The sequence below is a fragment of the Hyposmocoma kahamanoa genome, unplaced genomic scaffold (genome assembly GCF_003589595.1).
Source record: "Hyposmocoma kahamanoa isolate Upper Pololo Valley unplaced genomic scaffold, ASM358959v1 93, whole genome shotgun sequence".
NCBI classification, from domain to species: domain Eukaryota; kingdom Metazoa; phylum Arthropoda; class Insecta; order Lepidoptera; family Cosmopterigidae; genus Hyposmocoma; species Hyposmocoma kahamanoa.
In genome coordinates, this window is record NW_020654810.1 from 12,284,383 (window position 1) to 12,413,553 (window position 129,171).

Consider the following 129,171-nt stretch of genomic DNA (forward strand, 5'->3'; position numbering starts at 1 on the left):
TACATACATAACAATAAATACACAATAATATTAAATGCTTATATACTTTTAATAGAAAAAGAAAAATGAAGTACAAATGTAGGAAATAAATGAAAGGATAGTAGAGAACAGACGAAATTTAGGAGTTGAGGAAGTGATCCTTGACACGTTGTTTGAAGGAATCAAGAGAAGGGGATCGTCGAATCGATTCAGGGAGAGAATTCCACAATCTGATCGCAGAAATGGTAAAAGAGTTGGAATAAAAGTTAGAGGTATGAGAGGGCAAGTTAAGTAAGAGGGTATCAGAGGAGCGATGGGGACGACAGAGTGTAGAAGAGTGGAAAGTAAAGCGATCTTTAAGATAAGAAGGCGTAAAGGGATAGAACAGAATTGAATAGAGAAGTGAAAGAATATGAAGATCTCTACGCCGATGGATGGGCAGCCATTTAATTTGTGAGCGAAATTGGGAGACATGGTCAAATTTACGTAATCCGAAGATGAACCTAACACACTTATCTTGGAGCCGTTCCAATTTATTGAGCAGAGTTGCTGACAAATCTGGGTAGCAAACATCTGCATAGTCCAGTATCGGGTGGAGAATGCTCTGGGCCAGAGTAATTTTGGTTTTAGTCGGCCAAAAGTTTTTAAGCCTTCTCAGAGAGAAACGCGCACCAAACACCTTCCTGCTAACCTCAGCAACTTGCGGCTTCCAAGTCAGACATTTATCAAAAATTACCCCCAAATTCCTGACTGTATCCAAATAAGGAATACAGACACCATCGAAAACCACAGGGGGTAAGGAGTCTAGATTTAGACGAGAATTGAACCAAGTGCTACCTATAGTAATCGATTGTGTTTTGGATGGAATAACTTTAAGGCCAAGGGTCTGACTCCATTGACGAATGGATTCAAGGTCCACATTGGTAGTATTAATGGCACGTGGTAAGTCTTGAATAGACGACTGGGTGTAAATCTGGAGGTCATCAGCATAAAGATGATAAGAAGAAGTGAGGGATTGTGTGATGGAGTTAATAAACAAAGAAAATAAGATAGGAGAAAGGACGCCACCCTGCGGGACTCCGGCGGAAATATCGCACCACGTAGAGAAAGAATTCTCATTGCGTACACACTGCCGACGTCCACAGAGGTAGCTTCGAAACTAATCAATAACAGCTGGAGATATGTTAAGAGTACGCAATGCCTCCAATAATAGGTCAAAGTCAACACAATTGAAGGCATTACTGAAGTCAAGGAGTGTCAGCACAGTCAAACGTTGATTTTCCATACCCAAACGGATGTCATCAGTGATTTTTGTGAGTGCAGTAGTCGTACTATGACCAATGCGGAAACCAGACTGGAGAGGATTGAAAAGGTTGTTCCTGTTTACGAAATTAGCCAACTGACAGTGAACAAGCTTTTCTAGGACTTTCGACAGGAAAGGAAGAATTGAAATAGGACGGTAGTCTGAAGGGAAGTTTGGTTTGGTTTTTTTCGGTAATGGAATGACATAAGCGTCTTTCCAGGCAGAGGGGAAAACACAGGTATAGACAGATTTATTAAGGATTTTAGTTATGACGGGAGTGAGGAGATCGAGGAGCGGAATGATCATATTACGACTAATGCAATCACTGCCTACAGCATTGGAAGCGATAGCTAAAACGTTTTTCTTAACATCACAGTCAGTAAATTGATTAAGAACAAAAGATAATAGTCAGGAGTTGGTAAAGATGAAAGATATAGCAAAGTGTTGTCTTTGACTGAACAGTCAAAGACAGGCGCAGATGAAAAGTGATTGCGAAGGGTATCTAGATTCAGGTCTAAAGAAGAATTATTACTATAAGATTTACCAACTCCAAGCGACTTAAGGAAATTCCAAATTTTAGTGGGGTTACCATTTTCGATGGATGTGTGGATGTGGCGCGCTGAGCATCCCTAATCAATGTGTTGCAGCGATTTCTGATTCGGTGATATTTTTTGCAATTCGCATCAAATGGTTCAATTTTGTATCTGGTTTTCGCACGATTCTTCTTCTCCATATAACTTCGAAGGTCACTACTCAGCCACGGTGCAGGAAGGTGCCTGAACCGAACGGGTCGAACTGGTGCATGTACATCATAAAGGTGAGTCAGTAGCCATGTAAATAACTCGACCTGTTCATCTACCGAATCAACACTATCCACTACTGACCAGTCAACTCTACTCGCGTCTTCACGCAATCGATCTAAGTCCATGGCTCCAAAATTACGTTGTAGGAGAATTTTAGGCTTAGCCTTGGGCACGCGCACCCTATACGACAGGTACACGAGGTCGTGATAGGAAAAGGTATCGGCCATGAATTGACCGTGCTTGGTGACAAGTTCGGGAGAAGAGACTGCTATGAGGTCCAGAAGAGAGGGAGTACAGTTAGGAAAATGATGCGTAGCGTTAGATGGAAGAATATGTAAGTTACAGGAATTTATAACAGAACGAAGACTGCTCGAACGTGAATCATTTTTAAGAAGGCAAGTATTAAAATCACCCATCAAAATGGTATGATCATATGAAGGAGCAAAGTCTTCAAGGAGCTTTGCAAGAGCGGAAAAGTAGTCAATTCTTAGAGATGGGCAATAGTAAACTCCCAGAAGTAGTTTATGATGAGACAAAGTAACTTCCAGAAACAGATGTTCTGCAGTATCAGGTGGAGGGGGTTGAGGTGAAGTACTGAGGATTGCAAAAAGAATATGACTACGAAGATAAGTGGCTACCCCACCATGTGAAGAACTAGCACGGTCATTGCGAATAAGTTGGAAACCTGGAAGACAGACAGAAGTAGAAAAAAGGCTAGGATTTAAAAATGTCTCCGACACAAGAATAGCGTGGATATTTTTGTTGTCAAACGTAGTTAGCATGTCCGCATAATGTGCTGGAATACTCTGCGCGTTGATGTGTACTACATTGAAATTCTTAGGAACTTCTGAGGTATTATGCAGCAGCTCTCAAGCTCATCTTGATGCTCAAACAATTGGCGGCCTGGCAAATCCTGGTCTTTCTGGGTAGTATTAGTATTCGTAGAAGGGGTAGGTATGGGAGCAGCAACAGGCTGAACCGGGGAAGATGATGGGGGCGTCGAGAAAACTTCTGTAGTACTGTTAAGCTTGGTACCGCAAATGTCGCTATCTGAACAACCACATCCATTGTCTGATTGAGACTTATGCTTACGTTTTTTCTTATTGCAATGTTTGCAAATTTTACGCTGCCGAATACGTTTTCTTCCTTTTAGAGAGTTATCAGTATGGTCTGTGTTCATACTGGAATCATTGGAGGCAATAATCACGTTTCTACCAAATGAGGGGACTGTGCCCCCTGGATCAGGGGGCTCGTCCATTTTAGGCGAAAGGAAAAATGATAGAACTCACCAGATGACGATGACCATTAACACAAAAAACAATATATACAATCAAATAAATAGTATTTACACAAATACTACACTCCTGACCACCTAATTACAATTATTATTAAATATTCAATTTCTAAGCCGAAAAAATTAACCCGCCTAAATCGAGCTTTCCCGCGCTTTTTCAAATCTCTTTTTGTATTAGTGTAACAGTATAAATTATAATTAAATTTTTAGTTTTGAGTTTTAAGGTTTTGAGTTTCTTAATTATTTTTTACCTGTTTAAGCTCGTGGCTCTATAGCCAGTGTTGAATAACTAAATAATAATAATAAATTTCTTGGCGAGATTTTGATAGTTTTTACACAAATGAATTTTTAAATTTGAGTATTATGTTTTGATTTTTTAAAATTATTTGTTAAGGTTACCTGTTTAAACCTAAGGTTTAAGTTGCCTCTATAGCCAATGCTCAATAAATAAATAACTAATTTTAAGAAATATTTTACTACGGATACGAAAAAACTGAAAACGTAGGTACACAAATTTCACAAAATGCTTTGTATTATATTATTCATTTTCTTTGTATTATTTTGTATTATTCACATTTTATAAACTAAAGGCTTCATCCCAGACAATTTGGACGTTGTGGGCTTGTATTAATTTAGAATGAAATTATTTTTGTGATCAGGGAAAAAACTGCAATAAAAGGAAAATTACTGCTTATCTTTTATTCTTATGATTGTATACTTATGAATATTTACGTCCCACTCCACAGAAGCATTTTTTGTATGACTTATTTCTTCATGATCAAGTTCGAACACGTCTGCAATGAAATAATAGTTATTTGTTAAAATATTTGGCTCCAAATTTATTGTTTGACACGAGTGCTTGTATTGTAACCAAGCAAGCAAGGGAAGGAAGCTACGATTACAGAACAATATAAATTCTGAGCGTATCGAGGGTTTCAAAGCACGAGACGTTAAACAACTTTGCTGCCGAACGAAACGCAACTTTTCACCTCACTATAGCATAGCGAGGAAAATGGTAGATAAAAGAAAAACAGTTGAACTATAACAAACAAAATTAATTATCGTTGTCAATTTAATATCAACAAGTAATAAGAATAAAATATAGGTACCAACGGGTTTATACAGGGTGTTGATGCATTCGCGCTATATTTAAGAAATAATGTTAAATCATCTAAAAATATTTAAAAAATGTTCTGTTCAATATTTTGGCTAATTGTATCGTATCTAGTAAAGTTTTGTAAAATTGTCCCGCAACTGTACTCACCGCAGAGGACAGTGATCCCGCCACTCACTTCAACAAGCGATATGTAATCTTTCTCGATCGCTTATTTACCTTTTTTAAATCATGTTTACGTACTAGTATTGTTATAATTTACTAATTATTTACATGACTTAGAAAAGTTGACTGAAAAAAGATTTTTTGTAACTTAGATTTGGTACTTACCAACTTTAGGTTACATGAAAGTAGTGCTAGATGTGCCTAGCTCTACAGCTGGTGGCAGGTTCCGTACCGGAAGCCAGCCACAGATATGCAGTTTCGTTTCAATTTAGCACATTCTTCACAACAGAAAAAGCAGAAAGATACCAGAGACGATTTTTGCCCGCCATTCCTCGACATTCGTAATCTGCGTAAACTAAACGTTTCACGTCACTTCACTTGATGGTAACACACATGGTAGCGGTTTTTTTGCACTAACTCTTGTTTACATCACACACAAACCACGTTGCATTTCGTGAGAAACGAGAACGTATAGGCGATGAACACACGCAGACGCAATACCACAGACAATATATGTCTGTACGCAATACGCAAGGTGGACTGATGATTTACCAATCACGCGGTCGATACGATACTCCCCTCGTCTCTACTCGTACCCTGCCACCAAATAGATCTAAAATGCATATTTTCTGCGCATACTACGCATAGATCATTGTTCAAATAGTTGCCGGTACCCGTGACACGTGTAGTGCAAATCAATGACCATTGGATCAAACTTGGTTACCGCAATTAAATAAAAAATAGGAATTTAGGAATTTTTTTTTAATGATTTGGGTTTAGTATCGGGTATATGTATGACCTCTGTAAATATGGCGAGAATGCAAATCAACACATTGTATTTATTACATAAATAATGTACGGCAAATCGTGTAGTTCCACGTGTTATTGTATTTTTCATCGAAATAAAAAGTTAAGTGCACCACAGTCCATTATCGTCAAGTTCGAATCTCAAAACCTTTTCCACGGTAGCGTGGAGAAAACGTTTTGCGCGCAGATTTCTAATGAGAAAGAAAGCCTTTCTGTGCTAGTGAGGTGAAAATATTATTAATAACTTATTTACTTTAAATAATCCATGTCTATGGCATCCGCGACCCAGGATTTCCATAGTGCGGGGCTATCTTGAGCGTTAATCACACATATTAAAGGCGGCTTCCCGTGGTTTTCAGTAATGGGCCGCATCGCGCGAGCTCACGTCTACACGCTCTGTGGGAAGAGGGCCATACAAGCACGCCGCCTCTGCTCGCCCGTGGCGGCCTCTTCGAATCCGTTTACGGCACGCGAGCTCGCCCGTTCAAGACGGCGCGTTTGAAATCATAGGCAGTGAGAAACCAGCACAAGAAGTACGACTTTATTCAAAAATATGATACGATATGAATTTAACACTATGATTACGAACACTTTCACTAATAATTAGAGGTGGGCGTTTAAGTCTGCTTTTTAAAATAAGCGCATTAGCACACTTCACTTCATTTTAAGCGTAAGCGTTAGTCTATGCGCTTAAACGTTTTTCTAAACGACTTTTTAAGCGTCAAACTAAAAATCGTGTAAAAAGCGCTTTTACAAACACGCTTTTTAAACGTACGTTTTAACTTATGCCGTGTTCTCACATTCGTGCGATAGGCGATGCGAATAGCGATGCGATGCATGACACGCATGTGTAAACGGTCACTTCGCTACACAGACTACTTAGTGATGCTTCGCTATTCGCGTCGCGACTCGCATCGCGCGAGTTAGGTACAAGTGGCGTCGCAAAGTTAGATACGAGTGGCGACGCGAACTTACTTTTTTTTTCGTATTTCCTGGCACCATGGCGTCCAGCCTTTGGCCATATGCAATTTCGATTGAGTTTCCAAGTTTTAATAATTCTTCCAATACTTTCTACCTTCTTGAAACTTAAGGATATCATTGTCGTCGCAGTTGTTATTGTTGTGGAACTTTGATGTGGGGTTTTGGATATTAATAGGAATTTAAAAACGGGGAAAGGAAATCGCGGAATAAAAATAAAAACTAACGGAATTTTGGTACGGTGATCAACAGGATAGGGTAGCTAGCTAACATCGAGTATATAACCAGAAATAGAGCCGAAATGTCATATAATTTGTTTGAAAACTATTCTGCCATATCATTACTGTGAGAATTGCGCTCCGATTGGCTAGCCCGAGTTCAAAACAATTGACGGGTGTCGTCAATGGGTGTCGTCTAGCGATGAGCGTTGAATGAACGAACTAGTCGAATCAACGGTTGACGTCCGTTTAACGCTTCGACTGTTTATCGTTTTTCGATTAACTGGTTACATTAATTGTCAACTATAGTCTATAGTAGAATGTTAGAATTATAGTAGAATACGTCGACGCGTTTATTAACGCGATTCGATGGTCAAACTAATTTGAACTTTAAATTCAGCAAGGGTAAGTTGATAGTTAAATATGTGCGATAAAGTAATATAGGCTATTTAGTAATGCAAGATGCAAAAAAAGGGACGACGGTAGTTAATTCGTGAGACAGTAGACGTTCTTTAACGTGACTCGACGGTCAAAGTAATTTGAACTTTAAATTCAGTAATAGTAAGTTAATATTTGAAAATGTGCAATAAAGTAAGATAGGCTGTTTATTATTGCTTTCAATGTACGACGATCTCAAAGGACGACGATAGTTAATTCGTGAGTGCGATAGAGAAGTTTGCCAACCTGCCAACATGACGGGGAACGCATCTTAATGCGTGTGAATCTAACGGAATTTAACTCTATTGTTGTGTATTAAGAACGTCGATTACCGCTTTCATGAATTTAAGAGAATACGTCTGTTTCGCAATTTTTTTGAAACGTACATCCTTTTGTTTTGGTAATAAAATAACAGTTCCTGATGAGTTGGGTGCGAGTTCACGATTGTTTACGTATGTACTTGTTGTGATAATTACAAATTATTAGTTTAGCTCGTTATTATTTTAATTTATTGTTTAATTATTGTATAAATGTACAAACATAGTTTTTAAACTATATGTATAAAAATAATATAGGTGTAAGAATAGTTTATTGAACTTTATGCAATTATGTCGTCGGGACGAAGTCAATTGTGGCATCACTTTGAAAAAGATGCTAGCAGTGGAAAAGCATATATGCAAAGAAAAATTATCTTATACAGTAATTATATATATATAGTAGATTTCTACTACGGCAAATTGGAAAAGCCATTTGCGAAGGAAGCATGTGTCGGTTTTTGTATCTCTGTCGTTGATTTTGGTACAGGAGCAATCAATTCACAATTTGTAGTTTTCATATTATAAATATAATTTTATTTCACTTAAACTTATACTTAAGTAAAATAAAATTATATTTGTAAAATGAAAACTACAATAGTACATATTCTCAAAATCTACTTAGTTGATCAACCGTCTTATTATCGTTGCGTTAAACGTTAATACAACGAAATTCGACCTAAGTTGAATGATCGACTAGTTGACGAATTTAACCAGTTGAAGGATTTAACTAGTTAATCGACTAGTCGACAGTCTACGGTAAACAGTTACGTTTCGTTGATGGAAAATGCGTCAACGACTCATGCCTAGTGTCGTCAACTGTTTCACTTCAAATCGACCAGTTGACTTGAGCTTTGCTATAATGGACGAAAATTGCAAAATTACATATTTAATATTTAATTACCGATGAAATGTGATACCGTTTGTTTTGTAATTAGATGTTTTGCTGTTTTATACAGAATATTTTGTGGAATATACGGAGACGTACACACAGGTCAGTAGTTGGCCTGTCTATATTTCAGTGCAAACGAGAGTTGATATTTATAAGAGCTGTATCGTTAATGTGTTACCAGGAATATATGGCCCTTATTTCGTCTCTATTTCTGGTTATATACTCGATGGGTAGGTATTAAATTATAGGTAAATCTAAAAAATGAAGGATGGAAATTATGAAATGGAAATGAGATTGTAATAGCTGAAAATAATGATAAGTGGACTGTGGAGTGGAGTGGAATAATAATCTAAATTTTAATAACATTGTTCCTTATAACTGAGCCATTGCATTATAAACAGTTATTCGCAGTGATGCCAGTTTTTAGCTGTATAGATTTACGAAATTATTAGGTACAAAACAATATATTTGATAGCTCAATCTTTTAGCTCTTTTAGTAAGAAAAGTAAAAAATTGGAAAAAAACGAAAATAAAGCTAAACCTTCAATATCACAAGATGATAATGATTTGATTGATATTGATGGTAATTAATTTTTCTATTTATAATTTGTAAAGTTAAGAAAAATATGTATTTAAAAACGCAATCTCATAATTATGTTTTTGTTCAGCCACTTTAGGCAATTTTACCCAGAATAAATTTATTTGAACCTAGCAACTTTTTTACTTAGGTTTAAATACTTCCTCCTTGAGAAAAGTGTCAACACTACTTATTTGTCCCTTTTTTATTAATGGTTTTGGCTTAGATACAAGTACTTTGAGCCATGTCTTCGTTTATTGTAGTTCTAACAGACTGTTTTCAATTTCTCTTAAATAACTTAGTTCACTTATTCGGGTTTTTTACATAGTCTTTTAAGCGGCGGTAGTCAATATTTATGTTTTCTCTTTCGCATAGATCACATTATCTTCTATCACTTTGGACAAAAACTTTGAATTCGTAACTAGTGGAATTTTCAGGATAGTCTTTTGTAATTTGGTTTAAGTTAAGGAATATAGTTCTAACTTTCTTCATCACTATTTCTTTTTTCGTTTTTTCTTCATAATATACTTAAAATGAAATTAACAATCTTTGTGAAGACCGTCCCGCTTCAGATAAACCACAGAGTACTTTATATATAGATAAACTGTTAGCTCCCAAAGTGATAATACGTAGGTACAAAATGGATTAGAGTAATGCGCGGGTCTTGTATTTTCTAGAACTATATGTATGAAACCGAAGAATCATCCATAAGCAGCCACATTTTCTGTAAAAATTAAAAAGTTAAAAACAATGTGGCTGGCTGAAACATGAATGAAAGAGACGCATTACTACTTTGAAGCCTTAGCTTAGTGCGCGGTCCAGTTTAATATACAAGTCCGTGATAATTACCCCGTTTGAAACACTCAAGTCCGAGAATTTACAATAACCTTTTTTTGTATACATTTTAATGAAAATGCATTGTATAAATATTTACGAAAATGATATCGATACATGCCATGAAATACCAAGAGTTTATATTTACCATTGATTGTAGTGTGTATACTTTTCTCTCAAAAAAGTACACCTTTAAAAAAACTCGTATCCTTTGACTCGTGCTCGAAATACCGCTCACGATGCGATCGCATGTGTGACGATGCGACGAGAATAGCGAAGTGACCGTTCACACATGCGTGTCATACATCGTTATTCGCATCGCCTATCGCACGAATGTGTGAACGCGTTTCAACCACTCGACACGAATGTTCCGTCGATTGTTTCGACGAAACATTCGTGTATAGCCAGCACGATAGTGTAAACGCGGCGTTAAAAAAATAAGCAGTTTTTTCCATTTCTACGGTTAACAACTACAAAGTTAAACAACTCATGTTTTTTAATGCTTTTAAACACCAACGAACAAAATGTTAATATAAAAATGTTCTGCATAAATAAAAATATAACTAGCTTTTTACAAAAAAAAACTTACTTATCTTAAAACCTTTAGTGGTCTGCTTTTGCTTTTCGCTATCAACACAATGTGAGCTTTTTTAACGTAAAGTCTATGCGCTTAAACGTTTTTTAATTTGTTAGCTTCAAACTAAAAAGCGTTTAAGTGAAAAAGCATTGAAAAAAGCACGCTTTATTTAAAAAAGCATAACATTTAAATGTTTAAAAAAATAAGCAGTTTTTCCCATCTCTACTAATAATCCCGCTTAATAAAGTAACCTTACCAAGTGTCCTTAAAAACTGCTTATAAGTATCTTCATTTCTGATTATGTTAGCTACATAAATTTCTATGCTTTTATTTCGACTTGTGAATATTTTTATCACATTGCAAAGTGGTTTTAAGATGGAAGGATCATAAATGATGTCAGAGCCAATTATTACATCTGGTAATAAATCATTTGATAGATTTTGAACATTGTCCCAGTCAAGCATCATTACTCCTGAAAAAGAAAAGACAATTTGCATAATGTTACGTTGGTCATTTGTTTTTATTTCCATTTATTTGAAGGTGCATTCAAAAGTATACTCAACAGTACACTTTCAACTTTGGACCTTCCTGTCTACAAATGCAGAGCTTTTTAATAGAGCTAAATACATAGAACAGGTATATCATCTGTTTTAACCATGTTTTAACTGAATAAATAATGTTGGTCAATGGAATTTCTCCACACAAACCTAATACTTTATTGCCATCTGTGAATTCTTTTTTCATGGATCCTTCTGTCAAGCTGTTTTGTGGGAAGTTAAATGCAATATTATCACAAATAGCATTTAACACATCTTCATGACAATCTGTTAATAGAATAGAGTTGATTTTACAATGTTTTGCTATTGTTATTCCTGTGAAACCAACACCTGAGCCAAGTTCTAATATCTTCTTATTGCGAAATAAAGCCTCATTGCTCAGAACCCAGTCTGCAAGCATTAGAGCAGCCTGAAAAGAAAATTAAGTGAATATTTGAAACCTAATACAATAAGGCATCATTTTTAGTCACCTGACCATTAAGTTTAGTTTTCTCTGAGTCATAATTACTGTAATAAGTAAACTGTAATACAATTGAGGAAATTCAGAACAAAAACTGATAAATTATTCCAATTTCATCTAGTCTCATTGAATGGATAGGTCGCAATGTGTGCAGATCCATGCATTGGAAACGCATTTTTAACCTCTTGATTGCCACTGACAAAAACTAATTTTGATTCCTAGATGCCAAGTCTAGTGATGTGACATGTTATGACTTAGAACCTTATAATAATTAAATTCTCCTAAGTTAAAGAAAAACATAACTGAACATAAAATGCAACTATGAATCTATATGTAACTGGAATATACAAACAACCCATGGTTTCATTGACATTTTAAAGCATCTATGGCAGTCAAAATGTTAAGGTGGATTTAGCAATTGTTGTTCAGGTTGGATAAGTTATTGGTAAAAACGAACAAAAAGTACCGTTTAGCATTTCAAAACAAAGAAAAGTTAAAATGTGACTTAGTACTTTGTTCCAACACCCTTAACAATGTTTCAAAGTTGTAGATACAACTACTTACTTAAAACATTAAATAGCAATTGTGGACTGATATAAAAAATATATTCTTAAATCTCAATATTTACCTCCCAAGTCTTCATTCCAGTAGTTCCATTAACAACCATATTTTTTGTCTCTTTTATTATTATAACGTTTTTCAAATCTTCTCCAATAACATAATGTCGGTAATAAAAGCTCTCATTTTCGCGGTCTTTTTCCATCAACGAACATAAATAACAATAAATATCGTCGTGAACTTCTTGCCTCGGTTCCAAGTATATCAAAAGTTTCTTGAAAAATAACCTAGCAAAGTCACTGTTAACTGGATACTTCTTTACTCTTTCGCTATTAACAGTAGCATCCAAGAACTTCTGTTGTTGTTCCCAAGTTAAGAACTCCACTTCTTTCGGCTGTAAGTTACATGAACTCATAATACACAAAGTTCTTCTTTGAAAATCTCTTCTATTAAAACAGTTAATAACGCACACACTCAACATAGCCCCGCACTAGGGAAACCCTGTGTCGCGGGTGCCATGGACACACATAGACAACCACAAATCACACCCAAACTCACGAGAGAAATAAATGCAGGCCATACAAATATTTATAGTTGTCAACTTACTTGCAAAGAAAACTGCAATGAACCCTTGTAAAATACCTTTACTAATCTTCTCAATAGATCGTTTTGAAAAGTAGTCGAGGAATTCATCATTTTTAGTATTTTACGTGTCACTTAAAAAATTGTATGCGTAGTTTTTTTTTTTTTATTTATTGCTGGCCATGGAAACAAAGTCCTTCAGCCGAAAACATAAACGTTTAATTATATTTCTGTAAATATGGTCACCACAAAGAGGCAATTTGAGGCGGCGTGCTTGGATTGACTCGGGATTCCTTAGACCGGGCCGATACGGTTATTTTAGTTCGAGATTCGTATGATTTCGCGTTTTAATCTTCGATTAAGGCACAATAGCATTATCCTATTCCACTTTTAACTAGATTTCACAAAATAATTGAAAGTCAAAATAAAAACGACACTTTTCCCTCCAAAAGGCCCAGAGCGAATCTCGTCTCGTATGCGTAAAGCCCTTAGGGGATGGAAAAAAATAAATAGTCTAAGGTAAAGCCCTTAGAGGATGGAAAAAAATAAAAGAAAAATAAAATAATTTAAATATTTGGCACTATGGCGTCCAGCCTTTGGCCAATGCAATTTCCACTGAGTTGCAAATTTTTGATAATTCTTCCAAATAAATATTTTCTTGCTTCTTGAGATTTCAGGATAATTATTATTGTCGTTGCAGTTGTTGTTGTGGAACTTTGGTTGGGTTTATGGATATTAAATATGAAAATACGCTATATTTGAGACCAAACCAAAAAGCCACCAAAAAGGATCACTACGCATTTTTTTTTTGGCTTGGATTCAAGGCCTTGGGCCATATCTTCATTTAATTATTGGGACTTCACTATTTATATATTTTCTAATGTGCTTTTAACGTATTTATAAAGTGGCAAAAAGAACTTTGGGTTTTTTAAATAGTCTTTTAAGCAGCGGGATAATGTTTCTCGCCAATTTTGTCACTTAATTCATTTGCTATTAGAAGACGTTGAATTTTGAACTGACAGCAATAAAAAATCAAATGTTCGATGTCACCAACTGATAGACATGGAATAGCGTTACATTTCTATCGCCGTGACTGTCGTTCCGGTTCCAAAAAATCACAGTGATAAATCATCGTGATTTTGTCACGACTGTTACTTCCGCTACCTTGTCACGCCTATAACTTACATCACGATATACGGTTTTTGCCAGCGGCTTCTTTCTAATACTTATAGCCGTTTCTTATAGAATGATTTTGCTTGAAGTTTTTACTCCCTTTGTAATAAGTTTCAATTCCATTCAAAAAGTTGATTCTGTATTTAATGTAATTTTGTTTGTTACTTATTTAATGCGAATCTTCGGATTGTTAAAAATAGACATAAAGTGTAATGTAATTATATTTCTAGTAGAATACACAAAGTAGATTATACATAAATATAAAATACCAACTCTTCCTATAATAAAACAATAATACAAAAATATTTTACTTTGTTCATAAATAGGTTTATAATAACTGCTGCAGATTTTTTTCATCCGCCCCTTCCAGTAGTAATAAGCACCTACGACCCTTGTGAGTGAGCAAAGAAAGTCATCCTATTTCATTCATTCCCATCGCCGAAATGGCCCGATTTGAAGAGAACTACAACGAGTGGCGCGCCATAGTCACCACGGAACGGAGATCACGCATTGTATCAAATACGTATGTAGTGATGTGAGTGACGGGGATAGCTATTGGAACGAAGGAACACCTATGTGACTTTGGAACGTCGTTCCTTCGGAACGAGTCACGGCAATACTGTTTGACGGCGGATCAACGTGATTTTTTCATCGTGACGTTATTTATCACCCACCCCTAGTTTCTTTCTATCGTGTTTCTATCTGTTCATCCCTAAATGCGAATACCCCGAATACGATTATTTATTCTTTACATTCCGTACTCTCTTTAACACGCTTTCCAACAAACTAATAAGAGATACTACGTATCTCGTATGGTCTTTGCTGTATAATCTCGCAAGTAAATAACGGTCACGGGCCACGGGTCGTTCTCCTTATTTTAAAATAACATTTCCTGGTACTCAGCCTAAAGGCTAGTACTAAGTACGTAATGCTTAACAATGTACTATGATAATAGTTTATCGCTATTCTGCGAAATAATGACAGGCAAGACTGTTTCGTGCTCTTTTTATATAGGTACTCCAATATTTAAAATGTACTTGTGTATTTTTTAGTAAAACTTAAATGGATACAGCCACCAAAAAAGTTACTAGAAAACGTAAAGCCTTAGACGATGGTGAAATTGAAAACGATATTTGTAGGATAAATGCAAAAAAAAAAACAGCTAAAGTTACTAAGCCTAGATCGGCGAAATCTACCAGTACAATCAAGAAAAACAGTGTTACAGACAATATGGCTGGCTGTATTAGTTCCATTGAAAATGATGATGATGATGATGATACTGTGACTTTAACAGGGGGCCAATCGCGCTAATTGTCAAAGGTTTAACCAAAACCTCCAACCTCGCCAATCTGACACGTTGTGTACATTTCGTATCGCGCTAACTGTCAAAACAAAAACCTAAGCCAAAACTTAGACGTGTGACACGTAACGCACATTTGGTATCGCGCTAATTGTCAAACGTAAAACCAAAACCTAAAATGTTGCAAATTGGTATCGCGCTAAATATTTTGACGTTTTAACCTCACATGTAACCTTGGGGGAATAGAGTAACCTTGGAAAGGTTAAGGTTTGTGTGGCAGTTAATGGAGAGTAACTTTTCACTACGTTTATCGTATATAAAAGATGTTCCACGGTTACTTAAATGTTTTGGAAAGTGTTTATGAGGTGGATGTGGCCTAAGAACGGGCTTTAAATAAAAGAAAAGCATAGAAAGACGATCACATTTAACATGTCTGAGGAGAAATTCCGCAAACGATATACCGTTTGTCCACGGAATTCATTTCAGGATTGGTGGAAGAACTATGCCTACATATTCTCGTTAAAGGACGGTCTGTTGCATTGGATGTGGAGACAAAGGTAAGGGTTAAGTGGAATCCGAAAGTTCTCAGTTTTGCATAATAACCAAAATTTCTATACTGTGTAAATCATTATTAATTTTGTTACAGATTTTAATAGCTCGTATAGTTTTTAACAACTGGGGCGTACTAGACCCCCATTGGCAAGTGCTTATCACCCTTTCCCAAGCCAGTGTCAGAGAGGCACAAGCAGTAGCTGCTTCAAATAAACCAGTTATTATGAATAAATATGCAGCTTTCCTAAAAGGCATGCCGAAAGAGATGATATTAAAAGGCGGTGAGAAAATAAGCTTTACAATGTACATCATATTTATTAGTTCTTGTCTTATTTCCTGTTGTTATTATCAAATTAAAATTACAGATATAGGTAAAATATGTATAGTTGTATAAAAATATATTACAAGGTTACAATTTATCTCTTTTAACACTTGACTTTATACAACATATCGTCCCCTTACAGTGAAGCCTCACATATGCATTTTCAGTTTGTTTTTACTGATTTTTGTTGAATAAAAATTAATAATGTAATAATATAGTATCTAAAAGAGGTATAATTTAAGTAATTAAAATGCTAACTACACACATTATTGCATTTACTATACTTCACACCATATTTTTATCTTCATCCTAAAAAATTACATAGAAATATGAGGTATTCATTCTAAGATGACGATGTATACCTATTGTAATTGTTTATTATCTTAATATCTAAATTGATGTATACTTTTAAGAGGTTGAAATAAAAAAAAGAGTGTATTTTTAGTTTATTTATTGCCTCAATCTACCCCAAATCATCCTTCATTTCCAGAGCGAGCTTGCTTTTGATTCTTCAAAGAAGTCTGAAACAAAAATATGTATATAGGAAGATTGGAGACCTAAATTTAAGACTGTGCCATACCTCTCATGAGAGTAGTGACAGATAAAGCAGGATGGGTATTTATATACATACAGTATGAAGCCAACATAAACGCCAGAATGTTTAGGGGCCTTTTCAAAATACATTTAAAAAAATGTTTATATCACTGTGGAAATATAAAGGGGACAAAAGTCTACAGATTAGACCTTCGTTCCTTACGCTCTTTCAGATTTCCACAATTGAACATATCATCAGCAGGAATTAAGAAAACATGTTGAAAACAAACCTGTCATTCTTGTTAAATATTCTATCAAAAAGGTTAACTGCAGGCACCAACTCGGTAATTGCTTTGCAAATAGCAGCTACGGATTGGGCATGCAGATCATCTGTTTTGACAGAAATAATAGCTGCCTCAGCCTGCACCCTGCCAGCATTCACTTGCTGCAAGAATGCTTCGCATGCTCGCAGCTTCTCAATGCATAAGAATTCTACCCGGCTCTGCTCCAACGCTCATCAGCTCGCTGCCAACGAAATAATAGATGTGATGTAATAAAGAGTGGGAAAGAATTTGCTCAAATTGAAAGTTACTTTGTTTTTTAATTAATAATAAAGAGTGAGAAAGTTACTTTGTTATGGAATTGTATGTTTGAAGTTATTTAGTTACTTAGTGCTAGAGTTGGTGTCCTTTAGGAAGGTTGGTAGGTCCTCTGCCGCAGTCGATGTGGCGTAGATTCTCACCCTGCTTTTCATACCATTCCATATCTGAATAACAAATAATAACATTGCATATTAAGTGATATGAGTTCTGGTACAATAAGGGTGAGTGATCCATTCACTGTATCCTATTACCTCTCATTATGACTCACCTTTTGGGATCTATTGCGGGGCCACAAAATAGCCACACACTCGCACCAAAGGCGTGCTGATAACACGCGCGAACAACGCCGAGCGAAGTCATTCTCAAGCTAAATCTCTGTGCGATTCGAACTCCAGCAAAGATGGAGCTGGCTTACAGTGGTCGCTCGCCGTCCGACCACATCCACATTGGCTGAAATACGAGCATCATTATTAATTCTACATTGCTAACATTTCGAAATTAATAGTAGTTAGCGTACCTATTTGATTGTATAAAAAGATTCTATTTTATTAAATAGAATATTAAAACAGGAACACAATGTGTAGGTACTTACCTCTGTGTGTTTTATCTACAACAACAACACACTAAATTCAATTAATTTGGTTCAAATGACAACTCATATGTTTCTTCTTCTTCTTCTTTATTAGTGGCTTGTTTTGTGACTTTCACAATTCCGCCAATGTCACGTCGTAGGTAGCCTCTACACGGGAGGAGTGGATTTGTTTTCAAATATAATTTTGATCCTTACTGCTGTCTGTGAGACTCGAAGCGGGTTTATCTAAAATAAAGCACACAGTTGCAACATCACAGGACAACACAAAGCATAGCCTAATAAAACAGGGTTGTTAATAAAAGTTATAGGTATATTAATGATGAGTTAATGCAAGCAGTGTAGTTTTAGATAGGGGTTATATAAGAAATTAAAAGTAAATAAATAATTAGATAGAATACAAAAAGGGAAAAAACAGAAAAAGGTAAACATTTTACAATTTTAATTGGTTAATTGCCAAAAATTTTTTTAAAATTTTAAAAGGGGAGGGCTTGGACATCTCGAGGATGCACTTTATGTTGGTTGGACGAGGGACATCTTGAGGGAGTAAATCGTAAAGAGAAATGTTCAGCTTAGGGCAGTTAAAAAGAACATGATCTGTGGTGCCATCCTCAACGCCACACTCACACAGAGAGGTATCCCTTATCCTAATTTTAGCAAGATGGACGGGTGTGCATGCATGCCCAAGCCTTAGGCGACAGATGATGGATACGGCCTGTTTACTGAACAGTTTTTGTTTAAAAAACCAGGGTTTGTTTGGGATACATTTTTGAATCTCGTAGTAGTATTTACCTGCCCGATTTCTGGTGTTTTGCCAATCGACCTGCCATGATCTCAGTAGATGATCATGCGCCAGGGTGAGAAGATCATGGTGGTACACTTTGTCATAAGTTGGGGAGCCACTGGTAATGGCCTGTTTAGCACATAAGTCTGCAGTCTCGTTACCGGGAATACCGCAGTGCCCTGGGATCCATGCCAGGATAATGTTAAGTAGTTTAAGTTGGCATCGGTACAATACTTCTCGGATTTTCAAAATAATGGGGAACTTGTTTTTGAGGCGGAACGGATTAGATAATATTGCCTGGAGGGAACTTTGAGAGTCACTAAAAATAATGGTTTTACCTAAATTATGGGATTCAGCAAACTGGATTGCCTCAAGGAGAGAGACCGCTTCTCCGGTAAACACAGAGGTTAGCGGTGGGAGTTTGTAGTTAAGGAGTACTTTGTAGGCAGGTATCCATACGGCTGATCCTACAGCACCACCTTCCTGCAATTTAGAGGCATCCGTGTAAATCGGAAGCCAGCCTTCGTATTTGGTAGCTAATTTTTCTTTTAACAGTTTAGATGCGTGAGGAGAATCTTTGTTAATGCCAAAATTGAGGATGATCTCTGGTTTAAATGTTAGTGATTTAAAATTATTGTTAAATATTGGGAGTCGAGTGAACTGCTCTATGGGCAGGGAAGGTTTCCAGAATTTGTTAAAACTATGGAGCACACACGGCGTTTTATAATTAGCAGATTCCCTCGTCGCCTGCGACAACATCTGTAACCGTTCCAGAAGAGGGTGAGAAGCATGTTGCACTGCTTTAATAAAAAATCGATCACTAAGGAATTGCCTACGAAGGTAAAGGGGAGGATCCACGCATTCGATTTGGAGTCCATTAATCGGGGATGATTTCATAGCGCCCAAAATTATGCGAAGACATTTAGATTGTATTTTAACTATTTTATCGAGAGGTAATTTATTACATGGATCTAAAAGGAAGGAGCCGTAATCCAAATGGCTACGGACTATTGCGTTATATAGCAGTTTTTGGGTAAAAGGATGTGCACCCCACCAAATACCCGCGAGGGTACGGAGAATGTTAACACCTTTCTCACATTTACCGCTGATGTAGTTAAAGTGTTGAACCCCACTTAGTTTGGAGTCTAAAAACATGCCCAAGAATTTGACATGTGTATCTACGGGAATGTAGTCACCCTGACATAAAATCTGGGGGGATGGGATATTCCTTTTTCTACAAAATACAACACAACAACACTTGGGAACCGACAATGACAAGCCATGCTCGGCTAACCAATCGCTCAGATAGGTTAAGGCAGAAGTGAGGCGTGATGTTGCTTCCTGGACTGATTCTGATCGTACATACAGGGCTACATCGTCAGCATACTGCAGGACCTGGCAGAACGAGTTAACCGTCATTTCCAGATCCAGCGTGTAAACATTGTAGAGCAGGGGACTAAGTACGGAGCCCTGGGGGAGGCCTTTCCAGACAGATAGGGGAGGAATAGAAGTACCATGGCAGCGAATTTCGATAGATCTGGCTGAAATCGAGTTAACAATAAAACGAACCAACTTCTCAGGGACACTCAGCTGTCGTAGCTTACTTCTGAGCACCGGAAGAAGGACGTTATCGTAGGCGGCTGCTATATCCAGGAACACGCCTACGACATACTGTTTTTTTTGAAATGCTAAACGAATATCTGTGGTTAGGATACTCAAGCTGTCTAGTGTACTGGATCCCTTTCTGAACCCGAATTGAGTTTTTGCCAATAGACCGTGCCTCTCTAAAAACCATTCCAGTCGATTCCTTATCATATGTTCCATCACTTTGAATAGGGTAGAGGATAGGGCAATCGGTCTGTACGAGTTGCAGTCGAGGGGATCTTTGCCGGGCTTAAGAAGAGGGATGATAATTTGCTTGTTCCACTCATCCGGTATGATACCCCCGTCGAAGAAGGTGTTAACTAATTTTAGATAATATAATTTTGTTTTTTCCGTTGAGTTTACGAGGAATGAATATGGGATGCCATCTATTCCCGGAGCAGTATCCTTAAGCCCAGTTAATACCATATTCAATTCCAGTAGAGAGAAAGGACCATCAAGTTCTTCAGAAGCCGAGATATAGGTGAAAGTATGCAATGGGAGATTGTCCTTGTTTGGGACTGATGGGGGTGCTAGCTTGTCTGCAAATGAGTGAATCCAACCTGAGGGGTCGTTTGAGGTGTTTCCTTTAGGGCGTAGAGAGCCGCGGAATCTTTTAATCTGTCTCCAGACTACGGATGATGGAGTACGAGGTGACATGCTTTCACAGAAATTTGTCCAACCATGTTTTTTCTTTGGGGCCAGAACCCTTCTACATTGGGCTGCTACCTGCTTGTAGTGTAGAAAGTTCTCCTGAGACATTAGATCATTGTACTTCTTTTCTGCCTCCTTCCTTTTACGGATGGCGTCCGTGCAATCAGCGTCCCACCACGGAGGTGAAATCCTTCTGCGCGTTGTTTGTTTCTGAGGGATATTGGTGTGTGCTGACGTTAAAAGGGTTTCCTTGAATGCCCTGTATGCCGTAAGTCAACTGTCCGGCGTCACGTCAGGGAGGGACTCCACTTTGTTATTGATTTCCATCGAAAAAGATGACCAGTCAGCTTTATTTAATCTAAATTTTAAAAGTGGGGGAGTGTAATGAACTTTTAATCTTTTATCCGGCATAGAGATAAGAATGGGGTAGTGATCACTTCCATATGTACTTTTGAGAGTGCACCATGTTAAAAGAGAAGCCAACTGCGGGGAACAAATTGTTAAGTCTATTGCACTGCATGGGTTCTGAGTTGGGTTGGGCCTTCTTGTGGGGCTGCCGTTATTTATAACGCACAAATCCAGCTCATCCAGGAGGTCAATAAGCAGGGTGCCAAATGAATCTGAACGATAAGATCCCCAGGACTCATGGTGCGCGTTAAAATCGCCCATAACAACTATAGGGGAGGGGAGCACTGATATAATGGAGCGAAGATCTTGCAAAACAAGAAAATTAGGGTGGGGAATATATATTGACACAAAAGAGATATCATCAATCCTTACTGCTACGGCGTTAAGTATATCTCTATTGTGTGAGGGGAGATGGATTTGGGAGAAGAGCAATGATTTATTAACAAAAAGTGCGCTCCCTCCATGTCCATCATCCCTGTCATCACGGAGACACGAGAATCCGGGCACATTGAAGATGTAGTCCCTGGGAAACCACGTCTCCGAGATGGCAAGGACTAACGGAGAGATTGTGTTTATTATATGTTGGAATTCATGTTTTTTGGATTTTAGACTGTTACTATTCCATTGAACAATATTCAGAGCCATTTTTAGTGAGTAGATTTAAAAGAGGTAAAATTTTTGGGGCAACGTTGGGCGGTAGTGGGACATCACTGAATTTTTTTAGAATGTTAATGACCAGTAACCATAGAAGGTCAAGGCAGTCATCATTAGGGGAGGTCTCTGTTGTGTTTGAGGGGTTACCTAAAGCACAGCCATCAGGAAGAGTAGAAGGACAATCTCTAATTATATTGTTGTGTGCTTCTCTGTCGTAACTTTTCCCTAAAGGGCCTGATTGGCGAGGTGTCAGAAATACTGTTTTTCTGTAAGACTGTGTTAGCGGGGTAGAGGGAGACAATTGTGTTGGGAAGGGTGGTGAAAGTGTAGTGGGTATGCTAGTGGACACCCTTGATGTGTCCGCATATGATCTTTTAACATTTGGGAAGAGAGCAGCAGCTTCCTGAAACGATATATTGTCCTGTGACATACGCATTTTGATAGATTTTTGCCGGGAGTGCTCAAGGCAGTTCCTGCTTGTGGCGAAATGGGTTCCTGAACAATGCAAACAAGTAGCATTATCCTCCACTACTGAGCAAGTCTCCCCGGGGTGAGATTGGGCGCATCTGTAACATCTAGGCTTGGATCGGCATTGGGTCTTAATGTGCCCGAAACGGCAGCAGTTGTTACATTGTATTGTGGGCAACTGGTAAGCATCTACTACTATAGACGTGTAATAGAGGAAAATTCTCGAGGGTAGATTTTGACCTTGAAATGTCAGTACGACCGTTTGGGTGGGGGCCCATGTAGTAACTCCATTATCAATCTGTTTGCGGTTTAGTCTTCTAGCTTTGAGCACAACACCACAATAGTCAGGTGTAACCATAGCCTCTACTAGCTCCTCCATTGTCAACTCCGTAGGGATACCTCTGATGAGCCCTAAGCGTGTGACATTGTAGTTCGGAATCACAGCTTCATATTTATATAAAGGTAGGAAATGATTGTTGATAAACTCGTTGGCGTCCTTACCAGTCTTAAATTCCACAGCTATTCTGTTCCGACCAACCTTTTTGATTCCACCATAAACAACATTACTAATTTTATTTTTGTTTAAAAATTGACCAAAGATTATGGGGCGGATAGTAGTACCAGACGAGGGAGTTGTCTCCTGTCGTGAAACATGGACAATAAACGGACCTTTATCCTGTTCCGAATACAGTTTGGGCATTTCTGTCAGCGACGGGTGAGTGTAAATTGCCTTGGGATCACTGGATTGGCTTGTAACCGGGGGTGTGGACGACGGTTGTTGCAGTGAATCCGTTATAGCTTTTTTATTGGGTTCTGGTTGAGACTCATGATCAATATCCAGACGTCGTTTTGTGGCATAAGGCGTAAAGACAGCAGGAGATAACTCCATTGGCACTGGAGACAGATCCCTGTCCGGAGGGTCAGGGGGATCGGGAGGAACCCTGTCCATTGTTTACGACGTAAACAACGGAAGGGAGGGAGTTTAGTTAGTTATTAAGCACTTACCCAAGCAGGTAAACATAAAACACAACTATACACTAATATAAAACAGCTCAGAGACTGTGGAACAATCGCCTAAAATAACCAAATTCCAAACACGTGTATCAGCTAACACTCCGAACCATAGATCCAACTCATATGTTTGTTTACAATAGAATTTAATGACATTTCTTTTACACACTTTTTTAAATCGCTCTTTTATAGACTTGAATTCGTAGATATTGACATTTCAGTGCGTTTTACGGTAAAATTTAGTCGGTTTTAGGAAGTCAAGGCACGTCTCTTAAAATTTAATACGAGGTTATAGTTTGAGGTTTAACTGAGGTTTAGGTTCATTAAAACTGATAGCGCGATTGCATTTTGTGCGTCGGTAGAACCATTAATTAACCAAAACCATAACCTCAAATGTTGTACGGTTAAACCTTGCGAAAATAGCGCGATTGGCCCCCAGATATGTGGAATGAGGCAGAAGTACTATCACAGATGGTAAAAGTTTCACAAAATGTTGCTCAGAACTTTATTGCTTTATTGACTGAAGGATGCACTTTGCCGTTCATTGCGCGATATCGTAAGACGGCTGTAGACCAAATGATGCCTGATAGGTAAGTTTAAACTTTGAAACAGTTTGAATTACTCGAGATCCAATTGTGTTATATGAACTCTTCACAAAATGTTGCATTACTGGTCATGGGCCTCCTGTTAGATGAGAGTTTAGACATAATCCATTATACGGGCCAATCAGGGATTTTACATATTTTCCAAGGGTTGTGAGCCTTCTTTGGTATACAGGTTTCGTCACATTGTTTTACTTGACTGAAAACCTTATGGTGAAATAAAATTAAATTTAACACATAAATTTCAAGACACTGAAGGATACGAGCCCGGATTCTAATCCACAGTCTCTGCTTGAGAGGATGTCAGTCGAACCATTAGGTTACCACTACTTAGTACTATTTGGAAAGATTGATATGCATAATTTTTATATTTTGTAGTTCATTTAAATAGTAAGGTGCACATGTAAGATTATGGTTATTTGAAATCAACTCACAATACTTGTTTTTAGAACATTATATACAGATCCGTTTCAATCAATTTGTATATCTTAAATCAATATTTAATTTGTTAGCACAGTAACCTCAACTTGAAATTACTTACATTATATGTATATAATTTTTTTCAGGCTACTAGAATTGTATGAAAGCTACCAGATTATAGCACAGTTAAAAAAGAAAGTGAAGTCTGTTATAGGAACACTAAAAAAGAACAAAAAGCTGACACCAGATATTGAAAAAAGTATTCTGAATGCTCGCAACCTGTCAGAACTGGATTTGGTGGTATGAGTTGGCTTTCTGTTTATTCTGATTTTTGAGTTTGTCAAAGGACTTCAATTAATTAAATTACGTATCAGTAATTTTCGCTTGTTTCTATAAAATTCAAATAACTAAAACATGGATGTCAGAATATAGTGTATGTGCATTTTAGATTCAATTTAATTATTTTGATATATTATAATTGTCTGCATCACACATGCAACATAATTTGTAAGCATATGACAAAGTAAAGTGCAGTGCAACACAAAATGTAATAGGTTGATATCTGCATTTACAATAATTGTTATTTTGTTTCAGTATGCACCACTGAAATCTCATTCCCTGTCCCTGGCAGAAAGAGCAAGAAACCTTGGTCTAGAGCCATATGCCATCAGATCTCTGAATGGGGAACATATTGACTTAAAAACCCTGTGCACTGATGATGATGAACTGTCTTTAGTTGATAAAGTTGAGGATCACATCACTCATATAATAGCTGATATTATTTACAAAGATACCAAGGTTTTAGAGCAAATGAGAAGTCTGTAAGTATGTGTTATTATACATTTCACTAAGCAAAAGACATAGCTTTTTGTTAATTCTAGTGCCCACTCAACTGGTTCAAATATAATGAATTGTAGTTTATTTACCCACTGCGAGGCGATGCATATCTTTGCTTCAGTAAAAAAAAAATTTATTCTTTATCTAATCCTATATTATTTGTATTATAGAAAAGAAGAAACAAGATTTACAATACACAGCAGTAGAACAAAACGTTCAACAAAGGAAAAGAAAGAAGACGGCAGCAAAAAGACTGATTCCAAATCAGATCCAGAGACATACAAACTGTATTTCGATTGGAAATGTCCAGTTCAATTTGTGAAACCTCACCAAACTTTGGCCTTGAATAGAGGTGAAGATGAAAAGATTCTTTCAGTTAAAGTTGTTATTCCAGATTGGTTTTATAATAGACTAGAAAGGTAAGTGTGCTTCTGTAATATTTGGTCAACTTATTTCATAATGGAATCTTGCACAGATATCAAATAGCTTGTTAAATACGGTGTTCCAAATGAGTACATAAATATCTACATATATAGATATATAAGGAGTAACATAGAGTGGCTCAAAACCACCAAATATTAATCAATTAGTTTTTCGAATTCCAGATTTTCGGAAATAGTTAGTGCATCGCAAGATAAAAAACTGAAGCTGAAGTTGGATTTTAAAGTAATTTTAGGAGCGCCATGTTAAAATATAGTAGATAAACTAAACTTATACAGATAATTATTATTATTGCATATACAATTATCTACGAATTTCATTATGAATTCAAAAAACTAATTTATTAATATTTGGAGGTTTTAATCACTCCTTGCATCTGTATGTATGTAGACATTTATATACTCATTTAGAATACATGGTACAATTCACGACCATCATGATAAAAGTAAGGTACATTCGTAATAAATAAATTTAAACAGTTTATACCTTAACATATTGTCCTTAGCGAATAGATCGCTGACAGCCTTGTTCTGTTAATGTGACCGTCAATATGCGAGGCGCAGTGCGATACCTAATGCGAGGGAGGGGCGGAGGGTGACCATGCTAGTTACTTTTTATTCTCTGCTTTGGTAAAAGGTCAGCTATGTAATGTTTTTTTACATGGCACCATTAGAATTACTTAAAATTCCAACTTCGACTTGGTAGACCTAGGTAGAATTCGAAAAAAATAATTAATTAATATTTGGTTGTTTTAGCAACTCTATGTCGCTCCTTGTAGCTATATCTATACAAGTATCTATATATAATGTGGAGCACCTTTTTCCGACCACTGATTATTACCAACTGAGAAGAACCAGGGCTGAAGTGTCATAGATGAAATGTAAACTGCACTTCTTAAGAGGATTGTGAAGCCGACACCAAAGTATATGTCAAATGTTTGCATTTTGTTAAAATAAATATCATCTCTTAGTTGTAAGATCAAATGACACAGAAATCCGAAATCTGCAAATAATTTTGAGATTTATATTTACAGGTCATATTGTCACAATAATGTATTAACAATCTATTATTCATTAATAAGCTACAAGGAGCTATCATACACTAAAGCCTTGAGCATACATAAATGTAACTCTAGTCTCTAGTATTTATACTACGACGAGGGCCATAATAAATGAATGAATGTGGGTTGGGTCTGCTAGAGGGTGCCCAAAATGCTGGAAGCCGGAGAGCTGCCTTTTCGGTCCTTTAATTTTAAAATTGACTTTCAGTACCTCTTACTTCTAATAAAAGTAACCTTCTGGGGAAAATGCTTTTACCTCTTTTAAATTTTACAATTTTAGTCTATTTGATGTGGTTTATTCGTCTTAGTATTTTATTCAGTGTACATTGAACAAAATTTGTAGTTCTCACTTTTTCATAATAGTGGCTTATTTGTAAAATATCAATGGTTTAATACGACAGACATTATAACACGAAATTCGGTAAAGTGGCGTGCTCATTTCTACAAACCTATAATGAATAACAAAAAAAAAGCCTCAAAAAACCTTTTGTAGCTTATTTTTCCGGCAATTCCACAATCCTCTTAATTTGATATGAATAAAACAAATTAATATTTCAAAAACTATGTTATTAAATGCCTACTAATTTGACTTTATTTTTTTAAATTATAGATTTTGTCACTCATTATGGAAAAGCAACTTTTGGGTCCACAAAGGTCTTGGTGACGCGTACAATCGTCTAATCAAACCCTGGTTATCGAGGCAAGTCCGCAATGACCTCACAAGTGCTGCACAAAAGGAAGCTGTTAAAACATTCACTACTAACTTGGAGAAATATCTTTTGACTGATCCTGTCAAAAATCGTCGAATAGCAGGATTGGATCCCGGTTTTAGGGCAGGGTGTAAAGTATGAAATCATGTATTTTTATACTTTCCCTGTGAGGACAAGAAAAATGTTATTGTCCTACTTGACAAATCTTAATATTGACAATGTTTCTTTGACATCTCAACAGGTTGGAATTATTGACGCCAATGGAGAAAAATTGGAGGCATGTACAATATATCCAGATTTTCGACAACATAAACCATATGACGGCGCTGCAAAGCAGTTAAAAGATCTACTTAAGAAACATAAGTACGGATAGATTCGTTAAAACTGTCTTGCCGTCAAACTTCTTTCTGTGGTGACCGTCTTATAGACTTGTTTAATACAGAAATATTAGAGAAACAAAAATAGAACAACTATTTGTCATATTTCTTTTATAATTTTATAACGAACGTGTTGCTTCCAGGGTCGAATTAATTGGTTTAGGTAATGGTACTGCCTGCAGAGAAACTGACACCTGGTTGAAATCCCATCAAATATCGGAAAATATTCCTGTCATTATTGTTCCTGAACAGGGTGCATCTATTTACTCTATTAGCAAAGAAGCACAAAAGGTAAGTAAAAAAACTACTTTCAAAATTATTTTAAAGATAGTTTGTGTTAGATTTATACTACTAGGTATTCGAGAGGTGTTCAACTTCTATAACGAAAAAACACAGACGTTCGCAATCACTCATTACAGTTTTTACAGACAAAACCGTAACAAACATACAATAACAAAAACAAAGAAACTACAATAGTTATAACTTGTCATTAAACAAAACCGACCTCAAAAGTTAGGGGAAATATATCCATTTGCCAAGTTTTATTGAAATCGGTTACCGGAAAGTGCGCGAACCCGGATTCATCCCCTAGTTTGCCACCCTTTAAAGGATAGAGGTGGAATATTTTCTGGAAATTTAAATGGGACTAATATTGAGGTACTCTCTTTTCAACAAAAAAGAATGATCAAAATCGGTTCACAAATGTGTAATGGAGTAATCGCGTAACATACATACAGAAAATACAGTCGAATCGAGAATCTCCTATTTTGAAGTCGGTTAAAAATTTAGAACAAAACAACGATTCAAAAGTCTGTCTAACCAACTGAATTTAGAATAAATGGAATTTTTTTGGTAATGTTCTACTGCCTGAGAATAAATTATTTATGAAATATAATTAGAATAGTTTTAATTGCCTACCTAAATGTACTCGATAGAATGAATGGAATAACAGAAGTAATTCAGTTAGTTATTTTAAAATATTAAGATTCCAACACAACAAACGTTCTATAAATAACCCACAGACCACATTCTTCCGTGAAATAACCTCTTTCAAAATCTGTTTACATTCTTTTAATTACCTAAAAGCACATAGAATAGGACACTGCGCGCAACCAACCAAAATGTTGCCAATACAATCAGCATCGTCAATTCATTTATACGTGCCACTGCTGGACACGGGTCTCCTCTCAGGCAAGGGTTTAGTCCGTAGTCTGCGGGCCCAATACGGGTTGGAGATTATACACGTTTTCCGAGAATTTCAGGTTTCAACACGACGTTTTCTTTCATCGAAAAGCGCATGGTAAAGTTCAAATTAAATTTCGCACATAAATTTTGAGAATCTCAGTGGTGCGATTACCCCGGTTTCGAAACTACGGCTTCTGGAATATTCACACTTCAAATAATGCCATTTTTATTTTAGGAACATCCGAATATGGACCCCAATTTAATTTCAGCATTGTCAATTGCAAGAAGAGTTTTAGATCCACTGGCAGAACTGATAAAAGTAAGTCACGTCAGGTTTCTAACATCTTAACACACAGATCTAATTGTATGATTTTCATTATTTATTTTCTTTGAGTTTTTTGCAATTTTACGAAAAATACATATTTTTATGATTTTTACACAAATAATAATAATAATAATAATAATAACGTGCACACCTCATAGCCCCGCACTAGGGAAACCCTGTTTTTTACAAGTTTACGAAAAATACATATTTTTACACAAATAATAATAATAATAATAACGTGCATACACTCATAGCCCCGCACTAGGGAAACCCTGTATCGCGGGTGCCGTGGACACACACATAGACAACACAAATTACACCCAAACTCACGAGATAATTAAATGTAGGCCCTACAAATAACTGCCTCCGTGGCCGAACGGTTATCATGCTGGACTGCCACGCGGAGGTCTCATGTTCGAGTCCCGGGCCGGGAGAAATATTTGTATGGTAATACATGTACCTACGTATTTCTCTCGTAAGTTGGGTGTAATTTGTGGTTGTCTATGTGTGTGCCCATGGCACCTGCGTCACAGGGTTTTCCCTAGTGCGGGCACAGGCATAATTTAGATATATGTCTGTGAGTGAGGGGTTATGTTGAGCGTGTGCGTTATTAATTAAATATTTTTCCTGGCACGGGAAACGAACCCGGAACCTCTGGGTGGAAGTCCGGCGTGGTAACCGTTTGGCCACGGAGGTAGTGTATCGTTAATCGTATTTGTTTTTTTAGGTAGAACCAAAGAATCTCGGAGTTGGGATGTATCAACATGATATACCACCCAAATTTCTTGAATCGGCACTAGATTATACAGTGGAAAAAGTTGTCAGCTTGGTAGGCGTCGATATTAATACTGCATCACTTGCAATGTTGAAGTAAATATTCCAAATTATTATCTGATATACGCTAATTACATTGATCGGGCGCGGAATGTAAGCATACATCTATATAATTCTTGTAGGCGAGAGGCATCGAGTATATAACCAGATGTAGAGACGAAATAAAGGCCATCAATCCCTGGCAACTCATCAGTCAAATGGTACTGATATTAGTTGCAAATATCAACTTTCGTGTACGCTGAAATCACAAATTAGAAAGCTGAATTAATACAGCGCCAACAACTGACCTGTGTGTACGTCTTCATATATTCCAAAAATATTCTGTAGGTATTTATTGTAATAAAGATAATATCTCTGACTATGGGGGGTTGTTCCATTCGGTGGTGTAGGAAAAACAGCAAAACATCTAACAGAACTAACGGAATCTTAAATTAAATATTACATTTTGTAATTTTTCAATTTTCGTCCATTATAGCAAAGCTCAGGTTAAACTGGTTGGTATGAAGTGAAACAATTGACGATACCCGTTAGTTGTTTCGAATTCAGGCTGGTCAATCGGAGCGTGTTGTCACCGTAATGATATGGCAGATTTGTTTTCAAACAAATTAAATAACATTTTCGTCTCTATTTCTGGTTATATATACTCGATGGCGAGAGGCAAGAGACCTTAAGTCCATATTGTGGAATTTAGGTGTTTTAGAAACATTTCTTATGACTACTAAAAATCACGCCATGGTCAAAGACATTTAAGTCCTATCGTCGTTTGTTTTTTATTTAACGTGTAACCTTTAGAGCCTCATACTCTTTAAAACGCTCTGTGTGTAGTAAAAAACACTATTTGGCACTCGTACCTACAGAGTTAAGGAGATTTCTAACCCAAGTGAAATTTATTTTCAGACGTATATCCGGTCTTAACGAAGGACGCGCGAAAAAAGTAATAGCGTATCGTCAAGAACATAACAAATTCAATACTAGAGCAGAAATAATGAATGTTCCAGGCATCGGGAAAATAACGTACCAGCAATGTGCTGGCTTCCTTAAAGTCATCGGAGGTTCGGAGCCTTTGGATGCTACTATAATTCATCCAGAAAGTTATGCTGTAGCTAAAGCGTAAGTGTAATTAACGTACATGCAATCAGTACCACTTGAACTTAATAGGTAGGTACTCGATGTTCTCATAGCCATATATTTATCCTGTCCACTTTTTTCAACTCATGATATTTTCTAATTAAGGCTTTTTTTTTTCGCGTACTAAAAATCAAATCAAATTGTGACTTCACCACTATTTGCAGATTTGCAAAAAAAATTGGTGTCAACATCAAAGATCTTACACAGCCCACATTCCCTGAACAAGTAGAACGAAAAACAGCATCTATAAATCTGACAGATATGAGCAAATCACTTAATACAGATCTTAGTACTTTAGAGCTCATACTGAATGCGTTTAAGCAGAAACCTCATGAGGATAACATGATTGGCTTCTGCAGACCTGTGTACTCTTTGTCGGTCCAAGTCACAGAACAGATTAAAGAAGGAATCACCTTAACGGGTAAGACTTTGTAAATTGTATTTGTAAATCAAAACGCCAAAGAAAAACTACTTATGCAATAAAAGAAATATTGCAATCACTGCGAAAATTGCAATTTATAAATAACATGATTAAATAAACAATTTTGTTATTTTGCTTATTTGTGTGACTGCTAAAAACAAGGAAGTCTTTATTATGATGATGAGATGTGCTGGCGTGTGTACATTAAAATGTACCAAATATGTAACCCTCAGTTTTGTATGAAAAACGTAATCGCGGTTTTTGAAGTGGGCACTATTTTTCTAGATACCCTATGGTCATGTAGAAATATAGCGCTAAATTTGAATGCGGCATTTTCATTATAATGTACACTGGGCTGGGTTTTCGTGCCTGTAGGAATAATTTTGTCTGAGTCTGAATAACGTTACATGTTTTGTACATTTTGGAGGTCTTAGAAGGATAAGTTTTAGACAGAATATTTGTTTGTCGATCAGAAACAAGCTCATACGTTTTGGAGTCTTCCCAGTGTTACAGTCCCTTAGAAAAGTTAATGATAACAGAACAAGTAACTTAGGAGAGCATAATTTAGATTTTTAAAAACATAATGAAATCGTCACTCTCGTTCTTTAGTTGTAGCTGACCTCCGCAATTAAGGTGAGAAATATTTTGTAAAAATTTAACGGAATTTTTTAGGTGTGGTTCGCAACGTAGTGCCATTCGGTTGTTACGTCGACTGCGGCGTCGGTGACAACGGACTGATACACACGAGTCAATTTAATGGCAACCAAACACCAAAATTGGGCGACAGGGTCTCTGTCACTGTTATTGCTTCGCCCAAACCAAGGAAGCTGCAACTTAGACTAGAGAGAATACTCGACTAATCTCTTACCTTAAGAGTGTTACGCGATATTTCAATTTATTATCTTATAGGTCGATATCAGTTTTTCTTACACAGTAAAATAGCCTAGTGCTGGCACTGTTTTAATCATTAGCTATGTTTTAATTATAGGTAACATGTGCCAATAAGTGACCGTAGTTTATTACTAAGTAAGAATTACATTATATTTTTAAATCATTAAAAGACATTTTAGTAATAAGAACTAGTTTTATTGAATTCAAGCATTAAACATGGGTATCTAATGAATTAGAATTGAAATTGAGAATTGAACGAAAAAACTTCAAATTTAAACGGCTTCCAATATGGAGATTTCAAAACTTCAAATTTAAACGGCTTCCAATATGGAGATTTCCGGTTTAGGGTTAAGCTCGAACATGTGGAAAACGGCTTTGTTGACGATCGCATCGCATATTCCAGATGTCACGCTAGGTTAAAAAATGTTTATGTAGAAATGGATGACATGTGCAGCTAAAAGCACGCTCTACTTGCGCTTTGTACTATGGAATGTCGTGTTGACTTTAAATCGCATGTCTAACAGATGACGTGTCTTTGTCCACACATTACCCCTTTAATTCTGACTCTAGTAGGTACTGACGCCTGACATCAACGTTCGTGTTGTCAATTTTTGCATTAGGTCTTGAAAATCCATTCTGAGCAACGTTTAATAATGTAGTTTGAAATTGGTAACTAAATAAAGGTGATGGGCTTAAAGCACATGCACAGACGTGAATACCTAAACGTGCCGAAATTTATATTATATAGGCAGTAGTGTAAAGTCCTAGCGAGATATAAGCGATACTCGCTTCCGCTGCACAGTGATCAAAAATGACGATTTAGGAGGAGGAAAATATTGTATATAGACAGGGTAATATTTCAAAAAAGCACACAAACGTATCCGTACCTACTGCCTACTGTATGCAGTGGCGGATTTACAGTCTTGGCCGCCATAGACCTCAGGCCATGTAGTCAGTACCTACCAGCCGCCCCTTTCTCAGCACTCATCATATACTGGTAGACTACATAATGAATTTACTTTACTGCCAACTTTTATCGAAATCGATTCAGAAATTTAATAATTTTAAAATTTTTCTAGAACATCGATTTGATTTATCTCTGTTAGGTTCGGGGCGCACGTCAGTAAAGCGCTAAGCCGGCATGATTTTTTCCGACATCTTCAACATTTATTTTATATTATTTATTTAAGGTTATATTTAGGCCAACTTACACAAAACCTAAATCAATTATACACTTAATCTAATTCAATCACTCTGTCTAATGGTGAACTCCTATATCTATGGTGAAAACTGTCAGGTCAGTAGTTTTTGAGTTTATCGCGATCAGACAGACAGACAGACTCGGTAGTGATAATATGTAGTGATAATCACTACATATTATCACTACTCGGAGAGTGCGGGCGGGAAGTGGGGATTGTGACGTTGAGCCACTACCTACTGTGCGCCCGCCGCGCTGCTCTCATCTATCACTCACGCGATAATATAGGTTTCGATGGAATAAATCCCTATAGAAATATAGGTATTTATTTAAGGTATAAAAAACCGTGAGAAACCCAGTGAACATGTTTGACTTTTCTCTCCACTGAAATCTGCCGCCCCTAGGCCGCGGCCTATACGGCCTATTTATAAATCCAGGACTGACTGTATGTAATATCTTTTTTAAGAGTAAATATTTCTTAGGTTTTTAGGAGAGAAAATCGTCTACCATATGCAATCGGTTTGTTTATGCCAGTCGCGGGAGTGCAAGAAAATATTGTTCATTTCAAAGTTCTAAGTTCCGGTATACAAAAAAAATTCTGCATATTTCGGAAGGTATTATGATGTTTTTAACTTAATTTGATATTTAATGTCCTACGTTTTGAAATACATTTTGAAACATTCAGTTTTTAGTGTCAGTTGTTTTGTTGCGGAAACTTTTAATTTATTTTTTTCTAGGAAACGGCTCTTCAGCTAAAAATCAAAATTTATTTATTTTTATACAACCACTGGCGCCATTCAAACTCTATTCATATAAAATAAAAGACTTACTATTTTGGCATATTTAGAGGTCATTGGATTGTCTGACTTTACAGATAAAGATAAAACAGCACTAAACAATGTTATTAACATGTTTTGCATTACTGCTTCAAGAAATTGTTTAAAATCAGGACAACGCTTTGACACACCTATCAAGAAACATAGTTCTTAGTTTAAATAGATTGTATTTCGGGAGTTGCCTAGAATTATCTTCAGTAACTTAAATGTTTTGGAAGTTTACGATAAAATTACTGATGAAATTCAATCTAAAAGGGAACAAGAATGTGTGTAACTGCTGAAATGAGGCCACATTCCTTAGGAAAATGAAACGACATTAATAATAAACAAAATTCCGTTTCCGTTTCCTAATAATATTTCTAATAGTTTTCTAAAAATTTATGAGCAAAGACGTACGTTACTGGTGACATCAGAACCACAAATTTCTAGTATTCGCTCACTACTTTTAAAGTCTAAAAGCAACATTCCACTTTGATTCCACCCGAAGTTTTAGACTAATTGACACACCTCAAATTGAAAGCTAATGTGAATTTGGCAATCAATCAGTAACAATTTTGTGTATATTTAGAAAAAAAATGGAGTAAGTATTTATAAATTATGTTTATATAAACTTAAAATAGGTATATTTTCACTGTATCCGCATTTACTAAATAAATTTCAAGTCCTAAAATAAAAAAATCAGTGGTTTCGACTTTCATGCTCCTACATTGTGATTTTTGATCACTGCTCGCTGTAGGTAGCAAAAAATACCGCGCAGTATCCATCTGGCTGGGTATTTGTATGAAGTTCCGCGACTAGAGCGGAACCGAAATACCGCTCCATGCTGCGCAGTCGGCGATATCTTTTCGCTTGCTTTTGCGAAATTGTTTCGCCGAACGGTGCATTAACAGCCAAAAATTCATCCCCTCCGCGCACTCCGCAAGTCATTAGTTGACATAACGGACTCATTTGCGATCATAACGCCGAAACAAGCAAATGATAAATTTATTGAGATTACGTTACGCACAGTTATAATCTTACTGACGACGTAGAGTGATTATCTAGCGCGAAAATCAAAAAATTTAGCTACCCATAGCGATATAGCGATACCTATTCGTTTAGGTTTGAACAGTAGGAATACCGCATACCCACTTGGATTTCTCTATACTATACGTACCCACAGTGGTAGTGAAAATCTGAATATAACGTAACGTATAACTGAATAGGCCTTATCTAAGTTGCAGTACGTAAGAGCTGACGATAGTCTATAGCTTCCTTGTTTGTTTCAGTAAAACTTACCGTCTGCTTAGTTTTGGTCTAACATCCTTCTCCAATTTCTTGACTAATTGCTTGTATGTGGGAATTTCTTCTTTCGAATAAAATTCAATTTGGTACCTGAACATTTTGCTGTGAAGTGCGTCCCTACGAGAAACAAGGCAGAATAAATGAAATTTTTAGTTTTGTCTTTATCAGTGATGTAAATAAGTTTAGTACCATATAATTCCGTCAATTATCCTAATTATGTCGGTCATGGTCATGGTGCTGCCACTCGCGGGTCCAGAACTAAAATCTTCTAGGTCAGACATTAAATCGTACTGCGGAGTCTGAAAATATTCAATGAATCTCAATTAATAATTATCAGGGTTTTGAATGTAAATAAAACAGAAGCTATTTTTTTCAATTGTTACCTGTTCCCATTGCCGCTTCATAAACATTCTTGTATAAGCATCTCTTTGTCCTTTAGAACTTATGGATACCGTCAAAGATATATAACTAGGTTGGGGTTTTTCTATATCCAAAATGTAAGGTGGAGAATCATTTATACCCTGAAAAGGTTGGCGATTAAAAAAACCGTTCGCAAGATCCCGTCGTTATTTTTATTTTCACTTTCGTTTCAAAACTAACAGGATGAAAGTATCCTTTTTCAGTTATAATAAATTCTTGTTTGCACTTCTCCGTTTTCTGTCTTTTCAGCAGTTCATTACGCTGATAACGCCTGCGCTCAGTCAAGTCCAGAATTTCGCAAGATAATGTGGTACTGAAAGCAAAAATATGCGTTGGAAAAAGTTCATAAATAGAAGAAAAAAGTAAATAATGGGTGGCATGATGCAACAGTTTTTTTCTACTTACGTGAAACTTGCAGGTTCTTGCAAAGTGTATACCGTCATCGTGATCCATTCTGAACTTTTTGGCTGAATAACACCCCAGCACGGTGTCATTACTATGTTCACTATATTAGGGATCCTTTCCCTGAAATAGTATAGATACCCATTTAGATTAGATGTATTATTTACTCATCGGTTTTGATAATCCTATAACTTAACGCACTTAAATTTTTGGACTTACGGTAACCAAATGAATCGCATAATGTGATCTGTATCATTACAAATACAGATTACGTCTCTTGACAAAGAATGGGTTGGCATTATTGGTATAGTCATATGTTCTGTAGACAAGTACACCTGGAAATACAATAAATAATTTATCATACAATCCTGTCATCACAACATACTATACCTGACTGTCTATTCATACCATGGCAATCCACTCCAAAAACAAACCCCTCCTTTAGCACGTAAAAGTAAAATTACCACTTCAGTCCTATAAGCAGCACGTATATTTCTCTCCACATAGCTGGGGATGTCTAGTCTTGTTGAAACCATGTTAGGTAGACCACCTTGTCCCGTAACCTTAATCTTCATCGTTTCATAACCAAATGAGCACAAGAACTCAACCTGCAGGAATAATCGCCAAGATTTAGACTAATGTAAAAAAGGATCCATTCAACAATTATAAATATTACCACAGCTGACACAACCTCATACTTAATCATTTCCGTGGGCAAAAAAGCAAATGGTATAGGCAATTTCCCCAAAGGAGGTACTTCTGCGAAAAACAACAAACATCGAATTATTGAGCCTGGTGTTATCATATTGCCACGCAGAAGTCGCCAAGTAGTGAACACGTCTGTTGGGTTATACAGCCACGCCAACTGCAACATAAATGACCATGTTATTTATCTTCCTGGGCTAAATTGTTGGTTTTGTACACACTCATGATACGAGAACGTATTTGCGAAAACGACGCTTCAGAGCTTTGTTTCTTACTTCTTTACTGAGCAAATATATAAACATACAGAAGTTAAAAGGAGCTAACATATTATATCACTCTTCATTAGCTTACCCTTATAACAGAATCTAAATTATTTATCGGCACTATGCCACAATCCATCACTGCCAAATATTCCGGTTCCTTGACAGGACGCCGCAAAGGCGTCAGTATGCCTTTTGTATTAAGATGAGCATATATATGAATGTATATGAAAAGCTGCCTTTCATTAGGCAACAACAAGACATAGCACAAAGTATTCATTCCCTCCAGGTCATATCGGAATTTTAAATGCAATAGTTCAGGCTTTTGTTTCTGCAAGATAAATCAACGAAAGTAAATTACTTCCCGAATTAGGTACGCGAACCCTATAAAAGTTAAATCGTACCAAATAGCTGTGATAGTGTTGAATTTTTTTTTCATGCGGTTAATTTTCCCACCCTCTCCCGCCTAAAATTAATAAAATAAATAACACAAACGCAACTACAATCACAAACATGACCACTTAAAATATACCCGACATTTCGCTTCTACGAGGCATCCTCAGGGCCCTGATTTTAAAAATCGGAAACGATCCGATCGGGTAACCCATCCGCAATATTATTCGCCTTGACTCGGAAAAGACGCAGCTTCCGATCGGGAGAGGCAATCAAAATCAAGCTGCATGTGTTAATTGTGATCGACCCTCGGCCGAAGCTTTTAACATTAGCGCAGTTATTTCGCACGATTTAATCGTTCCTGGGTACACGGAGTAGCAAAATAATATATTTCCATTTTTATGAACGGGGATTTCTGCAAAGTAACGCCTGAAGCCATTCATTTAACAACATATTTCGTTTCTGACGTTTTATTCTATTTCTTACTATTATATGCATAATGTAGATGATATTGTTTAAATCTACGATATTACCGAGAGGTACCCGTTGACAGGATACAATTCAACCAAAGGTCTGTGCACACAGTCATGCCTCAGTTCATAAGTCGAAATGCCCAGTTTAACTTCGACCATTGGACAGTTGCATATCTTTTCCCTGCGGAGATTCCATGGTACTGGGACATCATACACGCTACCCAGGACGAATATAAACTCCACGAAACCTGGTTTTATACACAGATCCGGAGCATATAAAGTTACGTCTAAAGGTTGATTTGGTCGACAGTCTTCAAGCGCTTTGTTCAATCTGCAATTATAATATTGTTATTCCACTATTCTGTAGGCGTGCCAATAGTAAAACTCAAAGGTAGAGTGTTAGGTACTTACTCATCCACATTAGTAATATTCCAAACACAATGGTTGCTTAGAATAATAGGGCATGTTACAGATATAGTACGTTTTATCTGAAAAAGGACATTGATAGTGAAAATTTTCGATATAATCAAAATACTCAGAAAAGCATAACTAGGTAAGCATACACAGTTCTTTAGTTAGGTACGTTCTCACCTTAAATGTGGGATAAATTCCATCGTACCATACGACACAAATCTTCTTATTTATGGGTTGTAATTCTTCTATCTCATCAAACTCGGTCCTGAAGAGAACCGAGTATTTGATGTTGATTTCGCGCGAGCCCGCGCCGTTTGGCGTCACGGTGAAAGTCACTTCACAGGACTTTGAGGGTTTTAGGCTGTTCTTTAAAAATCATACAAAATCAACACCAGCATTTAATAATACGACTAACGCAAATTGAATTCATCTATTGTATTTTAATAGCTACTTACCACGTAAGAATCAATTTGGAAAATATCACCACTGTAATCGTCACCTATACCATAAATCTCATGATACAGCCGAGAAGTAAAATAACAAGAACAATTGTTGAATAATTTAACTGTCACACTTGCATTTTCGCCAACAGCAACGTCGTGAAGGTTGTTATATTTTGGTACAATCTGGATTAGTGTAATTTTTAAGTAGGTACTGTAATGTATACAAGTGAAACGCTCGTAGATGAATTATGAATTTACCCGCAAATCCGGTAACTCAGAAAACCCAAGTATGTGTATGAGTATTTCTGATGGTTCCCCAACTGGTCTGTACGGAAAATATTAACTTTAGTGAGGCTTCCTCTTTTGCGCTAACTTACCGCTTAATAACTTTCTTTAGATTTTGTACATACCTTCCATTAATGAGACATACACAAGAACACGTAACTGTAGTGTCGTACTGTTGATTTGGGGTCTTCGGAAAAAACCACCAATGATATCGAATTATCTCTTTAGGCGCGATAACGATAGTACCGCAATTATCTGCTCCTAGCCAAGAAACGGTATTCAATACTCTCATACTGAAAACAGCCATTGTGTTTATTACTGGTGAGAATTAAGTAGGAAACTAGAATTTAATGCAACTCACTGCATTTCCATTCTTGTCACGTTGTGCAAATAAGTAGTGACGTAATTTGTGCATCCAGGGATGGTAGGAGGAAACTTATATGTTTCGTGTGTTTCAGTATTCCATCCCGCAGACATCACTTCCAGTTGACTTAATTCCGCGTTGCCACATAGACTGATTCGAGCCTTACGAATAAACAGAATAAATTACTCTATCCGATGAACGAATAGGTACATTTTTAAATGAATAACATGAAGATATTTACTTTCTGCACTCTATTGATCACCAAGTCCCAATTTTCACAATAATCACCAAAGCATTTTGGCTCTAAAGCCACCGTTATAATTTGCCATCCACGGCTCGGGACAATACCGCACATGGGCAAAATAACAAAATTCCTGCAGATTAAGGTAAAAGCTTTACTTTTGCGAATAAAAACTGTAGCTTGAATACGAGCACAGTAAGACTCTTACGTTCCGTAAGGTGCTTCAAATTTAAAATACATAGGTATCTCCAATTTATTCGATAACATAAAATTAGAAAACGTTGTCCTTGTTGGTACAGTCGGTGGTAAAATGACCTGAGTGGAACAAGGAAATAAAATAATATTAAAACATGACAACATTAAAAGTATTTTACAGGAAGTAAGAACTCCACCTCAACAGGACAATCCCACTCGGTAGTCCATGCATTGCAAGGGCCCCACGTATTTCCAATACACGGTATGCGGAACCAAGTGTGTTTTTGCTTCGGTTCGTTATTATCTATCACTTTGAATTGATAGTCACCGCACATCATAAAACCATATACTTCGTTGTCTATTTTTGGCCTGGTGGTTAAATCAAAAAATGTTAGCGCTTTGAATTTCGGTATAATTGATTAGATAGTTTAGTCATAATTTTACCTGAATCTAACTGTAAACAGCCTGGACTGATTAGGTGGAATAATGCATGCGATAGGATCAATTAGGAATATGTTGTCGGGATCTGCGAAAATCGAATTGATAACACCAGTTCATTGTTGAATACACCACCCATTTAACAAAAAAATTTTGTTACCAACCCGGAATCCACTGTATATATCCTTCGTCTTGTTCGTGGTTCGTCACGCAAAGGGTCTGGGATATATTTCTAGTGACGTCGAAAACGCTTCCCATACCAAAATCTAGGTATCTTTCGAATACTGACGCGCATGGTATATAACTAAGACGGTTGAGACTGTTCTCCATCAAATGTGCCGAACGACTCTTCCGTTTCCAGCTCTTCTCAAAAATATGATCATTAACATTGAACAACGGATTAACAGGAAATATAATTATAGCACATACGTTCAAAAACAGTGGCTCCTGAAAATAAGTATCAATAGTTGCGATGCGTTGTATTGTATCTATATTTTTTACCATTTTTTTCTACCATTCGTAAAAAACAGTCGTAAGTTTTACCTGATTCAGAACTAAACAGACTAATTCAGCAGTGTAAATACCGAGAGCTGTACCGTTAAAGACTACACTTGTCGTTATTGATTCAAATGCTCTAATGAGGCCACAATTTCCAGTTGAAATCTGCAATTACATATAATTTTATTGTTATATGGTAAGTATTTAAGTTATTATTAAGTTTGCAGAGTTCTGCTCTGTTCGGTTCGACGTTTGTTGTTTTCTCTTACTTGGAAATATCCTTGCCCAGCAGGAGGCATGAGCCATTGATAAGTAGTGTCTACGGGAGAGTTATTCACGAGTGTGATTATCTCTTTTCTTCGCTCCGAAACATTTTTACACACCGTGAATTTTAATTTTTTTCTATTCAATGATACCTCGGGTCCTAAAAAATGTTTGCATATTCAATTAGTTACATCTGATTCTTTAGAGATAAGTACACACACGAGAAATCTTTCTCCATTATTTAAACCCAAATTCATGTAGATATTAAGTACCGCACGTAATTCCAGAAGTTTAAAATAATGCAATATTTTGCGACGGCAAGCATGTATTTTATGCATTTAGCAACACCTGAATCAGACACTAAATGAATAACATGTGCTTCAATAATATAAACTACAGTGCAGCTGGATCCAACGGCCAGCATAAAAAAGGAAGTTGCTGAAAACATTTTTTTTATATAACATCAAGTAATGGGACGAACAAGTCGTGCGCCTGATAATAAACTACACGCCTGTCCATAACAGTTACAGTGTCACTCAGAGCTTTAAATTGCAAAGATCTGAGGGGCACTACCACTGCGCCCGTCACCCTGAGACATAAGTTGACAAGTCCCATGTGCCTGTAATTTCACTAGCACCCTCACCCTTCAAAATCAGAGCTCAGTAATACTGACATTACTGCTTGGCGACAGAAATAGGTAAGGTGGCAGTACTAGACCCTGGACTAACTATTTAACAAGGAGCTATACATATGTATGCTGCCAGTCGCGGATTACTCACTAGTAATACCTGTCTTTCAGGACTCGCGAGAAGAACATAATGTACGATCCCATTTTCCCTTAATGCTGTGCCACCGAAGAAAGTTCCCAAGTTCAAATGCCTAGAGGTTCTGTATTACTGAAGACCTTAAAAATCGGGATTTCTAGGGCGAGAGCTAAGGGTACTTGCGGTCGGTAGGAGCATGTCGGCTCGCATGTTTACTCATTGTGTACAGAATATAATACTCACCTTGTATAGAACGTACTTACAGCCAATCGTACACAATTATAGGGAAACTCGCTACACGCTCTTCTTTTGCAATATTCAAAGTTCAAAATTCTGAACTTTGAATATTGTATGGGCTTCAGCTCGCTCCTGTAGCGCATCGGACATAATTATTTGCTCAGGCCTATGCGAATCACTTTTTCGCAATAGTCAGTACTACATTGTACTATTTATAGTTCGAACAGTAAGATGGCCGCACCAATGCTTTATTTAACTACTGGAGAATTAGTCCTGTAGTTCTACAGTTGTTATAACTCAATATATTTACTTGATTAGTGTAAAACGTCACACGGCAACGCCACACGGAAGGAAATACTCTAAATATTGTAAACAGGATATTTTGATTCATGAAGCCATTATTTTATTATAACAAAGTTGTTTGCCTGAGAATCGAACTGACCAAATGTGAAAAAATCTGCATATTTCTAATATCGATGGAAGAGTAAGTTTATGTGCATTTTAATTGCTTTTAAGTAACAAAATATTTACTTTTATTAAAGGAACATCGTTGAATTATACCATTTATTAAAAAAGGAACAAACTTGAATCTGCCAATGTATCTACGGTATTCGTAGAGCTCTACGACGGTATTTGTAAGTAATTAATTTATCAAATATTCAAATGTGCTCCATTTTCCTGTATCATCGCTGTTCGTACATTTTCTTATTTTATTATATCGAATGTTCGGAATAATACGCCACGGTTTCGTATTTAACTCGTGCACATTGTCAAATTGCTTCTTGTTTATTAAATCTTGTCCATGTGTACCGGTCCAGGAAGAAAACTGTTCTTCGACTCTTATGAGCCGGAGTCCAATTTCGAAGTTCGAATATCGACAGTAAAACGCATAGAATTATTAATTTTCCTAATTAAACGGAAATATAAAATTGCATGGTGTTTCTTTAATTTAAGATGTTATTGTTATTTTAAAGAACTTAATCCTTATAATTGACTAGGGATGAAACGGATAGCGATTTGGGCGGATACCGGTTATCCGGCTAGCACGTACGCCGGATAGCCGGATATGCGGCCGCCGGATATCTGACTCATTGACGTAAATATGTTGCGACCGGTTTACAGCGCGCATCGCCGTGACTGATTAGTGAATGATTACACTTTCACATTGACGTAGAGTAACCACAACAAATCAAATGATTTGTTGTGGTTACTTGGTTTTTATTACTTTATTCAATATGGTAAAACGATTAATTTATTCGATAATACAAACAAAATACAAACAGAAAAATGTTAAATTAAAAAAAATAGCAAATTTCGCAATATTTTGAAGAAGAAGAGAAGGGAAAAAGCAATTACATCGTTCTTTGGCTATATCAAAATTTCTATTTATAAGCCTAGCACTTGCTACTCCCGTTATTATTTTGTTTCAATTTGATTTCATTAATTTGTTTGTGATCTAACTAATTCCAAGCCTCGATACCATAGATTCGCTAAAAAAAATTACGTAAGTACTTACACGTTTTATTAATGTAGATAGGTACACATTGTATTTGAAGATAGTTTAAATCGTGATCGCAATCCTTTCATTTGGTCGTCTGTCAATAACAAGTAGTACTTAAAATTTAACTAAGTTTACATGAACACTGTCCTTTGAAGCTGGCCTCGTTTATGAAAATAAACAGAACCAACTTCTACCACTTTATGCAGAAAAACTGGACTTCATCCACCATAATTTGCCTTTATTGAAATTTGAGTACCAAAGGAGATCGATACGCTTTCATACTATCTTGGGCCAAGTAGAAAGATGAAAGTGGTATCAATTAATAGCTTATATATAGTCATACGATCACTGAAAATTCTGCGGATTTTAGCTGTCTGAGAGCAGAGTTATAAGAGATTTAGTAAAAGTGAGTTTATGTAACAACTTATACTTAACAGCTGATTTTTGTAGTGCAGTATTGTTTTTTATACACAGGGTTATTTTTTAAATACTAACAACCTCACAGGACTATGTTACTGACATCATTTAAAACAATTTTTGTTCCATAACTTTTTTACAAAACGTTATTTACCAAAGATAAGTCTGTGTCTGATAGTAAGTTCAAACAGGCATGCGTCCTTCCCAACAACTCCTACCCGCGCTCTTGCTTTTTGCACAACAGAGTTATTAGCGTTTAGAGCGTTCTATTTAAACATTTTTATATTTGTATGAAAGTAAAATATGATGAATTATTAAAAGTCGTGGAACAATAGTTGTTGCTTATGATGTTAGTAATATAGCCCTGCAAGGTTGTCAGTAAATACTGAATTTTTGAAATCAAAAATTACCCTGAAGAGATAGTTATATATTTGTAGAGTCGGAGGATGTTAGGAAACTCAAACATCATACATAAATTCAAAAGATCATGGGTAAGGATGTGACGTTTAAACAGAAAAACATTTTTTCATTAATTTTTAATTCATCTTCAATTGTATTCTAAATCCCTAGTTCTATACTTTATCAAATATGCTGCTTAAGCTAGGGATGCTCTTAGTATTTCCAATAGCTGAAAATCTGCATTATGCAGTTAATGAGATTAATCAAGCCAATCCATGTATATACACCTAGGTCTTCTATATAATTTATTTTCTCAAGATCCAGTAATCCTAGATCTAGAACATCATGTCCTGGATATGCTGTACCTGCGTAGATTCATGCTTCAATAATCAATAGCTCTCATAAAAGTCTGGTATTATAATACACACATCAAAAGTGTCTAGGGATGAAGTGAATATTTTTGAAATAAAAATTATTTAAGCAATATTTACCAAATCCAGTCTTCCAGGACGACTTCTTACTTTAATGCTTATGTTTTATTTAACCGCTTACCCCTATATTTAATTAAAATAAACTAAAATTGATGTTTTTGCAAATTGTGGGAAAAAACTCAAATTAACGGCGTCAATTAAATGACAAAAAAATGGCGAAAATGATGATTTTGCTCATTTTTATTGTAAAGATAAGAAAATTAATAATCTGTATTTCCACCATTAACACGAATCACACAATTACAGCGATTTGGCATGCTTAAGATGAGTTCATCAAAATCACTTTGAGGAATGGCCGCCCATGTGTTTTGTAACAAGTCAAAATATTGTTGTAGAGTATGTACGGTATGCATACTCGGCACAGCTCTTCTTTGAAGCATATCTCATGCGTGCTCAATTGGATTGAGGTCTGGCGATTGAGCAGGCCACGGCAGAACGTTGATACGAGCTTCGGCAAGAATGCGTGTTACGACTCTAGCCGTGTGTGGACGTGCGTTGTCATGCATTAGTTGAAATGAATCACCCAACTGGCCTCGCAAAGGGATGATAACATCTGAAACAATCCTCTCTGCGTAAACTTGAGCATTGAGGTACCCCTGATCCAAATGAGATCGGTTCTTCCGCCGATCCAAATACCGGCCCATATCATTATTGTTCCCCCACCATATGGATGAACTTCCTGACAATATCTCAAACGTTCATGACATCCAGATGTTCTCCAAACTCGAGTACGTCTTGTATCCGGTCTCATACCGAAGCGGGATTCATCCGAAAAGCACACATAGCGCCAGTCTTCTTCCTCCCAGTTTCTGTGTTCGCGAGCCCATCGTAAACGGGTCCTGCGATTGCAGGGTGCAATAGGTGGAACTCTGAGCGGCCTTCGGGATCGCAGACCCACTTCACGTAAACGATTTCGGATTGTTTGATCGCTTATTAGCAAGCCTGAGGAGCTGTGGAGCCTCGTAACCAACATCATGGCGGTCATGGTACGATTCCGTCGAGCAGTATTTTGGATATACCGGTCCTGTCTGCGAGTCGTGATGCGAGATCGTCCTCCATGTCGCTCGGCCACGCTGCCCGTCATGCGATAGCGCGTCCAGAGGCGACTTATGACGCTCTGTGTAGTGTTAAGAGTGAAAGCCACAGTACGTTGCCTGGAACCAGCTTCCAACATTCCGACGGCTCGCGTCATCACTTCTCGGGTTAAATGATGTCGTCTCTCCATAATAATGTAAATTGTTTTGGTTCCGATGCAGATATTGTAATGATTTTGTCAAAACGCTATAACTCATTTTTATACAAAACCACATTGACAATCGATTTTCTTCTTATTATCGAATTTTAAACAATATTCGTTATTTAAATGTTAAAACTCACTAAAAAGTATCAATAGCGATACAAAAAAGTTAATATAATTAACCCTAATTACAGCAATACTCTTAAACGTACTTGATCCCTAGACACTTTTGATGTGTGTAGTAGGTTTAGGTTGGTTGTTTCAAACTTGTTTATTTGGAGGTTCAGTGGGAGGATCTTGTGCCTTTGAATGAGCCTAAGACCATATAGACAGCAGCTCTGTCAGCAGCCACCCAACAAGTGTAACATTATGCGACTTGGCATAAATGGCCACCCTGATAAACCTGGAAAGAGCGCAGAGAGATGTTCTTAAGGTCATCAACTTCTATCCTTTCGATTATCCAACCCGCAACCTCCTAAACAAGCGCGACGTCCTCTCGGTTCGGCAACTGTTTATCCTTCAAATATTTTTGAAAAAGCACTTAATTACTCCATTTGACTCCGGTACTTTAACCAGCCAAAGACGACTCGATACCTTTTTATCTCGTGCACAACTCCGCACAGCACACTCGCATAAATTCTTTTACTTCCTTGGTACATTCCTTTACTTTAAATTAAATTCTAATTTGCATTATTATTATGACCGTCAAATTGCAGCTTAAGAGTAAGACTTACAATAAAACAGAGGACTTGCTGGAAGTGGTTTCATAATTACAATTTGTTGTTTTATATAGGTAATCATTAATTTATAACTAATAATTACTTATTGTTAAATATAGAAAATCTATTTTTAAACTGTAATATAAAGAAATATGCACAAAAAGATGCCTAAAATACTGGTATACATTTACTTAGTTTAGGCATCGTAATTACACATTAGACGTAATATTAAATTGTATAATAGCTTTACCTTTTATAAAGAATGCATAATCTAGATTCCCATGTTAATTCTTATTTGAATATTATAATAGCTTTATTTACATTTGTTTTACTTATATTGTAGTAGATTAAATTATATTGAAATAAATTTATACTATCTTATCTTAGTTAGAAGTAATAAACAAATTATCAACGATCCTATAGTTGCGTTTATACTATTTCTATCCATACATTAATTTATTTGGTGTACTGATTATGAATTTTTCTCAGGTTTAAACATCCGGTATCCGGCTGGATATTGTTGCGTCGGTAAAAATAGGGTGGATACCGGATAGTTACCGAATATCCGTTTCATCTCTATAATTGACCATTTCGATCGGCATCATAAAAGTAGAGATTTTTTCATCTTTGGTCGGATCGATTCCCACGTGAGGGAAGCCATTTTCAAAGATCTTTGAATGCAGTATTGCTTACTATTAAAATAAAATAATGTCTCTATGAAGCTATTTAGCTCTATAGGAAGGATATATGGATATCCTTCCTATCTAGGTGAGGCATGCAACTTTTTAAAAATCGTTGAATGCTGTACCTATTACTTACCAAGTTCTTAGGTTTTCGCATTTTTAGATAAGAAATGAAACTACTTTATCGGATCTAAATCGCGTATCTATATTTGTTTTTCCAAAAAAAAAACCAACGTTTCGAACCTTTTACAGATCCTATGGTCATGGTTGGTTGCCGTCAGTTGGTGTTTGATAAAACAAATACAGGTACGTACGCGACTTAGATCCGAAGAAATAGTTTCATTTCCTATGCAGTAATTACTTAATATTGAAAATAAATCGACATCTCCGAGATATCCCATCTACAATATTTAAAGAACTTTCCCTCAGTGTCGCTAAGTCGAGGGACAAAAAATGTACTACCGATACTGGTGACATATGATTTATCTTTAATTTAAAACTAACAAAAAAAATTGACTCCCATAATGTGCGCAGCTAACCGCTTAACTAATAATATGGAGAGTTATAATAGTTTTCGCAAATTCCAATTATTTCTTATTTTGAATAATTATCATGACTACCTACAATTACCAATAACATAGACTTACCATAGCATTTACCAGTAACAGTAAACCTGTAAGTATTACCCTCGGTGTCATCTATGATATAATATTCGGTAAACGCCTGACCTGAGACGTTAGGCTTGAACGTAACTTTTACTTCAAGCTTGGATCCTGGCTGCACTGAATCAGATAAAATCGACAGATTGAAGACGTGATCTATGCTGCTCATTATATACGTTAGAGACATACGATAAGTTAATGGTTTCTGTAAGAAAAAAGAAATAAATTTGTTCAAATAACGAATATGGCAGACTTTTTTGTATTTTATTACTATTTTTTTTTACAAGTCCCATGTGCCTGTAATTTCACCAGCATCCTTACCCTTCAAAACCGGAACGCAATAATGCTACCATTATTGCTTAGCGGCAGAAATAGGTAAGGTGGCAGTCAGATATACATATGTCTGTGGTGGCAGTACTTCCCTGGACTATATTTAAAGCCATTGGCAAAACTTTGATGATTTTTAGAAAATTGAATATTTTTCGCGAGTCAATAATAATAATAATATTATCACCAAAAGGTGTAAAACAGCGACGTAATCTAAAAATAAATAGCAAATTTAGTGGATCAGTTTTAAAACGAGCTTGGTTTTGGTAACTATATAGGGTTCACAATTTTCAATAAAGCACCTACGAAAGAACTAGGTAGGTATTAGACCTGTGTCGGTCGATCATTTTTAATAACCGATCATTCGATCGATCATTAACCATGCGTAATGTGATCGGGTCAAATGATTCGATCATATGTTCGATCTTTTAGCGGGTGACCCGTCGCTCACAATACTTCCATATGGTGATTAAAAGTGTCAAATTATACAATTAGCTTTTATTCTTTCCTGCTGATGGGTAATGTGTATAAAGTTAAATGTATCATTGATAAACCACACTTAGGACACTAAAATTTCTTTCTAGGAAAAGTAACACCTACAAAACAAAAATACATAACAAAAAAAATATGAGCATTCAAAATTACTAATTTATTATCATTGACTTACAAATAAATGGACGACGGGTCTAATACAAAAACCACGAAAAAAATGTCCCAAGTCAACCTATTTAAACGTAGTGACATGTAAAGGAATATGAAAAAGCTAAAACGTTGAATTTAAATTGTAATGTCATCGCAGTACAATTTTGCTTGCTTCGCTGTCAGTCGAACAAACGAAGACTAAAGAGTGAATGACGCTCTGTATACGATTTTAACGCCCTATAAGTTCGGACACTTTTTAGCGCGGACCCGACGTCCATATAATTGTAAGTCAATGTTTATTATTTATTAATATTAGCTAGTGCTCTCTTAAATAAATAAATAAATAACGCACACACTCAACATAGCCCCGCACTAGGGAACCCTGTGTTGTGGTTTCTAAAACCAATTTAGAAATGTTCGTTTCTTAAATTGGCCCAAATCGGTGATCGAATTCCTCATCAAGCGCCCGTAGTATTTTTTGATTTTATTATTTTCATATACATCTGAACTGACAACAATATTTTTTTATAATTTTATAATATTAATTAACAAAATATATGTTTTAACCGCTCTTAACTTCGAATTAAAAGTAACCAAAAGTAACGCATGGGAAAAGTGTAGATACAGTGACTGAGAACCTGCCTTAAAATCAATCGATTATGATAATGTGTTCTGTCCTACGCAAAAAATGTTAATTTCTCTAAATTAACTTTGATAGATTTAGGTTGGGCCTCAAAATTAAGACAAATTAGTATTAAAAATAAAATTTAGAAACTTGTTTTTAAAAGAAAGTTAATGTTGATTATATAATATTATATCAATTATATTATTATTTGACCTGAAAACATGTTCCGAAACGCAAGCAAATCGGCTTCTGGTACTCGCCAACCGCTGCCGCGGCAAGCTCGCTTCGCTCGGGTCGTACTGCTTTTTCATATACTAATCTAACCTAACCTACTGGATGAGGGGGCGCAACCAAGCAACCAAGATTTATTAGGAGATCAATATCAAACGATATACTAAACATGAATGTTATCAATCCTTAAAACAAAAGACCAATAATAAAAAAAGACAAATAATAAAAAAAGAGGAACAAATGTTATTTTGGTATACCAAATATTAATTTAGTATGCATATACCGAGGTTTAAACATAATAATAGTGTTACCTCGAATGCAGTTCATTTATAATTTATCCGTAGGTCAACGAAATATATATATATATATATATATATATATATATATATATATATATATATGCACATAAAACAAAGTATCGCTTATTTAAAAAAGTGGACATTTACAACACATCAATATAAGTCAATGTTTGAGGATCAAATAATATTATCCCATTAATAAACTCACGTTTGAAACATTTGTCAAGTGAAGGTACTTGGTCGCTACTGTATCCACGGGTATACAACCGAAGTCTACTAATTTTATTTCAGAAATGCTTAATTCTGAAAAATTCTGCATTTTCTTGTTAATGAAAAACAACAAAAGTAATAAATCTTTGATGAAGAATCAGTTACTGCTAAGGACTACTGTCAAAGACTGCTACGTCATAGGGTCGTGGAATTTATTATGGGCCAAAAAAGGCAGCATTAATAGTGTAAATGATAATTTTCGTACATAGTTATAGGTAGGCAGTATTAATTTTTCCCGTTGCAACGCAAAATAAAAATGAAAATAATATTGTCTGGGATGGAAAAAAATAATAGCCAAGTGTTGTCCACGTAGGGAAAAGCGAGTTTAGGCTACTTAATCAAATGTCCGGGGAATTACAAATTTTATTGGGGATTTTGTGGGGAATGGAGTTGTAAGCTTCTTGATTTTTAGGGTTTTTATGGTTTGAGCGAATACCGGCTACTTAACACACATAAATTGGCGACTTAACGTCGCAAAAGTCTGGCAACACTGCAGGCTGACTCTGGCCTGACTGACTGTCTGTCGTCGTCGTTGACGTTTGTGTTGTGTGCTTGCTTCGTTTTGTGCAATTAATTGGAAAACTTGATAATAATTAGAATGCGTCTTTGTTTCTGTAAATATAAACAACTCAATAATATTTATTAAAGAAAATTACAAAATATTTCTCATACGAACACATTACGTAGTCTTTAAATTTGAACGGGATTTTCTTTCGTTAAATTCTTACTTCCTGCCTGCGATGTTACCTTCGAGTTGTTTTCTGTGGGATTTATCGCAATAAAAGCATCATTATTCACTTAATCGAGATGGATTCCGGCACGGACTGGCTTTGCGAGATCCTACGCAGCGTACAACTCGAGCAATTTTATTTAGCCATTAGGGACCAACTACAGGTAAACTTTTGTTGCACATTTTACATCATTGATGCAATAGTCATGAAGCAATTACCGCTGTTTGTTTGCTTTGCATTTGGAAACAAGCAATAAGATTTAAAATTAAAGAAGTTAAAATTGTTTTTAGATAACAAGATTGGCCCATTTTGACTATGTCCATGAGGAGGACCTTGAACGCATTGGCATAAGCAAGCCTGGCGTCCGCAGGCTTCTGCACGCAGTCAGAAAGAGAAACAGGCAATTATGGAGGCCTTTATGGAACAAACTTGTTGGTTCATTGAGTTCTAAGGAGAAAACAGAAATAACAACTAGACCAATAGTTCAAGCTGAGACAAGGACTAATTGCATCATACTTGAGAAGGATATTGTGTAAGTATACATTGACATTTTGTATCAGAAATCTAACATTAGCAAAATAATCTTTAAATTATTTTCTTTTCAATATTTGAAATCTCTCTCAAAAATCAACTTCGAATATCTGTCCTGAGTCAAAGCCATGAATCAAAAAACAAATTGTGGAATGTTTCACTGTCAAATAGGTACGTTTATGTTATAATGTAAATTGTATAGTCACATTTTTGGACTCTTATAGCTTAGCAGCAGCAGCAAGTTTGAATTTATTATTATTTCCTTTATGGCGGTCACTAGGCTCAAGCCAGTGTCAGTTTTATAAGAATAATACAAAAATTATCAGTAGTACTTTGAGTTGAATTTAAATTTGCTTGCAAGTTTGTACAATATAAATATTTGGTATTAATATATTATATATATTGGCAAAAGATATATTAGAATCATTTTCAGGCTGCAAAATGAATTAGGAAATGGATCATTTGGAGTTGTAAAACGGGGTGAATGGAGAATACCTGGAGAAGGACATGTCATTCCTGTTGCAGTCAAGGTTCTAAAGGCGGATGCGTTCTCGCAGCCTGGAGTCTATGATGACTTTGGTAGAGAAGTGGAAGCTATGTATAGCTTGAGTCATCCAAATCTGATTAAACTACATGGTGTAGTATTTCAGCCCCTCATGATGGTCTGTGAATTAGCTCCAATGGGTGCTCTGCTGGATTATATCAGGGCCCAAAGTGGAAAAATCTCACTGAACTACATATCAAGGTGGCAAAGCCAAGTAGCAGCTGGTATGGCATATTTGGAGAAAAGTAGGTTTCTGCATAGGGATCTAGCTTGCAGAAATATATTGCTATCTAATCTGGAAATGGTAATTGTTTATCTGGCACTCTATTTGAATTTTTTATTATAAAGCAAATAAGGAAGAATTTATTTTCATTCATTAAATTATGAATTACAACATGGTGTTGTTGGAAATGGCAATATCCAAATGTAATCATAAATAGACAAGGTGCTGGCATAATTCCAAATGTTCTTTTGTAAATCATAAACAAATAAAATTTAAAAACCAACACCCTCATGTAATGTATTTACTACTACTACATACATTATTTGATAACCTTGCAAACTCTTCATCTTGTATGTTTTTTTTATAAATTATAATTTTTAATCATACAATAGTACTTTTCACTGTGAGCATTATTTAGGAGAAAATTGAATTTAAGAGAAAAGTGTAATATATTTATTTACAAACACAGGTTAAGATCGGCGATTTCGGTCTAATGCGCGCCCTACCTGATGCTAACGATTGCTATGTGATGAGTGAGCGTCGCCGTGTACCTTTCCCGTGGTGTGCGCCAGAATCGTTGCGCGAGCGACAGTTCTCTCACGCATCGGATGTTTGGATGTTTGCTGTAGCCCTTTGGGAGATGTACTCTTTTGGAGAGGAACCCTGGATAGGTAAGTTAAATCTTTTTATTCCATAAAAAATATTTATTATTTTTTGCAAAAAGATGTATGTTTAAAAAAATCTCATACCATAATAAAAATACTTTTGTGTCATCATAGAACGGCTTTACCATAATGTAAATAAGACGGTCAGATGTGATATAGATAGATAGATAGTGACACTGTTTGATATGAATTAACGTAGACAGTTTCATTGGCACTTTTTATCCCATAAATATATCCTATTATCACTTAGCTAAGTGACATGGATTTATTATTTTTACCAGAGCTGATGTAACCTGACCTCGCGGCTGATGCCAGCTTGACGTTGAGTTCTGGGATACCTGTATAGAGACCAGAGACAAAACCCAATAAAAATTAATATTCGTAAAACGAGTTTTCTAACTCAGATATGGTACTTTATGTACTCTTTGGTAAAATCCAATAAGTAGATTTATGAATGAAACAGAAATGATTAAGTTACAAACCTTGTGTATAAAATACTATTCGAAAAAGCGTGAAAGTAAACTGCAATATGGTTAGAAAACTCGTTTCTCAAATATTCACACACTTATTCATTTTTGCCTCAGATCCCTGCCCTCGATACATAAATTGCACTGCTACACACACAATGTCAATTTCTCTGTTTTTACAGTGTATATACTATGTCATGATGTGTTGTGGCATGGTTGTAGTGTTATATAATAAATGTTTTTTTCTTTCTTGTAATAAAGGGCTAACAGTGAAAAGTAGTAGTAAGTACGTACTAGTGCAAAGGTCAAGTGTGTACTAGTTCAAAGGTCAATGTTAAATATTTGGCAGTGAAAGTGGGCAATTTTTGAATATTGAACTCTACGAAAAAAAAATTGTCTTGTCAATGAATGGCGTTTTTTTTATTTTGACAGGATTGATTCATTCACTTTACCACATTTTACATGCAAAATGTTTGTTTTTATTCAATTGCGATTAATAGCATCATGAATACATTAATTTGTTCTGTAAATAGTAATTTGGTACAATTAGCCACTTAAGCACTGATTGAAGTAACACAGACGTTAAGTATTATGATATATGGATAAAAAAAAAGAGATGGATCATATGTACTGACAATCTGGGTGATCCAATGATTTATACTGTGGGCGATGGATGAGGAGGTCCCGGGTCCGATTCACGGTAGGACCAATTTGGCAAATGAACTTTTCTAAATTGGTTCTAGGAAGTGCCCCACATTGTTTTCCGTTGCTCTGGTACTCATAGTACAGAGAATGTTTGAGACCAGGCAATTGGTATGATGGTCTGGCGTATTATTATTATTATACACACACTGTTATGCTCAACTGCCAATGGAATAATAATAATTAGACATTTTACTTAAGCAAATTTACAAGATAACAGTTTAATATAGTTTCGGAAATATAGTGAAATCGAGTGCTAATGAAAAGAATGGAACCTTAGCAAGAGATGCTGCTTTCGATACATGGATATTCACTGCCGGCAATTACCGTACATACTTCACAACAATTATAAATGCATTTTAAATTTGTGGGACATACTTAAAATTAATTTATCATTTAGATGAACATAGGAACATATATTGCAAGTAAATGAACAGTAAATGACTGGTTTTGTACCACTGGAACAAGGGCCAATTTCTTGCACAAAATTTAAATTTACTCAGGTGAAATAAAATAATATGAAACTAAACATTTGCTACATTTTAATGCAGTTACGATTCCAATTTAATCCAGCAACAATGTATTTTCTGTGAAGTGATTGATATACAGGGTGTCCCAAAACTCAACGTCAAGCGGTCACTGGGCGAGAGGTCAGGTTATATCAGTTCTGGTAAAAATTAAAAATAAAATCCATGTCACTTAGTTAAGTGATAATAGGCATTTTTTTGAAAATGTTGAAAATCGATACCCTGGACCACATGTTTAGGTACTGTCATCACAAATTTTCAAATTTTGGAGTGGTTTTTTTTAACGTCATCATAAATAACCATGCTATTTATTGTAGTCACAAATCAAACAATAAACGTTATGAGTTTAGTAAAAAAAAATAAGTTTCATTGAGTCGTAGCTTAAAAAAAAATGTCAGCTAGCTTTGACACTTCATATTTTAAAAAAAATGTACTACACTACCCTGGGCAAGTTATTTTAAAAGATGGCCCATATAATCAAGATTTCAAAATGGTACAATATTTGCCACTCTTCCATAAAAAATATTATAACTTATTTTTTGCAAAAGGAGCTCGTTAAAAAAAAACTCATGCCATGATAAATAATACTTTTGTGGGCTCAAAGATTGGCTTTAACATCGCGGAAGTGAGATGGTCATATGTGATAGAGTGAGATGGATACTGACGCCGATGCTCTATTATTGATCATTGGTTATTATCATTTAGTACGCTACGTTCCTTCGTTTACTGTGCATCTTCTCGTAATCATGTAACTTTTGTACTGACGACTACTTTGGCTTGTGTTACCCTGGACTTGATATTGCATCTGTGTTGACGACTCTGGCTTATTCCCTGGACTCGATTTGTGTTGTGTAAACTGTATTAGTTAGTACTTAGCAAAACTAACACGTTTCGCGACATGCCGTATCTGTACACAGCGGAAGAATATGCGAACATGCATCTTATTTACGGTGAATGCCTCTGCCGCAGCCAGATTGTATCGCGAGAGGTACCCAAACTTATAGCGTCACCCAGATCACCGCGTGTTCGTCAATGTACACCTGGCATACTCGGAAGGACGATTGCCTAGTGCTCGTACGAGCGGTGGAAGACCTCAAGGAGACGACGACGACGTAATTTTAGAAGAAATTCGAAATGATCCCAGCACTTCAGTACGTGCGATTGAAAGAGCCACTGGAATACCGAAAAGTATTGCTCATCGAATTTTAAAGCAACACGAATATCACCCGTATCATGTGCAACGTGTACAAAGTTTATTACCTCGTGACTACTCCCTCAGAATGGATTTTTGTAGAACAATGTTGGCGAGAAATCGTGAAGATCCGCAATTTATAAACAAAATTTTATGGACTGACGAAACAACATTTAAAAAAGATGGTTATTTAAACTTGCACAATGTACATGGCTGGCACACGGAAAACCCGCATTTAATGCGTGAAGACCGGTCCCAATACCAATTCAAAGTCAACATGCGGACCGGAATTTTAAATGGACAAATAATTGGACCGTTTGAGTTGCCTGAAACATTAAATGGCGACAACTACTTAGATTTTCTTCAAAACGATTTGCAAACGTTACTAGAAGATGTAACACTCAACATCTATAGAGAAATGTGGTTTCAACAAGACGGTTGCCCAGCGCATTATGCTCGTTCTGTACGTGATTATTTAAACACGGAATATTCCGGAAGGTGGATTGGGCGCCTTGGTTCAATTTTGTGGCCTCCTCGATCTCCGGACCTAAACCCCCTTGATTTTTTTTACTGGGGCTGCATAAAGGAAAAAGTATATGCAAAACCTATAGAAAATCTAGCCCAATTACGCCACAAAATTGTTGAAGCAGCAGAAGAAATTAGTTTGAGAAGATTCGCACGATTGATAAAAAGATCTTTTGTGAGGCGATGCAGAGCCTGTATTCGTGCCGAAGGCAAACAATTTGAGCATTTACTTTAACATTAAAGTATTACAATAGTTCCTTTCGTTTCATTTTGATTAAAATTTATTATAATACAACAATCGACTAATTATTAAGTTGACACACTCACATGTGTTAGGGTAGATTATTTTGTTTAATGCGTTGTCACTATCCATCTCACTCTATCACATATGACCATCTCACTTCCACGATGTTAAAGCCAGTCTTTGAGCACACAAAAGTATTATTTATCATGGCACGGGTTTTTTTTGAAACGAGCTCCATTTGCAAAAAATAAGTTATAATATTTGTTATGGAATGAAGAGTGGCAAGTATTGTACCATTTTGAAATCTTGATTATATGGGCCATCTTTTAAAATAACTTGCCCTGGGTAGTGTAGTACATTAAAAAAAAAAAATGAAGTGTCAAAACTACCTGACATATTTGACTCAATGAAACTTATTTTTTTTACTAAACTCATAACGTTTATTGTTTGATTTGTGACTGCAATAAATAGCATGGTTATTTATGATGACGTTAAAAAAAAAATTTGAAAATTTGTGATGACAGTACCTAAACACGTGGTCTAGGGTATCGATTTTCAACATTTTCAAAAAAATGCCTATTATCACTTAACTGGACATGGATTTTTTTTTTTAATTTTTACCAGAACTGATATAACCTGGCCTCTCGCCCAGTGACCGCTTGACGTTGAGTTTTGGGACACCCTGTATATAGAATATTGTGCTTGTCTATGTGTGTCCATGCCACCCGCGATACAGGGTTTTGACTAATGCAGGGCTAAAAGAAAAGTGCAGAGCTAAGTTTGTGACATATTCCGTGTATTTCCTCTACTCGCAACAGTTTTGTCTCGCAACAGCCTCCGTGGCCGAACGGTTACCTTGCTGATCTACCACGCAGACGTTCCGGGCTCGATTCCCGGCCGGGAAAAATATTTATATGGCCTACATTTAATTATCTCGTGAGTTTGGGTGTAATTTGTGGTTGTGGTTGTTTCCCTAGTGCGGGTCAATGAGTGTGTGCGTGTGTGCGTTATTATTGTATACACTATCTCTACCTTTAACCTAGCCTCCTTTGAGAATATCCTTAATCGTACATTTGTACGTACGCCGAGGTCGTCCTTGCTCAAGGAAACTCACAGGAAATACATTTTCTCACTTATTAGGTACCTAAATGCAATTACACTAGTATGACTTTTTTTATAATATCAAATGACGGGACGAACAAGTCGTGCGCCTGATGGTAAGCTACACGCCTGTCCATAACAGTTGCACTGCTACTCAGAGCTTCAAATCGCAAAGATCTGAGGGGCACTGCCACTGTGCCTGTCATCCTGAGACATAAGTTGACAAGTCCCATGTGCCTGTAATTTCATCAGCAACCTAAGAGTCGTATTCTAGAACTCTACTCAATGCTCAAGTCAGGATTTGAGTATGGTTTAAAGCACTCGAAATCATACTCAAGTCCCTGCCATTAGGTTCGTATTTCCAGTGCCTGAAATCATACTCAGATCCTGACTTGAGAATTGAGTAGAGTTCTGGAATACGGCCCTTAAACTCTCCTCCTAAGTCTTGCCTAAGATTTCACTTCCTTAATATTACGAACTTGAAGCACAATAATAGCTATCTAATTTTGTTTACTATCACCAATTCAATTTTGTGAATAGTCTTATTCCGATACATTCATGTTTGTATGTTGAATGTCTTGGTAATTTGTTATGGAAAAGTTTGTATGTGCTAATTATAGATATTAGTGTCAGTATTTTATGATCTCACAAATTTTTGCCAACGTCTTCAGCCTCGTTCAATTTGTAACAACAGGCATATGAATATCATAATAATATCAATATTATAGTTCAAGAATTCTATTGTCGTTTTGTATATAAACAACTTGACCGATTTTATATTTCACCTTAACAATAATTACTTCTTTTTTTAATTGATTGCGATGATTTTATTCTTATTCGAGATCAATATTTTCAACGTGGCAATTGACCTACCACAGGATTGAATGGCAACGAGATACTTCGGTTGATAATGCGTGAAGGTCAGCGCTTGACTGCGCCGAATGCCTGCCCACCTGATATGTATATGCTGATGATGCAGTGTTGGGACCTTAGCCCTAAGGAGAGACCCACATTTGTTGGTATACAAAGGTACTTGGAGACCAATAAGCTGGAAACTGCTACATCTGTTCTTAGGTAAGTAGTCACTTCTTTTGACGTCGTTTCGTCTACCCTATTTCGTCTTGTGCTCGAGGCGGTTAGCGCGTAGCGAATTTGACTGGCATTTGTCATTATTTTTAAAGAAACTTCAGTACTGCTAGGCAATAACAAGGACAAAAATCTTTCCATGAATATTAAAAGTGTGTCATGTGATATCGGAGTTGTTATCGGATTTTTTCAACGAAGTTCTAAGTTAACGATAGTCTTATAAAAGGTCACAGACCTGACCACTCATATCACACAAGTCTACAATTACCTATATAAGTGTGAATATAAGTGAATTATGTCCTATAGTTGATAATAATAACAAATTGTTTCATAAATATAATATTTGCATTTAATCTAAAAAGTTTAGTTTATTTTTTTTTTTTTCGTTAAATTATCTGTTTAAATAATACGTAATATTTTTCGGTACATTTATAGAAAATAAACAAGTTTAGTTGAGTTATATTAGTTCAAATCTAGTTTAGAATCACTTCCTTTAATTGACTACAGAATAAGTTAACGTAGAAAGTCTCTTCTTATTACGTATAATTAACCCATAATCACATCGTGTCTCACGCTTATAGTATCGAAATCTACAATGAAACAATAGATCTCAATCCAAGATGCGTTCTTGCAAGCGATAGCGTTTATTCCATAATTTATAACTCATGCTCTCATCCTTGATCAACCAAAAGTTTCGTTAATTTAATTCGGGTCTTTATTTAGCCATTGTTAAGGAATATTTGTCGCAGTTTACGCGCTTGTCAGACACTTCGGCCACCGCAATAAAGCAGCAGTATCTTGACACAAAACGCTATTATCTATGTGATCGAATTCTTCCTTCGTGATATATTGCGACGAACATTTAGTGGTTATTCTAACAAGGTAACCCTGAAAATATAAGGTGTATACGACCAATCTTCTTGAATAAAGGGAAAGACACATTTTAATATGACAAACAAATGAATAAATTTATTAAAATATTTTTTTTAAATATTTGATAACATTCCATACATTGCTCTGATCCCAAAATAAGTAAGTAAAGTACTTGTATTTTTTTTAATCGGAAACAACAACAGTACCACAAATATCTAGACACGGAACTGTGTAGAAAAGTTAGTTTCTACACTGACCCGGTCAGGCATCGAATCCGGTATCTCAGAGATGATGACACCATGAAAACCGGTGTGCAAGACACTCGACCACGGAGGTCGTCTAATAAGCAAATAAATAAATCTCTTACAATCAAAATATTGATTGTCAGATATTATTGTTGTTATTGATATTAACAGCTACAGAAAGCAAGGCCAAATGACAATAGAAGCAGGCGATGCCATCATTCTCATAGACAGAAGACCAGAACTACATTGGTGGAAAGGACAGAATCAAAGAACCCTGGAAGTTGGACTATTCCCGAGGTAACGTTGTTTGTATTTTGTTCATAGACATAAAAAAGTCACAAAAAACTATAAATTGTAGTCGTATTATTTTCCTATATTTACTATTCTAGTTACTTCAAAATTATTCAAATTATCATTAATTATCTTATATTAACGTTATTTTACCAATGTGATAAACTATATATTGATTGCTTGACAAGCCAGTGCTTCAATGTACATTTAAATAAGTTGTCTGAAGCGGAATCTACGATTTCAAGGGGCAGCTGGTTGTCGGGCCCAATACATGTATAAATTGTGTGTTCATTTAGCTATACCACTGAAAATGTAGCTAGAATAATTTACTAGGAGAAGCTATTCCCCACCTTCTAGATTTGTACCTGTAATGTATATCACAATAATAATAACAAATTCTTCGCAATTACTACACCTTGGAAATAACACTATTTTATTTTTATTTTTTTTACAGCTATTACTTTGCGACTTATGTAGTAGGTTAGATTGATTTGTGGTTTTAAATTTAATGCACAGCTAAACACCTCATGCAAAAAATTCCAAAACAAGCCTTATTAATTTAACTATACATTATTATTAAAAACAAATTACTACCTACGTCTATGCAATGAAATGCTGTTTATTTTATTTTAAAATTTTTCAAAAACAAAGGCATACAATCTCCGTGGTACGTCCAAATATTTACTATGAATAATTATTATAAGTTACTAATTCTGTATATGGGTGAGTTCGTACCGAATTTAGTTCTTCGAAGAATTGGACAGCCCTTCGGTTCTAAATTGCGTGTATTTGTTTTTTTAAACAAACTAACATTTCGGGTTCTTCATAGGTCGCTTGGTCACGGCTGTACGCAATTTAATCACATTTCCTATGTAATAATAGTATATGTATAACACATTACACCACAGTAGAATAAAACAAGTAGGGTAACTCCGTACAAAAAATGTATTCGCAACCTCAGCGCGTCATGTACGGACGAACACATTCGCATAATAATGAAAGGCACGTTGGGACGACCAGTGTCACAGTGTCGTAAGATTATGCAAATGTGTGCGTCTGTACACGGCGCGCGGTGGGCGTGCACACATACAAGCCTCGCTGCAACGTTTGTATGGAGTTACCATACTTGTTGTTATTTTACTATGTTATAACTGTATCCTCTTGGAGTGCCATCTCCTACCGTAGGTCGGCTATCATTATAGATATTTGAGTTCGTGAACTTCGGCTCAGAGTGGTTCTGTGATACTCATGTTGCACCATTCTGCATGATTTTGAAGCCATGTGGTTATTCTACGACCACGTTTTCTGCGGCCCTGGATTTTTCCCAGCAGAATGAGTTTCACTAGAGATTATTTATCTCTCCTCAGCAACTTACATGGATCGATGTATAGTTTTCAAATACATATTCCAAGTTTGTCTTTACGAAATGTATATCATAGTTGTGATCAAATTCAAATAGCCTTGGCTATGTTTGATTACGTCACACGTTTATTAAATCAACGCCGTGAAACGTTTTATAATCTTTGATATACATTTACTTTCACTCTCATTTTTGTGTTAAAGTAAGTGTTAATGAAGTTACTTAAGCTATTGAGTCTTCAAACACTTTGTTCTAAATATGAGTTTACAAGCACTTGAATCCAAGTTACAACTAAGTACATATAATTATTCCTGGAAAACTGTTTCATGGAAATAAAGTGGTAAAAATTTAATTGGCTTTTCGCTTCTTTGAGTAAGTAGTTAGTTTATAGAATACAGCCGGTGCCGTGACTTCGTCTGCTGTTCTAATAAGTACTTCGAGTAGCCTATACGTGAGGCGCACTATAAGTTTCCGGAATGAATAAGAAAAAAATACTATAAATGGTCAGAAAGAATTTATAGTTTCTCAAAATATTCTCCGTTATCGTTAATGCACTTTTTCGTACGAATGAACAAATTTTAGAGACATTTATGCTACTCTTCCGTGACAATCTCTGAAACGTATTTTTCATACTCTTCGACAGCCTCTCCAGGTGATGAAAATCGTTGACCGCGTAACTGGTTCTTCATTTTTGGAAATAAATAAAAGTCAGAAGATGCCAGGCGGGACTGTACGCGGGATGGCTCATAAGGTCAACGTTGTTCACCTTTAAAAATTCATTTGTCTGTCTGGCCGTGTGAGAACGGCGTTATCGTGGTGCAAGATGATGCGGCGTTTACGGTTATATTTACGGAGTTTGTCAATAACTTCCGGCAAACAAATGGTCGTGTACCAATCACTATTCACGGTACAATGATTCTCCAAAGCAACAGTAGCCACGTGTCCAGTTTTATTAAAAAAAGAAGCAATCATCCGCTTAGAGGCACTTTGCACGCGCGCCACTTTGGTTGGTTTCGGCTCGTCTCGAAAGACTCATACGCTCGATGGCTGCTTTGTTTAAGGACCGTAACTATAAATCCATGTGTCGTCACCTGTTACTATGTCCCACACCAAGTTTGACGCCCCTTGGTTAAGCCCTTTGGTAATCATGGCATTGCACCAAGTGACGCGATCCGTTTTTTGAGCCTCAGTCAAATTGTGTGGGTTCCACCGAAAGCACAAGTTTTTCACAACCCAAATGTTTGTGTAATATTGGTTGTATTTGACTCATGCCTATGCCTAAAGATGCCCGAATCTCATGGTATGTCACATGCCTGTCTGTTTTGATCATACGGCGCACAGCATCGATGTTTTTGTTGTTCACAGCAGTGTACGGGCGACCATCATAAATTCGTCACTGAGAGTCACACGACCGCGTTTGAATTCTGCAAACCAGCTATAAATAGTCGTCTAGCATGGTGCTTCATCGCCAAAAGCAGTTTGAAGCCGAGCGAAGCTCCGATGCGCTGTTAAATTATATTTCAAGTCGTAGAAAATCATACTACGAAAATTTTCACGAGTTAAATTCATGGTGATGTAGCTAAACAATTTCTAAAATGACGCCACAATGTAAAAACTAGTGACAATCAGATGAAACAAACTGTATTCTACAACTAAAGAGTTCCATTTTCAAATGTTGTAATTACCTTTTAAATATTGTTTAAGTAAGTGACCAGTTCCGGAAACTTATAGTGCGCCCTATGTACTACTGTAATCCCCTATTTCATCCCAATTAAAATTTATTTTTGTGACAAAAATAGCGCGCATAAGATTTTCTTATCGAATACCAAAATTCAACAAAATTAGTTCAGCTGTTTAGGCGTGAAAATGTGACAGACAGACGAAAGTTACTTTCGCATTTATAATATTTTGGATCATAATATGATGATTTCGCGTTTTTTCTGATTTCATAAGAAATTTACTTAAACAGGAATCTAACTTTGTAACTCGAAATCCGGTCAGAAATTCCTATATTTCCTAGGTTTCAAATTATACATGTTTAGGTTATTATGTTTGTCAAAACACAACAACACAAAATATTTTTAGATATTGAATTTTGAACTGCAAAGTAAATTACTTGCTTCGTTTTCAGCACCGTGGTGACCGTAGCGAAAAATAAGATCACCCACGCAACAAAGAAGACCCAAATACTATCGCCCGGCAGAAAACGTATGTTACATTTTTATATTCAATAATTCTACTTCCAGGTATCAATTATTCTTATGAATATTCATGTTATGACTTCATGATATAATATCGGAAGAAAGTATAGACGTAGAGCGAGCGTCCGTTCCGCATCACAGAACGTAACTTTTTCTCCATTAACGTTTAAACTACATTCATTTTAGTATATCTTTACAGTTGTATTAAGAAGAAAGTTATTAGAAATTAATATTAATGTGTGTATTATGAATGCAAAGACCAAACAGAAAACAAATTTAAGGTCAAGGTCACAAAAAATTGTATAATTATTTTTAATCTTATTTTTCGTTTATTGTAATGATTTTAATCGTAATAAATATCAGTTACTCGTACAGTATACCGGCTGTATACAGTCTTTACGTATTGGACAAATTAAATTACATGTTTAGAGATTGTGCAGCTAATTGTTCATCAAGCAATATTGATGGGTAAAACAATTTATTACGGTATTTTATAATTGAAAAAATAAACATATATTAATGATTATATAACGCGTACACACAATAATATAGCGGGTGCCATGGACACACACATAGAGAACCACAAATTACAACCAAACTCACGAGATAAATAAATATAGGCCATACAAATATTTCTCCCGGCTCCGGAATCGAACCCGAGACCTCTGCTGGCAGTCCAGCATTGTAACCGTTCGAGCACAGAGGCAGTAAAATTGTTTATTATGCATTATACAAAAAACGACAAGGAACAGATTCTGTAGCTCACGTGACGTTTACAAGAGTCTCCTTAATATTGCGTTTTTAATATTTACGTATTTATTATTCTTAGATTTTGATCTAAGCATGACTCGCGTGACCTAACACTTTTCCTGTCGCCGTTGAAAGGGAAATTAAACCTACATTTATGCGTAGGTTATTTAATGTTGCGGTTAAAACAATCTCAAGTGTTATTTATTATGAGTAAGGAAGTCGTTTGCTATAAAATGTGATTAATAGTAAAGCGGCAATGATAATTCTACAAAAAAATATCAAAATGAAACTTTTTTTTCATACAAACCAACGTTTCGGGCTCGTTGGTTTATTTGGAAAAACAAACGAATCAAAATAAAATAAAACAAAATAAATCCGGAAAAATAGTTTCATTTCCTGTGTGTAACAATGGCGAAAACCTAAGAACTCGATAAAATATCAAAAGTTCTTAAAATATTTTAGATCAAAGTCCATTGTTTCTTCTTTAAAGACCTTCACCATCCTTCATCTTCTAAGCGCTTTGAACTTCATTCCGGCATTAATTTGTTCCTCGACCTACCCATTACAATTCCTAAAAATATTCTCCCCATTTACCGAATACGCTGCTCGTTTGTGAAACCTTCTCATAGTTAAAGATAGTCTCCTTTAATTCGAACTTTCAGAACTTCTTTATTTAAACTCCCGGAATGGAACCCCTGAAGTTACAGAATCCTGAGTATAATAATGATTGAGTTATAATAATTTTTATGGTTCTATAAAATGTTTACATACATTTCATTTCTGTGCAGTCTTTTAGGTACGTTTACGTAGTTGCTATTTGATCGATGCAGCTCATTTGGTGTACTTAAATAATAATATTATATAGCCTATATATTGTCCCACTGCAGGGCACAGACCTCCTCTGACTATGAGAGGGCTTAGGCTGTAGTTACCACACGGGTCTAATGTGGATTGGGAACTACACACACATCATTAAAGTTGCAGATGTGTGCAGGTTTTCTCACTATGTTTTCCTTTTCCGAAAACCTCATATTTACTTTGTATCGTCTACTTTTACCGTTGTGTTTAACATTATTATTGTTAAAAATACCTGTATAAATACTTCAATGATCGATGCTTTATGTATGCGTGAATTTCATGCTATGCACTTGTGTATGTAGGTAATACTGTCACAAGACGCAAATAGCATTGAAAATCGCTAATCTATGACGACATGACTAATTGTATTATGGGTTTCCGACAAACATGTCACCCATGTGTGTATCGGAGGCACCTTTATTATCATAAGTTATAGTTATATTGTTATCTTGCTTGATATTTTTCGTGAATGGTCGATTGTCCGTCAAAAAGGAGTGGGCCCTTACGGTATATGTATATTTGATTTTGTTATCTAATAGAATTGAAATTCATTGGAAATTCTTCGAATGTTGACACTTTAGCTACATTTACTTGTGTATTCTGAGAAGTTATTTTTGATAAGTTGCTGACAAAAATACTTTATGAAACGTAGTGTACAAAATTTATGTTACTGTTTATGTAAACGTTAATATACTTAATGAGGTAACTAAGGGCCGGGGCAAACCGACGACCATTGAATTTATGAATGCATATTTTATGCTATTTTAATCGAAATGGCTTCGTTTGAGAGGAGGCCCGTGCCCAGTAGTGGGACGTATAAATGAGTTGATATTGTATATTGCTTAATTGAAATAAGGTATAAATTTCAATGCTCTGAGACCTACCTCAAAGCATTGCATTGAAGAGCACGCAAGAGAATACCGCAGCGGGAGGTGTCAGTATGCCACGATATCTACCGGTGTGCGCCGGAGTCTGCCAGAATGCGGGGACTACGTACTTTCGACTACGTAGTCGCTGTTTAGTGGAACGGATTCAAATCCAACATCAATCATCACTCAAATCAGGGGGTCTACTCTCGATCTCCGTCCGACATCCGTCCGAAACAATTACTGCCTGCTGCCTGCTTAATTGTTTCGGACGGATATCCGACAGAGGTCGAATGTAGACCCCCAGACTGTGTCACGCTGGCTGACGCTCGCGGCACCGTAAGAGCGCGTGTATACGCTAAGAAAAGTCGCCGGGTCTATGCAAGGTCGTGTCGTTTCTACACACGAACTGTGTACACAGCCTCGGCGCCGGACAAGAAAAAAATCTTGTCTACCCCAGACGCGACGCGCTTTGCCGCTATTGCATAGGGCGCATTGTCAGTAAACGAACGCTTAGGCGGGTGGACTGATTTTGCAAAGTACCACTGTTGCACCACTAATTTCATTGCGACTAATAAAATGCATGATTTATTTATAAGTTTAGTAGAGGAACGACTCGTATTGTGGGACAGAACCTTAGAGATTTATAAAGATAAACGACGTACTTTTGAGGCATGGAGAGAAATATTTATTAACATATAATTTTATAATAATTTATGATTTGCAATCATCATTTTTTTAATTAGTAGTCAACATATTTCTTCACACAGTCGGTAGTAAAACGACAGCTACCTGGAAGTGCACTGACACGTTTACCCTATACACGTCTGCCCGAAAGCATTCGTATCGTGTACATACGCATCATTTTCTTGTCTGCAACAGACACGAAATATTTTCGTGGCTAGATCCGATAAAATTCTTATCGTGTACAGGGCCATTCTCGTCTTTTCTGTTGCAGACACGACAGATTTCTAAGCGTGTACACGCGCTGTCAGGGATATCCCTCACTGGCGGGAAAAAGATCTTCTTGGACGCTCTTCCCACACCTTTGTGACATTACAGTTAATAAATATATTAACATGCATACACAAAAACTAAGCTATAAATATATAGCTTAGTTTTTGTGTATAAACTGCAGTTATTCCCAGAACTTAAGATAAATGAATATGTACATGTCCCTAAAAAAAGTAATTGCTGCTGCGTTCTGTACCCATTATATCGTAAATTGATGATTAGATACATCTTATAGTTTTGACTATTGTAACCAGGACTTGCGCTAGGTAGTAGCTTGTCGAGGACGAAGCAGCATTATGTTCTTGGCTCCAACACTCAGCAAAATTTAAATGGAATCATATACAGTTTCAGGTCCACCCCGACCAACAAGCTCTCCACCAACATCATGCCCCGTCATGAACGGTTCTTTAGATGACAGCCTAGTGTTGCGCCAGAGACGTACCATAGAATCGACGCAACCGACGTCCACGCGCGGCGGTAATACCGGCAGCAAGCACTTTAACTATAATAAACTCGTCAATGAGCGGGCTGCAAGATACGCTCAAGGTAGAGGCCTCAATCGATCTGGTGAGAACTCGGTTTTATTCTTATTTATTTTAATATAGAAAACTAGAGCTTAAATAAGCTCGCTTCTAGCTGTCATTGTGATGTTCAATTGGTCAAATATATAAAAACCACGAAGACCTAACTGTGGTTATACATTCGGTCCTAATTAGGATATAACTAAAGCTCCGATCTAATTTTCTTTTAGTTGCACGTGTTCAAGCCTACAAATATATTCAAAGTAAAGATGTTTCTGCGTAACGCACTATATTCGTACTCGTATTATATAAAAACTTTTTATAAAGAAAATTCACGGTAATCCGTACTCTGAAGCTATTTTTGTCTCTAACGAGGTTGTCGGGGTTATGGAAACACTCCGTGCAAAAGCAGATTACTGGAATCTTTAGATTGGAGCTATTTTTAGATGGCATCACAATACACGCTTTTTGCACATTTTGTTCTTGACAAAACTTGAGATAATACTTACTCACACTTATTAAAGTAATATTAATAACTACCCTAATCCCACTGCCGGACAAAGGCCTCCTCTTACAATAAGAGGACTTTGGCTGTAGTACCCACGCGGGCCCAATGTTGATTGGGAACTTTGCACACATTAAATTGCTTTGCACATGCGTGCATTGCCTTCGGAAGAAAGAACGGCACAAGCAGCAAATTTTAAATATTTCGTGTTTAAATATGTTTTAGGTTTTTCTGTTAAAAGTAATAGTTAAAATATACATTTGATATTAGTAGTTTTATATTATACCATACCATACAACACGTTTTATGTAAAAGCTTTCATTGTATTTTAGTCAGCCGTTTTTAAAAATACCTTCATTTTCTCTTTTAGCTTAGTAGAAAAATCAAAAATCAAAATATTATAACTACATATAAAAGCTATAACTAATTTACAAGTGACTGTTAATACTTGACTCATGAATAAACTAAAGGACGCAATTGTATTCAGTTGTGCCTTTTTCATGTTGTTTATTATATATTGTAACAGAACTACATAATAAGAGCACAGTTCCGTACGTTACTTTTGATATTAGTGTTTTTAACGTAATAAATTTCAGATATGCCTTTTATTGTAAAAAAATCAGATTATTTAGGTCAATTATTTAAGTCAATAATTTGAGCTTGCTGTATATTCAAGAATTATTGAGATATTTCCACAAAAAATTTGTTAGATTGACCGTTATTTCCTGATCCAGAATTAAATTTGGTAAAAATGTTAGTTACTTGTGCTCTTTTTCGTTCCAAGGGCAGTCATATGTTTTCCTTCACCGAAAAACTAAATAATAAATTTCAAACATATAAATTAGTAATAGTAAATTTCAAACTAAATTTCGCACTTAAATTCAGAAAACTCAGACGTGCAAAACCCGGATTCGGGTTTTCGACCTCCTATTCTGAGAGTCTGTAAGTCGAACCGTTAGGCTACCACGGCTACTTACACAGTATTCATATCGGACATAAAAAAATAACAAATTATTTACAAAACGGTTTATCAACAAGACAAACTTACTATTAGGTTAAGGTCGATGCAGGTATTGTAATAAATCATAAGCGTGACATTGCAACAAATTTTCATGGGCGTGACGGTTGACATTATACAATATTCGTAACAAAAGTTAGTAATTAGTTTTAATTTTATTTAAATCTTCATTCCAGTAAAGGAAGATCTGTTGATCGACCTGGACCTCCCGCCAAGCACCAGGCCGGCGACCATGAGTTCCGCCAGTATGAGCATCTCCATTCTCGACGAGCCCATCGATGTACCTCAAATTAGTGAGTTTAATTTCTACTTATGGTTTTGAGCCGTTTTTCTAACACGCTTATCTTGTTATTCACAAACATAATTATGGTAATTGTCTGAGTCACCAAATGTATCACACATACGATACGTGACTATAGAAACAAATATATATTAAAATCTTAAAAGCATTTATGCAGAGGAGATAAGCATATGGGGCCAACAAAAAAGGCCCTTATGCTACTTTTCCTATTACATCGTCGGCAAATTATATAACCTTGTAACTCCATTTTTGGACAAAATTTCTTTTTTACTCTTCAGGAGCATTATTGGGCATTAGACCTTAAAATACACATTCTAAATATAGATTCAGAAATATAGATTCTGTTTTTTGTGCCTCAAAAATGTACATTAATGGAAGGACGAGGTTCACTAATTTAACCGACGAAATCTTTATTATAATATCGATGTATTGTGTATTCATAAAAAAAATATACCTATTATTTTTACAGTTCAAGAGTCGGACTGGGGCGAGCCGAATTTCGAAAGTTTTCCAACATATCCAAACAACCAGAACAAGACAAATCTCTACGGTGCTAAATCCCTCGACAGCCTAGTTATGAACTCCACCACAATCGGGCAGATGTCACTCCAACATGATCCCTTCGACACCTCGAAGTTGTGGCCCGTCGACAAACAAGGTCTTAGTCCTAGGTCAAATTATAGTATACAAGTAGACTCTAGTACACCTCAACGCAACACAGAATCTCAATTATACTCAAATAATAAATATGCCGCGTCTACTAGCGCAGACGCCACTCGAATGTACAATAATGCGGCAATAAGTAGTAATAATTCGGTGACGCCAAATAATTCTTCCATATATAACACAACTTCCAACTCATCGTATACAAACACGAATGCTCTCTCCATGGAAAGAAATAAAACTACATACGAGCCGACGTTAGCTGGTACCCTAGCACAAATGTCGCTGGACGATAGAATTTCCGAATCATTGAATCTCAGGTCTAAAAACACAAACAATGATAATATTTACGCAAACAGTCCCAGTAATTATTCGAACAGCGAAGCGCCGAGCACCTCAACAACTCAGCCAAATAATCATCGGTATAAAGACATCCCTATTTACAACAATTTTGATTTGAACACTGTTGAGCAGCAATTTATATTAGAAACAAAAGACTACTACACAAAGTCTTCGACTCCCTCGGAAACGAGAGCAAGGAACGACTACGAGAAGAACATTTACGTCCCCAAGAACGAAGAAGGGGAAAAATTAAAGAATTTTAGTGAATCTCTAGAGAATTCTAAGAATTATTCCGCAATAAAGTATCAGAATGTTGATTACGGTCAATATTTCTACGCAAGTAGTTTTGGGTCGGTGGCGGGATCAATGTCGCGACCTGAGGATCAATACGATATAGTTAATGATACTGCCAGTAATTTTTATAGCGAAATTGGAGAGTCTAGTCAAAGAATATACGGTAACCAGGCGCAGTATAGTTTGTATGACGAAGTATTCGAAGCACCAACGCCTCGTCCACACCGACCTGCACCGCCCTGTCCAAAACCTAAATAAATAGATATGGATTACATGAATAATTATAATTTTAACAAGATTTACTTTGACCACCTAACCAGAAAAAAAATTAAACATTGCTTTTAATGCGAAATTATTGTATTATCAAAACTATCATACTATACCAACCCAATTCCAAATCTTAGAAAATTATTTAAAAATTCGCATGTAAAATTATGTGCAAGTTCTCGTTTGGTAGGTATCATTGCGCTATTATGAATACCCAATTACAATATAAATAATGATCTTACTTTGTAAAGTAAAAATATGTTATTTAAAAAAAAAGAATTGAACTGTCAGTATTAGACTTGAAGGCTACTGTCAATATGATGATTACTTTGGTGCCATTATGTTAAGATATTAATGGATGAGTGGATTTTTATTTTAAAACTACCCAATTATGAGAAACGAGGCACTTTTTATTTATGATCAAACTTACAGACGCTTGATTATTATCAATAGTTACAGGTTTCATACCACAGCAGTGGCCACGGAGAGTAGTAGATATATAATACGATAATTGATACCGTAGTAAAAAAACCTGTAACCAAATATGAAAGTCTTACAATTTAGTAGCTAACATTGTCTCGCTTACCGCGTTAAGGCGAACGATAGCAGCACGGCATTATAATTTCCAATTTAAACCACTGTTTGTACTAAAAAAAGACAAACTAAAAGTTAGTAGTAACTTTGAGACAATGTCACTGTCATCGTTCTGATTTTCGTTAAACGTATTTACTTTCGTGTTCTTTGAATTTTATATTCAGGATTTTACTTCTTAAATGATATTATCTACGTCCTTTTATTAGTAATCTAATTTTCGTTCTTTTTTTTCTTTTAGTTTTAAGGCTTTTAATTTTTAGTATTTTTACTTTACAGACGAATAATTGAGAGAAGAATTGATTATTTGTGTAGTTTGTTTTTGTAATTTTTGGTGTCTGTTACTTTTACAGTTGTAGCTTATATTTATTTCTTGTGTTTTGTTTTCACATTCGGACAAGCATCACACGGTGTCTCGCCGTAAAGTACCTGTTAGATTAATTCTCGAACTATTGGTAGATATGATAATTTGTATTGTTTGTGGGTGAGGCTTGTGCAGTATAGTCTAATGCAGCGCTTAGTCATGTTGCCACATGAGTTATTCTGAAACACCTGAAACCGTTTGAATTAAATTCCTTGTGAACAAATTCTTTATTTTACCTTTTTTGACAACAATTATTAACTGCAAGAAGAATGAATTGCGGCCCAAGTAAAAAGTTATATAGTATGAGACTCTTTAAACGTGGTTTCTGGGACATTTGGTTGAGGTTAGCACAAACGCAACCGTTGACTCAAAGCAGAGACGAGCATTGAAATGTCACATAAATATTCAATATACATGCTCTGTATTGAGACGGCCAGTTAGTTAGCCTTTGGCTAAGGAGGCGCTCTATAGTCATCAATTTTTTTTGCCATGGTGTTCAAATAACAAATAATAATTTCCCCACATTTAGTAGTATAACTGCTAAATGGGCAATGCTATAATATATAATATAATATAATTCAGCGGATCAGTCTGCGCATTACGTAGCGTTATTCGTATGCTGCCCAAGGCCTAAGGCTCAATTCACACTGGCGCACAGCCGAAGCGTCGCGACGCGTCATGTTTTTCGCTAGTTGAAAAACAGGACGCGACGCGACGCTTCGACTCTGCGCCAGTGTGAGTTGAGCCTAAAAGTTTTAACGATAATTTGTAACACATTAACAATAGTACCAAGAATAATGTCGGCATAGAATAAAAAAAAAAATAACCACAACCTTCTTCCAAAGCGCTACGTGAAGTTGAATTTTGCAATTTGTAACAAGAAATTTAATTCATTTTCTTAAAAATGATGATGATGTAATTCCGGATTACAGTTATTATTACTGCATGTTTCAATGTTATTTTATTCGTCTTAAGAATAAAAAGAAAAGAATGGACAGTTTTTGTTAAGCGTTTATACAAGTTTTCTGCTACTTAATATTGTTACTTGTATCTGTAAAAGGTGCACTTGGACTGTAAATAGCAATAACCTTCTGAATATGTATAATACGTGAGTGTAAGATAATAATAAAAACATCTATTTTCAAATCTAGTTTTTGTTTTTATTTCCGTATAACTAATTACAAAGTGCTTAATACCAATTAGGATTGGACTCCATTGTCAGAATTGCATTGATCTGATGTGTCTTTTGTGTGAAATATGTCAGTCGGTACTGAATACTGGCGAGGCGGCTCTACTCGGTACCGACTGATCAGTACCTAATTCCACGTGGCGAGCTTTTGACCGTGTACGCATGCTATATAGCAGTAACGGAGAACGGCGTCAAAATAATTAAATAGGACTAATTTCAGAATACTAAATTTATTCCGCTACTAAGTTACGGCCACTTCAACGCTATGACCATTACGCTACGACCTCTACGCTACAACTGTATGATGTACGTAATTGTTATAGTTGTTAGGATGTCGTCACCTGTGTAAATCTACTCTACCTACGTAATAAAAGTTTTCATAAACAAGAAATGTCATTTGACAAAAACTTAAAATTCCAATGTATTACATAATTCAACTTTGCTAAGGGACAAAAAAATACGATAATAAATCGCTTTCTTTATGCGATTGACGTAACTAGAGCTATGTAAAAGCTTCCTTTACTTTTCACAAGCTTTAAGGTAAAAGCATACCAACAATATCATAATTAAATTACTAGTTTTATTCCACCAATTTTTGTAGTACCTTCGAATGTCGCAAAAACAACAAATATTTTTTCGTCATTCGTAAAACTATGTTATGGCTTCCCGTAGACCATTTCCGATATTTTTTGTCACGCGAGTTGTTTCACTTTTCTTTACCTTTGATAATGTTTGTTTCTGCGTTATGATAATAATGTTTTAATGTAATAATAACTATCTATATGGACCGGGCTAATTCGATGTGGAGAATGCGAGAAATCAAAGATTTTGCAAACGAATGTCAAATGAACGTTCCGTCAGACTTTTAGAACATCGATTTATTAGACGCAAATACGACCAATTTTCGGTGATACCGATTTTTTATTGCTTCAATGCACATTTTGTCGAACGTTTCATTTTCCACTGGCATTGGATGATTAGGCATTTAACCGATATTTGGTTCGAGTTTTTGAAGAAAGTGCTTTACTAGTACCTATGGGATTCATGTTGTTGTTATATTTTTCTGCAAAAACCCTTTTCCTTTACACCGTGCGCAACAGCTTTGCCGCACGTTATCTAGTGTGGTAGACAACCGTAACATGTTTGCGCTGCACTGGCATAGTCCTCAGTCACCGACATATTCTGATTATTTATTTTTATTAATTATTAGTTTCTTTGGATTTTTTAAATAGTATTGTCATGTTATTTTTTAATTTAGGTAATTACCTATTTGTGGTTTACGTAGTTTTGCATGTCAAATAAATTTTATTTTATCATAAGTATGTAAATTATATTAATAGCATAATAATTATGTAATGGAAAGTACTTGTAACCAATGAGTGTGTTGTTTTAGATACAAAGTCGTTATAAAATATTTAGTGTGAAATATTTTAAAGTTGACGAGGTTACATGAAAAGCGACTAATGTGAAGGAACATAGGGAATATCGATCGCAATCAGTTCTTGGTATTCTGTAAATCTCACGACCTAAAAGTTGCAAAACCGCAGAAACAGTCGGACCGGTGCGATGAGAACGGCTTCACAAAGGTAGAGAAGAGATAGAGAAAGCCCGACAGCCCGTAACCTTTGTGGTACAGCACCCAAAGGAACGAACTTTCCGCTGCGTCCGGCCATACCGACGACGCTGCTGTACCAGTCGTGTCTGTATTACTTCACGAAATCTGAGGAGATAGTGGAGTACATCAGACTAAAGGCCAAATACACCCTGAGGGCCGAGCGGTTGGAGTGAATTTTAATTCGTTTATGGTGAGAGTGCCGACCGAATATCTGTCGACCTTCATAAAGGAGGACTTTTGGCCGAAGGGAGTCATATCGGCGATTCTGTGGCCGGTTACCTGACACAAGATTGCGCCACGTTGCTGACCGGTGCAATTCATGTAGTTATTTAGTACAAATAGTTTTTTTTATATTGTACGTATGTTAGTACTTAAGGTATATATTATATGAGTGCTGTGGTTGGAATTAAATAAATGAATAAAATTATCGAAATGATGTCGCACGCGATGACGCAATTCAAAAATATATTTTTTTCGCATCACAACATCACAACAACTTTATAAGGTAAAAAACTAAATTAAGTCAAAATAGACTAAAAACTTTTTATCGGTTTCTCATTAACAGTGATCGGAATAGGTCGAGTTTATTTTCCTAAACTTCGAGGAACAGAGACATAAAGTGGAGACTGCCTTGCGACTTACTTTTTTTGTCCCGGATTTTTTCGGGATTCGAGAAATCCCTTAAATAGATTAAAAATTGACATTATTTGGGATAGGTAATAAGTAGACTATATCTATCAAAACTTTGCGACGAGTTCAAAAAAGAATCCAATGCAAAATAGACAAGCTCATCGATTGCGCCATTATTTATTTAGAATGGAAAGGAAGCTGGTGAAATTGCATGCACATGGGACTTGTCAACTTATGTTTCGGGGTGACGGGCGCAGTTTCTGTGCCCCTAAATTCTTTGCGATTTAAAGCTCTAAGCGACACTGCAACTGCTATGGACAGGCGTGTCGCTCACGACTTGTTCGTCCCGTCACTCGGTATCATAAAGTAATGTAGGTAATGAATGTTGTTGTAAGAAAAGGGTTCAGTTAACTTAATTTAATTAGAAGTTATTCAGTTTATTGAATGTCAAAAGGTTTACCACCATGTTAATAAATTATTTTTAACCAACGTCAAAAAAGAAGGAAGTTCACAATTCGACTGTATTCTTTTTGCATATTACGCGATAACGACTCGTGAACCAATTTTGATGATTCTTTTTTGTTGACAAGTTTGTCAGTATTTGTCCCATATATTTTGATTTGATTTGAAGAAAATATTCCATCTCTAAGGGTGGCAAACAAGGGGATGAATTCGGGTTTGCGCACTTTCCAGCAACCGACTTCAATAAAACTTGGCCGATAGATGTAATTCCACGAACTTTTGAGGTCGGTTTTTTTAGTACTCTGTACTGAGATTATTGCGAAATTATTCCACTAGTTCGTTATAATTATAATATACATATATGGAAAGCTATCGCTCGTCTAGATTCTTTATGCCATTCATTTGAGATAACAAAATCGATACCCTCAGGTCCAACGCACATATTTTTATAAGGACCAATATTTTGACAAATTTTCGTTACCAACCACAAACCAAACCAAACCAAAACCTTTCAGCTACGTCCTACCGCTAACACTATATAGCTGTAAATAAATAGCTATAGAGCTATAAGCGAGCACAGACAGCCTTAAAATGTTTGTGAATCTCAACAATATTGTAGGTAGTTTCATCAAACGACCTTGATCTTATGTTTTTCAAAACTATTTAAATACATTACGTTTTTGTGTCGTATCAGCCGTTCATAATTACATTAATACAGTACCGATGTCACTACAGTATGACGACAGTCTTGTTAATGACGTAATACAAGATGTTACGCAATTATATGAATAATACAAATTAATATTTTACACTTCTCGAAATACATCGGTCATGCTATGCCCATAGGACGTGACAGAAGTCAGACGCAGCTTACTAGTAAATTAAACGCAATTAAGTAAGTCAATGCGCAATTCAGATAGAATTCCTAGATCGACCGAACTTCGTAACAGCTGTAATAAAAACGTTATGAAAGAGAGATGACCGATATCACCATATTTATTTCTGCACATAAAGTTTTTAGTGTCATGTAGATAAATACCATAAAAATAAGTACTTAACGAGTGAATTAAGGCCTATTCGATACTTATACGTATATATTTATGTAGATACTTTCGTTAACGCTGTATGTGGTATGTGGTGTTCAAATCTAAGCGGACATCACTATCGCTGTGGGTAGCGAAACTTTTTTCATTTTCGCCCGTCTATAGGTAATCAGTTCTGGGAGTCTGCTTTCGTTCTCCGTCCGAAACAATTACTGTCAGGTAAGAAATAATTGACCAAATTAAAACACAATGTCGAGTACACGGAAGTAAAATGAAGCTTCATTCGCATCATGCGTTTTTTAATTTGGTTGAGAGTCACTTATTTGACATGCTCTGGCCACACAGGCGGCCGCGGAAGCGTTCCGGGCGCGGGAATTTTTGTAATGTAGGAGTTCATATGGACACTGCCAAACTGAAATGTGCGACTGCGCGTCTGCCGCGCTTTCAGTGTGGCAGAGTTTATATAAGCTCGTACATTACAAAAATTCTCGCGCCCGGAACGCTTCCGCGGCTGCCTTTGCGTGGCCTGATTGTTTCGGACGGAGAACGATAGTACAAGGCCTGTGCCGTCATTGTACAAGACCACCCTATAATCTTGGTGTAATTGACTGAAAGAATTTTAATTTTCGGCTATCGCGCCGTTCGGCCAAACCAATTTCGCAAAGCAAGTGAAAAGATATCGCCGCTATGGATAATAATGGCACAATATTTGGGTTTCAGTCCGGCCGCGGAATTTGATACAAATACCCGGCGGGATACCGCGAGATATTTTTCGCTAGCTACAGCAGGTAGCGAATATCGCTTATATCTGAATAAGCCTTAACTTCGCTCAGTCTGGCGAGATGGTAATATTATGTAAGAATTTTATTCGCATGTTGTATGAAATCTTCGACCAACATTTTTTTTTACGCCACTAAGTATGAACACTACTTTGTAAAAGTGTAAACTTTGGAGCTTTCAAGTTTTACGGAATCTATTGCATTGTTAATTCGTGCATTCTAATTAATGTATTACTTGACATTTTAAATTTCGTGTTAATCTTTATGAGTTAGTATATACTAAGGTTCATGTTCTATTGAGGTCACATTACATGCACATTACCTTATTTAGATATCGGAGGTTTTCAGTCACTATTAGAACAGTATTTAATTAGTGACTTAAAATAGTATTAATAAACCTGTTTCGTTTGTCCCTTCGACCACGTCCATATTATTAATTATGTTGTTTATTCGGATGCCTTGAATGTAATATTGGTAAAAACGTGTTTAAAAAGTTTGCGAGATCAAACTGTTTGCGCGAACAAAGCTCTAAATTAAACAGTAGGCGCCGCACTAGATTTTACTTAAATAAAAACACAATATATACGTATTTTATAATATAATAAAAGAGTCAAAATAACTTTTCCTTAATTATTAATACAAAGATTGAACACTTAGAGAAATTCGATCCGGTTGATCTGAGGAAAGCAATTTGTTATCACAAATTAATGGCATAAAGAACCTAGAGTCGCGATTGCTTTCCATAATGAGAAAGGACACATTTTCACCTCAATAATTATACGATGGATGGAGTACCTCACTGTATAAAATGAATGCGAGATTTGTGGATTCACAAAAAATCACGGAGAGGTTGGAGTCATTTGAAATGTCGTGTTTGAGACGAATGGAGAAAATAAACTGGTTTGAAAAAATATGAAATGAAGTTTTCAAATAGTTTACAGAAGAGAAAATTATTTCTTTTTTTAAATTATTTATTTATACATTTCAAAAGCACTAAAAACAAAACATTCCAGTACCTATAACATAAACTTAACTAAGTTTTTCTGTATACCGCTTTTTAAAGACAATAGACTACAGAACAGGGAAAATGTTTGGACATCAGTTACGTAGTGAAGAATTCATGAGAGTCCTAATTGAGGGACAGGTAGAAGAAAAAAGAAAGAGAGGAAGAACAAGAATCGCGTACATTCCCGTATATTTCTACATAAATTTTTATAGTGACCCTCCCTGCCGTCCGCTTGAGTATACGGGAAGGTATATATATATAACCTGTGCAAGCACAGGGACCCTATAAGTTCAGGTATTGACACCAGGGGGTCGACTCTCATTCTCCGTCCGATATCCGTCCGAATAAATAACTGTCAAATAAGTAATACTCGACCAAATTAAAACACGCATGATGCGAGTGAAGCTTCATACTTGACGTTCGATCTGAACATGAATAATTTTGTAAAACTACTTTTTGCGAAGCCAACTCGAATCAAATGTAAGCGACTTTTCCCTGTAACTGTATCTTTCAAGAAGTTGGACGTTGTCATATCTCAAGTTGATTATACTTAGTTTAGAATCGTGACAGATTATTGCGGGGTATATAACTTTAGTAAGGCACTTGGTATTTCTACGTAACTTTGGAGGAGACACGAGTACTTAACGAGGTGTGAGCGACGAGGTTTTCCAATTCATGAGTATTATATCATAAGTATAGGAGTATAATATCATAAACATTTAACTTGTATAGGTAACTACCTTCACTAAGCAGCAATATTAAGAATGGTTCCTGAATAGATTGACTCACATCTGCTGGTAAGATATCTTTATGCCAGTATTTTAAAGAGGTGTTCCAAATTGAGTATTGTGGATCAAATTTGCCTGATGTGCTTATAGTTTTCATGTGTGATAAATAAATTCACACTTCCAATATGTTATAAGATTAAATGGTTAAGCGCCACAATATAGACAGATTATGACAAATTTATACTTATCTACTAAATACATTGCTAACCAACTTATATGCCCTTACGGATAAGTAGATTATTATATCGTTGGGGAAATATCGCCGCTATCGTATTGTCGTACTTGTCATTAGCATGCATAGCCGCTTCTGCGATAAGAACGCAGGGGTAGCCAACATATTATGAATTTAATTTTATAATTTTAATAGTGCTATCAAGTCTCTATTTACATGAGTTATGAAAAGTGTACCAAACACGTGCTAGGTCAACATGTTGCCTTTTACCATCTCCCTACAGCGAACCTTAAGGAAGACATGGATTAATATAGAACTATTCCAGTATAAACAGCAGCTCTACTTGCGCATCTTAAATTTGATTACGTAAACAACGATGAACTATTTTACTTATGGAGAGCAATTAAATTATTGAGTATTGAATCGTACAATAATTTAATTTAATAATACTGAACGTTGTGAACCCCTGAAAGCGTGGGTTATGTTGCGGTGCTGCTATTGACATGCGACCTCTCAATATTCGCTGGAGCGAACAAGAATATACAATTCAATATTCCCCAATACATATATAATTCCTTTATACATACATCTACAAGATATATAATATACGATGAAAAAGGTGCGTAGACATTACAACTGAAAGCATTTCCCTCAAAGCCCTATAGCGCCTAATCGCGTCATATTATAACTCTTATTACACTTAGGTGGAGTGGTTCAAGTGTGAAAGTTCCGAAAGCCAAGTGTTAATATCGCGTTATCTAATGATGATTGGAGTAAAACATCGGGTCGAAGCAACGCAATTATGTAGGCGGCGGAATGGCCGCATGTGAATGGTGCGGGATCGATAGAGCGGAGTGCGCACGCTCGTCCCTCGCCGTCCGCCGTTCGCCGCGCTACCCCGCGCTCCACATCGCATACACAGCTGGCTTCACCTTCCGCCGCTGACGCTCATCAACCTGTGTCTCAGTGTCCCCTGTGTACAGATCCAGTGCTCTGCCGCATCTTGGATATGGTCCGGACTGATTAGTGGCTCTAAACGGTGCGTACCTCACCAGAAACACAACACAAACTTAAACTCTTAGATAGACTTTCAGCGACGCCATGTCCAATATTTTAATACTATATTATCGTGAAACCTGTTACACGGCAATTTTTAATATTGGGTAACTTTTTATTAAATAGATGTGTGTTTAAAAGTCAACCCTTCGTCAGAAGTGTACCGTACTGCCAAAAAAACTTAAATAAGTCGAAGCTTATGTTTACTCGAGACATGTTAAAAATATTGCGTGTTGTCTCCTATTCTTTCCGTAGCCATTTTAATTACATTGTAATTACACGGTGCTTCATAATATTAAAAAAGTTACGGCATCTTTGGGAAACAAACAAAGCTCGCAAATATATGAAAATGGCAAGCTAGATATTCAGGCCGATTGCGTGGGACGCAAAGGGCACGGGCTGCCTACGTCAGTAGATCCAATATACATAACAATCTATGTACCAGTATAGAACATGATATTTATGACCGGCAAAAGCTCTCTTTAAACGAGAACCTTTATTTGTTAGCAATTCAATTCTACATACATTTTTCTTTGCTTCCAAAAGATAAGTAAGCTCTTTGCAGCAATGTAAATGTCGATATTTCCTCTACGCCGTGCCCAGGTCTTGTTTATTTTTAAAATTACGCTGTTGATTGCTATGTTTTATATATATTACGATTTCTAAAGAAAACTACATTTGTGTGGCACAATAGCACCTAATAAATAATTAGTTGGTATGCTACTGGATTAGAATCTCAAACCTCTTAAATGGATGTAGGTATGGTAGTAGCCATTTTCCGTTTAAATGTAAGGGTACTTCAGCAACTCTATGTGCCCACACTCGAGATTATTCTTAGCCATCAAAGCATTGTTGTCTTCGATCGATAGCTACGTACATCAATATTTCACTGCTCAATCGTAGGCAATGACATTATTATTTTATTTACGTAAATAGTACACAAGACTGTTGGAACAGCCATTATTCCTTACGAGGTTATTAAAAGGAATTTTTAATATGGAGTCTTTAGCACCGCTAGATTGGTTTTCACTCAGTCACTGTGTAACTACGCCTGAAGGATCCCTCTTATCAGCAAGTGGCATCGCGTCCATGCTAATCGCACCTTGTAAATGTGGTTTTGTCAGCACGCTTTAGAGTCGTGCGTGCTGACAGTGTCCCGTATGGAACTCCAATTTAGTCTAGTAGCTTTGCTGATACGTACGTACGGAATCTTTAAGCATACCATTGGTTAGTGGCAATCGTTCACAGCATCACACATAAGTACCTTTCGAGTCACTGAACCGCGGCGTCAACTCGATAGCCGATAGAGCAAAGCTGATAGCAACTGCATACACCATGGGTATTATAAAGTCGTATGTATTGACGCGTGACTGCGACAGGTGTCACCGTGTAATATCGACCTAAGATATGAAACCATTACCATCCAGTCGTAGTTAGTGGCTGCAAATGATGCTCTATAAACGTGATTTTACTATACATTTACTTACAAAACGACATTATAGGTATAGGTACTGTAGTGTAAAATGGATAGATTAGGTATATTATTATTTTATATTTAGAACTGTGTAAAAAATAAGAAGGTGGTTTTGTATTTAGAACGAGATAAAAAAAGAAGGTTGTTGTCAAAGGAAGACCGGGGAGTTCTGGACGAAGCTTCTAGCAGAACGCTGACAGTAAATTATTATTATTTTATATTTAAAACTTTGTAAAAAATAAGACGGTGGGTTTGTATTTAGAACTTTATAAAAAAGAGGATTGTTGTCAAAGGAAGATCGGGGAGTTCTGGGCGAATCTTCTAGCTGAACGTTCACAGTAAATCTTTAATTATGATTATATTACTCGTTTAAATATTAAATAGTATCTATCACTGCGCTATAAGCAAGGCTACGCTCCCACAGTACCTACTGCCTTTCTTTCCTTATCATGACTAACGTAATTGACATTTTTGGCGAAATTGAGTTATTAACATATTTGGAATCAGCGAAACGAGATCTATAAACTCTATAAACTCTATAAATTCTATAAACGTTCCATTTATATCTTATTTAGTTTCAGTTTTATTGTTAATCGAAATTACTTTATAACTGACATTTCTCACAGAAACTAGGTGCGAAAATCTCGAAAGTTACCAAAATGCAAATGCGTTACTTAAATATGACAAAGAGGGCAGTATAGTCGTTTCCATTTTATACACTTTTTTTGTGTTTATTTGTTAAACGTTTAAAGAGGTTTCATAGCGTGTTAAGAAGCCCATACAGGGTTATTTATAAATACAAATATAAATAAATAAAAATAAACACTAACAACTTCGCAGAACTATATTACTAATATAATAAACAACAACTTTTTCACCTCACTAGCTTGGAAAGGCTGTCTTTCTCATTAGAAATCTGCGCGCAAAAGCGGTTTTTACCATAGATAAGGTTTTTGAAATTCGACTGTGGTGCACCTAACTTTTCTTTCGATGAAAAAAAAAGATGACACGTTCAACTACGCCATTAGTCGTACATTACTTATTTATATAATATAAATCCGTTGGTATATTTTATTCTTATTATTGAAGACATTAAATATTGACAATGATAACTAATTGTGTTTATTAAATTATTTTAATTCGTCGAAGAACTAAAATAATTTCAATAATTATTTTATCACACAAAATAAAAGTACAGCAACACAAGTACAAGCAGGAATAAAAATTGATCAGGTGTAAATTCAGAATGCATCCAAAGATAAACGTTTTCTTTTATTTGTAAAAACTCATGTTATTTAAAGTTCAACTATTTTTCTTCCATCTACCATTGTGCTCGCTATAATAGTGAGGTGAAAAGTTGTGTGTTTCGCTCGGCGAACGCTCTCCCGTGGTTCAATCTGAACTTCCTTCGTTTTCTCAGGTTTCAATAGAAGCATTCGCGTCAAACAACAACTTTGCAAGCCTTGCATAACAAATAACTATTATAACAAATAATTCCATGACTTTTATATTTGTCAGGTTTTACTTTCATACAAAAATAGTATATATCATATTTTATAATATCATATTTAAATAGATCGCTCTAAACGATAGTAACCTAATTACACTGTACAGAGCTGGGAGTCGTCTCAGAGGACGCTTAACTGAACTTAGGTATCTTACTACCACATACAAATCTAAAAATTAGTAGGTAGTACAACAAAAACTCTAAAGTTTATTTTAGTCAATTTCTTAAATAAATTGTTTATTATGTTTTGTAAAAATTCGTGGAACAAAAGTTATTGTTTAAGAAGTTAGTAATATAGTCCTACGAGGTTGTTAGTGTTTTAAAAAACCCTGTATAAATAACGACTCGTTTGCAACATAATTATAGTATAAATATAATGATACTACATAATTACTTGAAAAATTTAATCTGTTAATACTATCACAAGAAGGGAAAGCGACTAAGCTAGCTAAATCGAATAAATTATAAATAATGGAAATGCACAAATGAAATAAATATTACATGCAAGTCAGCAAATTAGAACGTTTTACCCGTTTATTCCACACTAATTAAAAAGAAAAAACCTCATCGTAATTCCTGGACTTTACAATAAAGATAGTTCACCAATCGGTACACACAAACTCATACAGCATACTATTATCACTTATTACCCTTTTTTATTTGACAAACTAGGTATAATACGTAATTACAGGTATGGCATCTGTAATTACGTATAAGTACTTACCTATTATTTTTCTTTATATACAGCTCTTACATACAGACAAGTTTTTAACCGACTTGAAAAAAGGAGGAGTCTCAATTTGACTGTTGTTTTTTTATGTATGTTACGCGATAACTCCGGATAAATAAAATTTGTAAACCGATTTTGATGATTCTTTGTTTGTTGGACAGGGTACTTCAGTAGCGTTCCAATTTAAATTTGAAGAAAATATTCCACCTCTAAGGGTGGTAAACTAGGGGACGCTTTACAAGTAAATGTAAACATTATTTTATTTTTCTTTAATAAACGCTGTGTATTGTCTGAAATAAAGTAATTCATCATCAACCATTTATACGTCCTACTGCTAGGCCCAGGTCTCGTCTCAGGCGAGGGTTTAGGACATAGTCCGCCATTGGTTTTTTGTTGGGGATTTTACACGATTTCCGAGGGTTGTGAACCTTCTTCGGCGTGCAGGTGCAGAACTAAGTGCGAGCCCAGATTCGGACGGCTTTTGCTTGCGAGGCGGTAGATCCAACCATTAAGCTCTCATGGCTTATTATAATATTTTTTTATAATATTTTTCAATGGCTTAATTCAGACAAGCTTCACATAAAAGTGAAATCAAGGCATGTCTATCAACAGGCCCGTGTCTTCCGCTTACAAAATATTTCACGAATGAAAGAGTTGAGAGCACCTTATAAGAATATTGTTTTCCCTTTGACATTTAACGTAGCGAAATTAAAGCAGAAATCCAACGAAATAATGGTTAAAATTATATTATACACTGTTTTTTAAAACGGACGGTAGGGATCAGATTTTAGCCCATTTGTAACGATAAGACATGATATTATTGTTCTTAAAATTTAAGCGTATTTCATAAAACAATACAAACTAGATACAATGTAACAATAATAACATACAACTGATTAACTCGAAGTTTATACTAATCTTGTTATCGTATCGATGTCATGCATATAACAATGCTTGGCATCGTGGTGAAAGGATTTGTCAATCGGCATAAGGTACTCGTCGATTGTTGTCCAGGTTGCGCCAGACGTACATGGATGGAATGGCTTATTCCCATCATCCCCTGGGGATCTGTTTTATTTTAAATTATTGTCCATTCCCATCGGATCCTCAATACAGGGAATCAAGAATAAATATTAATATTTTATTCCCACCTGATACCCTGGCACTCACAAGTTTATTTTTGGTAGGTACTGTGGTGCAGTCAACAAGAAAATGTATTTGAGTGTTGTGCTGTATTTCATTTAGTTTATTAGAAATGAACAACATTAACTGTACTAACTTATATAACTGTATTAACTTTGATTTCAAAACTTCTTTTTCTATTGACTGTACTTACCTTATAATTACAATTCCGTTGCAATTTAAAACTGGCGGTGGATCAATTTTAGGGATCAGATGGTAATAAGTCGATATATACTTAAACGATTTCATGATATGAGATCACACTTTGGATTTTGCTCCGTTCGTATCGTGAACGACATAAAGTTGAATTTAAATCTTTAATGTGAAGCTTAACGTATTCTTGACCCTGTATTTATTTATTTATTTTATTTATTAGATGTATAAAACAGTTTACATTCACTCCTTAGCAAAAGCTTAAACATTTATTACTATAGTTCTAATCTAGAATGTAAACCTAAACATGTTCATACAGCATGACCAATCATGAGTAAACAATTTTCTTACAATATATTAATAAAACGTACCTATGCATAATAAAACTAACCTTATATAAAATAGAATTACTATGACTATAACTATGACAATGTGGAGAAGAGAAACTGTGGTGCTTGTAGAATCGATTGCGAAGTCTTATAGAATTACAATCAAATATATCCGTATTGTATTAGGTACATTTTTGTTGTACAGATACTCACAATGGTTTCAGATTTTTTTATACTGCCCATGTAAAGAAAAATATTAATGAATTTTATATATTAAATTAATCATATATACCACTGTTTTTGCACAGTTTTTAATGATTGAAATGAGTGTTAGTAGGTATATAAAAACCGAATTTGAATTTCTCTGCCTGCATGTTATATCGATTATGTCGCAGGCAAATTGTATAATTCGTCCGAATTCAAACGTCGCCGGCAGTTTAAAAAATATTTCCGTTTTATAAATTGACAAAGGCAGATTGTAGGTCAGTTCATGTGTATCAATTTTGACATGATAGTTTTAGGTTAACCATGATTTAAAGAAACAAAAGCACTTAACTAGACTTGAAAGTTACAGACGACAATAGCTTCTGAAATATTAATTTTTGAAAATTTGTAAATAATATTTATAATAACATTACAGCGTCCCGGTTTTGAAACCTAGGAATGCTGGTGAAATTGCAGGTCCATGGAATTAATCAACTTATGTCTCAGACAGGCGTAGTGGCAGTGCCACTCAGATCTTTGCAATTTAAAGCTCTGAGTGGTATTGCAACTGTCATAGATAGGCGTATCGCTTATCATCAGGCGATCTACTCCTAGTCCTATCGCTTAATATCACAAAAAAATCTCAAAACCATTTTCTGAATCCTAGCTATCAATTTCATTGCTGGCCTGAAAGACTATATACCCCGCCTTTGTCTAACACCAGTTTTCATGATCACTTCAGCATTTTTTAATTTGTAAGTCGCTACTAATGCCTTTTGACATATTAAAAACTAACGATAATTTACAGTCTATATATGGCATTACAAAAAAAATACATCTAATAAAAACAGGCGAAGTAAATTAAATGAACAAACTATTTACCTACCAAATATACATTGACGTAAGTGACTGACTGTTCCTGATTACATAAAGATAACGTAGAAAGCAAACCATAACTTTTTTTGTAAATCAACACTGATTCATTACCTGCATTTAATTGACAGAATTTGCGTGGAGGCGTAACATTTTTTGGCCTTTTTAATACGGTCGTTATACAAGCGTTTATTTCATTCTTCCAACTAAAGCCACAACATTAAGGCCGACCTATTCCTGAGAAGTTACAGACTGCGTTTCATGAGGGCGAAGCTTGGATCATCTACACGCTGCTCACCGAATTCGACCGTGTGCCACAAAGTTTTCCCTCCAGTGACTTTTTTTACATGACACCAGTTGACGTGCTGTACGCCAGTCCATTGCAGTTCCAGTGCTACTCAGAGCTTAAATCGCAAAGATCCAAGGGCACTGTGACTGCGCCTGTAACCTGGAGACATAAGTTACCAAGTCCTATGTGCCTGTAATTTCACCAGCACCCTTACCCTTGAAAACAGGAACAACGCAGTAATGCTCACATTACTGCGTGGCGACAGAAATAGGTAAGGTGGCAGTACTTCCATGGAGAAACCCTTTTACAAGGAGCTCTACTGCTAACAATTAAATAGTAAAACTAATTGTCACGAAGATTTACTTTGATTCGCGTATTTTGTAGCTGTCAATCACAAACTTCTGTTCACGTATAACTTACAACAAAAAACGGTTAACCGTGTAGAATTTAATTTCTTTTAGCTTCCTGTTTTTAGGATCAGTAGAAATTATGTAAGTAAAACTAAAAAATAATATTAGGCAAGGAAACATTTTTGGCTGTATCTTTCCTTTACGTTATTTAATATTACTTTTTACAAATTGGATTGGAATGCCGTCAAATGATTTATGGTTTCGTCTTTGGCTCATTTATATTTTAAAAGTACCTCTATATACATGTAGGTCTTGTTACCGGTTAAAGTTTAAAGGATATATGGATAATTGGATATACTTGCCAGCAATTTGTGTCAACTGTAACAAACATAAGGAGCAAAGAAAAAAAAACAATAAATTCAGAAGAAATTGAAAATCTTGTTATCTACAACAAATTATCATCATTTCTCTTTTTTACAGCTTTATCAAGAGATTTTGTCTAAAATTAATGTTTCTTATAACTACATTTATAACTGTTTTCTTCTTTTTCTACCATATACTTGAAATCTTTGGGGAATTTTTGGGATTTTTTTAACCATTCTTTATTTTTAACTATAGTTAATTGTATGATGAACTGAATAGTTAATATAACATTAATTCTAAAAACTGAGTTCCATTAAGCTACTGAATGTCAAGTAGAAACTTCAAAGTAATTTTGCAAGGCAAATATTTAATTTAAATTTTCAGTTTTGCCTGCCCAAAGGCACAATGGTTTCTTAACAAAGCACAAGGCGGGGTTGTGAGATTCCCAGAATGTCTACATTATTTTTCACGCCCTCGCACAGTCGAGTCTAATATACACAAGTTAGGTGGGCCGAACGAGGTTACTGCGAAATTTGGTAACAATTTTCGCACATTTTGCAGGGCTCGACATTGTGTCGATCATTAATTACATACGCCGCCGAAATATTGTTATTTACATCTGAGTACTTACGTAAGAAAACACTACAATATGACAACATTACTTGGCTTTACTCGCAGTTATGAGGAAATATGTCTTTTAAATAATTAACTTAAATATTATATATATAAATTATTTACTACTTCTACAATAGAGTAATATGGTAATGCTACGGAGATACGGGCATTCTTCCATAGGATCTATTTTCATAAAGGAGGGAAATACTTTAGTGCTTCAGAGAAGTGCTGTAATAAGACAACTCGGGCGCACAGTTCGGGACCGCGGGTTTTGTTAGCGTCTAATTTGCATAATGTTTTTAACATCTCTTTTAACCGACTTCAAAAAAAGGAGGAGGTTCTCAATTCGACAGTATGTTTTTTTTATGTATGTTACGTGATAATTTTTTTGAACTGATTTTGATGATTCTTTTTTGTTGGGAAGAGGGCATCTCAGTATTTAAATTTGAAGAAAATATTCTATCTCTAAGGGTGGCAAAGTAGGGGATGACATATTAATAGTCACAGCGATATAGTATTGGTGTTTTTTGCAATGTAGCGTCAGGGCGGGAGTTGCAAACAAAAAGAGGAATAAAAAGATTCGCTTTGGCCTGCAGAAATTAGCCTTAACGGATTTAGCTAGTGATCAGATCGCTTTACTTCCGTAATTAGCTAATCTGGCTCCAATACGACCATTACGATCGAAGCGAGCTTTCCGCATAGCCCTTTTGCAGGATCTATCGGTTTTATTGAGGGTTTTCTTCAGATGATTGATTACTATCTCGAGTATAAGCCCAAGCCTAGTACGAAAATTGCTTTAGCGTTTCCGCAGTAGCACACTCAGCGATTATCCTAGGGCGAGCTTTGCCGTTGATGGAGACATCAACAAAAGACAGCCCGAATATTCACGTCAAAAGCGATATACAGTTTTTCAAGTTTTTACGCTAATGTGTTTAGGATGGATAAGAACCCCTTAAACGTTTGCTATATTCAATTTGAATCAGTTCTCAAGTACGTAAGCAAATAAGATTAGTGGGTAGCTATATATATATTATATAAGGATATAGATATTATATATAATTACATGAGTAACTGAGAAATATAAATGTAGATACAACATTTTTACAGATAGGTACGTACTACAAGATTCCGTAGCAGTTTGGTAGCATTTACCCATATTGATTTCCTAGGTTGAAGGCTTTGTTTACGTTTTACAATAGTGTTTTTTCATACTCGGGTAATGGACAGTAAAAAGGAGATACAACTGATAATTAATTATCAAAATATTTTGAAAATGAATGAAAACAAAACTTTATACTTACATATACCTATCAGTGGCGAGACGTGAAAATTGTCGTTAGTAAAGCCGGAGCCAAACAAAAAACCTAGACCTTAACAAAAAGTGGCGCCTGAGTGACACTTAAGCGAACATTTATTAGCACACAAGATACCAGAACACTTCATTTCACTGCTTATATTAACACATAAAATTGAGCACAAAATTTAATGAATGACTACTAAAACGTGGAAAATTTTAGAAAAGCCGGTGGAAAGCGAGTTATACGGACGCCTCGCTACTGATACCTATGGTCCTCACATGTTCTTGAATATAATTTCGTTTGTGAAAGTCTAGTGTCTATACTAGGATTAACGTGTGATATAACTGGACTAATAGTTCTATACAGGATGTATTGGTTTAAGTGAGCCTAGGCGAATATTTCGTAAATATAAGAGATATCAAAAACCTTCATACTAACTAACAATCGAAAGTACGGTACCTAATGAGTAAAATGACATCAATAACTTTTTAAAACTAAAATCAGAAATATCCAAAATTTTAACGTTAACCTGTCCCATACATCACCTATATATTTAACATGACATTCGTAGAGGGGCTTTAGTTGATCCAATTTACGAGGTCACAATTAGTTTACATATAACGAAACTGCTGTAAATAAAGTAATAAAACTATCTTTTAATTGAATATAAACAAAGTGATGTTTATCTTTAAGTAAGTACAACATTTTGTGTTCAGCTATTATTCGAGACTGAAGCCTCTCTACGATTTTTATAATCAATATGTGGGTACGTTAAAATTTTACCTCGTGTACTTACGGAATAACCTCCTGAGCACACTTCACGATTACAACCTGCATACGAGTATGTCTAGTACTAATAAAAAATGACATGACAATTATTTTCTTTATTGATATACGATCGATTGTGGTGACCATTATTTTCTTTATTGATATACAATCATCCCAACACTCCCCTCAATAATCGCCTTCCCAATATGCGTGTCCGTGCTTGTGTAATAAAGAATTTTCTTTCTTTCTTTTCATTGGGAAAAATATTCCCATTTGACACAAGAGTGACTATTTTTGGAAGTTGTTCGTTTCGTTATTGTACCGGAGAAGACTACCGGCAAACAATTGTCCCAGAAGCCGTCTGGGGTAGTGGCTCGTGTCAGAGTGAACAACATAGATTCCTAATACTTAGCTGCTTTCTATTCCAGATGTGATGTACCGTCTCTCATGGCGGCAGGCTCTATGGGCGCTGGCGCTTTTATGTGTGCTGGCGCCCTCGAACGCCGATGGTAACATAGGTTAGTAGTTTAGTACCTACTTAGGTCAGCTAAAGGATACAAGCTTTAGAGTTTTTTTTGCACACACTCGTAGCCTCGCACTAGGGAAACCCTGTACCTATCGGAGTGCCATGGACACATAAATAGACTAGCACAAATTACACCCAAACTCACGAGATAAATAAATGTGGGCCATACAAATATTTTTCCAAACCGAGAATCGCACCCGTAGCAGGATGGTAATCGTTCGGCCATGGAGGTTAAAACTTTAAAGAATTTTATAGAACTTCCTACAAGGGAACACTAAACCAAAACAGACCCAACTATATTTTGTTTTATTTCTATATTAATTGAGCCGGGAATCGAATCTGAGACATAACGTACTACGTACTAACTAACGTACGTCGATAGTACTAAAGCTCAATTTAGATTTCCGTGGTACGGAATGGAAGTGAATTTTTGTAACCATAGCATAATAAACTTTATGCCAATTGTGTAACGTACAAACTAGATGCCACCCAAAAAACAGATCGCGCGTCTTCCGGAGAATCTCGCGTAGTTTTGGGAATACCTACCCACCGAAAAAAATTAAAATGAAATATATAACTCCGTACTAAAATTTGCTGTATGTTATTCCAATGTAAATTAAGCCTAAACTTTTTCAGGGCTCTCGTTAAAGTTTACGGGTTATTTATTTATTATACGTTTATTGTTTACTTGTTTATTCGAGTCTTGTTTTTATTTACAGGTTGCTTATTTAGCTCTTCACTGTGCATTAAAGGAGTAGAATGGTGCTACGACGGTGAGTCATCTTCTTTTCTCATTTTTGTTCTTTAAGATGATACATTACGTCTTGAAGTTTTTTATTTTTTATTTCGGGGTCAGATTAAGATAAAAAAACCTATATATTAGAAAATATTATACAGATAATAATTTGACGATGTGAGTTCCAAAGTATTTAAAGGTAATTTATAATAAATAACTATGTAGCTTTTATTAACACTTGTCGCAGATTTCGCTTTCGGGAGATGTATATCGATCTTTGAAGAGGAAGCTGAAGAAGGTGATCTCTATCGGTAAATTACACTTTATTTCTCATTGTTAAGTTAGCAGGTATTTGATTGACCAAAAGTTCGTGCGCTATCAAGGTATAAATGAACTGCAGTGGAGTAATTTCATTATAAAAAACAAAATTAATATCTTCTAAAATAAGTATATCCAATAAAAATCTTGTCACAATTACTACAGCGACTCACATCACGTCAGACTCTGATAGCTGTAAAGGTATCGGCTGAGTGAGAAGTTTCATAGATCTCTTACATGAATCACTTACGGCGATGATAAAAGTCTATTGTGAGGGGAGGCCTGTGCTCAGTAGTGGGACCATACATAGGGTAACTAGGTATTATTATAATATGTATTAGCTTTGAATCTTGCAAGCTTACATTATACCCACGAGAATTGAAATTACGAGCAACTACTCTAGTCTCTATATTGTAAAAAAACAGTGCATAATAGGTTTGAAATTTGTAGAAAAATCCGTTTCGTAGAACCTTCTGTCATGTACGGTTTTCTCGATTAATTACCATAAGTCATCATAATTGTTCAGATATGACATGAACTCGGAGCAGCTGAAATGGTTCGAGAGCGAGTTGCAGCGGCTGGCAGAACGTGGCTACCGCTGGGAGCATGCATACACGCAGTGCGTGCTTCAGGCCATGCTCTATACACTCAGGCAGGACCTGTGAGTATAATAATCTACACCTATAAAAACCCTAAGTTTAATTCTGACCACGAGTGACATAAGAAGTTACATTTGCGAGTAGATAGTCTGTATTTCTGTTCGTTTAAGTAGTAGTCTGAATTTAACATACTTAGGTATTTATATACTGCTATTTTGTGTATATGGTTGGTGCTGTGTGTGGGTATGGTGTAGTGGTTTACGTATACATACATCTTAAAGTGTGACTTGTAACTTGTATCTGATAGTGTTACCAATAAATTATTTCATTTGATATTCATTTCACTAAAGTTTCTTTTTTACAGGGATCCAGCCAAGGTCAATGCAAAGATATGTGACCATTTCGCTGACCCAAAATTGAGTAATATACCACTTGACGATGAAAACGAGAATACTGAAGTAAGTACGCAACTGTTTTTCTACATAATTATATACCTTGAATTGTGAGTCAGTATGCATAACCAAACGCTTTACATTTAGGCCGAACCTGACGAAACGGCGTATATACGGTTTACGCCAAATTCCCCACAAACGGACTCCGACTTTGCAAATGAGGTTTACAGCCCTCCAGACGATCCCATGTCAACTTACCTAGTACCTGGTGGTAATGGTAAGTGCAATCAGTCAATTCTGTTTATATTTTGGATCTTAGCATTTTACATTAATCGATTGTAACTTTTTTGTAGCAGTTCCGGTCATTGTTGAGGAAGACGCAGTTCCAGATGACGAAACGCCAAGTGACAAAGTTAGAAATTTGTTGATGCATGCTGACGAAGAACTGCCTGTTAATTTACCTTTTGAAGGGTTTCGAGAGCGAATCCAAGCTGAAAAAGTAAAAGCTGGTGATAATGACAACACAATACCTGATGCTGTATTAGATAAAGAAAAAAAATCTCTTCCTGATGTTGAACTACTCACGCAAGGCAGTCCCAACTCTGACTATTTGGATGAAGAACGCGTGGGAGCACACTATCGTAAGATCAAAACTAGGCCCCCACCTTACACAGCTGAGTACATCACTAGCAATAGATTGTCGGATCTTGATGCTGAAGTTCGATTCAATGCTTTAGAAAAATACAAGCAAAGTTTTGCTGAGAAGAATTTTCCATTTGAATACGAAAATCCTGGGGAGTTGCCCGAACCGAGAATATATATCGATGAAGATGGGTTAGACGATTTTCCTGTTGACTCCGGTAGTGGTGAACGAGACCCTTATCATATAATGAAAGGTAAAAGTTGAATAAAAAACAATTTGCTTTATTGCCATCTTCGAATTCATTTATTCATATTCATTGTGAACGTCCTTTCCAGATAAAAACAAGATGGACCTAAAACATTCTAAGAATATGGAATATTTAATGAACTATTGGCGTGAAATAATTGATTCTAAATTGAAACCACAAGGAGCATTGTATGCAGAAGGAGGACCTATGAAGGCTGATGATCTGCAGAGTAAGTAAAATAAAAAATGCAATCTATCAATACCATGTAAAAAGATGATTTATGTTGCTTCCTGGCTTTGTTTGCATAGTAGGCCAGCAAAAATCACGCATTCTATTGACAAATCTGACTAATATATGTTACATTTCAAAGTAATTTATTTTTTTCAGTTTTATGTTTAAGTTGGTCATTATTTGTTTTATGTCATGCCTGTTTTGTTCCACTTAGGCCCCTTGTACTCAAGCAGCTCAGCCCGGAAGCGGCACGCGCACCCTAATGAAGGTGTTTCAAATACCGACGATGTTTCAGGTGAAAATTCAAAATTGTCTTCTGAAGAGTTTCAAGATTTGTTAAATAGCGAATGGGGCTTTATGCGTAGGGAAAGAGATGATGTTAAAAAGCCCGGGCCGCGCCTGGATGCGAAAACAATAAAGTTAATATACCAGAATAAGTCGGTGACAGGTTAGTGTCACAGCGGCCTGAGATTACTGTTTAGATTTATCGATGTTGATGTGCCCTACAAGAGTACCTACGTTAGGAAATAATAATGATGATGCTGCATAAAAATTAAAACTGTATTTGTTTCCTAAACTTAAATGCACTTACATATCATGTCGAAAACCGCACTAAATGTTTCTCTCGTTCGCACAATTTCCTTAACACGATCAGCATGAGACCTACGTGGCCTAGACCGTAAAATAGAGATTTAGGAATACGTGTATTTATTTAATACGCTTTAATGTTGTGTTTCGTCCGTTATGTTTTTTCATTCAATTCATTCATGATGTCTCTGTTGTGACCTCTTTCGTTATTTTTCACTCTTGGTGTTATTACTTTATCACATCTAAATGTTAGTTGCGTGCATTTTAAACTCATTTTTCATAGAAAACTAAATATCACATCTGAATGTTCATAATAATTTATTATTGTTTCATTGTATAAAATCTGAAATTTGTGTAAATTATCCATTTTGTAAATGACATTCTTGCTTTAAAAAAGCATGTACTATGTGTTCCGTATAATGCGGAATCTAGGTATAAGATGGGTGGCTTGTAATAGATTCTTTTGATCTTACTGTTTCAGGTCATGGAAATACAAAGGCACAAAAGTTAATAAACGGTGGACATGATCATAATGAATATGACTACGATCCTTCTTACGCATATGTTTTATTCAAGAATAGGTAAGTCATGGAAGCAAAAGTGCCTATGTGTTGAGTACGCTCTGTCGTGTGCTTTCATTGTTATTGATTGTTTGTCGCTTTGCCATAGGTTCGGTACGGACTGGGAGAAAGGCATATCATTCATAGCAAAAATCGAAGAACTGCTTGGCTTAGAGAAAAACACATTTACGAATCCTCGGTAAATTTCAAGTTCTCCATAGTAATAATATTAAATTGTCTCATTATAACTGTTCTCTGAAAATGAATTGGTTGTTTAAGGGTTGATCCCGGAGAAGTTACGTTTAAAGTTGAGAAAAATAGCAAAAATTACGATGCCGTGGATGTAGCATCACGTGTCGGTAAGCTACGTTTACAATATTATAACTTATTGAGATTATTGCGATTGATTCCTTTATATAATGTTGCGAATTATATTATCATTATAATCTACTGAATCTGTAAAATTTTCAGATGAGATCAAAGACGATTTGCGCCTCGTAACTGGTGCACAAGTTATACAAACTGGCGTGGGTGATCGGGTAAATGTAAATCTTTTATTTCTTGTACATTCATTTACATCTTTTGTAACCTTAAAATAACCTGTATATATGTATAATAGGGACTATTTCAAAGTTTATGCAGAACAACTACTTTAAATATTGCAGAGCAAGCGCCCAGTAATTCGCCACTCAGATTCAACTGAAGGTCTTATCTGGGGTCTGGATATGCCAGTAGTGCTAGCCCTGGTGGGTAGTCTTTCTGTGCTGATAGTGGGTGCGGTGGTCTTCGCGATACTTCTGAAGAGAGATTTGAACGCCAGGAGGAAGATGCAAGGGCTCTCCACGGCTACCGAAATAGACGCAGAAGCAACCAGAGATTACCAGGTAGCAACCCAATCGAAGCAGTAACAGTTTCAAACGTGATTTTTGCATAGCCTCTTACAAGTACGGGAAAATGCGTTCTGACAAATAACTAGCATCTATATTCCAGGAGTTGTGCCGGGCCCGTATGTCAGGCAAGTGGACCGGGCAACAGACGGCTGCAGCACCTCATTCCTCAGATGCTCCCCAACGTATCACCTCGCTGTCTCGTGAACCTGATGGCAACTCACCTTCCACCAGATCTAGCACTTCGTCGTGGTAATTAATTAATTCTTTTGGACTTAGAAAACTGTCCGATCTCTTCTCATATCGCAATCATTTTGCTTTTAGGAGCGAAGAACCAACATTGACCAATATGGACATCTCTACTGGACATATGGTCCTTGTAAGTACTTAACTATTTGATCAGAAAAATATTAAGTAGCAGGCAGAGGAATGTTTGGTTTGAAACAAATTTGTTTCTCTTCACCAGGCTTACATGGAAGACCATCTCCGCAACAAGGATCGCCTTGAGCAAGAATGGCGAGCTCTATGCGCATATGAAGCGGAACCCTGTGCGACCGTAGCAGCCCTGAAACCGGAGAATACGGGCAAAAATAGATACCCTGAAGTGCTGCCCTATGATCACTCCAGGGTCACACTGAACACTCTTTCCAACCATCTTGGGTCTGATTATATCAACGCTTCTACTATTGTAAGTTTGTAAACCCTTTATACTACCCTATAAATTTTCTCCACTAAAATTACTAACCGTATAAAAAGAGATGAACTTGATACCGTATTAAAAGTTCGAAAACTTAGAACCTTCTGAAAATCAATGATATTTATATACAGACCGATCATGATCCTCGCAACCCTGCCTATATCGCCGCAGCGGGTCCTCTGGCGCACACCGCGCCCGACTTCTGGCAAATGGTATGGGAGCAAGGAAGCGTCGTCATGGTTATGCTCACAAGGCTTACGGAGAATGGTAATCAGCTTTGCCATCGGTATTGGCCGGAGGAGGGTTCTGAACTCTATCATATCTACGAGGTACGACTATAACTTTCACAGCATTTTAAGTTTTCATATCATTTTAATTTTCTGTCAGTAAACTTTAACAAGACACGTAGTACCAATATTTGTCTTATGTTTTCAGGTGCACCTAGTAAGTGAACACATCTGGTGCGACGACTACCTCGTCCGCAGCTTCTATTTAAAGAATCAATGCACCGGAGAGACTCGCACGGTCACGCAGTTCCATTTTCTCTCCTGGCCAGAGAACGGAGTGCCATCCTCTACAAAGGCCTTGCTGGAGTTCAGGAGGTACCCTAAATATATTTTCATCGATAAAATCTATAAGTAATATATCAAGAGAGTATATTAAACACTGCCGCAAAGTTACCTAGTTGTAGGTGTGTGTTATACACATATAACATGGAGTGTGTGAGGGAATTGCACGATTTAATTCCATCATCTGGGGGACTAGACGTCAGCTGAGTTTTCAACAATGTGTTGTGGATATTCCAAAGTTTGGCACGCAGCGTTTTGCTTCGACATTTATATGGCGAACGACAGTGGAGTGAAATTACCTACCGATAGAAGATCCAGCTATCTTGGACCTTATCAAGGCGAGAGTGAATAGGTATTATTTGGGTGTGCACGCTCCATAGTCGACCTCATCGTCTCTTTCCATAACATGAGATGGAGGTGAAATGCGAATTTTTAGTAAAAAAATGTAAGAGTTCAAATGTACATGACAGTTGTGAATTCAGAACAAATATTAACATTAACACGTTGTATATCCAAAGTTTTTGGATGTATCCTGTCTATGGCATCGTAGCACCGAAACGGACGGAATTTTTTATCGCGAAGCGTTTTTTTTAAGAGCTGGTTTAATCGGAATTGTTCCTAACTTTGTTTGATGAAATGATCAGCTCTTTAAAGATCACTCCTTTCCTAGGTAGTGTAGGGATCTCAGTCATAAAATGAACATTTATTTTATTTTAACTTTTTTGATCGACTTGAAGTTTGATATAAGTACTACGGAAATCCGATACCTAACTTTAGGGCATTAATATAGTAACCTTGATCTGAAATTGTAACTAGGATATTCTGCAAACTACCAGTTTGTTATAATTATTAATACAAAGATCGAACACTCAGAAAAAATCCTTCGATCCGGCCGGATTCGAACCGACGTCTTCTAGCATACCGTGCCAGACGCTGTACCAACTAAACCACGGAACGAACCAGCGGACCTCACGAATTTGCTCCATGTGCTAGTTGTCGTGTCTTTGTATTTGGTTTGACTTTTTGGTCGTAGCGCCATCTTACAGATAGTGGTGACTTGCTTGACTTTTTTACACTATTTTGTATAGAGTATTTAATTTTGGCAGAAAATCGTAAAATATTATTTTTCCAAGTAAACCCATCTATGAAAAACTTTACATGAAATGTCAGTACCTACACATATAATTACAGTTAGGTTATGTTTTAGTATGTATTTTTAGTAAAATAATTAAGACTTACATAATTTATTTCTCAGGAAAGTAAACAAGTCCTACAGAGGAAGATCTTGCCCTATCGTTGTCCACTGCAGGTAAGACTTCCATCAGTTTCTACTAATATTATAGACTGTGTTGTGTTAATAAATCAATTAATATCACATGTTTAGTGTAATTGAATTTTAGCGTTGTTCTCTATGGATTCGTTCGGGCACCTTAGAGGATGGAAAGTTCATACACGAACATAATAAGTCGTTCACCCAATATAACAAGTCTATGGTATACTTCTCATTTAAATTGCGTGAAGCTGTGAAGACAGCTTAACGCAACAGCTCACTTAACGCGCAGCAGCTCAACCGAGCTTGCGGTTGCGCCAACGCGCCGTTCACAGGCCGAGGGAAGCCGACTTTATTATACCTACTACTACTTATATGTCAAGAAAATTTTCCACTTTCGCAATACCTTGTCATAACTAATGCATTTGCATTTCAGTAAATTTTTCATTTGCTAGTAAAAATATCAATTATGCTGATTTTGCAAATTAAATAAAATATAAAAAATCGACTAAAAGGGGTTATCGATCTCATCTCGATTCGCTGATCCTAGATTACAATTAATTATGTTAACAATTCAATTTCCCTACAAAAGTCGATTGCTTAGGGCCAGTCCAACTTCCACCCTCTAAGAGTTCAACATGCACTTTTTTGACATCTACTTACTGTTATGTTTGAATAAATTTTGGATCACAGTGACGGAGCTGGCCGCACGGGCACGTACTGCCTGATTGACATGGTGTTGAACCGCATGGCAAAGGGTGCAAAAGAGATCGACATCGCCGCCACACTCGAGCACATCCGCGACCAGCGCGTTCGCACTGTTGCCACCAAACAGCAGTTCGAATTCGTACTCATGGCCGTTGCTGAAGAGGTACGGAGAGATACCTAACATATTCATTTTATATGTTAAAAGTCTGTAGTATACTCTGTATTTTTATCTAAATTTCTATTTAAAATCAATGACAGTGTTCACACTTGAACTTGCTAATATCAAGACATAAAAGTATTGAAACAAATTCGATTTTCCAGGTACATGCGATACTAAAGGCTCTACCGGCACATCTGCAACAAATGCAAGAAAAGAAGGACAAAGAGAAGGAAAAAGATAAAGATAAAGACACCGAAAAGGAAAAGCCCAACTGAACACGACGATACGCCACGACATTGTTAACCAACTTCTTTTCACTCGACTAACGTAAACAAGTAAAGCGTGTATCCGTAGTCTCGAGGCTTTGAATTTCGCTGCCTACCTGCAAATGCACTTAGTACGGCATTTGTGGAATCGAAATAAGAGATTCATTTGTTTTAATCTCGCCACTTGGTAGCGTGAAGTTCTCAACCTTGATATTATTGTAATAAATGTGTTTTATGTATTCACTTTTCCTTAGCGCTTTATTTTCATGTATCTTAATATTCTACAAAGTACGAAAACATTCATTAACGTAAGTAATTTGGTGGAAATTAATGATTTATTTAGTGTCATATTAATCATTTCATCAAGCTGGCTGTCCAGTAGATTATGCTACAAAACAAAAACTAGGCATTTATTTTTTTAAAGCTTTTTAATTGTATGTTAGTGATGTATTTTCATATGGATACAAGAAGTAGAATATTTTTAAGACAATTTTAAACATATTAATGTTAATTTTAATTTTGATCATCATAGCTTTTTGTTTGGCATACTGTAAACAAAAATAAACACATTGTATGCAACAGGTATCTTAGTCAATTGTTAAGGTGTCTATAGTCACATATTCCTTTTATGTTTAAAATGTATGTACAGAACATTATTTATCTAAATGTTGGTTTAATTAGATAAAGTTCAGTTGTAGGAAATTTACGCGACCAAATTCAACAAACAATAAATTGTAACATTCTAGAACCTCTGTTATAAAAGAAAGAACTGCTTTTAAATGTTGAATATATTTAATCAAGTGTTATTCGTTTACGTAATTTACAAATATCTAATTATGCAATACGTTATTTGCATGAAATGCATTAATATCTATGACTTGATCTCAAAGTAGGTGAAGTGTTAATATACATATATCCAGAATCTTGCTGTGCTATTTCTTCGTTACTTGTCAAGTACTCGTACCTACATAAATCATACAATGTAATCTTTTTCGTATAACATTTATCATTTGTTATGGTAATTTATGAAATATTGTAATTGTCAAATTTGACCATCATACTCGTACACAGGGCGCGCAAGTACTGAAGTACAAATCTACCAGAAATGTGCCCACCGAATCATATCCTGACAAACGGCATACCTGAAGAAATATAATCAAATAAATGAGATCAAAAATTAATATTTACTGAGTAGTAGAAACAATAGAGACGTAAATATAAGATTTATATACCTAAGGTTATTTATGCATATTACGTAAAAATATAAAAAAAAAATAGCTACCCACGAAATTACGAGTGTAGTTTAGATTTAAGGGAAAATATATTTAACCGTATTTCTGTATGAAATTATATGTAGTTTTTATGTGGATGATTGAATAATGGATTTTGATTAAATTGTTTTAGGTAATAAGACAAAATCTAGTATCCTCAACCCTAATCTCCGTATCCCATCCATTTACACGTACTAAATTGCAAGGACAGATACACGCACAACTAATAATTCCACACAGTGTCCATATTATATTATAATGGTGGCTTCCCACGGCCCGTGTTTTCACAGGCTGCGCCGCGCGAGTACGCGTCAACGCGCCGTAGGAAGAGTGCTGCCCCTTCCGGGCAGACTCGCATGTATGGGTCTGTGACGCGAGCACAATCCTACAAATCGACGCCGCCTTTGAAATCACGGGCCGTGGAAAGCCAGCGTAATATCTCCATGATTAAGTGACAAGACATACTGACAAAAAATTTGCGTTTTCTATTTTTTTTACTTAATACCACTTCAAAAGGAAATTATATAACGGCGAGGATTGCAAGACAAACCATGTACATAATTATGTACCATATACATATAAACAAATCAAAGTTCTTCATTCGCTACTTTCCAAACTCAAGATAACTTTTATTTCAATACCTGTGCCACTATAACAAAATCTGCATTAAAAATACGTAGGCATTCTGTGATAGAGATCCAAGTGCGATAGTAGATAAAAGTATACGTTAATAACTTGTTAATACGGTAAATATATCTAAGCTAAGTTAGCCGCAAAAACAAATCACATAGTTCCACCGAGTTTAATTAAGTTGTACAGTTGTAAGTTGTACGGTGTTAGCACAGAAATCTAATTATTTATTTAGATTTATGTGGTTGTTAGTAAACAGAACTTGATACTTACATTTCGTTAGGTATACCTATGTAAGTATAAGAGTTAATTCTTAAAAACGGCCTTAAATTCAGGTGGACTGCAAATATTAAAGAATGGAAAAGAAAATAGAGACGTGAAAAGCAACCCAAAATTATATTTTTTAATTATTTAACTCTTTTATTTAGAAAATTAAATGTTTTTGCTAAAACTTGTTAAACGCTCAAATATTTGAATTCCACTCTATCCATGACCGTTCACCACATAGATATGGAAGCGTGCGAATCTTTGGAATATCCACAATATAGGGGTGGAAGCCCAGTCCCCGGTGATGGAAGCGTGAAGGAGGAATTAAATCGCGCAATTCCATCGCACGTTCTCCGTGATATATTCTGTAGAATACCGATGAGGAGGCAACTTTACACCGTCTCTACAGTTTCACCTCTACTAAATCCGAATCACCTATAAGCCTCTTGGCACGCTTTTCTACTGAAGCCAAGGTGACCAGTTGGTATTGAGCCATCTGTACTTCACAGTGTCAGCAGTAGGTACTTCATAGACTTCTTAGCTTGACTTCATAAGCTTCCTGGATGCTATTAGGCCGTGATTGCAATGCATAAGTTGAAATAGGATTCTGTCTCTTTTTATAGCCTTATGTTTGTAAATTCGTACAATTTATTTGTTTCTACGTTTTGATATGATTGGAACTCTTTAGGCTCGGCGCACACTGACAGGGGCCTGCGAAATTTTAGGTGACGAATAGTAATATACTTACATACCTTAATGTTGTGACATTGTGTAAAAATCAATTCATTTATAATGGTCGTAGCTACAAAAGCAAAGCTGCGGTACTAAGCTCATGTATAGTCGGCAGCTTCCGAAATGCCTCGGCAGCCTTATGAATACTTCGGCAAGCTTCCGAATGTTATTCACTAGAGATGAAACGTATATCCGGTAACTATCCGGATTTTAGAACAATATCTAGCCAGATACCGGTTGTTTAAAACTGAGAAAAATCATAATCAGTACGCCAAATAAATTTATTTATTGATTAAAGATGATAATAATAGGATAAACATCAAATACAGGATCGTTGACAAATTGTTTATTACTTATAACTGAAAGAACTATGACGTTAAATAACGTTATCTGTAAATTTAGTACTCTTCCGATAAAAGCAAATGACGGTGGATGAAGACCAGTTTTTCTGCATTAAGTGGTAAAAGTGGGTTCTATTTATTTTCATAAACGAGACCAGCTTCAGAGGACAGTTTTTTACTATAAACGCTTGAAAACTTTGTTATTAACAATTGTTGTTGCCAGACGACCAAATGAGAGGATCGCGATCACGATCGATTTGAATTGTCTTCAAATACAATGTGTACCTACAATAATAAAACGTGTATGTAGACGTTTTTGGCAAATTTGGTATCAAGGATTAGAATTAGTTAGAGCACAAACAAATTAATGAAATAAATTGAAACAAAATAATAACATATACAAACTAGAAATTTTAATATAGTCAAAGAATGATGTAATTGCTTTTTTCTTTTCCACTGCGAGAGATTTGCATTCGGCACAACAAACAAACATAATTGATATTAAAATATTGGCAAATTTGCGTTTTTCTTTTCACTGGTAACATTTTTCTCGTATTTGTTTGTATTTACGAATAAATTACCACAACAAATCAAATCGTCAATGTGAAAGTGCAATCATTATCTAATCAATCAGTCACGACGATGCGCGCTTTAAGCCATTCGCAACATGTTTACGGCAGTAAACGGGACAGATATCCGGCGGCCGGATATCCGGCTATCCGGCCTAGGTGCTCACCGGATATTCGGTATCCCGTAATCACTATCCGTTTCAACTCTATTATTCACCCAAAATCTTTTTCTCCTCCTTGGAACATAGTTCTCTTCTTCTCCTTCAAGAAGACTATCATTCTTAACCGGGTAATAAATCTGAAGAGATCTAGATCTAGAGAGAGGCTTGGCACGAGCATGATATCGCGACCTAATGACCATCAGAGTGCGTTTGCTTATGAATGCCGAAGGATCCCTTGTCATACCGTTCCGCCAATGTACCTACATCAGACCTTTGCGTGTTCTGTAATTCCGTTTTCCGGACAATGTAATGAACGGTGCGCTTCGCTAGGAAATCGACATGCCTCGTCTAAATGTTTGTATTTATCGACTTAAGCGCACTCTACATTCTCGTCGTGACATCCCGGTGTCGGGTCTCGCCGAGACAGGACGAGACCGAGAGTGGCTCTCCACATTCTCGCCCGCACAGTTATCCGTTCGGTAATCATACAAGGTGGACGTGTTAGATACATCTGTTACGGTAGCAATATGTGCTATAGCATATTACAATATTTTGTTAATTCGAGAAAAAAAGCTTAATAAGAGACGTTAGGATAGACGCAGATGGTTGATAACATCAATACATCGCAACAGAACACTGTGGTTACTGCCGGCGGACTGCCGTGACAGGAATGTGGAGGAAAGGGTCGCACGCAAACACAAAACCACACGAGAGCCCTTTGATTCGAGTCCGAAACACCGACACGGAGTGGAGACCACATGCACATAGGCGAGACAACGAATATCGTCACAACATATCGCATTGGGCTGTTCTCGTGAAGTTTTGGCAAGAATGTGGAGCGGGCTTTAGAATATCTACCTATTTATTGATGTTTTTTGTGAGATGAAATGAGGATCGGTTATGATCGCAACTTTCATTCATTTAGAAACTATTAGTTAAGTACCTAGTTCGTGCTATTAGCAAATCTATTTAATTTTTAAGCACAAAAATTCTAGAGACGGAAATAATGATGAAATGACCCACGCAAAGCTAAGCTGCAACGTAAAGCGCCCCGTAAACGATCACATAATACTTTGTCAAATTTTACGTGTTTGTCAAACTTTTTGAGCATCTGCGGTCGTGTTTTATGCGTTTGTCAAAAATAGTGTTTGATGGAAATCTAAATTTTATTTTTTTCCATCATCTAAGATCTAAATTGACGGCGTGTTTGACAAGAGACTATTAGATGCTAACGCATACGTTCAGTTTTATGCGCAATTTTTCTTTTAACAAATTTTCGTGGACATTTCTTTCTTTTAATTTCAACCATTCTATAATACTACCGTATATTTCTTTTTTTTCATAGACAGTGTTAGAGTTATAATGCCAGAAACGCTGTATCTATTATTCTTAGGGCGCATTTATTCGATACGAATTTCATCGCGCTCACACCGCGCTGAGTCCGCGCGTAGTAGAGCGGAGTCCGCGCTGCGCGGCGTAACAAATAGAACGTATTTTGCCAAGACAGTTAGACAACTATCATGGCAAAATACGCTCTATTTGTTTAGCTCTTACGTTTTAATTTAAATGAGCGTTCCGGACACGCGGGCTAGCCTGGCTTGAATTTGGTCAACGCTGCGGCCTGCGCAACGACTGCGCAGCGGCCGGGCGGTGGCCGCGCGGTAATTTTATGGAGAGGAATTTAAATGTTGTTGCTGAATAGAATTCAGATTCGACATTAATGTACGTACAAGAAGGCGTGGTAACTGGGCGGTCGCCGTACGGCGGCCGCGCGAATACTTTGCTCCTCGTGTAACTGGGCGCCAACTCATTACACAAATTACGAAGAGATGTAACTATAATACGGTAGATACGCTTGTAGAAAGACTTGATCGAGACGTGCGAACTACATGCAAGTTTGTCAAACTTGTTTGATGGTTTATTTGATCGTTTGCGATATTGTTTGAAGAAAACGTGAACGTTTTGTTTATTAAATATGTTTTAAGGGCTTCTCCTTATCGTATAAGTTTATCTATATAACTTAAGAATACCTGCTTCAAATGAAATTAAAACAACTAAAAGTTAACGGTCCACTCAATAACTGTTGTACAAAATCAACTAAAAATTATTAAGTTAACGTTATCGACTATCAAGCCACGTAAACTGGCTCTGTGTCAGCTGTCAGTCATCACAAAACAAAACCACTTTAGATAATCTGGATTCGCTCTGGGCCTTTTGGAGGGAAAAGTGTCGTTTTTATTTTGACTTTCAATTATTTTGTGAAATCTAGATTAAAGTGGAATAGGATAGTGCTATTGTGTCGAAGATTAAAACGCGAAATTATACAAATCTCAAACTAAAATACCCGTATCTGCCCGTTCTAAGGAATCCCGAACCAATCCAAGCACGCCGCCTCAAACTGCCTATCCCCTTCGTGGCGGCCATATTTACAGAAACATAATTAAACGAGGACATGGCTCAAAAGACTTAATAATGTACCAAGATTTGGCTGTATGGTGTAAAACCTTTGCCTTTTCCTTTATGGAAAGAAGAAAAAAAAATTAGATAATCTGTCATTGTCATTATTACGTTGCGGTTGTGAGCAGTTGTGAGAAGTTGTGAGTGAACTCGAGTGCGTTGCAAAAGTTATTTGTTTCTTACGAATACGCGGTGATATACCACGTTCTATACGTCACTACTCCATCTCGTATTAAATTATATATCTTTTTACATTTTAAAGCAAAATTTACAAAATGATTACCGGACGTGCGTTGCATTTCGTATTCAAAGTTTCCGATAGGTCCCTTACAGCCAAATTCTACAGAGACATCCTTGGAATGAAGGTAAAAGCTACTCTTCATTACAATTTTATTTAATTATTATTTATAAAATCTTAAATTAATTACACTTAACATTTTGAAAGATATGTCTACATATCGTGAACCTCTTTCAATGTTGAACGAAACAAATCGATCTGGGGAGCCCCAAGGTCATTTTTACCGTCAACCGACTAATTTGAAGCTGGAACTAATTACGTGACACATCGACTTGTAACTTTACGATTTTGTACGTTACAAACAATTACAATTTAGTTCTTATTACACTGTGTTAATTATCTAATAACAGGGTTCCTAGCCCATGTGTCTTAATACCTACGCATTTTTGTTCCTAATATGTGAGGCCAGGGATCGGATACCTGTTAAAATGCCTTGGTAAGAATAGCACGAAACTTAGTGTAGTAATATTTCTGTCATCAAGATCGAAAATAAGAAGATACTTGAAACATTGTAGGAACCTATTAAATTATCTATTTGGTTTTTGTTGTGTGCATTTTATAAAAGTATGCCAGTAGTCTTATTCCAATAAGACTTGGATTTTTTGTATTCAATTAAAATTTATGGATTAATATGTCCCTTCCCCTTTCCATCACCAGTGGACTAGACAGGGATCCAACCCTATATTGTAAATTTTCAAGGATTCAAATAAATAGTTATGCTTCCACATTTATGTGGAACGGCTATGAAGTGGAATTGAATGCCTTCAGATTTACTCCCTGAACATTATAATTTAGGCCTTTTCAAGGTGAGAGTTTTTTATTTAGGTGTGCATGATCCATCATTGTCCTCATCGTCACTTTCCATCAGGTGAGATGGATGTCAAATTGCACTAATATTACATTAAAAAATGTGACTATAAACATTGCAACATTGGACTAAATTGACATAAAGGATAAAATACATTTTTTCATGAGAAGCAAAAAACATTTTCCTTATCACAAAAATTGTTACAACATATAAGATAAATGAGATTTGCGTGGCCCTAGTATTACCTTGTCACAATTACGTTACAGTATCTTTTGATTTATTAGATAGACATGTTAATTAGCAATTATTGGAGCCATTTCATTAAAATGTTAAAACCTTATGAATAATTTATTATCAATATATTTCCAATACTGTACAGAACCAAAATATCTTTATAATAATTATTCCAAAATCTCAATACAAAGGCACTGCTAATGCTAATTAACAGAAAATATTTTATTGAAAATTCTGCTGGAAACAACAGTAGCCTACCAACAAAATTTAGTAATATTATTCACCTTCTACAAAGGTATGACAAAAATATATTATTCCACTTATTTTTCAATAACAATTTATCAGTAATCAGTCATATTTGTCACTAAATAAGGCACCTTACAATATAAGACCCTGTACTCAATAATCACGCAATTATTCTTTTCAAGTATGATGTATGTTTTTTAACCTTCAGTCATCTTGAAAGTTCTAATTGTATGTAATAATACATTATAATTCTTATTGCTCTTATAGTATTAAATGTATTTCAAAGTACTTTTGAGAAACATTGTAAAGAGTATATAAAAAAGATAATGTGACTATATGCTACTATAAAAACTTATTCGCCTCTAGCTTTTCTTGTTCATTTTAAGTTTGAATATTTATGCCCTCAAAATTTACAATTTTTGTATTAGACCAAAAAAGTATATACTTTTTAGGTCTAATAAGAGCTAAAAGACTGAACAAAAGTGTAATTATAACTATTTTTGACACTTTATGTATATCATTTTACATACTATGAAATATTTTACTTGGTCTTATTATGTCAGGTACTGAGACATGAAGAATTCAGTGAAGGCTGTGAAGCTACCTGCAATGGGTGAGTCATTCGAAATGTTTAACTACTTCTAAAGTATTCACACTTCAACGCTATTTACTAACTAAATGAAACCTTTTACAACTTTCAAACTCACAGTAAAAATGTCATCATTGTATCATTTAATACAACTATGTTTTTTAACTGTTTCAGTGGCCGAATGGTCACCATACTGGTCTGCCACTCAGGGGTCCCGGGTTCGATTCCCTGGCCGGGATAATTATTTGTGTGGCCTACATTTATTTCTTTCGTGAATTTGGGTGTAATTTGTGGTTATCTATGTGTCTGTCCATGGCACCCGCGATACAGGGTTTTCCTAGTGCGAGATTATGAGTATGTGGATTATTATTATTATTATATTTTGTTTCACTTAGTTTATAAAACTTACCAATTCTGTACATACTTAATTATAAGATTTAAAAACGTATTGTTTACAGACCATATGCAAACAGATGGAGCAAGACCATGGTAGGCTATGGTCCAGAAGACACACATTTTGTAGTAGAGCTCACATACAACTATGGTGTCACAGAATATGAACAGGGCAATGATTTTCTTGGCCTCACCATACAATCTAGTGAATGTCTAAGACGGGCTGCAGCAATGAACTGGCCAGTTAAGGAGGAAAATGGCAACAAATTCTGTGAAGCACCTGGTGGCTACAAGTTTTATATAATAGACAAGCCACAACCTACTAACACAGGTGAGTTTGAAACAGCATTATTATTTACTACAATTATATTACTATTATAGTCTTTCACTAAAATGACCTGGTAAGGGCGGCGGGTAACCGATGGATGCACGATGCGTCCGACCAGCTAGTCTGGCAATCTTTGGGGGTGGCCTATGTTCAGCAGTGCACGTCTTCCGGCTGATATGATGATAACGATGATTAAAAAGAAAGACAAAAGAAACGAAAAGTATATTTATTTATAATGAGATGTGTATTGAATTGCTTTTTTTATAATATCACATAGATAATTTGGCAGTATTTCCCTGGACGAACTCTTTCACATGGAGCTTTACTGCTACTAGATTTACAAAACATTTAATTTATCTTTTAAGTAAACCTGACAGTTTATATTATTTATCGTTAAGTACAGTCAACTGCACGTCAATAGCTTGATATGCTGCTGTCTGTACGGCATTAATATTTTTTGGTTTCGAAACAGTATTATTGTATTATTGTAATCATAACAATGGTAATAAATAATAAAAGGAAGTTTTGAGTCTATTTTACAAGAAGATACAATTTAAGAAAGCAATTAGTAAAGATCGAGTTCTTAGGTTTTCGCGATTGTTACACATAGGAAATGAAACTATTTTTCCGGATTTAAATCGCGTATATTTGTAGTACTAATTAATATGTTTTAGTTTATTCTAATTTCTATTAATAATTAATAATAAATTGAACTTAATAAAAATTCATTTAATAAAATAATTTGTAAAACTTAATGTAGCGTAAATTGGAATGTTTTCTTTGTATAATTAAAATAAGGTATTTAATTAATAACTATTGTAACTATAGTGAAAAAATAGGGTGGTTTGCATCAATATTAGACATAACTGGTTGAAGACTGTACCAACTCAGTCAACCGTGACCATGGGACCTGTAAAGGGCCCGAAACTTCGGTTTGTTTGAAAAAACAAATGTACGCGATTTAAATCCGGAAAAATAGTTTCATTTCCAATTAGTATAGGTTTTTCATTTTATAGGTTTTTCGCATTTTCTTATAATTTTCTTGCTCTCAGATTGGATGCTCGGTTGTAAACCATTGTATGGTAGGTATGGCAAACATATTATCTATTTAAATCATCTGAATAACCTAATTTGCTTTGGACATCTACAATAGACCACACAAAATTGTTTGTAAAATTTGTAATTGCCACGTACATGTTAACTGCCTACGTGATCGAACAGTTACCATGCTGGACTGCCATGCAAATCTTCGAATTTCAAACATTTGTATGGACTACATTTTATTTCTCTCATGACTTTGGGTGTAAGTTGTGGTTGTGTACCTATGTGTGTGTCCATGGCACCCGCGATACAGGGTTTCCCTAGTGCGGAGCTATGAGTTATTACGTTGTCGCGTTGTTACTTTGTTGTAAAAAACATAGCTTACAAATTCAGTTTAAAAATGTAACTAACAGTTATAGTGGAATGTGTGTGCTATTTCTAAAATTTCATAAAGTTATGAATCCTTATCATAATTACGATTTTGGATAAGACAGTAGTCAAATAGGAGATAAAGAGATCATACCCACACTCAGTCACTAGAAGCAAGCATGTCACATGACTTGTTTTCGTCATTATACGCAATGTTATTTGGACAAACATAACTGACTTGCTACAGTCATGGTATAATTATAATTTTTTCTGTATTTCGTTTACTATTATATCTTCCATATACAAGGTTCAGCGCCAGTAAATGTTGTGAAAAAAATTTTACTAGTTTTTAGTTAGAAGTTTAGCGGTTTAGCCCTTTTTACCTTTAAATTGTCGACGTTTTAACATATAGATATATCAAGTTCTTAGGTTTTCACGATTACTGCTTTCCAACAAATCAACGTTTCGTACACTTTACATGTTCCATGTTCCAGGTTCCATGGATTCGACTAGCTAATAAACAAATCGCTGACTTTCAAGAATAGTTACACAAACCAAAATAGTTCATATTTGTGTGTGTGTGTATGTGTGTGTGTTGCACAAACCCAAATTGATCCTTGTTGTCCTTATAACACAGCTGCATTCAGAATCACTATACATAGTACATTCTGAATGCAGCTGTTGTATAAACAATACTGTAAATGAAACACTTTATTGGCTAAAATAAACAAGTGAGAACATGGATCGGTGTACGACTCGTCGACGTTGCACGTTACATATGCTTCAGATGGTTCTAAACCACATTCCTGATGAATTAATTAATTTTGAGATTAAGTCACATGTACGCGATATATTTTGTATTTTGAATTTTTCCAACTCTTGGACATAACTTACAATTATGAAGGGCAAAAGATATTTAAATAATAGGATTCATAATATCTATCAAGAAAATAAAAATGTTTACTGCAGGTTGCAGTAAACATTTTTATAAATAATAATATGTCATTATTTTGTTGGATGTTATGAGTGTAAGCTATGCAATATCTTGAGTATCAAACATCGAGTATATAACCAATAAGGAAAATCTCTGGTCTTATCATTGTTAGTAAATCTTACATACAAACGTAATAAGTTATTTCTAGGAGTACATTAGACGATGATGAATTTGCTTGCCTACTACTTAATGGTTATTACGTATATGCATCCTTGAGCATTTAAAACCCAGCTTCTTGAATATCATTTGCCTGTACAGTGCATCAAATAACCAAGTTTTATAATATTTATATTCGTATTTAGAAACTTGTTATTTAAAATTATTGTAATAATGAATGTAGATAACTTAAAAAGAGCCATTTTGTTTTTTTCAGACCCAGTACAAAAAGTGTCCCTGGCCAGTTCAAACCTGGCGAGGTCCATCGCCTACTGGAACGGTCTACTATCTCTAAAGATATTCGAGCAAACAGACAAGACTGTTCTTCTGGGCTTCAGTGAGGACCAGGCTAAACTCGAGCTGGTTGATATTGGTTAGTAACGAGTCTCATTAGTCATTACACATTTTTTCTGCTTCCTAGAAAGTATTGCCAGTTCAACATACCGTGGAAATTTTTGTTCGTACATTTAATCGATTCACGCAACTAGAACGCGGTCAATTTGAGATTTTAATCCAAAAATATTTTTCGCTTATTTCAAATAATCCTTTTGATATTGTTTGATATCAAGTCAAATTTTTGTTACAATTGTATAGACTGTATGTGTGATCGCCATTTTGAGAAATAATCCGTATAAAAAATGTTCATTATTCGCATAGACCGACATACCAACATTATTTGTGTATAAGTTGATCGTAAAAAGATTGCGAGAATATTTAAATATTTTGACTACAGTTTTCCTTCGTCCGCTCTAAAGAGAATAGGCCTTGGAATAAGTATATAAATTTTAAAACAATATAGTAGTAATAAAATAGATTTTCATGCGTCATGCATATTTGCACCTAACATGAATTTTACATTATTCAAGATAATACTTGAGTCTATATATGCTCCACGGTTGAGTTATTGTTAGATAAGATTAGCGCTAGACGATTTTTCTACCATTTTATATAAAGTAGTTGTGAAAATGAACGTGTATTGTTTGCTTTATATCATTTTTAAGTATAATAATATTTTCATATCCGTGTCGTTACCATTACCAATATTATCGTCTTTAGAAAAACAATAGTTCCTGAACAAAAATTAATAGCAAACTTTATCTACAATTGTTGTTGTAATAACTCCTTTTCAGGCGTTCCAGTAAACCACGCAAAGGCATATGGGCGTATCGCCTTCTCCTGCCCTTTTGAACAACAACCAATAATCGATAAGAAAATCCAAGAAGCTGGAGAGAAAATTCTAACCCCTCTGATTTCACTGGACACTCCCGGCAAAGCTACAGTGAGAGTGATAATTTTAGCTGACCCTGACGGCCATGAAATATGTTTCGTTGACGACGAGAGTTTCCGCCAACTTTCCCAAGTAGACCCCGGCAGTGACGCCGAGTTAGATAAATACATTAAGTCTGATAAGTCCAGACCGAGGAACGAATGAATTTACGATATCATATCATTTATTATTATTGTTATATTACCATTTCTGCAATTTTACTTCATTTCTGGATTTCGCAACCATGCTAAGTATATTATAAATTATCGCTTTACAGTACTGCAAATTTAGTCTGTGCGTTACAAGTTTACAAAGGTAACAGTTTGTATACATCGACCAGAAACTAAAATACATATAATTAAATGTAAATCGTGATAGTCTTAAAAAGAAACGTTTTCCCCAGGACTATTAATTTCAATACTTTAAAAGTACGTAGTGACAGTATACGCTGGATAGTGTACCATATTTTATAAACTTTTTCTTAAGTCGAATTTTTACTAAATTTCATCTACTTTTCGAGTTCTTAGGTTTTCGCGATTGTTACACATAGGAAATGAAACTATTTTTCCGGATTTAAATCGCGTATATTTGTTTTTTCAAACAAACCGACGTTTCGGGCCCTTTACAGGTCCCATGGTCACGGTTCATCTACTTTATTTTGTACTTTCAAATATTATGTATCATACAGTTATTGAAAGTAAATTTAAATAAAATTCTATAAAATGCGTTATATACATTATAACACAGTTATAAGTTCAATACAAAGTAATTTATAATTTACTGTAATATTTATTATTTTAATAATATAATAAAAACATGTTATTGTCTTCCTACAGAGATCGACATTTAAATTTACAAAATGAAATTTAACCGATATCATTTCAACATAGCGTGATCAAAAGGCAAAAATAGAATATTGTTTGAATATAGATGGGGGCCTAACTATGAGCTCTTATTGAAATCTTGATTAAGCCCGTAAGTTGAACAACTGCCTCCGTGGGCGAAGGTCCCGAGTTGGATTCCCGGGAGGGCAGAAATATTTGCATGGCCTATATTTATTTCTCTCTCGAGTTCGGGTGTAATTTGTGGTTCTCTATGTGTTTTTCCGTGGCACCCGCGATGCAAGGTTTCCCTAGTGCGGGATAATGAGGGTATATGCTCAAAAAATTGCCTCGAAAGCCTTAAACAAGGCAAGTTCCATGCAATTTACGTCAACGCGAAGGTTCTAAAGCCGTGCACCTTTTTCTCTTGGTAAAATCGTATAATGACTTCACCATGCTACTGTAGGTCACCGCTGTCAAAATATGAAATGAAAAAAAAACTGTTTTTTGGAAATTGGTGTTAAAAAACATATTTAATAAAATTTAGTTTTTAATTAACTCACATACATTTTCAGTTTCATAATTCTCTGATAATGTTTTAAATTTTATTTTCATGTAGATAGTACAGTAACTACTAAATAGCGCCAAATTTCAGTGCGGCACAATATTAAATAAAAATAGATATGTATATAAAATGAGTTTTCGAATGTTATTATTAAATTGCAAATTCACCACATTCATTTCAAAGATAATGACAATACAATACAATACAAAAATTCTTTATTGTACACCAAAAAAGGATGTAATGACATGACATGTAATTTTGTCTTACAACAAATTGTAGAGTCTGATTGAAAAGTTGCCGATATTATAAAATTACGTATTTTAGGAAATGGAACTATTTTTCCGGATTTAAATCGCGTATATTTGTTTTTTCAAACAAACCGACGTTTCGTTTCAGTCAACCGTGGCCATGGGACCTGTAAGGGGCCCGAGACATCGGTTTGTTTGAAAAAACAAATATACGCGATTTAAATCCGTAGAAATAGTTTCATTTCCTATGTGTAACAATCGCGAAAACCTAAGAACTCGATTACGTATTTTGCTTAATCAATCGATAACAAAATTATTTTAGAGAACAATGTTTCCCTTTGCTAACACAATCGGCTAACATCTCTTGAACCCTCCCAGGGTGTTTTCTTTTTTTCATAATGATTCTTTGTATTGCTTCATTTCGTTCTTTAGATGACAGCGTTAGCAGGCTAGAGAAAGGGGAAAATACCTAATTATTATTTTTGAGTAATATTTTTTCCCCTACGTTGAGTTTTAACGCATAATTCTTGTCGTGCAATTGCCTCTCAATTTTAGGTAGGTTTGCAAGAATTGCACGAAAACAGGCTGGTTCCTTAAAACACATAGTAGGCCCCCTTCCCCGACGCAATATGATATTATTGTGATATTGTAAAATTTCCATATTGTTTCAACATAAAAAATGTCTAGGGATCAAGCACGTTTTTGCCAATTACTGAAAATCAGGTGTTTTAAATTATTTTTTAACACCAATGGTTTTTTTGGTCAGTTTCATAATTTAAAAAAATAAATAACTATAAAAAAATAATTTAATAAATTTATATAGGTACATTTTTACTTTAGTTTAACAGGGTAATCAAATATTTAAAGAAACACTTTGATCCGTAGACAATTTTGATGTGTGTATTTAATTAATTTAATATCGGGACTTAATCATGTATAAATATCGTATAGTATCTTCGTTCCAGGTTCGATTACCAGGGCAGGAGAAAAAGAAGCTTTCGTAGTATTTTTTTTCCAACCAGATGAATGATGAAAAAATGATGTATGGCGCCACCGTCTATGCGGAAAAGGCACGGAACTAAAACTGAGCGTACTGGCTATTTTGAGTTTGTTCACTCGTAGTAAATTAAAAATTGAGGTTCTTTTTACTCCCCAGGGATTAAAAGATTCACTTTACTCTTGCTACGTAGGGATATAATGACCACTTTTAGAGCATGAAAAGTGAAAAATATATTATTAAACGCGATTAATTCCCGATATGAAATTCAAATAATGTGTGAAAATCGTGAAAGTTTCAATCAAAACATAGTCTTTAAGTTATAAACATAAAATTTTTACATTCCTTGCCCATAATTTTTATAATAAAATTATTTAAGACTTATTAAACAATGAAACGTATTTAAATACAAAAGTTGTAATGCACTTGTAATTTTAAGAAAATATAGTTATTATATATTATTCCTCTGTGTATTATTTTATTTTCATGTTTTGACTCCTCTGTTCGGATGTATGAGAATGTTGATACAACGCAATGACCATTTTTAATAATCCCTCCTTATGATGGCATTTCTCTCGTATTAATTAAAAAAAAAAAAAAAAAAAACATTTATTTGTCCACAAAACACTTAGACTATATAATATAAGCGAACAATTATGAACAAGCGTATGTCACTTACCACGAGGTGCGCGATTTGTTCGTCCCGTACTTGGTCTCAAAAAAAAGTAATGTGGACAAAAATGATGAAGATTTGGCATTGCTGATTTCCAGTCTTCACCTATTTTCGTTGAGTATTAGTTTGCTGCATCAGACCGGCAAGCGGAGTGTATACTAAACACCAAATAATTATACAGAGGCTGTCTGTGTTGCACTATATGTAAAAGTAATAATATTATATTATAATAAAGTAATAATATGTAATATTTGGACTATGTCTAAGAAACAATGCTGCAGAGGTAGTTTCAGGGTAGTGTTCTCTACCTAGTTTCGGTGGCAATGTTTACAAGTATTCGAGAATATTAACATCTTACATAAATTTAGAGCTCAGTAGTGGAACTCGCGGTAGAATAAATAAAATAAAAATCTTTTATTATCAGACAACACTCATAGTTTGTTAGTACCTAATTGTACCTTTTTTAACGTCCTAAGACCTAGCAAAATACAATGGGAAAAGCGCTAAACGCCTAATGTATAGGTATATGTAATATGCTGTAGGCAACGTGTTTTACATACAAAACTTCCCAACAAAAAAGAATCATCAAAATCGATTCACAAATCCGGAGTAATCGAGCAACATACACAAAAAAAAACAGTCGAATTGATAACCTCCTCCTTTTCTGAAGTCGGTTGAAAAGAATAAAAAGAACAGGTTTCTCACCGTGGTATGACTTCTTATTGTGCGGATAATTCGGACACGCTCAGTGGTCACGAGTAAACTGAACAGCTGCGATTAACAGCTCTTAGAAACTTTATATCAATTGTACCTATACATATATTGTACAAATTAGATACGCGCCCAAAATCATCTTTCGGAGAATTTTCGCGCAGTCTCGGGAATTTTCGCAGCTACCATATGGTATTTAGTTAATAAGTTACACAATTGGCATAAAGTACATTATACTACATTGACTTACAAATAAAGTCAATGTTATACTATGAAAATTTTGATACAAAAATGCCCTTCCATTCCGTTTCGGGACAATGTAAAATTAGCCTAAGGGCAAACTAATCTGTCGACCCTCCTTCGCTCTTGTCCACTACCCTTGTAACGATTTCTTCCGAGGTTGTGTAAATATCGTGATAATTAAGAAGTCCTAAGGGCAAGAAACATCGCACTGCTATTACAATAGTGTTGTAAACCAAAATATATGAAATTCGAGATTATACTAATGCTGAACGTAAAATTTATTCTCTACACGTCAATAACAGCGTCATTAGAATAGTGTAAGAAACAATTAAAAGATATCTACTTAACTCAAGATAAGACCAAACTTTTTGTAAGTCTTTACGCAAATATCAGTATATTTGGCGAATAGTAAATTCTTTAAATGTATGTAATAAACTTTAACCGTATAGGTTTAAATATAACTTATATAAATTTATAATATTACATAAGTTTAAATTTGAATAATCTTTCACGGAAAATGAGTAATTAGTCTTTCATCGATTCTGAAAAATACACATTTTGAGTACATTATTGCATTAACAGTGCGATATAACAAGTGATTAATAATTTAATAAAATGAAGTTTAATACGTTAACCCATTGTGACTGATGGTAAGGCCAAAATATACGTGTCTGTTTCCCTTGAAACTAGTTTTTACTAAGATAGTCGAAACAGTTGAACGGCCTGGCAGTCCGCCGCGCAAGCAGGAGACTGCTCACACACTGTCCTGCGTACGGCCCATGTATCTCCATACAGAGATACCGAGGAGTTCCAGGTACGCATTCCAGGATTGCAGGATGCAAGCCTGCACACTGCGACTACATTCATAATCCTGCATTACGCGGCAGACTGCAATGCAGGATAATGAATGCCCCCTTTTCGGCCACAAATTCGCCACGGTGCGCGGTGCAATGCGTTCAGCAGTGCGTTAAAGGTTTGCGCGCAATGTAGGTACGTGCAAACCTAGAACACCTGAATGAACCACCGTTCCGAATTTGCGGCCTAACTTAAAACGGTTTCACAGTTATTTTGTAGTAAGTATGATTTAAATGCCCATGCCTGACTGTTGTTCGCCTTACGCGGTTAGCATGCTGGTATACCTGTTATTGTTATGCCATTTACGCCCAAATTGCTTTACATCTGCTACGGGCATGCAAATTTTGCAGCGTGTGTAATTTGGCTTTTAAAGTGGATCGTCTCAGTATTCTTTCGATACAAATGAATAAGCACTGTCCAAATGCAAGTTTTTTCTATTAAAGTAATAATGAGATAATTTCAACGGATATAGGTAATTATCATAGTGTTTCGTCCTACCAACAATGACATATGGTGCCGAAACGTGAACGCTTACTAAGGAAACTGTGGTACAAGTTGTGTGTGTGGTACAAAGAGCCATCGATGCACGGTATCCCACTCCTCGATAAAATTCGGAAATCGAACGTCAGACGAAAGTTCAAGCCGTTGGGGATCGTATTATAGACCTTAAGTGGAGTTGGGCAGAACATCTGGTTAGACCCGGTGATAGCCTCTGGTGTGGCTTTCACGCAGTGATGGCCATGGATAGGCCGAAGAAATCCAGTTTTCGTCCAATAGAACGCTGGGACTACGACATTGTAAAAATCGCAGGCAAAACCTGGACCGGAGAAGCACAGGATCGGAAAGTTTGGCAGGAGCGAAAGGAATATCTATAATACCCAGCAGTGGGTCTATCTTCCCAATTGAGGACTGAAAATGATAATAATGAATGAAGCATTTGTGCAAATAACAAATATTGTATTCGTATGTTGGAGCCTAAATACATCAGCAATTTTTGCTTTAATAAGTCGTGGCAATGTGTCTAGTAAAGAGCCCGAAACGTTGGTTTGTTTAAATAAACAAATATACGCGATTTCAGATTCGAAAACAATTTCATTTCCAAATTGTAGTAATCGCGAAAACCTAAGTAATCGGTATTTTTGCTTTTTAAGAGCCTTATCACACTGATGCAAGCGATTTGAAAGCGAGGCGAGAGCGTGGCTTGCTCGCCGCGAGAGTGCAACGAATATGCCACAGCCGCGCAAAGAGCTCACTGCGAATGGCGCCGTGGGCGTCATGTACACTCCCGTGCAACAACTAATAGTTAAAGCTCCGTAATGTTGATTTTTTGTGTTTATTGTTATCCGTTATATATTTAAAAAATGTACATAAAATAACTACGAGCCCTTCTTCATGACACTGACATGTAAGACATCTAAGTGATTTTGTATCAAATGCAACAACTCGTAAAATGACATTTTTAGGATTATTTTTGACTCGTTTTCAAAACAATACTGGTAGTTGGTCTGTTCCAGTCGATTACTTGATAATGGATTCAACTAAATTCGTCGTTATATCTGCTTTCGTTTCCGTTTCCTACGTCTTCGAAGTAACAAAAATTGCCTAGTTTTTACTGTCATTTGTACTGACTGTCCAAAACGTGCATCACAAGGTGCTCTCGCTGGGCATAGATAACGAAAACGTAGCACGCCCGCGGCGCGTGGTCTCTGAGAATTCGCGCCCCGCTCTTGCCTAGTGATCAAATCGCTCGCAAATCACCAGTACGATAAGGCTCTTAATTTGTTTAAGAACTTATTCATTGGTCTCTAACATTAACAACGCACACACTCAACATTGACCTTAACCACATTAATACTTTAAAAAGCAAATAGGTACTTTTTTTTTTGTACAGAGGCGCGATCAAACGTTTCATCTCGACGACAACGAGTGCATTACACAACAACATTTAACTCTAGCCGACTCCTCCGATTATTTTATAAAGTTTTGTATGTTTTTGTTTCCCAATTGCTTCGTTTATAATTTAGTTTTTTCAAATGACCGACTGCAATGTTCGATCGCGTGACTCCATTTAATAGCTGGTAATGATCGCCCGAATAATAACGTCACACGAACTGCTTAAAGGTAACTTAGTGGCTCTTACTATTGAATTTTTGCATTTGTGAAAAAAATTTGATCCGAAGAAAACTTTTTGAAGGCGTAGGTACCTATCACATTTTTTAAGTGAAGAGAATGTTGCTATGTCGTTCTTAGTACGACTAAAAATAAACACGATTATATCACCAGATTATTATTTCAGGTACAAGTACTCCTCCTAAAAAACATCAATTCATATCAAGTGCATGCTACACCTACGCTGCATGGATTCTTATGATATTTTTATGAGACCAAGTGACGGGACGAACAATTTGTGTGCCTGTTGTTGCGACACGCCTATGCGTGCATGCTATGATGTAGATCATAGCAATTGCAGTGCCACTCAGAGCTTTAAATAGGAAAGATTTGAAAGACACTGACACTGAGCCTGTCATCCTGAGACAAGTTGATAAGTCTCATATGCCTGTAATTTCACCAACTCAGAGCCCTTTTCACTAAGTGGCTAGACGCGAGGATTTATGAAAATAAGTCATTATACCATACTCATTGACGCGGCTGCGACTATGAAGTAAAGTCGCGTGCGGTTAGCCGCCCGCAGCTAGTCGCCTAATAGAAAATGGCATTTACTCTTCAAAACCGGATAGCAGTTTTTTTATGATACCAAGTGACGACTAACAAGTCGTGCGCCTGGTGGTAAGCGACACGCCGGTCCATATCAGTTGCAGTGCCACACAAAACTTTAAATCCCAAAGATCTAAGGAACACTGCCACCGTGTGCCTGTAATTTCACCAGCACGCGTACCTTTCAAAACCGGAACGCAGTAATTGTCACATTAACGCTTAATGCCAAACGTAAGTAAGGTGGCATTACTTCCGTGAACGAGCTTTTTAACAAGGAGCTCTACTAATACAGCACTCTACAAAAGCTGTAACGTAAGGCTCAACTCTAACTGGCGCAGAGTTGAAGCGTCGCTACCCATCATGTTTTTCGCCTATAGCATATTCATTTCCATTTTCCCTTTATTAAGGTACAAATTTGTGTTATGCAAATATGGAACAAAAAGTAACGAGAATGGACACTCGCCGCCCTTTCCTAGACTTAGATACCGCACCACGACCCGCACATTGACGGTCACATTGACTGAACGACAACAAGGCTCTCAGCGAGCCGTTTTCGCGCTTAGACGGCTTTGATATTTGAATATAGTTTACATTTATTCAATACGCAACTTGTACATTAATATACAACATCATTGTAGGTTACTATTTATAAGGGTTGTGAATTGTGCTGTATACTGTTGTTTATCATCATCTAAACGGGATAAAGAAAGGAGTTTCTTTCGTTTTCCGAAAGATGAATCGCGTTTTCTTCATGTATTTGTGTACAGTGCAGAGTAATATATAATACAGATTTATTATATCAATATAATGAGACGCCATAACTTCGTGAGCTAGTAGACAAAGGTTCTCGAAATTTCAATTTGTATTGCCTATAAATATTACGTCGTGAATATACCTAATTATTAACTAGGTAACGATAAACTATGACACGCAATTTCAAATACCTTGGTTACCTTATTTGAAAGTACCTCTCCAAAATACAACATTTTAAGTGCTTTTTATATTTTTTGAAATAAATCTTCTATATTATTCTAGTTAGTGAATTAATGAAAAATATAATCTTATGTCGTTATAAATACCTAATGAACATGTGTAATTATTAGGATTCTATTAAAAGAATTAAAGATAACAGATTCGCTTAAGAATTTTCGCTATGTTGCCGCTCTGACCACAAGTGATGGGTAACCCTGCCACTTCACGCACATATTTGCGCGTGTGCAGATAGCGCCTTGCTGTATGTAGTAGTAGTAGGCAAATAACTTTCGACTGTTGTATGGAGTGTCGTCGTGTGTCGCCAGGCGTTGTAGTTGAAATCAGGACGCGACGCGACGCTTCGACTCTGCGCCAGTGTGAGTTGAGCCTAAGAAGTAAGTAATGCTTACGTTACTGCTGCTGGTGGCTGAAATAGGTAGCGCGGCACTTCTCTGAACGAACTCTTTCACACGGACCTCTACTGCTATAAATACTAATACTTCTTTCGGAATGCAGCTCGTGTGACTATACACGAACACGGTAAATATTGGGTCAGTTCACGGGACGTCAAGGAGGAAGGGTAGATGTGTACATAGTCGAAAATATGGTGGGTCACCGAGAAGGTCATCGCTCATGCAAGAGCCTCTATTTTCTCTACATAGTTATTAATTATACCTATACATTATATTATTATGATATAGATGAAACCAGTAAACAATCTAATATCAAATAAATCGTGATATAGATTGGCCGTCTCTCCTGTCTCACAAATAAACTTGAAAATACCAAGAATGTCAGCTAGGCTCCATAATGGTTTGTACCGTTTGCAATTAAACTGAGAAAATCCAGTTATGGTAGTATGTCTCGACTTTGCTCCACTATCAGAAGATTTGAATTGGACATATTTAGTGATAAATATTACAGCTTCAGCTACGTAGTCCAGAAATATTTTACTGATGAAGTTGACTGTCTTTAGCTCGGTATTTCCTTTGCCTGTTTTTCTTTGTTTTTGCTATTTGTTGGTATCAAACGCTTTGAACGCAAATTTGATTTAATTTTTTGTAAAGAAATTATAGTTATACACGTATAGACAGACTGGTCATACTCTCGTGCTTCCAAAATAACTAATACCTTTTAGTTTAAATGCATGCAAAGTTACTAGTTTTAAATATATGTATCCTTGTTAAATAAATAAATTTTGTATAATATCATTGTAGTTCGTAGTAGGATACAGTAGTACACGGGTACGAACATGATACTACGAAATCAGCGGTGGCAACGGATAGCGAAACGGCAGGATCGCGTGTCGTTAAAATTGCTTCTACGAGCAGCTTAACATGGTTTTTACCAAATGTAATAATATTACAATTGCAAGAAATCGCATCAGTGAAACAATTTTCACCTATTTTTCTACTATGAAAAAGTTTGTTTTTTATTTACAATGTTAGTGACGAGAAAATAATTGATACCTATTCTAATTTGCAGCTGTTACACTTGCGAAGTTATTTCGACGATACTCCCAATACTCATTTATGACTACGGCAATACTATGTATATAATGTATGTACATATATGCTCCAACTAACAATAACAGGATACAGTAGGTCGTTTCTTTGAAATAGCTTAGCATACGTTCACAAATTCAGTGGCGCCGTAAACTCGCGTAATCTGCGCGTTTACGCGCGACTACATATGCGCCGCTGACGCGCTGTAGTCGCACGTATGTATCGCACATTTTGATAAGAGATAGTTTTCATTTTAGCTTTGTTTTTTAAATTTTAGTTATTTTCTAAATTGAAGCAGCTAAAAAAATATAAAAACATACAAACTGCGTCTTTTAACACTTATGTATTTAATAATATACTTGTCCAGAAATAGATTTAAGAGAAATCACTTAGTAACTGTACTATATTATTACCTATTCATTTTTGGGTGTTTACTTCGCATGCATTGCGCTAGACACGAAACGAACGTGTGAAAGCAATAAAAAATCATAGTAAAAGTTGTCTTCAACTTGAAATTTTAAGCCTAAACTCCAGTGGAGTATAATGAGCTTCTTGCTTACATCGCGATGTTTGCGCTCGTTTGAATCGATTGAGACGCGCGTAAAACACGATACTGACGAACTACAACCGCGCTTCTCGCGCGCGTCTATCGATACAAACACAACAATCTGCTTTTTGAGCCACTACTACGGCACTGTAATAGCGCGTTCGGTCGGCGCGTATAAAATACGCCGTGTGCATAGGCTCTAGATGTCGTTGGCGTTAAGGTATGCTTTAATTAGTACTGTTCTTACAGTTATTATGCATCGGAATTCCGAAGAATACCGTTTCTGTCTACATACTTATCTAGCTAGTTTCCAACCACCCGTAGATATTGGTTGCAGAGATTTTTAAGTTTCTGACATTAAACCAAACTCAAGAAAGACAAAAATAGTTGAATAAATCAATGGCTTTTCAGAATACCGGTCTGGCCAATTACACAACTACGCTTAATTCATCAAGGAGATGGTTTAAAACAATTATACTTTTCTTGAGAGGCAATGGAAATAAAAAAAAACATCCTAATTTCAACGGGCAAGATGGTTTCGCCTTACCACCAGTTTGGGATCCAGTATTTCCTGAAAAATCCCAAAAAGACATAAGACTGCAATACTAATTAATATGCTTTAATTTGTTCTAACTTTCATTATTAATTAATAGTATAACTTATAATAATTGAACTTGGTAAAAATTCAAATTGCTAAAATAAAATCATTTGTAAAACATAATTTAGCGTAAATTGGAATGTTCTTTGTAAAATGTAATATAAGAAAAAATAAAAGAATAAGGTATTTAATTAATATTTTTTGCAAGTATAGTGAAATTAGTATTGAGTGAGTGAGTGAGTTAATATTAGACCTAGTTGTTAACTTTACTACATCAGTCAACTGTGACCATGGGACCTGTGAAGGGCCAGAAACGTTGGTTTGTTTGAAAAAAAAAACAAATATACGCGATTTAAATCCGGAAAAATAGTTTCATATTTTCCTACATATCTTTCCTTTAAAAAGATATAAACCAACTTAAAAAGTTTGTGGAATTAGATCTATTTGCCAAGTTTTATTGAAAACGGGTAAACGGAAAGTGGTTGAAATCCAATAAATCTGATTTATACTCTAATTTGCTACCCTTAGGGGTGCACTATTTTCTTTAAATTTAAATGAGATCAATACTTAGGTACCCTCTTTCCAACAAAAGAAGAATCATCAAAATCGGTTCACAAACGCCGGGGTAGCCGCGTGACATACCGACAAAAAATACAGTTGAAATGAGAACCTGCTTCTTTTTTTCAAGTCGGTTAAAAAGTGAAACAGACATTGACCTACCAACGAAAATAGACGAACGTTTTACCACAATATCTCTCTTTTTCTCTCTCTCTTTCTTTCTCTCTCATGTTAAGCGATGACATTACGCGTTAGTGTAGTAAATGCCTATTTACTCGAGAGTAAGTAGCAGTATGATGAGCAACAGAGCTCCTTGTGAAATGATTCTGTCTAGGGAAGTACTGCCACCTTACCCATTTACTCATTTTTCCCGCCAAGCAGTAATGTGAACATTATTGCATGTACATTGTACGGTTTTGAAGGACTTCAACTTATGTCTCAGGATGACGGGTGCATGGACAATACCCCTCAGATCTTTGCGCTTTAAACCTCTCAGTGACACTGCAACTGTTATGGACAGGCGTGTACCACGCACGACGGGACAAACAAATAGCGCACCTGCACTACTTGTTCGTCCCGTCACATGGTATAAAAAAAATCTTGAATAACTCTAAATTGTGGTCCAAATTGTCCAAAATGTGAACTTTCAGATACTGGCAGTGTTTAGGTTACAGGTGTTTGTCGCGCAAACGACGAAGTGACAGTATTTAGCTAATATACGAAAACGTATATTAGCTAAATACTGTCACGTGATTATTTATAAGTGGGTCTGCTAAGTACAGCTCATCCGCCTGTTGTTTATTCAAAGAACTAGTTATTAGCAATCTTCGCGTGTATGGTTAAAGCAGCGGTGATAGGTTTATTAAACAAATGTAGGTTAAATGTAGTCACATGGATGACGTGTTGTTCGATGAACTACACAAATATTTTTGTTATGCTTCGTCAGCGACTAAGGCCTGGTGCAGCGGTAGAGCGTTATATGATTATAGCATTTAGCACCATACCAACATTGCATAGGTACTTTTAAATGTACGAAACCACGTAAGACAAAATTTCTACCAATATAATTATAACTTTTATATAAAGAAGACTACCTCTAAAGTTTGTGAAATTACTTCTTTTTTTTAAGTAAAGAAGGAGGCAAACGAACACTTGAGCCACTTGGTGGTCATCGTCGCCCATGGACATTTGCAACACCAGCTGAGTTGCCTATGCGTTGCCACTCTTTGAGAGCCCTGTAAACACACTTTTTGAAGAACCCCATGTCATAGCGCAAAGGAAATATTTCAAGAGGAAAATCATTCCACATCTTGCAGGTTCGAGGAAGGACGAACGAAATGCCCGCGTGGCCTTACAATGCCTGTTAACGAAAAGTGAGTGAAATTCAGTAAACCGGATTCATCCCCTAATTTGCCACCATTACAGGTGGAATATTTTCTTCAAATTTGAATGGGACCACAGAAAAGAACCATCGAAATCGGTTTACAAATGTCGAAGTATTCGCGTAACAAACGCACAAAAAAATACAGTCGAATTGAGAAACTCCTCCTTTTTAGAAGTCGGTTAAAAAATACAGTCGAAATTACAACGTCCATGTTTTTGAAATCGGTTAAAAAAATTAAATAACCTAGGTTCGACTACTGTATTACCAGTTAATGTGTTGTAAGAAAGTTACTTTCATTATTTGTGTCTACTCAGAACACACAAATTATAAAGAATCAATTTACACGTATCACGAGCACATTGCTTGTTGAGATTGATTTCCACTATAATTTGTACCCTTGACATAATAATACCCCATATGAACGTACGTCAAAAGTGCTTTTATCACATGAAAACCTTAAAAATTACAATTACAACAAACTGCTTGAAACAAATGTGAAATTATATGTGAAATTTTATAACTTTCCTAATTAAGCACAAAAAAGTTATCCATGAATTTCGTTTGTAGTATCTTTAATTACACCTCTCTCATTGAAAAATTTCTATCACAAAAAATCAGTATCTACCGTCATATGTTACGTCAGGTAGTGTAGGGGTACGAAGAGCTGCACAAGACCTAAGGTGCAACATTATAATTAAGCATTTGAAATCTTCCCTGCTTATTTACTCAGCCGTTGAATTAGTTACACAAACTGTCACTGTTATAAACTGCTCATTTAAATTTTATGTACATTTTTAACAAATATTTTTGGCCCAATGTTCTCTCCACTCCAAAATTTTTAGGAGTTCTAACATTATAAAACAATTCATAGGTATTTGCACACCTACTAAACCTACTATTATCACGACAGGCTCGACATTTCGGCCCTGTTACACTGGCCGTGGTCACTGGCATCACCCAAACAGGTTAAAAAATACCTACTAAATTGTTTCATCGCCTTTATGCCCGCTTTTTAATGTTAATATTATTCATCGCCGTCCTACTCGATAAGGTGCGTATTATTCACCGGTTCTTGTACCTGAGTCCCTGACCGCGACTGACTGTGTCATTGCTGAGGAATACCGCCCTATCCGCTGTGTCCTTTCACCCACTATGTAGTTACATGGTTGTCTATACATATGTTTACCTCCATGAGAGCTTGGTGACATTCATGGATAAGTCTTGAGTTCATGTCATAGCCACCTAGTTATTTAATTTTATAATACTTAGTGATGGGACAGACAAGTCGTGCGCCTGGTGGTAAGCGACATGCTTGTCCATAATAGTTTCAGTGCCACTAAGAGCTGATCTTAGGGTCACTGCCACTGCGCCCGTCACCCTGAGGCATAAGTTGACAAGTCTCAAGTGCCTGTAATTTCAACAACAACTTTCCCCTTCCAAATAGGAAAGTGGTAATGTTCGGTACTTAGAATAATAACGCATAGAATGATAGTTTCATATCAAA

At 35.9% G+C, this 129,171-nt stretch overlaps 6 protein-coding genes and 1 long non-coding RNA gene across 17 annotated transcripts; 4 read left to right on the plus strand and 3 right to left on the minus strand.

The window, feature by feature from the left end:
• Positions 1-4,063: 4,063 nt before the first annotated feature.
• LOC113237029 (protein-lysine N-methyltransferase EEF2KMT) lies at positions 4,064-12,564 on the minus strand. Its single transcript, XM_026473271.1, has 5 exons — positions 12,475-12,564; positions 11,939-12,262; positions 11,001-11,259; positions 10,550-10,765; positions 4,064-4,173 (listed from the first exon to the last, which is right to left on the minus strand). The coding sequence occupies exons 1-5, from the start codon at positions 12,562-12,564 to the stop codon at positions 4,064-4,066; spliced, it is 999 nt and encodes a 332-aa protein (XP_026329056.1).
• A 1,745-nt stretch (positions 12,565-14,309) lies between these two features.
• LOC113237248 (uncharacterized protein YdcI) lies at positions 14,310-32,435 on the plus strand. Of its 2 annotated transcripts, none has more exons than XM_026473625.1 (13): positions 14,310-14,544; positions 14,676-14,917; positions 23,582-23,732; positions 24,311-24,464; positions 24,759-24,985; positions 25,172-25,420; positions 27,113-27,347; positions 27,454-27,575; positions 27,733-27,880; positions 29,010-29,093; positions 29,827-29,969; positions 30,831-31,091; positions 31,226-31,353. In XM_026473625.1, exons 2-12 carry the CDS (start codon positions 14,686-14,688, stop codon positions 31,045-31,047), a joined length of 1,962 nt encoding a protein of 653 aa, XP_026329410.1. In that variant the 5' UTR covers positions 14,310-14,544; positions 14,676-14,685; the 3' UTR covers positions 31,048-31,091; positions 31,226-31,353. The 2 variants fall into 2 exon arrangements, with proteins under 2 accessions (XP_026329410.1, XP_026329408.1); XM_026473623.1 differs by lacking the exon at positions 14,310-14,544 and adding an exon at positions 32,155-32,435 and having other exon boundaries at positions 30,831-31,043; positions 31,226-31,482.
• LOC113237249 lies at positions 16,259-17,053 on the minus strand. The gene is made up of 3 exons (XR_003311025.1): positions 17,000-17,053; positions 16,622-16,856; positions 16,259-16,318 (listed from the first exon to the last, which is right to left on the minus strand). It is a non-coding gene; the product is annotated as an uncharacterized LOC113237249 (long non-coding RNA).
• A 159-nt stretch (positions 32,436-32,594) lies between the features above and the next one.
• LOC113237150 (cilia- and flagella-associated protein 65-like) lies at positions 32,595-51,039 on the minus strand. Its single transcript, XM_026473459.1, has 26 exons — positions 50,929-51,039; positions 48,582-48,801; positions 41,492-41,646; positions 41,268-41,387; positions 40,889-41,171; positions 40,731-40,812; positions 40,484-40,655; positions 40,300-40,406; positions 40,092-40,224; positions 39,848-40,011; positions 39,612-39,779; positions 39,460-39,526; positions 39,214-39,384; positions 38,936-39,124; positions 38,756-38,832; positions 38,405-38,675; positions 37,570-37,809; positions 37,205-37,378; positions 36,978-37,121; positions 36,733-36,848; positions 36,517-36,636; positions 36,292-36,424; positions 36,075-36,212; positions 35,881-35,990; positions 35,686-35,808; positions 32,595-32,784 (listed from the first exon to the last, which is right to left on the minus strand). The coding sequence occupies exons 1-26, from the start codon at positions 51,037-51,039 to the stop codon at positions 32,685-32,687; spliced, it is 3,888 nt and encodes a 1,295-aa protein (XP_026329244.1). The 3' UTR covers positions 32,595-32,684.
• A 663-nt stretch (positions 51,040-51,702) lies between these two features.
• Positions 51,703-73,475, plus strand: LOC113237151 (non-receptor tyrosine-protein kinase TNK1). The gene is made up of 10 exons (XM_026473460.1): positions 51,703-51,884; positions 52,012-52,253; positions 52,686-53,100; positions 53,489-53,690; positions 59,321-59,516; positions 60,818-60,943; positions 64,429-64,505; positions 68,332-68,553; positions 70,207-70,323; positions 70,801-73,475. The coding sequence occupies exons 1-10, from the start codon at positions 51,798-51,800 to the stop codon at positions 71,886-71,888; spliced, it is 2,772 nt and encodes a 923-aa protein (XP_026329245.1). The 5' UTR covers positions 51,703-51,797; the 3' UTR covers positions 71,889-73,475.
• Positions 73,476-81,208: 7,733 nt separating this feature from the next.
• On the plus strand, positions 81,209-102,637 carry LOC113237148 (receptor-type tyrosine-protein phosphatase N2). Of its 9 annotated transcripts, none has more exons than XM_026473450.1 (23): positions 81,209-81,575; positions 92,156-92,245; positions 92,973-93,026; positions 93,237-93,300; positions 93,834-93,968; positions 94,271-94,364; positions 94,446-94,575; positions 94,652-95,194; positions 95,277-95,417; positions 95,634-95,867; positions 96,489-96,588; positions 96,677-96,766; positions 96,847-96,926; positions 97,039-97,112; positions 97,233-97,451; positions 97,558-97,706; positions 97,779-97,833; positions 97,921-98,142; positions 98,283-98,480; positions 98,587-98,753; positions 99,976-100,029; positions 100,684-100,861; positions 101,020-102,637. In XM_026473450.1, the coding sequence occupies exons 2-23, from the start codon at positions 92,161-92,163 to the stop codon at positions 101,131-101,133; spliced, it is 3,180 nt and encodes a 1,059-aa protein (XP_026329235.1). In that variant the 5' UTR covers positions 81,209-81,575; positions 92,156-92,160; the 3' UTR covers positions 101,134-102,637. The 9 variants fall into 9 exon arrangements, with proteins under 9 accessions (XP_026329235.1, XP_026329236.1, XP_026329237.1 ...); XM_026473451.1 differs by having other exon boundaries at positions 94,655-95,194; XM_026473452.1 differs by having other exon boundaries at positions 81,210-81,575; positions 97,039-97,106; positions 101,020-102,636.
• A 5,124-nt stretch (positions 102,638-107,761) lies between these two features.
• On the plus strand, positions 107,762-114,668 carry LOC113237165 (glyoxalase domain-containing protein 4). Of its 2 annotated transcripts, none has more exons than XM_026473476.1 (5): positions 107,762-107,917; positions 109,702-109,751; positions 110,186-110,451; positions 113,226-113,381; positions 114,139-114,668. In XM_026473476.1, the coding sequence occupies exons 1-5, from the start codon at positions 107,828-107,830 to the stop codon at positions 114,438-114,440; spliced, it is 864 nt and encodes a 287-aa protein (XP_026329261.1). In that variant the 5' UTR covers positions 107,762-107,827; the 3' UTR covers positions 114,441-114,668. The 2 variants fall into 2 exon arrangements, with proteins under 2 accessions (XP_026329261.1, XP_026329262.1); XM_026473477.1 differs by lacking the exon at positions 107,762-107,917 and adding an exon at positions 108,196-108,286.
• Positions 114,669-129,171: the final 14,503 nt, after the last annotated feature.

Bases quoted from the DNA above. Each gene is read 5' to 3' on its own strand.
- LOC113237029 (XM_026473271.1), bottom strand. From the start codon at position 12,564: ATGATGAATTCCTCGACTACTTTTCAAAACGATCTATTGAGAAGATTA. The intron at 12,263-12,474 runs GTAAGTTGACAA...TGTAACTTACAG, and splicing joins CATTGCAGTTTTCTTTGCAA to CCGAAAGAAGTGGAGTTCTT. The intron at 4,174-10,549 runs GTAAGGTTACTT...ATTTCATTGCAG, and splicing joins GCAGTTTTTAAGGACACTTG to ACGTGTTCGAACTTGATCAT.
- LOC113237248 (XM_026473623.1), top strand. From the start codon at position 14,686: ATGGATACAGCCACCAAAAAAGTTACTAGAAAACGTAAAGCCTTAGAC. The intron at 14,918-23,581 runs GGGGCCAATCGC...ATTGGCCCCCAG, and splicing joins TGATACTGTGACTTTAACAG to ATATGTGGAATGAGGCAGAA. The intron at 23,733-24,310 runs GTAAGTTTAAAC...AATTTTTTTCAG, and splicing joins GACCAAATGATGCCTGATAG to GCTACTAGAATTGTATGAAA.
- LOC113237150 (XM_026473459.1), bottom strand. From the start codon at position 51,039: ATGCAGAATTTTTCAGAATTAAGCATTTCTGAAATAAAATTAGTAGAC. The intron at 37,810-38,404 runs GTAATATCGTAG...TTTATCTTGCAG, and splicing joins CTGTCAACGGGTACCTCTCG to AAACAAAAGCCTGAACTATT. The intron at 37,379-37,569 runs GTAAGCTAATGA...TTTATGTTGCAG, and splicing joins ATTTAGATTCTGTTATAAGG to TTGGCGTGGCTGTATAACCC.
- LOC113237151 (XM_026473460.1), top strand. From the start codon at position 51,798: ATGGATTCCGGCACGGACTGGCTTTGCGAGATCCTACGCAGCGTACAA. The intron at 64,506-68,331 runs GTATGTTACATT...AATCATATACAG, and splicing joins ACTATCGCCCGGCAGAAAAC to TTTCAGGTCCACCCCGACCA. The intron at 68,554-70,206 runs GTGAGAACTCGG...TCTTCATTCCAG, and splicing joins TAGAGGCCTCAATCGATCTG to TAAAGGAAGATCTGTTGATC.
- LOC113237148 (XM_026473450.1), top strand. From the start codon at position 92,161: ATGTACCGTCTCTCATGGCGGCAGGCTCTATGGGCGCTGGCGCTTTTA. The intron at 94,365-94,445 runs GTAAGTACGCAA...CTTTACATTTAG, and splicing joins ATGAAAACGAGAATACTGAA to GCCGAACCTGACGAAACGGC. The intron at 98,143-98,282 runs GTAAGTTTGTAA...ATTTATATACAG, and splicing joins ATATCAACGCTTCTACTATT to ACCGATCATGATCCTCGCAA.
- LOC113237165 (XM_026473476.1), top strand. From the start codon at position 107,828: ATGATTACCGGACGTGCGTTGCATTTCGTATTCAAAGTTTCCGATAGG. The intron at 107,918-109,701 runs GTAAAAGCTACT...TTATTATGTCAG, and splicing joins GAGACATCCTTGGAATGAAG to GTACTGAGACATGAAGAATT. The intron at 109,752-110,185 runs GTGAGTCATTCG...TATTGTTTACAG, and splicing joins TGTGAAGCTACCTGCAATGG to ACCATATGCAAACAGATGGA.